This window comes from Miniopterus natalensis, chromosome 1 (genome assembly GCF_054644295.1).
Source record: "Miniopterus natalensis isolate mMinNat1 chromosome 1, mMinNat1.hap1, whole genome shotgun sequence".
In the NCBI taxonomy this organism is placed as follows: Eukaryota; Metazoa; Chordata; class Mammalia; order Chiroptera; family Miniopteridae; genus Miniopterus; species Miniopterus natalensis.
In genome coordinates, this window is record NC_142081.1 from 29741655 (window position 1) to 29884524 (window position 142870).

At 38.8% G+C, this 142870-nt stretch overlaps 2 protein-coding genes and 2 pseudogenes across 2 annotated transcripts; 2 read left to right on the forward strand and 2 right to left on the reverse strand.

Moving 5' to 3' along the window:
• Positions 1-305: 305 nt before the first annotated feature.
• Positions 306-22445, reverse strand: SNAPC1 (small nuclear RNA activating complex polypeptide 1). The gene is made up of 10 exons (XM_016198229.2): positions 22283-22445; positions 19692-19851; positions 19392-19532; positions 18618-18722; positions 15683-15841; positions 14248-14316; positions 13495-13557; positions 7888-8038; positions 3487-3585; positions 306-882 (listed from the first exon to the last, which is right to left on the reverse strand). The coding sequence occupies exons 1-10, from the start codon at positions 22408-22410 to the stop codon at positions 830-832; spliced, it is 1128 nt and encodes a 375-aa protein (XP_016053715.1). The 5' UTR covers positions 22411-22445; the 3' UTR covers positions 306-829.
• A 9663-nt stretch (positions 22446-32108) lies between these two features.
• HIF1A (hypoxia inducible factor 1 subunit alpha) lies at positions 32109-72601 on the reverse strand. Its single transcript, XM_087820007.1, has 15 exons — positions 72293-72601; positions 55272-55462; positions 54437-54582; positions 54268-54352; positions 50105-50217; positions 49297-49499; positions 44822-44928; positions 43525-43672; positions 41562-41782; positions 40483-40769; positions 37852-37974; positions 37299-37723; positions 34587-34692; positions 33877-34003; positions 32109-33397 (listed from the first exon to the last, which is right to left on the reverse strand). The coding sequence occupies exons 1-15, from the start codon at positions 72325-72327 to the stop codon at positions 33246-33248; spliced, it is 2469 nt and encodes an 822-aa protein (XP_087676133.1). The 5' UTR covers positions 72328-72601; the 3' UTR covers positions 32109-33245.
• Positions 39631-39727, forward strand: LOC148094069 (U6 spliceosomal RNA; annotated as a pseudogene).
• On the forward strand, positions 63158-64087 carry LOC107525928 (large ribosomal subunit protein eL6 pseudogene; annotated as a pseudogene).
• Positions 72602-142870: the final 70269 nt, after the last annotated feature.

The following is a 142870-nucleotide window of genomic DNA, read 5'->3' on the forward strand; positions in this document are numbered from 1 at the left end:
AAGCTATAGAATTTTTTTTTTGAGTACCAACCATTCTGTACCAGACACATTCAGGAATTTATTTACATTACCACTCTTAAAGGTTTTGTCAGAAATAATCAGTATTTAAATGTTGTACTTAATGTATTTAGTAGTCATGTTATAATATATGTGCATGTATATATACATATATATATACACACACACACACACATATGGATAGATGCATACATATATCTATACATATACAAATAGAATGTATACAGACATAAGTGTTAGGTCAAACGAAGCTTTAAAACAAGCACCAAAAAGTATTTAATTGATTACAGAAGTAGAAACTGAGCTTTCTAAGTTATCAATCACATAAGTTACTGACCATGTACATTTCATATATTGAAAAATAAAGCAAATAAGACAAAAATTTTAGCGCACTTAACCACACACTATATAAAATAGTTGATATTGTAGACACAAACTAATTAGCCACTCATATGCCATAAACATTAATACTTCAAGAAAAGAGATTTTAAATATAATATTACCGAAACTGTACTAACATAGTATAATATCACAAAAGTTGTAGGAAATATTAAAAATCTGCAAATAACAGGATTACTTCTATTACATTCTAAATCACTTATGCAGACTTCATAAAAGAAATGTGTTAAAAATAAATTTGAGTAAATGCTTACTGTGTTTGTATTTTTAGTCCAGAACTCTGTTCAAGTACTGCCATTTCAAAGAAACAACCTAGTTTCCCAGGAGGATTATTTTTAATAACAGCAGACTTCCTGTTCAATACACAAAATATAACTCTTTTCTTCTGTCAGAAAGCTCAAAATTACAAACTCTACACCAGCCTCTTTGTTCTGAGTTTTCTTTTCCTCTTGGGTGCAGTGACCTCTAAAGATATAAAATTAAGAAGTCTGTCAGGTCTAAAAATAATAATTAATAATGTACATTTAAATTATATAGATGTTTCAATGGTATTAAATAAGAATGCCATCACACCAAAGCTCCAACAAGAAATTGTAAACCTGATATATATACATGATTTTTTCCTCAAAACATTACAGTTGAAAACTTACTAATGAAGACTCTAGTCATGCTAAATCCTACTTAGTAATAAGCTACTTTGAAGTTGTTTCACATGGGTATGCCCTCCCTATACTTAGCATGGATCCGGTGTGCCAATCTGAAAGGTATCCAGGCCAGTGCTGAGACAAAGTGCCTAAGATTTCAACTTACATTTCAATTAAGCCTGAAAATGTAACACAAAGCACTAGTACCATACATCTTTTTTGGCTACCACAGCAGACACCAGAAACAACACGCAAATAGGTATACATCTAGAAATAGTTATAAATCTAATAATTACTGGTCATTAAAAACAAAGAAAATAATAAAAGGTACAGAAACTTGACAATTATGAAAAATGTAAAGAAAATAAATATTACCCACCAATGAAAAACAAAAGAGGAGTAACAGGAAAAGGAATAAGAGAAGACAAAGAAAAAATTGAGAAAAAGAAAACATTGCCAGAAGAGAGAGGCAGCCAGGACAGTGCAGCAGGCCATGCGAACAAACTGTGGCCTGCCAGAGTAAAGCAGGTCACAGGTATGGAAGAGACTTCTTTAAAAAGATGAAATTGATAAAATGCCCATGGTGGGCGTGGCTCAGCACATGAGCATCGACCTAGGATCCAGGAGACTGCAGTTCGATTCCTGGTCAGGGCACATGACCAGGTTGCGGGCTCGATCCCCAGTGGGGGGTGTGCAGGAGGCAGCTGATCAATGACTCTCATCACTGATGTTTCTCTCTCTCTCTCCCTCTCCCTCTCCCCCTTCCTCTCTCTGAAATCAATAAAGATATATTTAAAAAGAAATTAAAAAGTAAAATGCCTAATGTGTTTGAATATACCAAGAGGAGATTTATACAACTGAGGAAGAGTCTGAGAGTAAATCAGTGATGAGCACATAGAAAAAATAAATTAGTAAGGCCAAAAAAGTTATTACCTCTCTAGGGAAAATAATAAATGTACCGATTAAGGAAGGACCATAGTATATTACCTTACCCTACTGCCAAGAGTGTTTTGTAAATGCTGAATACCAACACGACTAAAATAATCATTATATTGGGAGGGTGGGGGCTGGGAAGCATATGTGTGTTTGGGGTGAGAAGTGAAGAATTTAAGAGTATTAAATCCTCACCTTCCTCAGTGGGAAGTCAACAAATAATCCACAGAAATGAAATACAAAGAAATGGCAATATAAACATGTTACTTAGAGACAAAGAGGTATGTACCACAATAATTAGTAAAGGGTTAAAAGTGGTTGTGTCTGGGGAGTAACAAATGGGAGTCAGAGTCAGAAGACTGGTTTCTTACAATAACTATTTTAAAGTTATTTGAATTGCTAAATTATGTGCACATGTAATAATGATTAATGAAAACCAAATTTTTAACAATAATAAGTTGATAGATTTTGGAATAGGACTTGTCAGCTAGCCATAAAGGTGTGTGTGATTAATAGTTTACACACAGTAAAAGCCAGCAAGCAAGACGGGAGAGAAGCTACAGTCTGAAACTCACCACAAGACTGCAAAGGACTGTTCTATGCTGACATAAGCAAACCACAGAAGCATTCAGATTTCTGAGGGAACAAATACTCCCTTTTAATTGTCTATTCTTTGTTTTCCATATGCTTCTATAGCATATGGAAACCTCTCTTTACTACAATGTACTGTCTTATTTTCCTCCCACACTAAACTCTTAGGTCTTTGGACACAGATTGATATGATTCATTCAACAAAGACTTACTTATGGCCACTATGGGCCAGTCACTGTGCTCAGATCTATAATCATGTGATTAAAATAAAATGGCTTTTAAATTCTTGAGTAGATATCTTTATATCCCTGTACCTAGCTAAGTGCTTGAAAAACAAGAGGTGCCCAATAAATGCTTGCTGAATGAAAATAGAGCCCAAAAGAAAAAGAAGTCATTAGGCATTAATTCTAATTCATATTATATTCATTATCCTTGATGGATTACCAATTCACATTATATTCATTATCCTCTAATTCATATTATATTCATTATCCTTGATGGATTACTACTCTTAAATGTCTTGATTGCCCGGCCAGGTGTGGCTTGGCAGTTGAGCATGGAACTAGGATCCAGGAGATCGCAGTTCGATTCCCAGTCAGGGCACATGCCCAGGTTGTGGGCTTGATCCCCAGTGGGGGGTGTGCAGGAGGCAGCCAATCAGTGACTCTCTCATCATTGATGGTTCAACTCTCTCTCTCCCTTCCTCACTCTAAAATCAATAAAGAAATATTAAAAAGAAAAAAAAAGTCTTGATTAATATGATTAATACTAAAATTCTCCAATGTGCAAAAGATAAAAACATAACGACACAGAACCAACCATCATGCTCTTCAAGGGTTCTGAACCTTAATGCTCTATGAGCATAGCTTTCCTTCAGGAGTTTGACAAAATTCATCTGTACCTGTTTCGCTATGACTTCCATTCTCCCCATCCTCTTCTGTAATTACAGGCATACTCAGACTCAAACATTTATCTTCCTTAGGTACATTCTGTATGCCATCTGGAAACAGATGAAAAAATGATTTTATATGAAAACAAAGAATGTTAACTCTTTAAGAAAAAATTTTATACAAATAATGTTCACTATTACAACAACATAAAAATTAGATGTTTAAGCCCTGGCCAGTGTGGCTCAGTTGGTTGGGCATCATCCCATGCACCATAAAAAAGGTTCGCCAGTTTGATTCCCAGTCAGAGCAAATGCCTGGGTTGCAGGCTTGATCCTCAGTAACGGGTATGCAGGAGGCAGCCAATCAATGTTTCTCACATTGATGTTTCTCTCTCTTTCTCCCCCTCCCTTTCTCTCTCTAAAATCAATAACATATATTTTTTTAAATGAGATGTTTAAACTAAAAGCTATAATTGTAATACCAAACAGAAATATCCATCTTAAAATACATAACTTTTTCTAAATATTAATACATTTGTATCTTAGGCTTTGAAAATAGTCTCTAATTTTCCCATTAAAGAAACGGACCCCTAGCCGGTTTGGCTCAGTAGTTAGAGCATCGGCCCTTGGACTGAAGAGTCCTGGGTTCGATTCCGGCCCAGGACATGTGTACCTCAGGTGCAGGCTCAATCCCCGGCCCCTGTCGGGGTTCGTGTGGGAGGCAACCAATCACATCGATGTCTTTCTCTCTCTCTCTCTGAAAAGCAATGGAAAAAATATACTCAGGTGAGGATTAAAAAAAAAAAAAAATTAAAGAAAATGGAGGAAAAGAAATACAACTAGCCAAACACAGACATCTCATTCAGTCTTTTCACACACACCACAGTATGTGTTTGCTGTTACCAGGAAATAATTATTTGTGATACTTTGACTTCATTAACTGATCACAAATGTAAAGTTAACAGCCTTGTTTTTGAATGAAGACGCACTTTCTTTTATCACCACATATGCTCTGCAAGACATACTTCTCTAGTCATAATTTGCCATTGACTTTCCACTTTCCAAAATATTGGAGGTTATCTACATCAACCTTCTGTTGCCTGAAGAAATATCCCATTCAAATTTCTCAGATACCACTGACATATCAGGTCTCACTTGGCACTTAACATCCATGTCCCCAGGGCAATCCCCCCCCCAGTCACTCCTTATTCCTTAAACTGCCTTATTTCCCTCCACAACACTTTACAGCCTGACATACTGTACATTAATTTGTTTCTTTATAGTCTGCCTCTTCCCATTAGGAAATAAGCTTCACAAGGATAGATTTTGGTTTAAGTTGATGTACTCCAGCACTTAGAAAAGTGCTTGGCATATAGTAGGGACTCAATAAATATTTGTTAAATGGTTACATGTGGATTCAACTTTTACAATACATTATTTCATGCAGCACATATGTTAGTAAGTATCTGTTGGCACAGGAGGCAAGAAATTAAATGAAAAGAGTTTAAGCTTTCTGCTCTGAACACATGTATACCGGGATCCTAACAGGCTGCAGATTTTATGGAAGGAAGACATTGCTCTAAGATAGAGCTGAGTAAACTGTAGCAATAAGCTTCCATTTTGAACACAATTCACATTTAATAATGCCATTTTTCCACTGAGTCATTAAAAAAGAATTTTAGCCTTACTTGCAGATCCTACATGTTAATTACTATAATTTTACATAATTTTTAAGATGATAGTCTTTAGAAAATACCTTTCCATTTCTAATCACACTTCTTACACTTTGAATCTATAAAACTTTTCAGTTATTCACAAAATTATAATCAGTATGTTCTACCTAAAATTACTATTGTCGTTCTTCACAATCTTTTAGCCATGTCCATCCATATCGATTATTAATGATTTAATCCACATCTACAACCTAACAGAACCTACCCAACAATGTCAAGGAAGGGTTTCTGAATTCAAAATTGATAGATGAGAAACAAACCTTTGTCTAGTCACATGATGATTAATTGCATTTTAGAGATCTTTTACATTAAATGAATGTTTAAAAAATAAAACTCAGTCCGGCCGGCATGGATCAGCGGTTGAGTGTCAACCTAGGATCCAGGGGATCGAGGTTCGATTCCTGGTCAGGGCACACGCCCGGGTTGCAGGCTCCATGCCCAGTAGGGGGGGCCATGCAGGAGGCAGATGATCAATGACTCTCTCATCATTGATGTTTCTATCTCTTTCTCTCCCTTTCCCTTCCTTTCTCTGGAATCAACAAAGATATATGTTAAAAAACCAACAACAAACACAATGCTACACACACATGCACATACCGCCCCATCACGCAGGCAGGAACCAAGAAGTAAGCACACAAAACTTCAGGATATTTATCTCAAAAGTTTACATATTAAATAAAGCTCATGAACTTCAGTCACAGGTATATTCCTCAGGCCTTCGTCCAGAACTTAATAACACTTATTTTACAGAAAACTGAAAAGAATAGGCAAACAGTCTCTTAAACCATTACAGTTAAGAATCAGCAAAAGGGCAAAAAAACTGCTCCAAGCCTGCACACTGAAAACAGAAAGAAGACACCCACCACAATGAATGTGACAGAAAAACTATATTTAAAAAATAAGACACAGAGCTGACATAAGAACTGCAGCATGAAGCCATCAGTTCAAAGATAAACTGGCCCCTACACTTAAGGTCTTTCTTGATAAGCTCATTTTATTATAAAACTCAGTAAAATAATATGCTCATGATGAAAACCCTGAATCATAGAGAAAATTAAATTATGTTCAGGGTACATTGTTTTAGAAAATAGGAGAGCATAAAAAAACATTTTAGTATTTCCTAATTATAAAAATGATAAATGCAGATTATAGAAAATGAGAAACATAAAGACAAATGTATTATGTTTTAGAAAGATATCAACCAGAATAATTAAACTTTTAAAAAGTAAATTTTGACATTTAAATCATTAACCTCAGTTATCCACAAAACAGTTCCCCAGAGGATGTCAGGTAGTTTGACTATGCTCAAAGCTAATCAAGTGGGATACAATTATAAACAACAGGCTATTGCTCAATCTGAAAACTAATGATTACTGGACATGCAGCTCGAATACAACTTACTTAAGTGCATGCCTAACTTGAGTTCCAGATCCACATTTCCAATTACCTGAGAGACAGCAAGGATAGCAGTTAAAGATTCAGGCTTGGATTCACAGACTGCCATTAAGTCTCAGCTCTATTTATTACCTAGGTGACCTTAGATGTGAAAAAAGTTTGGGCAGACAATAAGGTTACATAAGATCATCTTCACCATCATATCATCATTACTACTACTGATGTCCTTCCACAAATGTGCATGTTATTTTCTAGGAATGGTGAACAGGTATAGCCAAAGCTTAAGTAAAACAAACTTAGTAAATCCAATCAATATACTGAGCACCTATTTATGTGCTAGATAGCTATTATAGGAATTGAGCTTAAAAACGTAGATGCCCCCCTCACCCAAATGAAATCTTCATCCTGTGATTCCTATTTCTGTTAAAGGCACCAACATTCACCCAACTGCTTAAGCATTAAGCATCCTTGTCTAATCCCTCTCCATCAGTCTCTATTACTTATAGGTATACATTGACTGTCATATCTGTTAATCTGCTTGTCTAATTCCTCCAACCACTTGGCCAGATACTCATTACTCTAATTCAGCCTTTTATTTCGTGTTCCTGTTTTCAGTGTGTTCCCACCTATCTACCATGCTACTCCCAGTAGTAGCTAGAAGTGTTTTATATTAGGCATTACATACTTACTAATGTTTCTAATGCTCCTTTTTTGTCCCTGAGCCTGCTAATCAGACTTCAATTTTACGTACGGCGAATATGTTACCTATATAATTTTCAAAAATTAAATTATTAAAATACATAGTCATTTCTTTAAGAACCAAATACCAAAGGTAATTTTATAGATACATTATTTCAAAAGAAAAGCAGGTATAGCTTAATTAGCACAGCTAGAGGGAAATACGATTTACAGGATATTACTTACCATACCTTATTCTACATGTCTGTTTCACACACAAAAATTACTAATAAAGTATGATCTGGAAAATTCTAGACTGATTCTATAACTATCTAGCTATATAACTTGGAGTAAGTTATATTATTAATCTATATGGACCTAAATTTCATCATCTATGAAATGATGAATTTGATGACTCCTATGGTCCCTTTCAGCAGTTAACATTCTAAGAATCTAAGTAATTCATTTATTTTTAATACTAAATCTTACAAGCTTCTCAGTCAAACAAGTATCTAATCCTTTTTAATAACGAAAAATCAGTGAGGGGAGACTATAAATAAGACCCATTCTCCCTTGCTGAGTTTCAAAAAAGACTTTAAAAAGTTACCTCTTTTTCTGGAAGACATCTTCCTTCCTACTGGTTTCAATGTTTCTTTGTTTCTTTTTTTCCTGGTTGCTTTGATTTGTCCTTGACCAGAGGCAGAGTCAGAGTCAGAAGAGTCAAGTTTGACTTGACGATGCCTTCTTGACTTGGAAGCCTTAAGAACAAGAAACCCAATTACCCACAATGAATTACAAAATGAATCCAACTGATAAAGACAAAATACACAATCAAAGACGAGGAAAGATTTACAAAACTATTTATTATAAGTACTTTACCATTATACTGGCCTGCTTAATACTTGTCACATGTGTACACTCTTTTATCTTAAATACAACAGGAAAAGTTCCTGCAGTTGTCATCATCATCTACTCAAACTGAGTTAAAATATAGTTGTAGCTGCATGGTTGAAATGAATTCATAAAGGACAAATACTGGTTTTACTGCCTAGTAACCTATTCTCCCTTTCTTTTAATATTTAATTTCCTTAGTTTCCACCATGTGTTTTAAGTGGAACTACTACTTTATGCCTGGCTACAAGTCTGGCCATGTGGCCCTGATCTAGTCAAAATGAGTTTCACAACCGAGTGGTCACTGACTTGTTCAGGGGTGGGCATATGTATGATGAGCATCAGAACTGAGACACTCAATTTTAGAATTCTGTTAAACTATGAGGAAATAAAATTCTCCCTTCCCATTGAACCTGAAGCTGGGAACAGGCAAAGCTGGAGCTGTCATGAAGAGCACTTGAAGACAGTGAAGGGAACATAAAAGGTGAGAAGCGGAGGGACAGTCCAAGGACATTTTAGTTACATCAGTCAATGCTTAAGCAGAGTCCTGACTAACAGGAGTTTTCAGTTAATGTCATATACAGCGCAGATAGGTATAAACAATTGTTTAAAAGCTACCATGCATTGTATGTAAATTGTATGTCAAAAAGGAGAAAAAAAAACCACAACTATGCAATAACACATACTTATAACAATTTATGGGGATTATAATTTATTTAATGATTTAAAAAAAATTTTTTCATAATGTCTTAAAACATCAGTGATCACTATATAATATGGAAACAGTTCTGGTTTAAAAGAATTTGGAATTAACTTATTATTCTTAGTGCTTTCATTCAACAGTATTTTGTGAGAACAAGATGGCGGCATAAGTAGCTGCAGCCCACAACCACATCAAAATTACAACTAAACTATAGAACAACCATCACTCAGAACCTCCTGAAATCCAGCTGAACAGAAGTCCTACAAGGAGGGAACTAAAGAAGCATCAAGACTGGTGGGAGGAGCAGAGATGCGGGGCGGAATCTGGGATGAATCTGATGAATCGCAGAGACACGGCTGTGGTCCCACACCCAGGTGCTGTGGTTTAGGACCCGGAGGGATATCTCGGCAGTGGAGGTTTCCCAGAGGAGCGAAGGGTCCCAGCCCCTATCAGGTCTCTCAGCCCAGGGTTCCAGTGCTGGGAAGAGAAGTCCCCACAACTTCGGGCTGTAAAAACCAGCAGGGATTGTGGCTGAGTGACACAGAGGCTGTGGGAGTCCCAGGCAGCTCCTTTTAAAGGGCCAGCGCATGAACTTATTCAGAAGCACTCCCTGAGCTCCAGCGCTGGGCAGCAGCTTGAAACAAACCTGGGACATTAGAGGAGGAATTAACTTGCCTGGAATCAGGACAAGACCTGGAGGGGCAGCTTTCTCCCAGACAGAAGAGCTGGCAGAGGCCATTGCTCCTTTGATGAGATCTCCACCATCAGAGCCAGCAGGCAGGCGTCTTTTCTGAATCTCCATCAACCTGGCTCACAAGTTTTGCCCCTGTCGTGGTGAATCCCTAAGACACCACCTCTCCCTACTTGAAAGCTCATCCAAGCCATTTCCAGTGGCTTTTCTATGCAAGTGGCCTCTCTAGCCTCATGCTTAGGACTTTCCTAAAATCTCTCAAACAAGCAGCAGCTGGCCTCAGCATGCCTCTCAGCTCTTGATAAGTGGCCCCAGGCCTGGCACTAGCAGCAGCCTGCACTGGTTCATAGCTTGGCCTCTCCTAGACACCTCCAAACCCAGCACAAGTAGCAAACATCTACGGATTGTTGTGTAGTTCATGCTGGGTGGCCCTGGGCAGGGCACAGGTAGAGCCTGACTTTGCACCTCCCGGGAGGCCCCAGAAACAGTGCACCTGGTGGTCAGCTTTAACCACACGAGATTACAACCCTACCACATCCACAAGTGACACACTGAAGGGGCAAACTCAGTGAACACCAAAGCCCCACTGAAGCAAATCCTGCTCCACAGGGGTGTTTCCTGCACAGCACCTCTTTGGCTGTAGTTGCAGTTGGTCCTCACAGCTGATTGGGCTGGGGGTCAATTCCTCCCAGTGATACCAATAGCAACCAAGGCTCAACTACAACAGAGCAGTGTATAGTCCACACAGGAGAGCATCTAGAAGGCTCAGCTCAGGTGACTGGGGAGACTGAGCCACTGGGCCCTACAAGACACCTACTACACAAAGCCACTCTACCAGTTCCAGGAGACATAGCAGTGTACCTAATACATAGAAACAAACACCACAAAGCAGCCAAAATGCAGAAGCAGAGAAACATCTCACAAATGAAAGAACAAAAGAAATCTCCAGAAAAAGAACTAAATGAAATGGAGCCAAGTAAGCTACTAAATACAGAGTTCAAAATAATGGTTATAAGGATGCTCAATGATCTTAGTAAAACTTTTAAGGAAACTAGTGAGATCATCAATGACATAAAAAAGAACCAGTCAGAAATGAAGGCTACACCAACTGAAATTATGAATAATTTACAGGGAATCAATAGTAGAGAACACCGAGAATCAAGTCAGCAATCTGGAATATGAGGAAGCAAAAACCACCAATCAGAAGAGCAAAAAGAAAAAAGAATCCAGAAATATGAAGATAGCAAAAGGAGTCTCTGGGACAACTTCAAGCAGCCCAACATTCACATTATGGGGATTCCAGAAGGAGAAGAGAGCAAGAAATTGAAAACCTATTTAAAAAAATGATGACAAAAAAACTTCCCCTACCTGGTGAAAGAAACAGACTTACAAGTTCAGGAAGCACAGAGGGTCCCAAACAAGAGGAACCCAAAGGGGCCCACACCAATACACATCATAGTTAAAATGCCAAAGGTTAAAGACAAAGATAGAATCTTAAAAGCAGCAGGAGAAAAGCAGTTAGTTACCTACAAGGGAGCACCCATACGACTGTCAGCTGATTTCTCAACAGAAACCTTGCAGGCCAGAAGGGAGTGGCAAGAAATATTCAAAGTGATGAAAAGCAAAGACCTACAACCAAGATTGCTCTGCCCATCAAAGCTATCATTTAGAATTCAAGGTCAGATAAAGAGTTTCACAGATAAGAAAAATCTAAAGGAGTTCATCACCACCAAACCAGTATTACATGTAATGTTAAAGGGTCTTCTTTAAGCAGGAGTTAATGACCAAAAGAAACTGAAAAACAAAATAGACCCAGAGACACTGAAGCAAGCAACAGACTGTTGTATCTCAGAGGAAAGAGGGATGGGGGTGGGGGGTGGGAAGAGATTAACAAGTTATATGCATATATGCGTAACCCATGGACCCGACAATAATGGGACGAAGGCCTGGGGAGGGGGTGAGAGCGGGGGGGGGGGGTCAATGGGGGGGGGAAATGGGACACCTGTAATACTTTCAACAATAAAGATAAATTTAAAAACAAACAAAAAACCCCCACAAAATGCAGTATTTTGTACTCAATTTACTGTAGAATCGCAAATATATAACATTTAACTAACCTACAGTCACTTTTCACTTTTTATTTATTCCTTTTTTATTTCTACAACCAGAAAAATGGCAGTAATTTTCCACAGAATACATTCTTAGATTCATGAAAAAAATCCAAGGGAAAAAAATGAGATTAATCACATACATTTATCAGTGTTCCCTCCTGAAGCCCCACTAAAATGAGAGTAAAGGAACAAAAATGAACAAATTCACAAAACAAAGAGAATAAGAAACAAAGCATCTGTAAAACAACAACAAAAACAAAATTTGGGAAGTGGAAAAGTGAGTGATAGCTGATAACAGAATGAAGAAAGCTGAAACCTAATTGCTTATATTGAGGAAGTTAATATAAACCAAGCTGATCCAAGTGGATCAAGAACTGGAGTCATCAGAAATGGGACTAAAAAAATGAGTGGATATGTTGAAAATCTACATAGGGAATAGAGTCCCATTTCTCTGCCTCAAAGCTAAACAACTGACTTTCTGCTGCAGTAAATAGGAGGTTTGTTCTTTGGAGAGTCTAAACCAGAGAAGCTGCAGGCTTGAGAAAACTCGGACAGCTGGGGAAGGGGACAGAGCCCCTTACTGAAAAAAGGGAGGTTGTGTGAAACCTGCATAAAGAATGATAAGCCTCTCGGCTGATTCTCTCAGTAGGCTTCCCAAACACTGGGAGCTGGGCTTATTTACCACTTTCCTCCCCTAGACAGAGAATGGAAGATCGCTATCTGGTAAAAATGATTAGATTCAAGAAAAAGAAATATTTGAGATCCAAAAGCTGTATCGCCACATGACACTCTCAAATATGATCTGAGGATCTTCAAACATTTAAAAAAAAGCCAGCAAAACAGGACCTCAAAGAGGAAAGGAGGAAACTTCAAAAAACTGTAATTAACATCCACAAAGAAGTAATGCATCCAGAAAAAAAGATAAAGAATTTTTTAAGTTGAAAAAGATTCAGAGAAGAAAAAAATATCAGTAATAAAAAAAAGTCAGCAGAAATTTAAAAAATTCAATGTAATGCTCAGAAGACAAAGTTTAAGAAATCTCTCTGAAAATAGAAAGAGATTAAAATAAGAAAATAAAAGTTCAAGAAAAGAAAAAGAGGAAAATGCAGCAAAGAACTCTTATCAAAGAAACAATACAAAAAAATCCCTCCGACCTGAATGCTATCAAATCAAAGTATGCCCACCATGAGAGCCAAGGACAACAAAGGAAAAAAGACCTACACCAAGTTACATTACAGGAACTTTCAGAACTCCAAGGATAAAGAGAAAATCCTAAAACCTTCCATGAACAGGAAAACAAAAGCTGGAAGAAATAAAGAACAATGGCATCAAAATTCCACATAAATACCAGAAGTAACTAGGAGGAAAATTGAAGATGGTTGCCTTTTAAGATTAGGAATACAGGGGTAGGAAGTGGTGGAGCAGGAGACTGCTGAGTTATACAAGCTACATGGTCCTATCAGACTTTTTAAACTATGTACATGTGCTCTTAGATGAAAAATCAAAATGTAATTAAAATACCATCAAGTCAGCTTTGGCTAGTGTGGCACAGTGGTTAGAGCACTGGCGCAAGCCCTGGAGGGTTGAGGGTTCGATTCCCGGTCAAGGGCACGTTCCTGGGTTGCAAGTTCAATCCCTGGCCGCTGCAAGGGCACATGCGAGAGAGGCAATCAATCAATGATCCTCCCTCTATCTCTCTCTCTCCTCCCTCCTCTCCACTCTCTAAAAAAATCAATGGAAAAAATATCCTCGGGTGAGGATTAACAACAAAAAGCATCAAGTCAGTTTCTAAATTACCTTACTAAAGAAATAACTTACCTGAACAACAACTGAAAAGGCCTTCGATTTTATTTTTGCTAATGATTCTGCCCTTTCACATCTCTGAAATAAAAATACACAAGAAGGGGAAAAAGTTAAAACATGCAAAGTGAAATTATGAGTACCCACAGAAATAAGACTTTAGACAGAGGTAGGGTATAAGAAAGTAACACGTATTGGACACGTATTGAGTAAAGACACAAACACCACATTCCCACAGCAGGTGCCATGAGAACATCCCCATAGCTATGGATTTTTTTCATTCAGTACTTGAGGATACTATGAATGAAAGCCTTGGTGATGAAGCCATTCCCACCTCATCAGCCTATGCCCAAAGATGGCCCTTGTCTCATCCGCTAAAATGGATGGAAACTCTACAGGCAGGAAGCGGTACTGAATAGCTTGAGCTTCACACCAGTTGAAAGGCTGGCAGGAAGTGAAAAAAGACATTACAAAATCCTTACTCTGCCCCTGTAAGGACTCAGAGCACTCCACCATCATCCTTACCTTTCCCTGCTGAAAACTGTTAACATCCTCACTTCCAATACACACCTGATGTGGTATTATACAAGGTTTCCAGTAAAAAACAAGCTAGCTCTTCACAGAACCCATGTTCCAGAATTTTCTAAGATATTTATTATAATACTGACCAAGGATTATAATGCTTAGTATACAGAATCACAGCCTCACATAAAATAAAATGAAGCTAATCAAACTACTGCTCTGTAAGCAATCACAGTGAATTTTTCTGACCTCTGATTCTTGTGAATTTTCTTCCTTCTTTTCTTCTCCATCTTTAACTTTTGATTTTAAGGATGGATTCTGAAAGAGCAAAAAATTTATATATACACATTAACAATTCAAATGACCTAAAAATTAAGTGCAAATCAATTTCAGAACAATGAGAATCATTTACTTCAAAAAGATCACTTTGCATTATTGCGGTATGGCTCACCACCTGACATTAAGATCATGGCTAGGTTTCAGAATAGTTCTAAAATTCATCAACAAAATGCCTAAATCCTGCTAATGAAGGACAACATGTACTTTAGGTGGTAAAGAAAACTGGTTTATTCTCCTTTCCTTCATGTTTTCAGAGGTCTTAGTAATGATATCTTAGTAACCACGAAACATAGTTTATTAAAAGAGAGCACTATTCAAACATTCTAAAGTGCACTACCTCATTAAAATAAATGTGGGGAGAGGAAGCAAAGTGTCTACTTCTCCCAAGACTGTCATCTCATCGCTTTCCTTGTACATCTTTTTCCAAAATTAATTTGACCCGGCTCCTATGATATAATGGAAAGCCCAAAAGAGGCACCAAATCTTTCTGAAAAACAGTATGTAAGAAAATACCTATCTAGCATTTAAGAAAAACACTAGTAAGTAATCAGAAAATGCGTATTTTTACTTTTTCTTTTTGTTTAGAAGTATTTACTAAAATAGGATGGAGTAGTGGTTTCAAGGGTAAATTTAGCAAGGCTGGCCTTTAAGTTTCCAGAATAAAAAAGTTTCTCCAGCTGAAAAGGCTAATGTGGAATATGGGTAACTCTAGCCTCAGTATTTGGGTCAGAAAATTAAATTGCAGATGTGTGCTGATGAGATCTGTAAATGGATAAACTGAGGCTGGCAGAGCACAATGGGGGCAGCCACCACTCAGGTCTAGCTATCTACTTGCCAGGCAGTGAAGGGGGACCAGTGCTGCAAAACCTCTGAACTCCACAAATATTTACATTTTAGTGCTTAATTCAAAATTTTAAAACAATGTCAGGATCAATGCTGTGCCAAATGAAACATATCTGTGTGCAGGACTTGGACCAAAGACTGCCAGTGTGCAACCTCTGGGAAGTGCTAAATTATAAAGATTGCAATAAATCTGTGGTATACCAAGATGACTCATTCCTCTATAATCATATATATATAATTACATGAGTTATTTAATTATACATCATGTAATTGTTACTAATTATAATTATTTGATTACATATGCAAAATATATAGAATTTGTTTGAATGTTAAATAACATCACATAGCTAATAAGTGGCAAAGAAAAGTAAAGTCCTCTAAATCTTAGCTCCACAGCCATGTAGCCCCTCAGGGAGGCTGCCTCTCAACGTTATCACCCATGTCCAGCCACTCGTGTGTAGTGCAAATGCAGAGGTGAGGTATCAAACAAGCAGTCACATACCTTCCTCTCTTTGTGCCACTGCTGATGCTCCAAAACTATGTTCTTAATATTATCAAAAAAATCATCCTTTACCAAGCTGAGGGTTTTGTCTGGAATGGCTTTATCAGTTGAAATTACATGTTTCATGTTCTGATAATGATCATGAACATTCAGCATTTCCTAAAAGTGAAAAGAGGAGTCTATTTCAGTTTAAAGGAGAAATTTACAGGCAAAACCAACACAAAATAAAATGGCATTCCAAAGTGACTGTGTCAATAAGGAATAGCATGCTATAGTATATCGAAAACAATGTGATCACGTAAACAAAATAGTACAACTTTATTAATAAAGAGGCTGCTTTCCAGAGGTATGGATTCATTCAATTCAACTCAACAAACACTAAGTAATATACACTGTATGGGGAAAGACTAATTGGTTAATAAAGGACTGCATTCCTGGATATAATAAAAATTATTTGTAGCATAACGTATCATTAAATATCACTACTGGTAATAACTCAAATCACATTATTATTTTATGTTGTCATTATCAAGGATGTTTACATAGTTCTTTATGCTCAGCTAAAAGTTTGTGCATGACTCACCTAATCCTCCACAGAGACAGGCTGACTTTCACAAGTCTCAAAGCCTATGTGCCTGTACCCATAAGCTTCATCACTACTTCAGTGTTAAGATTTAGCATTAAAAGAAATAGAGACGGTTTATGAGAGCATTTGAGGTGCTGCTTATTAATTAGACCTTCCTCCCCCAGCAACCTCCAGCCAAATGGGCGGATACATGGGTTAAGGAGGAAAACAGTACACTGCACGCCGACTTAAATAAAACCGGTACTGGGACTTGGCTCAAATGTCAGCAGGGAACTGTTGACCCTTCCTTCATAGATGGCCACTACAACATCTGAGTCTTGCCTAAGTTAGGCTACTCAACTCATTTCTAGTAGATTTTGATGGAATACCAGACATCTGTTCAAGGAATCAGAAACTGCTCAGTAGTGATGTGTTCATATATGCAGAATCTTCAAGGAGAGCAGTGGCCAGACATGGGGAGCCCATAACTTTTTACAGTTTACAATGTGCTGTACTCCCATTATCTTACTACATGCAATACAATGGAGGGGAAAGACCACTAGTTGGACTTGGTCTGGGCCTGAGTTCTGTCACTTGCCAGATTGTGACCTTGAGCCAATCCCTCAATCTGAGAATCATGTTCCACATTTGTACAAAAGTAAGTAATGCCACCTAACCCACTGTAAAAACATTAAGTGAGCTTATACAAGTGAGAGTGTTCTGTATAAGGTAAAGCACTATACAAAATTAAAGTGTTAAGAAATAAAAGTGCCTGGACTTTGGAGCCTATAGACTTAGACATTCAAATCCAGTGTCTGCACCTTACTTTCTGCAAATTACTTAACTTCTCTGAGCTTCAGTTTCTGAAAATACCACCTCCTCTGCAAGGTTACTATGATGATTAGTGAGGTAACATATATAAAACATATAGTTCCTGGTACATGTTGAAAACTTAACAAATAATGGCCATTATTATAATTTTATAAATGAAAAGAGACTTAGATATAATTAGCTGGTCATATTTAAGTAGCAGAGTTAGAATTAAAAATCTGATGTTTTGATTCAATATCCTATCCTCTTCATTTTATTATGCCTCCTTCACCACAAAACTAGAACTAATGAATGGCAGAATTCAGGTCTGCTGACATGAGGACATAAAAGCATTTGCAAGCGGTAGATGGGAAGTAGAAAAGTATTAAATTGAAGGATTATCAGTGAGGATGGGTCAAAGGCAATACAAGGACAGGACAAATAGAATCAACAGAGGTACTGAGAGAAAAGGCTCTCAAAGCAGATGTTGCAAACCAAAGATCTGAGATAAAGTCAGGATGACTTCACACAAACTACTCCAATCCCAGAAGCTTCCAGGAATAGGCATTTCATAGCCTGGCCCTTCTGACCTTCCTCTCCCACCCTAAAAGAACAGGCCTTGGTGCATCACTCCAGCTCTGTTCTCTTAAATCTTCCTAGTTTTCAATAGTGGGTTTTAAAATAAGCATTGTAAAAAGAATAGGAAATAAATACATATTGTAAAATAAAATAAAATAAAATAAAATAAAATAAAATAAAATAAAATAAAATAAAAAAATAAAATAAAATAAAATAAAATAAAATAAATAAAATAAAATAAAATAAAATAAATAAAATAAATAAAATAAATAAATAAAATAAAATAAAATAATAAAATAAAATAAAATAAAATAAAATAAAAAAATAAAATAAAATAAAATAAAATAAAATAAAATAAAATAAAATAAAATAAAATAAAATAAAATCCCTTTATTTTTTTAATCCTCACTAGAGGGTATTTTTTCCAATGTTTTTCAGAGAAAGTGGAAAAGGGAGAGAAAGAGAGAGGGAGAAGGAAAGGGAGAAAGAGAAACACTGATGTGAGAGAGACATCAATTGGTTGCCTTCGGCATGTGCTCCGACCTAGGCTGGGGATCCGAGCCTGCAATCAAGGTACGTGCCCTTGGCCCGAATCAAACCCGGGACCCTTCAGTCAGCAGGACAACACTCTAACCACTGAGCCAAACTGGCTAGGAGCAAATCACTTTAAATTCTTGTTTTATGATCTATCTAAAGAGTCAAATATAAATGGTGGTTTCAGTTTCTGAATCTAAATATCCTGAGTCCAAGTCCAGTCCTCAACATCTTTGTTTCTTGCTGTGCTTCGAGATTTATTCCATACATTTTGATATACTCAGGGTGTGTTATTTCCGATACTTCAGAGAAAATAACATTCATTCTATGACTGGTTAAAATCATTAAGAAATTTTCAGTATCCCGCAGAAAAATGTATAACCTCAATATATAGTTAGCAATAAAACCATTTTTTAAAAAATATCAAGAGAATAAAAGCAAATTTACCTCTAAGACATCAGAAGTGATAAGTTTCATTACACGATCATTTGGGTCCTTAAATTCTTCCGTAATTTCAGCTCGCTGAATTTTTTTCTTCATTCTGTATGACAGCTATATAATAATGAATGTCTTTTAAAGTATATTTTTTAAGTATAGAAATAAGACAGCAGCAAAAATTGTCCATCAGTAAACACAGATGAAACAGAAACAGCGCTAAGTATATTTTTATTAAATAATCCATTTTTAAAAGACTTAAGAGTTTTGAAATAATCCTGAAGATGCCATGCCATGTGCTTACAAATTCAGATGACATTCAGAAAAGTACCATATTTGCCAGCTGATGGCAGAACCAGAACTAGAACCAAGTGCTCTTCTAATCTAGTTTCTCAATTGTCATAAGATCAACAAAATATCATATTTTATTAGTGGAAATTTCAACTTTTTACCAACTGACATTAAAATTCCTTGGTTCTCTTTCAGCAGTAGCCTCTTTGATGTCTGAATAAAGACATGAACAAATGCAGATACTGAATTTAATGTCCTCTTCTAACAATCTGCTTAACAGATGGCATTTGGAAACACACTGCATTTAAAAGCAGAGACTGAATTCTGATTGCAATAAAAAATAATCAGAAAGCATTTCCTCCTATTTTAAGAAGCCTTTCTACAAGTATTGTAAACTATATAATATTCTTTCCACATTATGGAGACTGAAGTACTTTATGGACAATGAAGTATAACTTCTCATTTTGAAGAAACAATTTATTTTAGGTAACATACCAATTTGGGCATTGCTGTAAAGTGAAATGCTTTGTCAACTCGGAGCTTCCTAAAAATATAGGCTGCATCAAAATGTTGTGCATTTATCAAATCTTGTTGAAATTTTAAAACTTCATCCCAATCCTTCAGGGCAACTCTAATCTGCAAACATGAGAAGTAAAAAAGTTGTTACTAAATGTAAATCTTCTTTCACAAATGTTTTATACTTTGAAACACTGGCATTTCTATATAAATCAGTTTGTTGTAAAAATATTATACCCGTTTTGTGTTTCTGCTGATGGAAAACAACTCAAGTATTACCTTTTGTTTTGGTTGACACAGTTGCGTGTTATATAACCCATACAGCAGATACAAAGCACCAACTCTGATCTGGAAGGTGTATGGAGGTAAAAAATATCGCCAAGCCAAAGCTAAAGCTTCTTTTGTAAACGTGTTCTTTTCTAAATTTCTCATTTTACCACTAGAAAACAAAAGAGAAAATATTTTATGACTTTAAGTAAATAAGTAACAAACAAAAATTAGAAGAGGTATATTCTAGCAGCTGCTAGAAATCAGATGGGTGTTCCACATCTGATCCCTTCCTGCTTTAAGCACAAAAACCTCATCTTTAGTTGTGATTCCTCACTGAGGCATAGGCATACACTTGGTAAACATGAGGCATCTTCATAAAGCATCAACTTGACTTGCTGAATTAGGGAGCAAAAGTGGAGGAGTTGCAAATTATTCCTGGTTGAGAACTTAAAACATTTAATACATTAAAATAAGCATGGTTATGTTACAGAATAAAATATACAAGCTACATACTGGATATTTTCCCCAATACTCTCAGGGATTCACACTAAACCTTATTTGTCCTTGGGACACCTTGATAAAAAAATTAGAGACCATAATGTAACCCACCCCTTCCTTCCAATTCTTCAGGGCAAAGTTCACCCAAGTAAAGAAGGAGCAGGATAAGAAAGCAGATTCCACCATACTCCCAAAGCCTGGGCTCTTCAAATAATAAATACAATAAAAGAATGCAAAATACCTACTGTAAGTAAAGGCAACCAAAGCAACTTCTAAATAAAGTCCCCCGCACTCAAGTGGTCTCTACTTTTCTTCCTCCTTTTAGTTTTTTCTCATGAGCTAAAAATTGAGGTAACCCCAGCAAAATGTTTCTGAGCTACCATTTTTCCCAAGAGGGTTACAGTGAAAGATCATGGGTTTTGGAAACAGGCAAACATTTAGTTCCAGCATCTGCTCTACTAGCTGTGTGATCAGGGAGGAATTACTTCACCTCCTTAAGCCTCATTTTCCTCATCTGTAAAACACCTATTATACCTGTTTTTCAGAGTTGTTCTGTGGATTAAATACATTAAGCTATAAATGCATCACATTTAGTAGCATTAAAATAGTTCCTCTCCTATGGTTAATTGTACAGCAAACAACTCCTCGTCCTCCGTCCCCTGCAATGTACAAACTACGTAGGTAATTACTTTACATCAACACAGAGAAAAAAGAGAACTTTTACATTTTATTCAGCAAAACAGCTTTCTAATCACAAGAACGCATTCATTCAATTATTTAGCCTTTTCAATATTGTATGTATTATGATAATGGATACCAGATTCATCCAGTCACTGGTCTCATAGAGCTCTGTCTAATGGAGGGAAATTTTTAAAAAAAACATTTACTGAGCACTTGGAGTGCCCTTACCATATATTAAACACCTTGCTGATTGGCTATTTCAAGCCAGAACTCGCCCCTGGGGCTGGCTACTTTGGTCAGCAAGGTGTTTAAAATTACTTAATGTAAATGCAGACACGAGTTATCTCGGGACCAGTGGGCAACATCTGGCCACGGAAACACGTGTATACTCCTGACAGCAAGGTGATTATTAGTCGGCAAGGTAATTAATTAGCTCGTTCAATCCTCAGAGCTACAATATGAGGTACTACCACTGTCCCTGTTTTACAAATAAGGAAGTTCAAGCAAGTAACTTACACAAAAGTCACAGTAAATGGATTCTGATTCAAATTCAGGCAGTTGGGCTCCACAATCTGTGCTCTTAAACACTAATACTGTATTTTGAACTACACACTTAGAACAAAATGTGTTTAAGTCGAAAGATAACATAAGCAGAATGTTATAGGAAAAAAAAGAGCAGTATCCGTTACTTAGTTGAAAAGGGCAAAGGAAGTCTTCCCTGAGGAACTGTCATTTGAACTTAAACCTGAGTGAAGAATAAAGTGGCCAGGCAAAGGGAGTTGGGGGAAAGCTCCAGGCTGAGCAAGCGCCAGTAGAGGGCCACAGACATTGGAAACGCTGTAGAGGGCTGGAGAAGGAAAGTGCATGGAAGAGGATGGGTAGATGGATCTCTGAAGACAAGAGAGCAATCACAGGGGTCTAGCCAACCACGTTGGGGAATCTGAGCTGGAAACCACCGAAGGGTGGTAAGCAAGGGAGTGACATGATCAAATGTGCACTTTAGCAAGAGACCTCTGGTTGCTATGGGTAAAATGAATTCAAACGTGCGTTTTGTCTCCACCTAGGTGTCTCCTTTGTTTTGAAACAAGGGATTCTAGGCCAACAAGACTGGAGAAGGGCAAACGATGGTGACCTAGGTCAGGCTGGGGCAGTGCAGATGGAGAGGAGAGTTTGGAAGGGCGGCCAGGCAGGAATACATATTCGGGAAGAGGCCGCAAAAGGGTGCAACCGAAGCCAATGAAATCGCCCAGGGAAAGCGCGCGGCCTGAGCCCAGAAGGCCCGGGGAGACGGAGGTAGCCCTCAGAGACCGCCATTTTTCTAAGCCCTCCCCAAGAGGGGGTGCGGGGCGGAGTATGCAAGTACCTACGCCGCGTCGGAGCTGCCGAGGGAGAGGGGCGGGGAGCGGACGAGAAACACCCACCAGAAGATGGTGCCGAACTTCATGCTCCTCCAGAGCTCCGTGAAGTCCTCGAAGCGCACGCTGTCCGTCTCCTGGAAGCGGCTGAGCAGCGCCTCGCAGTCGGCCTGCAGGCCCGGAGGCGTCCCCATGGCTGCAAAGCCGGCGCGCGCCCCGAGCGCTCCGGGCCGCCGCGGTCGCCGAGGAAACCTCGCCCGACGCCCCGCCCCCTACGACGTGACCCGCACGCGCCCCGTGACGCCTTACGCGACCCCTTTAGCCCCACCTCCAGCTAGCGGGCGCGATGCTTTCCTCGCGTGCGGGGCGCGTAGGGCTCGGCTCTCTGTTAATTCATGGACTAAAATCAGTCCTTTTAATTTTTTTGAAGAGGTTGCTATGGCAGGTGACCTAGGAGCCCAAGAAGGAATGTAGGTCTACACTGGGCCAGCTTATGAAGATGGGCTTTACCCTGTCACTCTCCTTTCAAGTGACAGGGTGACGGAAGTCAACCTTCATAGCTTGGGAGGAGCAGCTCAGAGCCGCAGCCCACCCCGCGTGGAAAGAGGACCTGAAGAGGGTTTACTAGGAGACGGACTGGACTCCTCCCTCACAGCCTATCCCCGCGCGACACGGAGCTCACTGTGTGCCTCTCTCCTGGGAGCCCCCGCGGTCTCCCAGCGCAGTGCTTAGTGGAGAGCATTTACTTTGTACGTTCTTACGTCGCTAAATTGGCTTTCTGTGTACACTCCACCTCTCAGCTTATCCCTGGAGCTGGAGCTGGAGCAGTGTCTTGTACTTGTCACCATTTCTCTGATTGCAGGGCATGCTGTTTTTTTCTTCAGGAGAGGTATCCTAATGTAATAGAAAAGCATGGGGCTTTCTGTCTGTAGATAGAGGTTCAACTCACTTAATTTTCCTGATCGTTGACCTATTTTTAAAATTTTATGTAGTATTTTATGTATACAGAATAACTTATGTAACGTGTGAGATAAAAAAACCATAGCAGGAAAACAAACATCTGTGTGTGTTCTACCTGTGTGGGAACCAGAACATTTCCAACCCTGCCACATCAATCTGAATTCCTCCTCTAAGCCATTCCCCTGCCTCTGCCACTACCTTAGTAACAACTACCTTATTTTGTTCCTCATAAACGTGTATATACTTTATCATGTGTATGGCTATCTAAACAACATATTTAGTTGCGGATGGCTTTGCGTTTTATGAAAATGGTATTGCAGTGTATAAAATATATTCTTTGAATTGCTTTTTAAATTTAGTAATGTTTCTAAGATACATCCATGTTATGACTCATAGCTGTAGTTCATTCATTTTCACTGCTGCCTAATACTCCATTATTTACCCATTATTTCTTCAATGCAAATGTAGGTGGGTTCCAGATTTTGCTATGAACACTTTTGTACATGCTTCCTTTTATTTGTAGGATCCCAAATAAAGTTTTATCAGTCTGTATCTAGGGTTACAGATATCTATCTACTCCAAAGGTTGATTTAGATCTTGCTATACTAATACCTTACTCTAATTACTACAGCTTTTTAAAAAATCTTATCTAGAAAAGAAAGTTCTCTTACTTTTCTTCAGGAGTATCTTGACTATTCTTGGACTTTTGCTTTTTCATAAAAATTTTAAAATCAATTTGCCAAATGTCTCTAATAGTGCCACTTGGACTTTGATTGCATTAAATCTGAGTCAATTTGGGACAGAATAACGTCTTTATTATATTGAATCTTCCTAACCGTACATTTACCTTTACCCTCTTCAGTAAAATTTTTGTAATTTTTCTTCATGAACTCTTTATATGTCCTTTTGTTGGACTTACTTCTATATACCTTGCTTTTCTGTATTGTATTTGGTATTTTTCACTTCCTTACATTTTCTAAGTTTATATAAAAATGTAATTGAATTTTATATGTTAATCTAATATTCAGTGACCATCCTAAATTCTTATTAATCATAACAGGTTTTCTATAGATTCTTAAAGGTTTTATAGAGAGATGATAGCAGCAGCTATGAATAATGATAGGTTGGCCCAGCCGGCGTGGCTCAGCAGTTGAGCATTGACCTATGATCCAGGAGACTGCAGTTTGATTCCTGGTCAGGGCACATGCGCAGGTTTTGCTCGATTGGGGGTGGGGGGTGGGGAGGCAGGAGGCAGAGGATCAATGACTCATCATTGATTTTTCTATATCTCCCTCTCCCTTCCTCTCTCTGAAATCAATAAAGACATACTTTAAAAAAAAAAAAATGATAGTTTGCTTTCTCCTTTATAATTCTTGTTCCTTTCTTTTTCTCCTGTTACTGTACTTCATTTGCTTGGCTAAGACTTCTTACACTATGTGAAATATAAACATAGGAGAATGCCCTGGCCAGTGTGGCTCAGTTGGTTGGAACGTTGCCCGTACCCAAAAGGTAGTTAGATTCCTGGTCAGGGCACATACCCAGGTTGTGAGTTCAGTCCCCAGTTGGGGCATGTGCAGGAAGCAACCAATTGATGTTTCTCTCTCACACCTATGTTTGGTTTTTTCTCTCTTTCTCTCTCTCTAAAACTAATATATAGCCTCCGGTGAGGATTAAAATTAAATTCCTAACTAAAAGAGGTCATGGCCATGTAGTTAGATCCTAGGCCTGTAGCTTCCTTGACAAAGGTCAATTTTTACCTTAACTGAGCCTGTCTACTTACTGTCTTTTTGCATCTAAGATAACATACTCTTCGAAATGTCAGAGCAATCTCCTTTTCCCCTCAGGGCACAAACTCCCACTCCAGCACCAGACCACGGAGCCCCTCATTGCTGTCTTGTTCCCAGGATACCACCTTGATGTGTTGTAAATGTTAATTGTTAACTATCCTGTACCCAACCAATGTAAAAAAACGTATATGTCTATTTTACTCTTTATCCAATCTCAGAGATTTCCTCCCTTTGCTTTCTCCTGTCCCCTTAATCTACCACTAATGGATTTAACTCCCCTTACATCTCCTCCTTTGATTCTAATGTGTAAAATAAGCTGCAAAACTGCCATTCTCTGGAACATTTTCTCAGTGCATTGAGATGTTGCTTCCCGACAATTGTCAGTTTGGCTCAAATAAACTCACAGAAATTCTCTACAGCTTTGGACGTTTCTTCCATTGACAGAACTGTGCATCACTGATTTGATGATACCAAAGCATTATTGTTACATTTTAAGTGCGATAATAGTTTTGTGGTTATGTCAAAAAATATAATTTTTAGCAATACATACCATAGTATTTGAGTTAAATTATATGATGTCTGAATTTTTTTTCAAAACAATGGTGAGGAAGGGAAGGGGAGGAATGTGCAAAGGTGTGGATGAAAAAGCCAGGCATGGGTGATTGCTGAAGCTGGTACTGTGGTTGATGCTGAGATCAGATACCCAGAAGTCTCAGAATGAAAGGCTCACTCCCAGACGATGGTCCTCAGCTCAGTCCTCTTTGGAGATCGTCTCAGCTGAAGCAAACTACCTTATTTAAGATCAAGTCTTTTTTGGGAGGCAGCCCACATCCATTGAATGATCAGTGTGGTGGTATAAAGGCGCCAGCCCTCCTTATAACTTGGGAACAACTCTCCAGGGCTATCCCAGTCCGGAGCTCCCCATATGGCTGCTGAAGGGCCACTTCTGCTTTTTCCCTTCCACATGTGCTGTTCCCTAAAAAATGACCTGCAATTTTCATCTCAGAGCCTACTTCCTGGGAATCCAAACTGCAGACACTATGGCATCATTACACCATTTTCTTTACTTTTGTACGTGTTCCAGAGTTTCCATAATGAAACTTCAAGAAAAGAACTGAGTCAGACTGGATGTGGTGGATAAGGGTATGACAAGCGACCTTTAGAGCTCTGATTTTGGAGACTGGGTGGTGCCATTCACAATGCAGGAGGTGGAGCCATTTGGAGGACATATGAGGAGCTAGTTATTGAGAGGCCAAATTTGAGGTGCCTCTGGGGAGCAGTCTGGTCTGGATATAGATTATCAAGGTAGAGACAATCATGAAAAGGAGGGGCAATGGTGACTTAGAACATCTTAAATGGCCAATATGTGTGAGTACCTCACAGAGTGGGAATTAACTACCCTCTCAATGGCAGGCACCATATTCTAGAATATTTATATCACAACGTCATGTCTTAGAATAATATTATTTTAATCTATTCAAGCTGCTATAACAAAATACCATAGCTGGATAGCTTATAAACAAACATTTATTCCTCACAGTTCTGTGTCAGCATGGTCAAGCTCCAGTGAGAGCCCTATTCCAGATTGCAGATTGCTGACTTCTCATTGTATCCTCACATGGCCAAAGGGGCAATGGAACTTTCTGGAGCCTCTTTTATAAGGGTATGAATTCCATTCATGAGGGCTCCATCCTCATGATCTAATCACCTCCCAAGGCCCCCACCTCCTAGTACTAATCATCTTGGAGGTTAGGTTTCAATATATGAATTTGAGGGGACACATTCAGAACAAAGCAAACATCTAGGACTCACTCAACCTTCAGTAATTGTTCATTGACTGAATGGATTTCACTGGACAGCTAGAAAACGGCTGACAAGAGATAAATTCTGTGATATCCTAAATTAAATTACAACGGGCTGGAGAGTGGAAGAGAGACGCCTGAGCACTCAGTTAATTTCTGTGGGCGATAACTAAGAAAAAACTATTCACATTCTTGAATGTTTGTTCAAACTCTGAATCAAGTAGACACCACCCCATCCTGCTTTATGCATGAACTTTCGGACTCTTGCCCACAACTAATCAAGTAGTAAATATTTCCTCCTTATTGGACTAGGCACCTATCCTAGAACCGCTCCTGCTTCACCTTTTCTCGGCCATCCCTCCCCCCTTATCTACAGTCCATGAACGTAAATTCTTTCAAAACAACTTACATCTTTTTCCCCAAACTTGCTGTATAAAGAAGTGCTTGTCTTTTCCATCTGGCTCTGCTGCTGCTGGTTTAGACTGTATGTCCCAGGACCTGGCCCTTTTTCTGGCGGCATATGGCTCAATAAACTCTTTATTTCACAAAAGTTTGGGGCTGTCAAGGTTTTTGTTTAATGTGGTCCTGTTTTCCCCATTCTACAACTCTGATCAGATTCTTCTCTGGTCCTGCATGTCTCATGAATCCCTCTCCCACGGCAATCGTGTGAGCTGTCCTTGCACAAACAGAGGGGAAGGTTTTAGTAACAAAGATGAATCAGAGGGGGAGCATGCTCTGAAGGAACTATGAGTTTAGTGGGGGGAGATAAGCTATACATAAATGATTATAGAAAGTTAAAAAAATGAGCAGTAAAGTAAGAAAGCTGAGGGTGAAGCGGCATGGACATTCTCAGGGGTGGCAAATATTTGTAGTTGAATTTGCCCAGAAAGAGGCAAATTCGCTCTGCTGGCTCCTCTGATTTGCAGTGTCAGTAGCTAGCTCACTTTAGTTAGGTACTAGCTTTCAATATTTTACCAGCAGACCGGGTATTGAGGCAACAGTTTATAACGACTCACCCCACAGCTTGTTCAGCGCTCCTATTAAACAGTTTGTCACTTTAAGCAGTTGTGTGTAGAAGTATTAAAATGTGTTTCAAAGACCAAATATTATCCAGAAATATTTGGAAAGGATCTCTACATAAAGTAGTGTTTCTTAATGTTTTACTATTTTAAAACTCTCTAAAAAAAAAATAGATTTGACTTAACAGAATCTATATATGATGTTTTTTCAATGTTTTAAAATGCATTGCCCGTTGTGATAAACATTGCACCCCCACCCCCGCCTGTTCCTCTGTGGAGAATCACCAGTTTATAATGATTACGCATCCATAAAACCAAAAGAGTTGTAGCACTCTCCTTGAACTGCGCCTTCCTAATTAAACATAAACACAGTGACTGAGGCTACCAATCAGTTTTTGTTAGTAAAAATATATTTAAAACACCTTGACCACTTTTTAAAAAAATAAACCATTACTTTCTAGGAAATTCTATTTAAAATAAAACAAAAAACAAAAAACCCACAAAACATAAGCAATGAATTTTCCTGAAGAAAATAATTTACAAAATGTAAATTGCAGTCAGCTGTGGCTAAGCAGAGGCGAGGTTATTTATTCTAAACAATATCTGCCTTTGTACTTTACAACAAACTGCGCAATCCTAAGGTGCTAATTACTGCAGATTAAATTTAGAGCCCCAAGCTTTTCTGTACCCCTTAACTCACCTCTCTTCTGTCCATTAAGATGATCTTCTCCCAAAGGAATCAACAGCTGGCTTCAATAAGGTGCAGACACACAACAAATTCAAAAAACACGACAAGCAAAAACCAAAACAAAAACACCTGGGGCAGCAGCTTAAGTTTCCATTTACTTAACCTGGGACCTCAAAGTGCTTTATTTAAAATAAACTAAGTCATTGAGTGCATTAAGGGGAATATATTTAAACAAACTCCTCTATTTTTGATCAGAGAAGTAGATGTCATTAAAAAAAAACAAAAAACCTGTTCTATAGGTGACCAAAGCCCAACCTGTTAGACCGCAGATACTTTTCCATTCTCCGAACCACAGCTTCACACCCCAAGCATTAGAGTGGGGAACCCGGGGACAGTTCCACGAAACACGTCGTATCGTCCCAAACGGACCCTCCAGCCAAAAAAAGAAAAAAGTTTGGGGACAGTTCCAGCACCAGAACTGGCCAGGTCACGGAGGACAAAGGGCAGCGCCGCCCCGCACCCGCCCGCCGGTCCAGAGGCCGGGAGGGCGGGCCCCACATGCGCTCTCACACGTACGCGGGAGCCCGGGGAAGCGAGGCGGAGCCGCTCCGGCCCCAGCCCCGGGGGCCAGGGCCGAGGGCGCGGCCGGGCGGCGGGGCTGCGGCCAAGCACGTAGCGGGGCGTGGCCGGCAGCGCGGTGGGCGGGGCTGAGGCGCGGTAATCCTGCCGGCTCGGGTTCCGCATCCTTAAGCAGCAGCAGCGGCCCCGGGGGCTAACGGGATACCAGGTCCCTCCGGCCCCCTCGGCGTTTTTCCCGCGGAGGGTCTGATCGCTGCCGCTCTCAGGCACCTGCCTTTCCTCTCCGTCCCGGAATGCAGCCAAGGCAAGGGAATAAAGGAAATAAAATAACACAAGGAGATCGGGTGTCTGAGCAGCGACTTGGGTAAGACCGTCCTCTTACAGGTAAGAATAAAAATTATGTCCAAACCTCTGAAAGGTGCGAACACAACAAAGCTCCATTAGGCATTCACATTTGTGGTGAGGTGTAGCTTTTTATCTTCTAGACTATTTCGTATCAGTTCTACAAATTGAACTAATTCTCTGTAAAATGACTTGGGGACAATAGGTTCAGCGCTACTTAAAGGGATGAAATGAGTGGTAAGTGGTAGCACCTGAGTAAAAATTCTTTACGTTTTTGTTGGTTGCAGCTAGCAGTGTTTGCAAAGTTTTTAACCAAACCCAACTGTTAAAAAAAGATTCCATATTCTTTGCAACTTTTTGATGTAGCTACAATGGAAATTCGAACTTTTAGAATTTTTTAGATTCTCAAAGCCAGTAACTTTAAGTTCATCTTTTCTGTGTTTTAGAGGTTTTAGGGAAATCAAGATTTATAATGAAAAAAAATTTTTCATGTCTACTGAAAGAACTATACTATACATTCCTGAAGCGTTTTAGTTTATCATTCTTTTCATACATCATCTCATTTACCTAATAATGTCTCCACAACCAGACACCCGAATCTGTAGTTCAGACTAAAACCCAGCTAAAGAACACTTCAAAACACCGTTTTTATTAATTTCTGTTTGTCTTGCCATTCCTCTTAGGACAGACATCCCCTCAAAGCCCTGTATGATTTCATTACAGGAGACACCCTCAGTTCCCTACACCCTCCTTTTTTCCTGTTTGCTATTTAAACAATGGGAAAAAGGGTCTGGTCTGGTCTACTGGACTGGCTAGCACAGCAAAGTGGTTAGCGCAGGCTATTTCATAGGGTTTTGTTTTGTTAAGATTGTGTGATAACATGCAAAATGCTTAGCACAGTCTAGCACATAGTACTTAAAGAGATGTTAGATTCATTTTCATGCCTAATCTTTGTGTCATTTCACCCAGCAGTGCTAGGCTGTCTGGGAAACTATTCCCAGTGCCAGGGTTAATAGTGAGGCTTAGAATGAACAAAAATACACTAAACTCCTTTACCATACTTCCTCCAAGTGTGAAAATAATACAATGGTCATTCACTCACAGCAGCACCAGAGAGGGGGAAGCAGACATGCACAGGGCGAGGACAGGAATATTAAGGGGAGAAGAGTTACTATAAAATTATAGTTGTTACGGCATGGTTCTACTTCCTGGATAGAGAGATTTTTTAAAAGTCTGTGATGGTGTCCGAGAGCGAGGGAGAGCACAATGCTGGGAAGGGCTGGTTCTATTTCAGCTTCAAGCACTCCAGGGGTTTGTTTTTTGAATGACCCAGAAGTGGGTACCTGCCTTCTTCCAGCTCTACTGTCCTTTAAAGTGGCTTTCTCTTCTAAGTCATTGCTCTCACAAGTAAGTCTTTTTCCCAGACTCCTGGTAATTACATAATCTGACCATTTACTAATATTTGAAAACTGTACATAAACTTCTAGTTTTCAACTCAAGGTAATTTGCTATCAGAATAAGCAGTATTTTTGATATTTCAACCTGGGAATATTAAACTATATCTAATTAGTTAAATACACAAGAACAACTTTGGATCATAGTTTTTATAGTGAAGTATAATGTCCCCCAAAATCTTGGATTGTTTTAGTATTGTAAATTTTTGTTCCCAGATTTTCATAACTATAATCCCATTTTCTTCATTTTAAGATAAAAAACAGCCTCCCAATATCCGTGGCTTAGTTTATTTTGTTCAGGATATTTTGTTCCTGTAATCTCAGGCTACAGTACCTAAGATCTGGCATTACCTATATAATTTGTCCATAAAAATAATTTGCAGTTACCTCTAGGTATGGGGATTCAGTGATTTTTCTGTGTTTTTATAAAATATATTTTTGTGCTGTCTTTTTAAAAAATGAGAATGTATTACTTTTATAGTTAGAAAAGAAATGAAGCAATTTCATAAAAATATACAGAAAACAAAGCTATTTTTAAAAATTTAAATACACAGTATCATTAGAACAAAAACAAATCAAGGTTAGTTCTGTTTCATATTAGAGTCAGAAGACCTAAGTTTAAATCTCTGGTCTGGCATTTATTACCTTTAGGGCTTAGACAAATTGTTTACCATTTGAGGTCTAAATTTCTTCATCTATGAATGGGAATAGATTAGAAATCTTTATTATTTAAAAACATTTTAAAAATTTTATTGATTTCAGAGAGAGGGAGAGAAAAAATCAATTTGTTGCTCCACTTATTTATGCATTCATTGATTGATCCTTGTATGTGCCCTGATTGGAGATTGAACCCACAATATTGGCATATTGGGACAACACTCTAGTCAACTGAGCTACCCAGCCAGGGGTAGAAATCTTTAGAGGACTTTCTAGCCCTTACAACATTATGACTATAATGTTCAAGATTTGTTTCACTCATCCCATTCATATTAAAACACTAATATTGCTTTACTTTAATAGGTTCATAAACTTATAAACAAATTTCTTTTCTAAAAGCATACTCTTTACAGTGGAACATTATAGTTATTATTTAACATGACATTTGGGGACACAATATACATTCAGGTGATAGCAAATATAAATGGAGAAATAATCAATGCAATGCCAATGTAATTTTCATAAATACTTAAATTGTTGACTAACAGTTTTAGGAGTTTCGGGTATTGAAATAAACATTAACATAAAAGCTGATCAAGGGGGGCCTGGTCCACAGAAGATGTTTATTTAAAGTAACAAAACAATACAGTTAGTGTTAGATCCAACCACAAAGAGCAAAAGGAATGAAAAATTTGTACAATGCACATAGAAAAACAAGATATTTACTGTGACTATATATTTCTAAAATAATACTTCTAAAATCACTCAATTATTGAAATCTATATGAAAACAGAAGGATGTTAATTGCGACAAAGTGCATAAAACCAAACATCAAATTTTGAGCAAATTAACATACTAGGTAATTTTGCTAACAAAGCATGATTTTGTTTGTTTATTCACAATCTGCTCAAAACATCTTTATATCAACAGGGTGGGCAGAACATTTAGGTTTAATATCAATTACACAATATTAGCATAAATTTCCACAACTACATATAGGGTATTGTTTTCTTTTGAGCTGGCAAAGTTACTATAGAAACATCAAGTTCATTTCTCTGAATTGAGAATTTTATCCAAATAAATGCCACATACCTTCCAGATATATGCATCTTTCTATATCATGTAAATGGCTTTACCCATTTAATAATAAACCATACAAGCATTTAAGAATCATTATATGATTAACAATGTCATGTTCCAGGTTTAACAATTTCATAGGCCAAAAAAAAGTTCTTCTTAAAAACTAGTTTTATAAATGCAGAATATATTGCATGAGTAACTGCTGGTATTTTTTAAGAAAATATATTGTGCAATTGTGGCTACCATGTACTGCTGGCAAATCACTATTGTTTATGTAAAATGTGAAAAAACTGAGTAAAAATTATTCAAGCTGATCATGATGAAAGGTTACTGCCTTCTTAAAAAGATTATATTGGCATCTTATTAAAAATAATTCGATAAGGGATAAACTCCCTAGCCCAAAATAAATAAATAAAAAGGTGCATTTTAAAAATGATGCTACTGCAATGCAATGGTTTAAATATCAAAGAACTGTGAAAATGTGCTGTCTCTGATCTGGCATTAATGTAAATTAAGTAAAAAGGGGATCAAAATTGAACAAACAGTTTGTGCAGTATTGTAGCCAGGCTTCTAAAATTAGATAGATATAGAAAATATAAATAGACTGCTTTAGGTAATGAGCCACCAGTGTCCAAAAAAAGGAATGAGATTATGAAAAAGCTCAGTTAACTTGATCCAATGCTCTGAGTAATTCTTCACCCTGCAGTAGGTTTCTGCTGCCTTGAATAGGAGCATTAACTTCACAATCATAACTCGTCAGCTGTGGTAATCCACTCTCATCCATTGATTGCCCCAGCAATCTACATGCTAAATCTGGAAGACAAAGAGATACCTAAGTATTTATTCATCTAGTCAATGCAATGAGTATTATCAAACACACACTAAGTGCTAAGTATTGGGAAAATAAGGCAAATAAGCTCTTTCTGGAAGGGTTTTTTTTTTAGTTTATGGTGCAAACCCATATAGTTGTAAAGGAGTAACTGCAATCAAGCGTTACTGGTGCCATGTCAGAAATGTTTACAGGATACAACGAAGGCACAAAGGAGTGATAAATCAATTTAGAAAAAAGGCATACAAATATACAAGGTTCAGCTTCTATTCATATCAAAGACAATTACTAAAATATTTAAAGTTCCATCTTGAAATAGCTATTTTTGTGTTACAGTCATCAGATAAAATGCTACCCTTTTAACCTTGCTAAGAAATGAAAACCACTCACTTGGAGCAAAGCTCCTAAAGAAAAAGTCATACAATTCTCCTTTTGATATTCAGGGCAAAAAGAATAAACTAACCAGAGGGTATTAAAATAATAGTCTTTTGCTCCATTCCATTCTGATCACTAGATCTGCATCCTTTCACACGTTTCCAAGAAAGTGATGTAGTAGTTGCTTGATCGTCTGGCTGCTGTAACAATGTTCCCTAAAAAGAGTAGTTATTTCAATTTTACTATATTCAGTTTGTTTTTTTAAAAATCAGAAACTTTGATACCAATGTAAGTTTAGTAACACGGAGTAGGCAGGTTTCTTAAATCAAATACTGCCCCAAATTGTATTTACTTCTTTCTCTTACCACTACTATGATAAAAACATTTATTTGCCATACATTATGGTTAACGTCTGTGTAAATTCTTTCCAATTAATCTGGATAATCTGAAAATACTGGTATGAGTAACACGAACACTGACTTAACTACTGTATTTTGGGGGTAAGAAGGGGAAAGTAACTTAAAGAGAAGAGAACAAGACTGGTGGTGATGTTGGGTGGAATAAGGGGAGAACATCACTTTTTACTCAAAATACACCTGTGGTATCTGAAAATTTTACACCGAGAATGTATTCATTAAGTCTTTGTTTTTAAGAAAGTGTATACAAAGTGAAAAATCCAATGTATAAACTCTAAAAATACAACTTTAGTATTTGGAAGAAACAAGGAATTACCACTATACAACTTATAAATAGCACATTAGCTAGACTAGAAAAGCAAACACATACTCTCACACTTACAATTCCTACTGCTTGAAAAAGTGAACCATCATGTTCTATTTTTCGTTTTCTTTGAGCATTCTGCAAAGCTAGTATCTTTGGATTTATTTCTTCCTCAGGAACAGTTCTGAAAAAAATTTAAATGAAAATATGGTTGTCTTATTATTATTTTAAAGAAATATCCAACTAGCTTTTTTTCAACAAAATATATGTGTTTTCTAATTAAGGAATATAATGTTACATATGAGAACTACTCCTGATTACTAAAGTTTATCACTTTAAAAGCCAAAGCTCAATTTTTAAAACAAAATATCCTAAAATTTGCATTTCCCTATTCATAAAATAGAAGTGAGCAGAACTAGATCGATATTTTTGTAAGTCAAACATTTAAATATTGGCCTTTCATTCCATCAAATAAAACGCAGATATTCTTGATACAAGATTAATTTCACATTTGCATAGCATTTTCAGTTCATAAAATATTTCATGTTCATTTTCATTTCACTCCAATCCCAAAGATAGTAATATACATATTTAATACCCATTTTATAAATGAGAAACCTGAGGCCTGTTAGGTAACTATCTCGAAGTCCTATTGCTAACTAGTTGCAGACATGGAAGTACATTCTAGATCTCTTTATACCCACACTCCTCCCAGCCTTCAGTATTGATCTCATAATTAAACCTGCATCTAAAATTAGTATTAAATAGTGAAGAACTGTCTTATGGATCAAATACATCAATACTGTCATAGCTACTTTGTTTTTTCAAGAACTCCATCAATACATAATCATAAATAGCTCCTTGCTCTGTTCCATATAGTTGAGAATGAATATGGTAGGTGATATGTTGCTCTAACTGCCTTCCTACAAGCAGTTCTGTAAAATCTCCAATATACAAACAGGCAGGTTTTAAAATCCTTATATAACTATGTTATCTTTGTGAAGTATAACTCAGTGTATCATATAAATATCATTTCAGTAGTAGCACTTTAAAAAAAATGATTTGAGAAAAACCCATACGCACCCTAACTGGAGATCGAACCCGCAACCTAGGTATGTGCCCAGACCAGGAATCAACCCTCCACCTTACTGTGTACGGGACGATGCTCCAACCAAGCCACACTGGCGAGGGCTGTAGTAGTGCTTTTAATGGTTATCTTTAATCTTTGCTATAAAGCTGTAAGTTGTCTGGTTTAGTACAGCACTTTGATTTTGCAAATAATTACCTAGACAAATAGTAATGAAAAAGCCTCCATATATTTCATAAAATTCATCTCTTAAAGTATTTAGTGCATACTATAGTGGAGCTAATGTAAAAAGAATTGCTAATATGACTAGATGCTAAGATTTTTGAAAAGCACATAGTTCAGAAAACTGAATATCCCATAGTCTCCTGTAGTTAATAGTAAATTGTAAATTACAAGTCATTGATATCAGCCTTATCTGTCCATCCAATAACCATTTATTGAGCAACTACTACATGTCAGGGACTGAGTTAAACATTAATACCACTAAAATGTCCAAGACACAGCAGGAGCGGGGAACCTTTTTTCTGCCAAGGGCCATTTGGATATTTATAACATAATTTGAAGGCCATACAAAATTACCAACATAAAAATCAGTTATGATAAAAGCTCCTAGATTTATTGAATTTCAAGTCCTGCCTGAGGTTGCCTTGGCAGGGCCAGACCAAATGATTTCCCGGGCTGTATGTACGGACCTCAGGCTGGACATTCCCCACCCCTGCCAGGTGGTGACACAGTAATTTATAAAGTTATGTAAAATGCTTCTTTGTTAATCTAAAGCCCCAAGATCTTTTCTTAACTCTTGGAAAAGGCCTATCCTAGCACTCTAGGTCAAAGTAGAGCTGCAAGGCAGGAGAAATAAGCCATGAGCTCTGGCTATAGTAGTGCTTTTTCCTCTTGCTACTGATATCTGGATCAGTCTAAGCACAGTAGATAATGAATTGTTTCCACACACTGCCCCACCTACTAGCTAAAATTTATTTCCTCTGACTACAGCCTCAAATTTAAAATATGTTAAATCCCATTACAAATTACATATAGAAATTATAATATAAAATTTGGTTGGTGTCCAGATAGTTGCTCAAATTTGCTCCATAGAAACAATGTCATAAAATCAAGCTTAGATTCCTGCTGTAGCTCTTAAAACCCAATTTAAACTATAATATATAATGTTCTATAAACATAATGAAAAAATAAAAACAATTATAACTATACATAAAATTTAAAAAGAAGTCTTATAAATATCTACATTGAATATTGAGGACTGAAGACCATCAGGCTCAATGTGGAATTGGAAATACCCATAAGTTGGAAGGGCTTTTTTTCATGTAAGCTTTAAAAGAGCTCCATGAAATGGAAGCAGTGAGGATAATTAACTAGCCTGATTTAAAACCACCATAAGAAAATGAGCCAGTTTTGTACACTTACAGAACTTATTGGCCAAATTTTATTTTTAGAAGTATTAGAAGACCCTCCTACATTCAGATAGGTGATATGATTATTTTAGAGAAAATAAATACGTAAGCTAATTTAGAAACAGTTCCTGGAGTGCTTGTTTTAAGTCCAGAATTTGTATATCAATTTTATGTTCCTTAAAGCATATACATCAGAAAGTTTGCTATGTTTAGAAGTAATTTACCATCACACATTTTCTAAAAAACAAAACATAAAAAACTATAACTTTAATGTTATATATAAATAAGTACCTTTGACTCAAAGTGATAGATAACACATTAGGGCTTCTTGGATGAGATTTTTCTGTCTGTTCTATAACTCCTTTTCCTGCTCTGTTTGGTGAGGCTGTCCGACTTCGAGTACCACTATATGGTGATGTTGTGGTACTAGTAGCTTCTTTAGGTACGTGGGTAGGAGATGGAGATGCAATCAATATTTTAATGTCTTCCATACCATCTTTCGTCAGTGTTTTTAACTCATCAGTGGTGGCAGTGGTAGTGGTGGTGGTAATAGCTGGTTCTGGCATTTGAGTTGGCTGGAATACTGCAGTTGTGCTCGCACTCTGAGGGCTTGTAGAACTGCTTTCCAGTGGTGACAACTGATCGAAGGAACGTAACTGGAAGTCATCATCCATTGGGATATAAGGAGCTAACATCTCCAAGTCTAAATCAGTGTCCTATAAAACAACAAATGCATGAGTTTTTATAATGGACACATCTTACAGAAGAAAAACAAGTTAAACTCAAAGTCACTTCAGACTAAAAATAAAGCTTAGTGTAAAATATAATAAACAAATTCATATACCTGAGTGGAAAATGGGTTCTTTGCTTCTGTGTCTTCAGCAAAAAGTTTCTCAACCAATTCCAACTTGAATTCATTGACCATATCGCTATCCACATCAAAACAATATTCACTGGGACTGGTAGGCTATAAAAGGAATTAAATATGTTCACTTTCCCAGAAGCAGCCTGTACGTTTTGCTAGTTAGAATTCTTAAAACAAATCTAAGAGAAGACACAATAAAGTCCATCTGTTCTAACAAATTCTATCTAACTAGTGAGAAGTTAAATTTTTGAGCTTACACTTTTAACTAATTTTGCCAGTACAGTAGTTCCCCCCTTATCTGGGGTTTCACTTTCTGCATTTTCAGTTACCTATGGTCAACTGAGGTCTGAAATTATTAAAAAGGAAATTCCAGAAGTAAGCAATTTGTAAGTTTTAAATTTCACATTGTTCTGAGTATCTCACACTGTCCTACTACCTAACGCCATGGACATGAAATCATCCCATTGTCCAGTAACTCTTATTTTACTTAATAAGGGTCTAAAGTGCAAGAGTAGTGATACTGGCAATTCAGATATGCCAAAGAGAAGCTGTAAAGTGCTTCCTTTAAATGAAAATGTGAAAGTTCTACAGTAAGACTAAAATTTTATCTGTGAAATTGTGAAGGAAAAAGAAACTCATGTTAGTTTTGCTGTCACATCTTAAACTGTAATAGTTACAGGCACAGTGCATGGTAAGTGCTTAGATAAGATGGTAAAGGCATTAAATTTGTGGGTAGAAGACATGAACAGAAAACATGTTCCAACTGATAGCAATGTATTGTGCCAGAAAGCACTGAGCCCATGTGAACACTTCAGCAAGGGATCCATCCCCTGAAACAAGTGACACTAAGCCATTTATTGCAAGCAAGCAAGGGATGAAAAATAAAACAATTACTGGAAAGCCTGCATCTGCCAATGAAGAAGCTGCTGCCACATTTCCAGCAGAACTGAGGAAATTCATTACAGTTCATTACTAGGGCATCCACTGGGGGTCTTGGAATGTGTCCCCTGTGGATAAGGGGGAACTACTGTATACACATTTCTGACTACATGCAATATAACATCATTAATAAGATTAAGAGATAAATTTATCTGTTTATTCTAAAGAATAAAACTCATCTAATAATTCAACTCCCACATGGTACCCAATTGGCCAACTAGAAGATATACTCACTGGAATCTACTTTTGTACTGAGAGGGCACATTCCTGTGGTGAACTACCTAAAAATCTTATAGCTACTCTGGGGGGGGGGCTATGGGTGGAGACTTAAGTTCTTTTACTTGCATTCACCTTAATAAATGTACTATTTTTTTACACGTTCTGAGCAAGAGGCCCTGGCTGTGTGGCTCAGTTGGTTGAGCATCATCCTGTGCACTGAAAGGTTGCTGGTTCAATTCCCGGTCAGGGCACATGCCCAGGTTGTGGGTTCGATTCCTGGCTGTGGTGTGTGCAAGAGGCAACCAATTGATGTTTCTCCCCCCCACCCCCCCAAATCAATAAAAACATATTTTTTAAAAGTTCTGAGCAAGAATTCTAACCAAAAAATTATAGCTATGAATTCTAAGCATAAACTTTTGCTTCCCTCATTATAACATTTTTGTTAGATTAAAAATAAAACGAATCAAAAACATTTTGCGGTAGGCAAACAGAGCAACCAGAGCATAGGCTGTATTCTCCAGAAGGTTATGAGATGTCAAATCTCTACTCTTAGCCTGCCAGTTTGGATCCATAATATTTAATATGAAATTATTTACCACCATGCTTGGTTCAGCAGCACATGTACTAAAATTGGAATGATACAGAAAATCGTTATCACAAGGATGACATGCAAGTTCGTTAAGTATTCCATATTTTAAAGAAAAAAAAATTATTTGCCACCTATTAAAGCTTATTTGCCCCTCATTTATCAAGTCGTCATATTTAGATCTCAGTTATCTAACTCTTGAGCATATTTTTAGACACAGGAAGCTCTGAAATTGAAGCACTCTAGATTTAGAAATAGAGCCCTATGTAATACCTTTAGTCTTAGCCCAGCCTAGCCCTTAAAGAGGATTTTTATTGTTTATAGAAAAACTAATATAAAGACAGAACTCACATAAAAAATAGCTATTATTTACTCTGTGTACAATTTGGTGTTTTCATGTTACACTTATCCAGAATTTCAAAACAGTAATGGAAACGACTAAATTGGGCAAAGCTTAGGGTCGTCCTTTCGCTTTTAAGCCTTTTTTGGTGGACAATTCTCCAACTCAAAGGGTAACATGTATGGGCTTAGACTATCGTAGGCACACACAGTTTTTTTCTCTGTGGGTTTATATATGCAAGGCTTTTCTTGTCTTATTGATATAAATATATAGAGGAGCAACATAAGTTTTTCCTTTTGATTTTTGTTAAGCCAGTTCCTTCCCATGTTCTTATCTGACTAAAATATGCACTGAGGTCCAAGTTAAGCTCTTAACAATTATTGTAATTTTAAAGTGCTAAAATACACACAAATAAAACCATGACATGTAGGTCAAATTAAAGTTTGAATCAAGTCTACAACTACACTTTTTCCTGAACATTAAAATCTGAACATAAAAATCTTTCTTATTTTATCATGACACTTACCTCAGGTGAACTCTGTCTAGTGCTTCCATCAGAAGGACTAGCTGGCTGATCTTGAATCTGGGGCATGGTAAAAGAAAGTTCCAAGGACTCTGGATTTGGTTCTAATTTTAATGCAACTTCCTGATTGAGTGCAGGATCGGCACTACTTCGAAGTGGCTCTGGAGTTTCAGAGGCAGGTAATGGAGACATTGCCAAATTTATACTCTGTAATTTTTCATTAGATGAGGGGAGCATTACGTCATTATACAATGGAACTTCCTCAAGTTGTTGGTCATCAGTTTCTGTGTCTGTAGGGAAAAAATGAGTCAATTTAAAGAATATCTAGATTTTAAGATATACAGAAATATGTCCTCCTTTACCAAAGGTTTGTCTAAGTTCACTCAAACAACAAAAATATTACCAAATTTTCCTTAATCAGAAAGTTTACAGAAAGATACTATGGTATAACCATAAGTCTGAGTTATCTTTCCAGCCCACTTCTGACAAATCCTATTAATCTATATGAAATAAAAAACCCAGCAATTCCAATCTTTTCTTCATTAAAACTTAACCTAGTTTGAAATAGTTTTCATTTTTAATGTGATATTGGTATGACTGCTTATTTATCCTTTAATGCAGCTACGCTTATTGCAATATAACTTTGCTAAATTGTAGAGAAAATATGACAGAAAAATATAAAAATAGCAGAGTAGCTGAGAAAAATTAAAGTGGAAGAAGAAATAACTTAAGGACACTTTGAAGCACAATTTCCAACAATGTGACAAAAGCAGGAATGCTGAGAAATTACAGAGGCAAAATATTTAAGAATATACTTTCGGGTTCGATCCCCAGCCCTGGCAGGGGTGTGTGCGGGAGGCAACCAATCAATGTGTCTCTCTTACATCTTTCTCTCCGCCCCCCTGCTCACACTCTCTTAAAAAAAAAAAAAAAATCAGTGGAAAAAATATCCTCAGGTGAGGATTAACAACAAAAAACCCCACAATGTCCAAATGATTACCAACAAAAAATGTCAGCATAAAGTTCCATTAAAATGGGCTTGCACCAGCAGACACAGTTTAGGTAATTAACTAAAGACCCACCATTGCTGCCAAAATCTAAAGATATGATTGTGTCTCCAGCAGCTGGGGCCAGCAAAGTTAAAGCGTCAGGTTCCTTCTTAAGTTTATCAAAGAGGCTACTTGTATCTTCTGATTCAACTTTGGTGAATAGCTGAGTCATTTTCGTATCTGAAGATTCAACTGGTTTGAGGACACATTCGGTTTGTTGAAGGGAGAAGATCAAGTCGTGCTGAATAATACCACTGTCAAAAAGAGAGTTCAGTAATTCTTAAATGAGCACTTGACACACTGTGGGAAAGGGGAAAAGGACTCTGAAAGGACTTGTCTCATAAAAAAAAATTCCACTTTATGAAAAAGAACATTTTAAGATACTTTGACCTAATCTCTCATTCATTCAGGGTTTAAAATACCAATATGAAATAAAGACCTATTAAAATTCACAGTATAAGATAATTCAAATATTTGACTAATTTCAATTAAGAAACTTCAGCTATCCCTTTGGGAAGAGTGGTGGTGACAAAGAAATGTAACAGTCAAGTACATGAAAGGCATAAATAGATCTTCCCAATTTTTGTGCTGACCCACAAAGAATGAAATTGGCACAGAACTCTTTGGCATGAAGGATGGTCCTAGAATATAAAGATATATAGATAAATGACCACGGTCTTTCTAAGAGGGGTGCCATGTTTTCTTTGGTGGTAGGAAAATGATATGGTGATACCACCTGCAGGGATAGAGTTGAAAGGGGATAATAAACAGCTCCATATTCATTTGGCTTAAACATAAATTTTATTGCTCCTTTAATCAACAAATATTAAGTGCTAACTATGTGAAATAAACTGGTAAAAAAATTAAAATATCTTCCCCTTGCTCTCAAGTTTATAGCCCAGTGTGAAAGTAAATGTGTAAACAATTAAAATACAAAGTGATAACTACTAAAATGGAGAAGGCTTGCTCCAGAGAGGGGCCTACCAGCTGAAACTTGGACTCAAGTAATATTACGCAGACTGCAGTGAGGGGTAAAGGGCATTCCAAGTCATTGATTCTTATAAAATGGGAAAGTCACCAAAGAACTGTTTGGCACTAATATTAAAGCATTAAAGGATGGTGTCATTATTAGCAAAAATAAAAACAAATGACCAAAGTCTTCCTAGGAGAGGCGGCCACAGATTTTAGAAAGAGGCCTACAGTTACGAAAGCATGGGAGTATAGAAGATAATGACAAAAAATGATGCTCTACAAGTAGGTGAGACTTTATTATTGAGGAGGTGATAAAGGGATGTTTAAAACAATTTTAAAGAGAATGAGATGAGCAGATATCCATGCAAGAAAAATCAGCCTCGAGGTAATGTGGAAGATGGACTAGAACAGGGCATTCGCCTACTTTAATTGATCAAAAGGTTAGTTTATGATACCCATAATATTCACAAGCCCATCAGCTAAGGGAAAAAGTGAAGAATATTTAAGAACCATGTATCACATTATATGGACTTTTATAATAATCTTACATAGGATTTCATTTAATTCTCATTATAACCTTTTAAGTTAAGTATTACCATCTCTTATGTACCAATATGGACAAAATTCGGAGAAACAAGACTTCCCCAAGGTTATGGAGAAATGACAAAGCTACAACACAAACCTAACTATTCCAAGGCCAGTATTGTTCCTGCAAAAATAACATAGCTGCAGTGAGATAATATATGCTAATAGCTGTATGACTAGAACAAACTAATCCATAACTCTAGTATTTTTTTCAGGTCTTTTAAAAAATAGGAGTGAAAAGAATGGGGATAGACAGCTACTGGTAGTAGAAGAATCACTATAGAATAGCTGGCCTGGAAATACAGATTAGAATACTAAAAACCGTAATTAGATAGAAATGAGAAAATAAAATAAAAATCAGTTAATGCTTATAATCTTTTCTTCCTTTAAAAGAAAAAAGAATTACTACTTGTTCCCCCAAAATATTTTCCAAGCTTACCTCACAACAAAATTTACACATACAATGCATTGTGGTTGAGAGTTCTTAGTGTTATATATGACAGTTGCTTGAGTTTCAACCCAGACGTATCCACCTCTTTTGGCAAGCATCCTGTACTGTCCTGTGGTGACTTGTCCTTTAGTAAACACTAGGAGTAAAATGGAAAGAGTTTAAGCAGAGAAAATAACTTTGAATTGTCAATCAAATGAATGGATGCGAAATGCTAATGGTTTTAGAAAAGGAGAGACGCTAATATTAATGGAATCAGCTGTAATTGTTTAAATTGAAAATGAGAGAAAAAGCCCCAGCGTAGCTGAAAATGTACCCCATTTTACTCTTATAACCTCCCGAATAAACTCCTATCTTGCCAATCTTCACTTTAAATAAAATGAAAGCCAGGAATGAGGGACAACAGAGACTAAAATTCCTTTACTGAGTTATATGTTGAGAGTATCAGAAAGACTAGAGAATGAATAATCTTGATTCCACAGAGAAGATTCAAGAAAAAAGTGCTGCTATCATTTTCTTAAATTCCTGCTATAGTTTCCAGATAACCAAAGATGCTTCAAATAGCTATGCTAGCATATCTGAATCTCAACTGATATCATGCCGAAGTCTTTGGCACTTTAGCAATCTTAATTATCGATTTGGGAAAAAGTACTAGAGAAATAGTAAAGATGACATTATCATGAGTATTGGTGCCCATTCGGTAGTTCAAGACTAATCACACTAACTCAGTGACATTCAGGAATCCCCAATCACATTGGGAAGTCATGTTTAGGTACAGATTCAACAGGCAAGTGAGAAATTCCAAAGTTTTACTTACCATGGGATCTTCAAATAACATTTGAGTAAAACTGAGAAACATACCTTATGCCCAGGGTACTTATTACCACTAGTGCATGCTGTTGATCACCTTCACTTCACTAAACAATTCACTTCACTGAACAACTATTTTCTGAATGCCTTCTATTCAAACCACTGTTCTGAATATTTAAGTATGACTTCTGAAGATGATGCTATAATATCCTATGATGTATTTTTTGAGTCTTTGTATTTAAAATGCCAGGGAAGTTTTAGATATCAAGTGATCCTGCTTTAATTGGTATTGCTTGAACAAATACAAAACATACATTTAATGGTCAAGATCCCTTACGAAGAATTTTGTTAAGACATTTAGTCTAGAAAGACTGGTTAATATTAACCAAAAAGTTAGATGTACATAGATGTATGACCAAAAAGTAAAGAGAATGTAAGAGTTAAACAGAATATTTATGAGTTCCTCCATTGTACTTACTATCATGATGAGTTTTGGTCAGATGATCAGAGTCCAAAGCATGATAATATTCATAAATCGAGCGGCCCAAAAGTTCTTCAGGTTCATATCCCATCAATTCGGTAATTCTGTTAAGTAAAAAAATGTAAGAAAAAAGAGAAACGAACTGATAATGAAAAACTTTGCTTCTTTAGAGTAATGAATCCGCATTAATCTTATGAACAAGTGAATTTTCAAAAATAAAGAGCATTTTTCTTTGCTGAAAATAAATTTACATTTCACCTGTAGTAACTCTTCAGTTCCTAAATACAGCACAATTTCTTTAAGTCCTCTGGATTCATCCTGTTATCTGACTCTTTAATACCCTTCACTAAACTTGTTACCTATTTTTATCACATTTTATTATACATACTTTTGGTAACAAGACAGGGTATTAACAAATAGATATGAAGCACTGCTAAATTTAAATGATAACTGTTACAAAGGTAGTCACTGACATTTAATTTAAAATATTGATAGACTAAATCGATAATATTATCTTATCATAAAACCAGATTCATGTGCGTGTGTGTGTGTACAAAACCACATTCTTTATATAACAGGTCCCCTAGGCAAGGCTTCACTTTGGGGGGTCAATATCCACTACAAAATGTTAATGTCATTAACCATGCACACTAAATGGTAATAAAGGAATACCTATTACGTTGGTTTTGGAAAATGCTCTTGTACTTCATTTTTGAAATTACATAAAGTTACAGAAATTCATTTCAGATGAAACAATGATATCAAAGTGAAAGTGGACTAGAAAATAATCCAGTCATCCCTTCTGGTTTTCTGGGAGTTCCTTTAGGACAGAGACTAAATTTTACTATTGTCTGTAACTACAGCCTGAAATAATGGAACCCTTTTCATGAGAAAGAGAAAGCTGTCTTCTTAGCACTTTTTAGAAGAGAAATGTTCTCTTCTTTTCCGAAAGCAAAACGTGAGTTAAGCTTTTTTATTCCTCATACTTTAGATTTCAAAGGACTTTCTGAGGTGCAAGCAAAAGTTATGTAACAATAATACTGTGTCCAAAAAGCAAAAAACAAAACTGTACCCCAACAGAAAGCAGACAGGGAAGACATCCTTCTCCGAAGAAGGATATATAAAAATAATATTATGTTGACTTTAAGGAAAAATCTGCCATAGTTTATACCAAAATGAATAGATAAACAGAAAGCTGATTTGTAAAAAACAAACACAAAAATTAAACCAAATCAAGTCAAAATCCAGAATTCTTTACAAAGGGATCTCCCCTCTAAGCATATCTACACTAGGTGGCAGCATTTCAAAGGAAACTCTTGTGTGTTGTTTTTTTAAAGTAGCGTTCTTTCTTTAAATTATGCTTTAAAAATAATTTTAATTGATCTTATGTAGGTTATATGTTTAAATAATATTCCCATGAAATTAATTTTTTCATCATTTAAACCTTTATATGCCTATATATGCCTGGCACTGTTCTAGGTGTGAAATGGAAAGACAAAGCTCAACATGTGGCTAATCTTCTGGTATATCTACCATACTACTTAAGAAACAGTATGTAATTACAGCTATAAGAACCTGCTACAGGAATCAGAGGAAGCACTCCTACCCATAAGAAGGAATGGTGGGATAAAGGACAGCTTTCTATAGGAGATTTATGAGTTGAGTGAGTATAAGAGAGTCAGAGAAGAAGGTACACCACAAGCAAAGACAGAGGTGAGAAAATGCTTGACACTACATAGGCAGGAGGATCAGATTAGTGAAGGTCTTGTATATCATGTTAAGCAGCTCTGATTTAATCAGATGTCAATCAGTGCTTCTCAATCTGAGTTGAGATATGTCTGCCACTAAGGGATGCAATATAAATATGTGCTACTTATATTTTGCACTATATGTGCAAAATATAAATAGCAAATATTTTCCTAGGAGGTCAATTTTATTCATATTGGAGGAAGAAAAGTAAAAAGTTAATTTATCTTTAGAGAATTACATACCTTATATTCTGTACCAAAAAAGGGGAGGAGTGATCCAGAAAATTCGATAAAGTATTTTTAATGGACTAGGAAACCTGTGATCTCCAACAACTATGCAGTATACCGTTCATTCATTGTTAAGTGTCTCGAGGGCAGGAACTGCTAATCGTCATTTGCGATGCACATAGTAGGTGCTCAAATAAATGTTAAATGATTATAAGTGGAAATTGGTATAGTAAATAATAGCTGTTTATGGGATATTTTAGGTGGCAGAAGTTTGATATGTTAGGTTTTCTTAAAACTTGGCAAAATGTTTTATCTTTGTTCTCAGGGGTTATAGATGTGAAGTTCTAGAAAGAGCTCTAACCAGAAAACTAACTGGTCAAATTCAAAACCTTACTTCGCTGATCTCTAAGTTGGTTGTCATTACTCCTCTGTCATGATCATTTTGCTAATTTTCTGATATAACCTTTCTCTTTCTAGCTCCATCGCTTTCCTTTCTCCCAGCCTACCCCTAACACTTTGTTACTAAGTTAAAAAAATAAATAATTTCTCAAAAACACACAGGCATTTCTGTTTTGTCATACATTCGCATGAATATAGGCAGTAAATGCCATAAAATACTTCTTAGCTTTTCTATCTTCATTTTTCTTAAAGCTGACAGCAGAGGTGAAACATTCACTATGTGTACTAGGCACTCATAAACTCTTTTGATCTTAGCAACAGCCTTTTGAAATATGACTCTTCTTTTAGATAAGAAACATGAGATTTACAAAGTTAAGTTCTAAGACCAACGCCACACTGTAAGTACCAGAGCTGCAGGCCAGGGCTAACTCCAGGGTTATGTGATTCCAAAGCCAGCACTCTAACATGTCCTTGTCCAATGGGGTGGGGTATTCTTATCTATATTATGACTAAGTGCTTAAAATTGGTTTTATCACATAACCTTCAAGATGACCCAAATAAAGTAGGTGTTACTAAAGATGAAAACACTGATACTCCAAGAGCAGAACTTATGAGTCCTATTTAATTTCCAAAAGAGGCAGCAAAGTCAGGACTTAGTCGTCTAGCTACAGAATCTATGCCTTTAGCCACTATGTTACACAGCCTTATAGAAAGAAAAGGGGAAAAAAAGGGGACAAGCGGGCAAATAATTATAACAGTAGAACAAATGCTATGACAGAGGTATACAGAAACAGTTTAATTTTAAGGAACATGGAAAACTCCAGAGAAACAGATGCATTAGGTGGCCCTTGGAAGAAGTACCAGTTAGGAGTTGAAGAAACGTCACTGCAGAATGGGAAAGCATGTGCAGGGCACTGAGACAGCAAATCGGTATGTGGAGCACTCTGGCTGTAGGTGTTAGGGGACACATGAGAAGGGGTCCCCTTCCTACTGATTAATCGGGACAAGTGAGCAGGGGCCAGATCATAAATATCCTTGTTTGGCATGCTAAAGAGTTTAGATTTTATTGTGTAGTTCTATATTTCTTTCAGTTTTTTAAAATGCTTATCTTCTTTTGATAAATAAAACTCTCCTGCCCTCCTCTAATATTTTTATAAACAAAAGTTTTTATGTGTGAAGATGAAAGAAAGTAATTGAGGCATTTTCAACAAGAGAATTGTATGATCTGATTTTCACATTAGGAAGTCCACTTTTAAGAAACTGGGATGAGAGAATAAAAGGGCACAAGTGTACTGGCAGAGAGACAGCTTAAGAGACTATGGCAACAATTCAAGCCAAAGGTAATAATGAACTGAAGAATTCAACGGCAGGAAAACAAAGGTGGAAAGGAGGGAATGGATCAAGAGATATAAGTAGACAGTAAATCTATAAGATATAGAGATCAATTAAGTGTAAATAATGAGGGTAAAAGAAAAGTTAAGGATGACTTCCAAATTTTTGCTGGAGTCATGTGTCTACAGTGGCATATTTAATCATGAGAGGCATTATAAGAGGAAAGCCAGTTTTTAAAGTTACTATTATTTGAGGCAGTAGTGGTGCAGTTCAGTTACAGAAAGATTTAGTTTATAATATGGAAGAGTTATCTATCCAAAAAAAACAAACAAACTGGCAATTAAATAGAAATAGGAATATAAATTTGGAAATGGCAATAAAAACCATGGGCAAGGATAAAGCTATTCAGGGAAAATTCACAGGGTCAGGAGATGACGAAAGACCTTTCTAGTCCATAACCAAAAGGAATACATCCTTCTTCAAATTATGTATTGTATGTCTTTGAAATGTATTTGTTTTCTCTATAAATTAGAGTCCCTAAAGGTAAAAGACCTCATCTTAATAAAAGCACCTGGTAGAGTAAGTATTCATAGTACATAGTAAGTGTTCAATGTGGCTGAACTAATCTGCAAAGTAAATATAATATTACTGAGTTCGAGGATGTATCACAGTATTCAGCTGAGTAGGAATCTTTTACGGTAAATAGTATTTTAAAAGTTGTGGACTAATTAAAAAATTTCAAGTTATATTTTATATCTCACTTACCTTTCATCACAATAAGAAAATTTCATATCCAGACTGTGACGACTGAGAAAAGTCTTGCTATCTAATGGAATTTCAATATTTGATGGATGAGGAATGGGTTCACAAATCAGCACCAAGCACGTCATGGGTGGTTTCTTATACCCACACTGAGACTGATCACCGTTGGTATCATACACGTGAATATGTCCTGTGCAGTGAAGTACCTGTGTATGAAGAAAAGGCAGTTCTTAAAAATATATACAATGCTAGAAAAAAACAAAATGCACAGGTTAAGTAGTTGAATCTGATATGGCAAATAAGCCTTGATAAAATTTACTGTCATTAGAAGATTAACTATATTTTTGAAAATCAATAAATGTTTCCCCTATAACACCACCCATGGCCTACTTCTTAGGCACCACAGATTACTCTTTTTAAAAATCTCCTTCATACAAATCTAGGCTGACTTTTCATTCACTTGGTCATTGTAGCTGTTTGATGATTATTTCTTTCTTTGATGACTGTTTTAATACTGAGCAAAAAAATGATACAACAATGAATAAAAATTTAAGCTCTATCAAGATTCAAACTCTGGATGGTTGGCAAAGCCAAATGATTAATTTAGCTTGGTACACCAGTGTCACAATTCATATCATGCATCAAACCAGCAAATTACTATACTGTTTGGATGTTAAAGCTGCGAATGACAAGGAACAACTCTTAAGTCTTCCTTCACAGTTCTAAAGCTACCTTAATACTAGCAATGTCAAGATGCATGAAGTTATCTATAAATCAAGTGCATCACCACTCACAAATTATTTTTACTTACCTTCCATGTTGCAGACTTTATGTTCATAGTTCTGCCCCGGCTGGTTAGGGTACACTTCATTCTGAGAAAAAAGCTTCGCTGTGTATTTTGCTCTTTACCCTTTTTCACAAGGCCTAAGGAAATCATGAAATAAAGTTTGAAAACTTAATTAAGTATGCAAATTTGTTACAGTAAGAGTAGCACAGTACCCAGCACCTAGAATCTGTTCAATTAAACACCCCAGCATGAACGAAGAGATTCACACTCGCTTTGCCCCACTCTGATACATCCAGCAACCTAACACCCTCCAGTCAATACTGGGTTCGTTAACAGTAGTGATTCCCTGAGTTGGTAGGAGGAGAATCCATAGTTGGGTAACAGTTAATCATTTCACAATTAAGCCAGTAAAGTTGGTCAAATTGCAAAGAAATAGAAATATGGTATGAATTTTTCCTAAAACTATGCTATCAGTATATAAGCATACCTCCCAAAAAGGAACTTTAGCAAACTCTTCCAAACATTTACTAAATACTGTCTGATTTATATCCATTACTTATAGAACTTTTAAAATAGAAAATTTCTTCCATAGCAAATAGACATTTTTATATATCTGATTTTTCCATAAATCTTTCTATAAAGCAGGCAGAAAATTGTTTCTATTTTGTTACTAGCAGGGGGAAAAAGTAAATGACTTTTCAAAGCAAAGCTGGAATTAAATCAATTCAAGTCTATTTACTCATATTCTAAACCATCATATAACTAAAAAAATGAGATTACAACACTCAGGTGACTAAGCAAATAGCAACATGATTTCTTATCCTTATTAATCAGTCTGGTTTGGTATTCATTACTCAGGAACTGGACTAGATATTGCAGGCAGTACCAAGAAAAACAAGACACACTGCCTGTCCTGAAGAAGTTAAACACTTAGTAGATGCAGGGAAGCCAATGACAATACAATGCAGAGTAAGTGCCCAAGACTTACAAAAACATTTACGAAGTATAGAGAGCTTAGAATATAACTTTCAGTCCAGGGGAAATCAGGAAGTTCTTCTTAGAAAAAGAGACACTAGAATTTCAATAAGTAGAGATGAGTTGAAGGGTATTCCAGGCAGAAGGGAAGGAAAAGCACACAGGTGAGGGAAAAATGCACACTTGGGGACCAGTACTAGACAGTTCAGTTTGGCCATAATATAAAGTACATGCAAAAGAGTAATGAGACAAAGCTAGAACAGAAGGTTAGAGCTGTGACTATGGAGGGTTACAATGAGGAGTTCAGCCTTAAATATACAACATGGAGCTTCCAAAAAATTCTGAGGTGGGAAGCACAATCAGAAGTTAAAGAACATTAATCTAGCAGCAACATACAGGATGTGTAAGAATTAGAATACATGATGATGAGGGGCTGAACAGCAGCAGAAGTAAAAAGAATGATAAAAGATAAATGAAGTAGGACCTATAAAAACTTGAAAATTTATGGAAATAAGGCAGCAGAGAAACAAAGATTTGAAGATTTTTAAGGCTAGTAGTATATTAAAATAAAAGTGTCGAGTGGAAAAGTTGTTTAAATTTAGGCCTGGTTAGCTAGAAACGCTGGACTCTTGAGGAAGAGGAGTTATAGTTCAGACTTATAATAATGAAACTAGGCAAGTTAGGGCAGTCTTGGTGCTCATACAAATTATTTGGGGTTTACTTAAATACGGATTGAATTTGCCTTCCTTAGAAGTGTCTGAAAGTGGATTTTTAAAAGATGCCACACAACCATACTGGTCTTGGTGATGGTATAAGGATGTGTAGGGGAGATGGAGAGTGGTAGTGGTGGTGGTGGCAGTAGGGATCCATATGTAAACTCTTTGGGGTATTTTCACACCTTCATAGTCTAAGGTTTAATTGGACTGACCTTTGGAAACCCTAATCCGTTGAATTAGGACATGAAGATAAATTTTATAATACCAAGGTAGTGGAAAAGTACTACCATTTTCATAACAGAAGAAACCTCTTTCAAGAAATAAATTTTCAGCCTTATAAAAATAAATCATATTTTATAATAGTTTAAGAAATCTGAATCATCTTTTTAACATTTAAAGGAAAGAATAATAGGACTGGCCCTGGCCGGGGAGCTTAGTTGGTTAGAGCATTGTCCAGATACGCCAAGGTTATGGGTTCAATCCCAGTCAGGGCACATACAAGAATCAACCAATGAATGCATCAATATGTGGAACAACAAATCAATGTATGTTTCTCTCCCTCTCTTCTCTTCCTCCCTTCCTCCCTCTCTCTAAATTCAATAATAATTTTTAAAAAAACAATAATAGGACTATGCTGTGTAAATACACCAATGGCTTTGTGTATCATTAAAATGTGATGTGCTATAGCAGCCCCTCTTTTCTAAAAGTGAAAATCTGTATTTTTGTTTCTCAATAAAACATCAAAAATCCATTAACTGCGTTAGGAATGGTTTAAAAAAAATGTTCATGTGCTTAAAATAAATTTGGTTAAAAACATACATTTAAACTACATTAAGCAGACTATTATCTGATTTAGAATAATGCATTAACATTATTACCAGATCAAAATAAGACTTCCTAATATCCATCCACTTCTAGTCTAGTCTAATGGAAGCAATGAGGAGCCAATACAAATCCTCAAGTCTAACCACCTGAACTCATAGATTAAACTCACTGACAACCCACTTAGGTCCTTGCTCAGAATGTATTTACTCCTCCTTTATACAGGATTCTAAAAAGTATACATTTGCTTTCCAAGTTCACAGTAAACACGAAGTATGAAATTTAAAAACAGGAGAGGGCTTCTGCTCACAAAGTGAAAAATGGCAGTAGAATGTACTGAGTTGGTAAACGCGAGAAGAGTTCTAAAGTGCTAATGAGCATGGACTCTGGAGCTAGTCCACCGGAGTTTAATCCATGCTCTGCCATTTACTAACTAACCCAGTAATCTTGGGCCAACTACTCAACAACTCTGTGCTCCAATTCCTCAGTAAATCAGAAATAATAGTAACTTCACACGGTTGTTGTAATAAAGGAGTTAAATTCAGAGAACAGTGTTCTGGCACAGTGTAATCTCTCAAAAGATGTTAACTATTATTATACATAAGTAAGATGAAAACGAAACCATAAAAAACTATTCAAAAAACTATTCAATACTATAATTTAATTTTTAATACACAAGCAAACAAACTTATACACTGAAATTAGAGAGTGGCAAAGAACAACTACAGAGCAAAATGCCAAATTTTCATTGTAACTTTCAGTCATGAAAGATACAACAAAAATTTACAAATTATGATCAAGATACTCTATTTTAGAAGGCACAGGTATGAAAAGACTTTCTTGTTAAGTGTTTAAGTGAAGATTCCTAATAGGCCATAGAATAAGTAGTAGGGCAGTGACAGGGTACTCTGGGAGTACAGCAGTCACCTCCTTATCTGGCATTTTGCTTTTTGCAGTTTTAGTTACCCACAGTCAACCTTGGGTCCAAAATTATTAAATAGAAAATTCCAGAAGTAAATAATTCATGTTTTAAATTGTGGGGGAGAAAAGAGTTACTTTACCCAAATCTTGGAACATCTGATTATTTTTAACAATTCATTCCTAAGAGTTAGAGGTTTTAGCAGGTCTTTTTTACTGCTGCTAATGTGGGGGCATCCATAATGTAATACTTTGTAATCTAACTACATACTCTCAAGTTATTGTGAACATCATGAGGTCAAATAAGCAATTATGTTTTTTAAAACCTAGTGAACCTTCTCTTTTCTTTTTCTTGGGCCTTTAGAAAGCTTGAATCCAACCAGCACTTCAACATTAGTACCTGTCTAAAATCCTATTATCTGCCATTTGTATTATGATTTCTCCTTGCCTTAAAGTTGTATCTTAATTTATAACTTCCTTGGTCCTGATTTTTACTTATTTTTCCAGTTTATTTTATCTACTCTTGTATCTATATATTTACAGAATTAAGTGGACTCTAAAATTTTTTTTACATATTTTAATGAAATTCCTTAAAAATAGAATGGACTTAACAAAGAATAGAGTAACATTTTATTAAACATGAACTTACGTTTTGCCTTAGATTGGTAGAATAACAAAGTCTAAAAATGAGTAACAGAATCTGATCAGGTAAAACTACCTGTCACATTAAATCAAACAATAGACTTTTCTTCTCACCATTTCTGTGTGTAAGCATTTCTCTCATTTCCTCATGGTCACACGGATGAGTAAAATCAAACACACTGTGTCCAGTTAGTTCAAACTGTAAACACATTTTAAAAAATTAGATCTATATCATAAAATCATAAATATATAAAGAAGGACTCTTAATAAACGGGTATTTTACCTGAGTTAATCCCATGTATTTGTTCACATTATCAGAAATGTAAATCATATCACCATCATCTGTGAGAACCATAACAAAACCATCCAGGGCTTTCAAATAAAAGCAATTCATTTGTGCCTTCATTTCATCTTCAATATCCAAATCTCCTGAAAAAGGCACAAAAAGAGGAAAACAATTAGTTTAAAAGTTCTACTTAGATGAATAATATATAGGTGTTTATTTTAATAAAGTTTTCCCTATTTAATATACACAACACATTTTTTCTGAATAAATTTTCCTTGTCACTTTCCTTTTAACACAGAACAGTAAAGGCCAGAGAACAGGAATACTAAAATTAGATTTGCCAGCTGCTTTTAATGATTATTTAAAGTAATACAGCAAGGAAAGGAAAACCACTGAAAAGAGAAAGAAGGGTCGTTATTAAAAAATAGGAAGGTAGGGCCCTGGCCAGGTGGCTCAGTTGGTTGGAGGTTATGGGTTCAATTCCTGGTCAGGGGCACATGCCGGGGTTTGTGTTCCATCCCTGGTCTGGGCATGTGCAAGAGGAAACTGACTGATGTTTCTCTCTTACATAGATTTCTCTCTCTCTCAAATCAATAAATGTATGCTTGGGTGAGGATTAAAAAAAAATTAAAAAGAAGATAGGTTGGTAGATAGGTAGGTAGGTGGGGCAGGAAATAAAGAGGGGCAAAAGGCCTGAAACTTTAAAAGCATGTAATAAAAAAGGTAACCATATTAAGGAAGAATTAAGAGTATGACCACCCTCTAAATATAATTTTTAATTACTTTTAAATTTTAATGTTTAGGCCTATTATGCCCTTGTAAAACAACTCACCAGCATCCAGAAGTTTCCTCACTCGCAGATAGCTGATGGTAAGCCTCATAACAGAAGCCTTATCAAGATGCGAACTCACGTTATGGGGAAGTGGCAACTGATGGGCAAGCTCATAAAAAACTTCAGACTCTTTACTTCGCCTAGATCTGGCTGCATCTCTAGACTTTTCTTTTCGACGTTCAGAACTTATCCTATATAACAAAAAAGAGTGGGAGGGGGCATAAAAGAGACAGAAAATTTATGTTAGTTTGCCTTTGCTTGAATAAAACTAATTTTACATTCTGCTTACCACAGAAGGATTTAGAAGATGCTATGTAATTAAATTACATAGAGATTTGCCTGCTACATGAAAGTATTTTTTTTTTAACACTTTTTTTTTTTTTAATATATCTTTATTGATTTCAAAGAGAGGAAAGGAGAGAGAAAGAGTGAGAGACAGAAACATCAATGAGGAGAGAGTCATTGATCAAGCCCGCAACCGGGCATGTGCCCTGACCGGGAATCGAACACTGATTGCCTGGATCCTGGGCCGACGCTTAACCACTGAGCCATGCCCGGCCGGGCATGAAAGTATTTTTAATAGAGTGCTATAGAAATTTTTGGATTACTGCAGACAAGGAACTTTCAACAAGAAGTCCAAGATGAAGCTTTAAACCTGTCTGAAATAGGTGTTTCCTCCCAGGCACGTTAAATTGAAGAGGATGTTTTCGTTTTAGCCCAAATCTGAAAAAATAGCCTGTATATGAAGGCATGCTACACCTTCATAGCCATTCAAAAAGTCTCAACATACAGAAATCATAATTAAGTCTAGAGAAACAGAAGTTATGCATAGTAATGTGAAAACAGGTGTTTTTAAGCAGGTAGAACAGTAATACCTACAAATTGATTTTTGACTCAAAGTTTCTTTTGACTACAATACTTTCCCACCTTCCACTTTACCATATGAGCAACAGTGACTATACGCTGTAAGAATTTATATTAGCAGCTATAATAAGCCACTGTTTTCAGGTTGCTTACTCCCTTAACAGCCCCTTACTTATCACTAGCACAACAGGTACTAAATAAACGAGGGGTATGGAAGAAAAACAAAGATGTGGCACAATTCTAAGAATTTAAAAGAATGGGTTAACAAAGATTAATAAAGGTGTCAGTAATGTGTCTATGGGGAACTTTTCCAAGAATAGCCAATCAAAAAGATCTTCATAAATCAGACCAAGAAGAGTTGGCTTTCTCTGCTTAACTGCATAGCAACAAGGCTAAACTGGGTTCTGTCCTTAGCTTCCTCTTTAATAGCTATCTATTAAAACCTACTATGGGGCAAACACTGCCCTGTACTAGGTGCCTAGTTCTCTCATAACAATCTATAAATAGGCTAGATATTATCCCTATTTTACAAATGATGAAACAGGGATGTAGTTGGTTAAAAATAGCCACTATGGCCCAGCCTAGCGTGGCTCAGTGATTGAGCCTCCACCTATGAAACTGGAGGTCACAGTTCGATTCCCAGTCAGGGCCTATGCAGAAGGCAGCCGATTAATGACTCATCATTGATGTTTCTGTCTCTCTCTCCCTCTTCCTTCCTCTCTCTGAAATCAATAAAAACATATTTAAAAATATATATCTATTATGTAGCAGACGGGATTTGAACCCAGGTGTTTTTTACTCCAAAGCCTTTGCTCTTCCACGTTTTATCTTCATAATGGAGAATGCTGCTTCTATCTCACTTGGCTGCTCTTCTATGTCCCTCAACCCAATCCTGTTAAGTCAATTATTTATTAAATGTTGAGAATAGCCATTACCATTTATTGAGCACTTAGCAGTATGCTAAGGACTTTGCCAGCATTGTTTTACTTAATCCTCCTTATGTCCTAGGAATGAGTACACAACTGTCTCTACCCCACATCTCTCCTCCCTCCAAATGATCTGCAGAGCAGCAAGGTTCAATCTTAGAAGCAACATTAAGAAACAGGCAGGATTCTCAGCACATGCTCCTTACGTTGTATAATGACAAGTGAATGCCTAACAGTTATATTGTGACAACAGTTATAGTTTTTAGCACTTACTCAAGTTCATGTGCTTATCTGACTTTCATACTTTATTACGGAATATCAACATTTACTGTTGTTAGAGCTGAACTTGATACAAAAATTTCAATTCAAGCATCTAGATCAATTTAACTTTAAAATCTTGAGATTTAAGATGAACTATAACAAATTATTACTACTTGTAACTACTTACATATGTGAACCAAGATTTTCTCAATGCTGTACAATTTAAATAAAAACTCAAAAATAAATTAGGAGAGATTCAGTGTGTCCCCTAGCATCTGGGATACTGTTTCCCTCACTTCTTTCCCCTCTTGAATTGGCAAGTGAGAGGCAGTCATAGCACTGGGAAACAGCTTCCTATCTGGTTCAAGTAAAACTACCAAAAAGAGTGCTGATCAATGACCTCATGATATACATGAATATTAGTTGAAATCCCACAATTAGTCTAGATGATTAGAATTTTATCAGCAACTTTCAAACTTAGTATTCCTTTCTCTTAATTACTCAACCAAATCTAAGCTACCAACAAATGACTACCCAAACGGAACTTTGTGAAAAATTTAAATGCTTTTATTACTACCTGTATCTGATCAATCTAACCATGGTGATGGATTACCTCTATACCTTTAGAAATACTTGTATTGTCCAGCACTTTGAAAATTATGGTTGTCTGAGATGTGGCAACTAAATTATAAGACAAATCCATTAGAAATGTGAGCTTGGATAAAACATTTAAAAGACAATATATTTAAGCTAGTGAGGAGTGTAAGAACAAGAATTTGAACGTGCCATAATTTTGGAAGAAATAAGCCTCAATGAAACAAGTAATAATGTACTTCAAGAGTCAACAAACCTAAGTTAGATGAAAGTGATGAAAATCAGTATGTCCTCTATTATATCATCATCAATGTAGACATAAATTAGGAGACCTCTAATAAAAATTTAATGAAGAAATTTATCTGATGTTCTTCACATGTGACCATGGGAGCTCTTAAAACATTGCTAAGCTTAAAGCTTCCAAAGGTCTTATGAGTTTCAGCATCTGCACTGCCCAGCTTCTTATTTACTCATAGGAACGCTCTTTTCATCAGGTCATATCCCACAGATTTACAGTATTGACCAAGAATTATTTGTTAGACCATGCAGTGAATAAAGAAATGAATCTTGTATTATTTGTTTACTTACTACCTAGATTGCACAATAAAAGGTTTGTAGGCCAGAAGGAAACTGGGAGATTTTCAGCATGAAAATAAGCTCACTGTATTACTCAAAATTATCAATTCCATCTATGTTGTTTTTATTAAGTATAAATCAAGTAAATTTCTGCTACTGATGTATCTGCATACGGTGCTATTTCACAGACAGCTAGTCATATTGGAAATCAGTTAAGAGTACAGTAAAAATTCTATCTTCCAAATAGTTTGCTTACCCAATTCCAAGAGTGACCTAGAACTGTTTGAGTAAACTGGCAAAATTGCTTAATCTTTGTGGTGCTATAGTTTTCACACACTTATAATTTTACTTTGTACAGGAAATATATTTAGGAAGATAATTTAGAGCCACTGTCTTATTAAGCTTCTTGTGTAGAGTTCATGAATAAGCTATAGCCATTTGACAGAGAATGCCTATTATTCTTTAGATTTACAAGAACACAAAATAATTGCAGATATTTTAAGTTATCTATCTGTGTTGCATACTAATTGCACAAGAAAAGCCCGTTAGTATTCCTGATTGTAAATATATGATTTTAAGAACTGAGGTTAGATCATAATCATTCAAAATGTTAACAGATGATCAGTTATTTCTAATAAATATATAAATTTTTCAAACCTCTCAACTCTTTTGCTTGGTGACTTTAAAACTTTTTGGCCCATGAAGCTAAAAGTTGTGTTTTGCACTTCTTGCACCAGCATTTCTATAGGATAGACATTGTGAAGTGAAATTTCATGATCTAATGGATGTGACATTTAAATATTCCTTTCCAAAAAGGTCTATAACCATTCTTGTCTCTGCCAATTAAGTATAAATCAGTTAAATACATGAATGTGTGTATCCATTTCCCCATGCACTCTGCAGTAATATATATTATGGATTCTTTGTATCTTTTTAATATTTGTCAAGCTGATAGGTGAAAACTGTATCTCACTGCTTGAATTGTCTAGCACTTCTTAAAGTCTCAGACTAAAGGAAATTCCAAGGAGATTTTTATGTTTCTTAGTTGGCATTTTGGCCTGCAGCTTTAAATTCAAACATTTATACATGGTGCATAGTATGTACAAAATGGTATTCTAAACATTCTTCATTTATTAACTTATTTAATTTTTAATATCATAACCATGTTACTGATAGGAACCTGGTTAAATAGTTTACCCAAGATTAGAGTTAATAAATGGTAGACCCTATATTCAAATTCAAGCAGTCTGTCTCTAAAAAGAAGAGTCTGATAAAATCAGATTTTATAAAATCTGATTCAGTAGATCTGAAGCAAGGCCCCCAAATCTGGGTTTTTAAAAAATCCACAGGTGCACATATGATACACAGTGGGATTTGGGAACCACTGACTGAACTCTTTCTTCCCTTACTTCACTTTAATTTCTCCCTCATATTACTACTACAAAATAAGAAATCTGATATTATGTCCTGCTTACCATCCCATCAAATGTACACATGACAAAGTAAAATTATTTTCAACAAAACCCTTCCTTACCTAGCTCCCTGCCCATCTCTTCACCCTCATCATTTCCCATATTCTTAAGCCACATGGCAGTTAATCAAAAGCATAATATTTCATTTCTTCTGGCTCACTCACCCCACTCTCTCTGCCTGGAGACTCATGATTATGTGACTTGGTAAGTTTATGTGAGAGACTTTCAATTTTTAACTCTAGCATCACTTTGTTTCTGTTGTCTTCTAAAACTGCTCTTCTCTCCTAGATGTGACCACTTTGATTATTTTACTGTATTTTATTTTCCTCTACAATCCTTAAAGCTTCTTGAATACAGGAAATTAACTCATTTATCCTTGTATTCTTAGTAGGGATACGCATAAGTTCTACTTGGCTTTAGCACTGGCCCAAATCTGCTATTTGACCTTGACTTCAGCCCATGGAAAGTTGACTGTCCTTTGAACATTCTTTTTGGGATTCCTGAATTTGTGCTTCATCAGTGCTCCTGTGATCCTATAGATTACAATCACAATTAAACAGCATAACAATGTCAGAACTATAAATAAGGCATACTATTTGGATTTACTGTCATTATCTGGATAAGCACTTACAAACAGAGGTAAATAGATGTAAGGGGGGAGGGGGAGCTACTGATTTAAAAAAATCCAAGCAGTGTAAAGTGAACAGCACAAATATCATCACCAAGGAAAGTAAGTGATCTTGCCAGAGAAGAGATTTAGAGGCAGAGGGAGAGAGCTGAGAACGCAGGATACCAATTTGCCGAAAAGAGGTTCAAGGTTTAAGATTATTTCCCTCATCACTGCAATCTACAATGTCTTCTACCATTTTGTCTTAAGCTAATGTGGTCAGGAAAATACATTAGTTGCAGTTTAATGTTGTTAACCAATTTACCATGAGCACCTTTATCACTTTTATAAATGTCTTCCTAGCCCAGCTAGAAACATGAGAGTTAAGTCATTTTGTTTTCTACAGTCTTTTTCAAGAAAGTGTTGGAATTTTCATTATTAATACATGAAAGTTTTCATTAAGCTGACCTCTAATCCTAGTGGATTTCCCCTCCCCCAGCTGGGTTACTCTTAGACAAGTATTTTATATTTATTAAGATTTATTGTTATACTTTCCATCTGATAATTGCTACAAAACCAGAATACTTCAAACAGATAATGTTTAATTTTTAAAAATCTGTATTTAATGAATAAACAGCAAAAATCTGACATTTCTAATTAAATATAAATTATATTTTCAGGACAGCTATTATTCATAATTATTTTCTCCAGGAAAATGTCTTCTGAGTTTAATCATTATTGATAAACTTAAAAATAAAACTTTAGTATATTGTATTAGAGAATGTCATTTATTTAGTCAACAAATATTTATCATCTCCTATGAGCCAGGCACTGTTCTCAGTGTGGGGCATAGTTCAATAAACAAAACAGACCAAGTTCCTACCCTCTTGGAGTGTACACTCTAGGACAAATATATCTTTATGTTTCTTGTCTTTACTCAATAGCAGTTACCAGGCAATCCCTAACTGACAAAACATTAGCTACAGGAATAATCTTTCCAGAAAATCAAGTAACATAAAAATTTAGGAAACAAGACAAAGTCGACAAAAACTAATCTGTTCTTACAAGATACGTTACAATATAAGTACTACATGAAAACAGCAAGTTATACAATAAAACATGAGCATGAATCCATTTCTCTGTATGGGTATGTAATGCATGTGTATATATAGAAATGTGTCTATATATACACATTTCTATATATGTAGACACATATAGACACAATTTATATATGCACAGATAAAACTAGAAAGATACAATGATATGTTAGCCAAGTTTACAAAATATTAACAATAGCAGTTTCAAGATGACAGAATTACAGATTGTTACTTTAAGAAAAATTCACTAATAAACTGATACTATTAGTGTACCTGCGTTTGTCAGAAAAATCAGAAGGAAATGGTTACCTAACTTTTAAACTTATTTTCAAGAAAGTGGAAAGTAAAGACTGAGTAAGCAATGTAATTCACTATTTTCCATTTCTCATTCTAATCTAATTTTCAGGTTTTGAAAATTTGGCATTTCATAAGGAAATTCCAAAATACAGGAGAAATGGTTTGTTTCTAAAGAAAAATATTCAGAAAGTATGTGTGTGTGTACATATATATTTATTTTATATTTTTAAGCAACTTAAATTTCTTGCTTTAGGTTATTAGTAGTATGGAACTATCTCTTAAATAATCACAATTAGAGAAAAGATGATTTATCTTCCAATAAGCTCACAAAAATGCTTAGTTTAAATACTTGATATTCTAATGCTGCAGTAAAAAAATAGGAAAAAGGAATCAGTTTTAAATTAGAAGGTATATTCTGAAAATGAAATCTGTCATATCTGAGGTAGCATTAATGGGGTAAATGTTCTATTTATACATTAATTAAATTGACTAATTAGTTGATAGATTTTCAGCTGTTTAATGTGTAGTTATGTTCTGTTTATTTAAAAATATGCTTTTGTTTTTAGGTTATTCCTAGTGATTTCAATCAACTCTCTCCTGGTTCAGAATTTGTGTTGAGCCTCTCAAAAATTCTCTGATCCTTTACTATGTAAAGTACTAAATAAATAAAACCAAAAAATGTATATGTGAAGCTGTTCCTCTAAGATGGAGATTCTCAACATTTAGTTTGTATCACAGTCAACTGGAGGGATCTTGAAACACAGATTACTGGGCTTTACCCTGAAAGTTTCTGATTCAGGGGGTCTGTATAGGGCCTGAAAACCTGCACCTCTAACAAGTTAGCGGGTAGTATCAATGATGCTGGTCTGAAGAACATTTTGAGCCCCTCTGCCCTAAGAAAAAATACTTTTTGCCCTGGCCAGAGGGGCTCAGTTAGTTGGAGCGCCGTCCGTACACCAAAAGGTTGTGGGTTTGATTCCCAGTCGGAGTGTGTACAGGAGACAATAGATAAATGTTTCTCTCACATCAATATTTCTCTCTCTGAAATCAACAAACACATATCTTCAGGTGAGGATTAAAAAAGAAAATACTTCATGTGTCCTTCAAAAAATATCCAGAGAAGTAAAAGATTGTTCATTCACACTCAAAAATGGTTTATTAAAACTTTCTCTTAAAAAAAATCTGGTTTTCCCATCTTGCAAGATGGCGGGTGAAAAGAAAACCGAGAAGCTGGATACTAAGGAGAAGAAACCTGACACTAAGGAGAAGAAACCTGAAGCCAAGAAGGCTGATGCAGGCGGCAAGGTTAAGAAGGGTAACCGTAAGGCCAAGACCCCTAAGAAGGGGAAGCCCCACTGCAGCCGCAACCCGGTCCTGGTCCGAGGAATCGGCAGGTATTCCCGGTCGGAGATGTACTCCCAAAAGGCCATGTACACGAGGAAGTACTCAGCTGCTAAATCCAGGATGGAAAAGAAAAAAGAGAAAGTTCTTGCTACTGTCACAAAACCAGTTGGTGGGGACAAGAATGGTGGTACCCAAGTGGTCAAACTTCGCAAAATGCCTAGGTATTATCCTACTGAAGATGTGCCTCGAAAGCTGTTGAGCCACAGCAAGAAACCCTTCAGCCAGCACGTGAGGAAACTGGGGGCCAGCATCACTCCCGGGACCGTTCTGATCATCCTCACCGGGCGCCACAGAGGCAAGAGGGTGGTTTTCCTGAAGCAGCTGAGCAGTGGTTTGCTACTTGTGACTGGACCCTTGTCCCTTAATCGAGTTCCTCTGTGGAGAACACACCAAAAATCTGTCATCGCCACCTCCACCAAAATTGACATCAGTGGCGTGAAGATCCCCAAGCATCTCACTGATGCTTACTTCAAGAAGAAGCTGAGCAAGCCCCGGCACCAGGAGGGTGAGATCTTCGACACAGAGAAAGAGAAATGAGATTACAGAGCAGCGCAAGGTTGACCAGAAAGCCGTGGACTCAAAGATTCTGCCTAAAATCAAAGCTGTCCCTCAGCTCCAGGGCTACCTCCGCTCTTTGTTTGCTCTCACCAATGGAATTTATCCTCACAAACTGGTATTCTAAATTTCTTACGAAGAATCCGATTAAACAACTAAAAAAAAAAAAATCTGTCCAAATGCTTTACAAATACAGGAAACATAGCCAACCTCCAAGACATTTACATTGCCACATACTTAGAACTCAACTCAGTAACTATAAAATACACGAAGGACTTAGACTAGTCAATGGTAAACATTACAGTCCCAACAGAACTTTTACCTCCCAGATATATGTGCCTAGATCCCAGCCCTGGAAATTCAAATTGTAGGTCTGGCATATCTGTTCAAAGGAAGTTTCACAGATGATTCTGATGAGCACTCTTATCTGTTCAAGTTTGATGTTTCATCTATGAGTGCTTGTAAAATGTACAGATTCCTGAGTCTCATCTGAAAATTATCAAATCAGAATCTCTGGAGGTGGGACTCTAAACACCCAGGTGATTTTTAAGCAGCGCAAGTTTGAGAACCATTAGCAGGGCCTATAGCAGATTTAACAAGTTAAGGTACAATTGTTGGGAATAAGCAGCTAGAGGTACGCCCTAGCTGGTTTGGCTCAGGGGTTGGAGCATCAGCCCTCGGATTGAAGGGTCCCGGGTTCATTTCTGACCAAGGGCACGTACCTAGGGTGCAGGCTCGATCCCCAGCCCCAGTCGGGGCACATGCAGGAGGCAACCAATCAATTTATCTCTCTCACATCAATGTTTCTCTCTCTCTGGCTCTCTCCCTTCCACTCTCTCCTTTCTACTCTCCAAAAAGCAATGGAAAATATGTCCTCAGGTGAAGATTTAAAAAAAAGAAGCTAAAGGCACAATTCAAGGACAGGCCAGTAATAAAGTGTGTGCTTAATCAAACCCAATAACTTGGTCTCAAAAATATAATATCATGATTAGACTTCAAAGATGACCAAATGAAAAATGTGGTAACTGGACCGGTTATCTCAATTCCTTGAAATAATTTTTTTAAAAATAACCTTTTAATGTCTTTATGACATTAAATGTTTTAATGGTTTTATGTTTCAACCTTTTAATGTTTTTATGCAATAAAAACATTTAACCTTTTAATGTTTTTATGCCATAAAAAAAAAAAAATCAAAGGGTTGAGAATTACTGTCCCCGAATAACAGCTGTGTTAATGGCTTTCCCAAAATCTTATCACCTACTCTGTCATTCTCCTCCCTTTCCATTACCTCCCTCTCTGAGCTGATAAATGCTTTTCTTTCCATTTCCCTTATTATATGCCTTCCTCTAGTAACAGAAGTGAGGCTGGAACTTAAGAGGTCAGTGACACTAAACTTTGTGGGCATTTGTATGTGTCTATTGAGAAGAATGTGTACTTAATTACCTAAATATAACAGAAGATACATGAATTATAATAATCAAGTACTCATATAACCAAAAAGCATATATATCAGAATAAAGGTATACACATAGAAATCATACCCTGAAGATTTTTCCTATTTAGTTTAAAACCCTGACCATGGTGAGGATTCTGGAAACAATGACAAAGGAGAAGCTCCCTGAGGCAAATGTCTCGGTTCTCTACCTATAGTAATTCATCCTATCCAATGCTACCAAATAAATGTTCCCAAAAAACCCTCTGATTGTTTTCTTGTCTATAAAAAGGAGATATGTAACACTATTAGTAAGTGGCAGTGTCTCAGATTCCACCTGAGACTGAAGTCCCCATATTTAATATAGCCCATGCCTTTCCACAAATCAGATGTTCAATATATAATTTTTAAATTTAAAGATTAAAGAAAGTTTGGGGATGTTTTTACTTAGGAACAGAAGGAAGAGACATGATAACTACCTTCAGATATTTTAAAAGGATGTCATATGGAAAAGACAGATTTGGTGATTAATGCAACTCCAGCAATTAATAAATGGGAGTTACAACATGGCAGGGCTTTGCTCAACAGGGCTTTGTTAAAGCAGTGTTGAAGGTAAACTCTATGAGAATTTTAAAACTATATTTTCATTTTGTTAGCCATATAAAAAGAAAAAGCATATTCTGGATCATCTAAATGATCCCTATATAGGTCTATATTCTTGCTATAAACCTTCTGTGTTTAAGGTTGCATTTATATATGATCAGATTGGTACCAAGTGAACAAGGTTACATTTTTTATTCAGATTAAGGTCACTGGGCACATCTTAAAAGATTACAGAGATTACTTTGCTCTGAAAGAGATCTAAACATTAGTCAGGGTTGAGAAATACTGGAATAAAAAACCTTCTAACATTTAAAGTTGCCAAAAATATAGAGACTGTCTTATGAGAGTGTTTTTTGTGTGTACGAGAAAACTCTTAAAGCAGACTGGCAAATTAGTAAACACAACAATAGAAGATGCTCCTGTGATGGTTTAAAGTAACAAAACTTGCCCTAGCTGGTTTTGCTCAGTGGTTAGAACATCGGCCCTCAGACTGAAGGGTCCTGGGTTCAATTCCGGTCAAGGGCAGGTACCTCATACCTCAGTTGCCGGTTGAACCCACAGCCCCATTTGGGGCATATGGGGGAGGCAACCAATCAGTGTGTCTCTCGCACATCGACGTTTCTCTTTCTCTCCTCCCACCCCCTTCTACTCTCTCTGAAAAGCAATGGAAAAAATATCCTCAGATGAGAATTAAAAAAGAAAAGAAAAAAGTAACAAAACCTAAATCCTAAAGTTAGTATTTTACAAGAACCTCTAACTTGAAACCACATTGTACTAAAAAATAAAACATTCACACTATGGCTGAATCAAATAGCACTCAAAACTGAATATTCAGCTGTGGCCTGAGCCATCAACAATTCAATGCTCTGCTTGACAAAGCACAGGATAAATGAATGCACAATAATTTGTTATAGGTTAGAGTGGTTAGGTGCTAGAGTGGTGATCAAGGGTTGAAAAAAATTTTTTGAACCAATGAAATAAAGTTATTCACATTATCCGAGAAATACCCCTTTCTCCATTCACAGTGAATGCTTTGACTACTGGTTTGACATGTAACCCATTTAAACATTCTAGCTACGTTCCCTGCAAAGGCAAGCAATTTCCAACTCTTTTCTGCCAACAGGTTAAAAGACATTTAATGAATTGATACCAAAACAGCATGAAAAAGTGGGCTTTCTTAATTTCCCATCCTTTGGTAGCCAAGTAAACACCCTTGAGAATATATTTCTTGGTTTACTATTATCAATATGGCAAATGATTATTTTAGAATAACATGTATATACAAAAATAAAAAACAAAACCTTCACATAATTTGCAAAGACCAGACACTCATGGGAAAAAGTATCAACGTAGAGAAAAAGCAGCACTAACTATTCTACCACTATTATAAGTTCACTGATAGTTTGGACCAAAGGACTACATCAGCCTTTGTCAGACTGTCCCAAAGGCTTGAATGAGCCTAACAAGTATTGAGGAGGAAGTGGACAAATAGGAACTCTTGTGCACTGTTGGTAGAAAAGTAAAAGGTGCAGCCGCTAAGGAAAGCAGTATGGTGGTTCCTTCAAAAATTAAGTTACCACATGATCCAGCAATCCCACTTTGGGGAATATATCCAGAACTGAAATCAAGATCTTGAAGAGATGTTTATAAACTCATGTCCATAGCAGCACTATTCACAATAGCCAAAAGGTGGAAACAACCTAAGCGTTCATGGAAAGATGAATGGATAAACAAAATGTGGTATACAACTGAATATTATTCAGTCTTAAAAAGGAAGGAAATTCTCACACTTGCTACAACATAAATTAACCTTAAGGACATTACGCTAAGTGAAATAAACCAGTCAACTGTATGATTCCAGTTATATGCAGTATGTGGTAGTAAAATTCAGAGGAAAGAAAGCAGAATGATGGTTGCCAGGGACAAGGAGGAAGGGGAAGTAGAGAGTAGTTGTTTCATGGTTACAGAATTTCAGTTTTACAAGATGAAAGAGTTATTCTAGAGACTGGTTACACTTAAATGTGAATATACTTAAGACTGTTGAACTGTACACTAAGAAATGATTAAGATGGGAAATTTTAAGGTTTTTTTTTAAAAAACCACAATTAAATTTAGATTTTACATATTTTATTTTTCTAAAAAGGGTGATGGCTGGCAAATAGACATAGATTTATCTTTACTGCAGAAAACAAAAATTTTAATATAAAACTCAATGCACATACAAAAATGGTTAATTCTTCATGCTCCAGGAGACACAGAAGGATACAATTATTTTTAAAATTCCAAGATCTGTATTTAACTTAAAAATTCTCATCATACTTGTACCAAAAATACTGAGCAACAAGAAGATTGGCTTATTGTAGTTTCAAATTCCTTTTCTAACCCTCTAATTAAGCAGAGAATATACACAACACTTATACAAGCAGCAGAAGGCTGGGTAAAATCCATGAACTGGGTAACTAGTTCCAACATTTTTAAAAAAATAAAAGAAACAAACAAAAAAGAAAATGTTCTTTTTATGAATTAAGATCAACTTCTTAATAGAAAACAAATCCAACAACACATTTAAATTAGATTATTTCTTTAGTTGAGAAACAGGTCAACAATCTTAGATACTATTTTAATCTTTTTAAAGTATCTACATTTTTAAAAATTATATTTTAAGACACATCTATGAACAAGCACAGTAATCTAACCCAACTCTTTAACATCTATGCATAAGTTTTTAGTTTCACCACCAAACACAATCAATTCTTACAAGCTCTTCAAAAAAAAAAAAAAGTCAAGAGAATAATCCCCCTATGCTTCTTACACACTATTTTAAGCTACAACTACAAGATGTAACCATAAAAATCTTAACCATAAACACCAACAGAGCTACAAAGACAATGGAAGTCAACAAGTAGAAAGATTGGAAGACTGGGCATTCTCCAAATTGCACAAAATGCTTTACGGTAGAACACAGCGATGACCTGCCACACTTTATCAGTCTAAAACAACAAACAGCAGTAAACATATACATATGGAAAAGTGCACCAATATAGATTTCATACAAATCAAGCCACAAAAATTAGACTAACAATAAATGCTTGAAGTTTTGCCTTGAGATGGAAGCCAATTGTCTTGACCCTGCAGAAATTCATAAGCAAAGGCCAGTTTTTCTACCATGTAGGTTCATATGCTTTACTGGAAATACTTTATCAACTCATGTTTAGTAAAGATTAATATTTATAAAATTGTTTAAATTGTGGCATCAAGACAAAAGTGTTCTAAGTTACTGCCAGTCCTAAGACTGCAGTGCCTTGCATAAAACCTTGCTGAAAAGATCTGTGTGACTAGAATATGTTTATGACTCTAATCTCTAAAGTCCAGAGTAAATTAAAAGTAACCTATTTGGGGAGGAAACGACAGGTAAGAAATTGTGAAGGGGAACTAGAGTACATGGTAGATCAGATGCTCAAAAAAAATAACTGATGCTAGATGCCAGCATAATCCAGAAATGTACTGTTTTAACCAGAAAGAACCCCTTTAAAGCTCTGGATCCAATGTTTGTCTTTTCATTTTTAGGAGGCATAGAAAAGATGTACAAGGTGATGAGAAGATGAACTAAAACAAATATATGGAAGGACCTGCAAAAAGTGTTTTTTTAAGTATGTGGAAGGTTAAAAAGTAGAACTTTAACAGGTTCTAGTTTAAACGCTTATTTTCAAGTACTCAGTGTTACCAAGACTCCTAAACCAGGCAATGGGCATTATCTCATTTAATATCCACAATAACTGCTAATTTGGCTGCTGTTATTATCATCATTTCAAAAGGAGGACACAGGCTCAGAAGCATTAGGTAATTTGCCCAAGCTCACAAAGCTAACTGTGAAAAGGCTGGACTCTAACTCAGGGGTGTTTGGCTCAAGATCCTATGCTCTTAACCACCATGTCTTCAAACAAGTGGAAAAATCAAAGTAAAATTGTTAACAAGAAAAAAGTTATTAAACTATAGAGCTGCTTGATTTTTAATGACCTAAGTTAAAGAGGAAGTTAAGGAATGTTCATTCTCAGGGATTTTTACTTCAATGATCCAGTAACTGTTTTTGGAAAACTTTGTAGTAGGCTGCTCTGAAACCTGAAACCGAACGATGGACCTTTTGACACTCCTTTGAAATCCAAAAATCTATATCAATGTGCTATTAAATAGAGCCAGCCCCTACCCCTAAGGAAGCAACATCAAAGGCTCTATGTTAAATCTATTATAACCATACCCATCCTCTGTTCTGATTTCTTCCAATCCTTCAGCTCTGAGTTTCCTAGACCTTCTTTTAAAAAGACATGTTTCCCTCCCTCACCCAGTTACTGGAGGCTCATTTAAAACGGAAAAAGTCTAAGAAGAAAAACCCCTACTCCTCAATCTCTGTTATCTTTTCAAAAATATTTTAAAATTATTAGTTAGAAAAGGACAAAAATGAGGTATCTTTAACAAACAGCATCTAAAATTGTTGAGTAGCCACCACTGATAAGGTGTTTAACTTAGTTTTTCAATTTTAAGGACCTCTATATTAAGAAATATGATTCAATCTTATCCAGATTTGCTAAATTTTCAAATGAGAAAAACTTTGAAATAACAGAGGACTGAGGAAACTCTAAGAACTAATTTAGAATTGGGGTGATGCATAGTAGCTAATTCTCAACTGATGAACTGAAAAGGATAAGTACAATATTGCCTCTGAAAAGGAAGTGATTGGAGCATAACTTGATGCACAGTATTAAGTATGATTCAGCATAGAAAACAGACAGAAAATTGGCACTACACAAAGGTAATCTGCCTTAGGTTTACAATATAACAGCCGCTTCATTTCATCAAAATCACTGTAATCACTTCTGCAAAATTAATTGTAATTTATTCCTGGCAACTCTTGGAATTAAGTCTAGACCTGTTTAGTCACTTTTTGAATTTTATAATTGCTTTCTCTGGTGTTTACAAACTGAGAATTTATCTTTCTATTGAATAAGGACCTACAAAATAGCAAGAACATAAACAAATTTATCTTCTGCTGATACTGATTAGGGAAATTAATCTCTCCTTGAAGAGAGAAAGGACTTAACAGTAAAGCCAATCAATCTACTAACAATAACTCTTACTATAAATCTTTAACTCCTTAAAATGATTTCCTCAAAGGCTAAAATAGCAAAGTGGATCCAAACTCTGTGTGTGGGGCGGGGGGGGGAATCCCTCTTAATGCCATCAGTTCAACTAACAATTCTTAATCCTGTAATATACCACCTAGACTCAAAACTTCAAGGTGTTTTAAAAACTTACATTAAGTTCTAACAGAATGATTACTTACTTCGGATATACATATTTTGAAGGTTTTCCTTTAGTATACTTCAATTTCAGGAAAATGGGGCAGTTCTAAAAATTTTAGTTACATATTTCATTTGCTCTGATCACATACGTTTTTTCAATCTCATTAAAAATGTTTGCCTAAATAGAGGCAGCCGCTGCATTTTCACTAAAATACTTCCAAGAATTAACGAGGCACATATTCATTCGTAACGTCTGGGCTATCCTGACAGGTGGAAGAAATCACACCTATTCGATTCTTATGTTCTCTTTAAAATGTTGCTATTTCTCTAAATTCCCGTTACTCCGACTCCCAGTCTAGGCAACTTCTTCAAGGTGATTAAAACAAAACAAAACCTGCACGTGCAAACTAAGAAAGTTAGCATCTTCAGGCCATCGCAGCAAATCCCTAATGGCACAAAGGCAGAGGCACCCGCCGCGGCTGGACACCCCAGCGCAGATCACACCCGACCACGCGAGCGCGTCGGTCAGGAGCCCCGGGCCGCGAGCCCGCTGGGAAGCCGGACCTGCGAGCAGGGGCCGCCCCGGGGCCGAGTTTTCAATGGAAACCGAGAGGATGGGGGCGGGAAGCAGCGGAAGCTCGGGTACAAACGGCGGCGACCGAGCTGCGGCTTATTTCTCTGCCGGGGTTTCAGGGTAGGGGAAGTCCACCCGAATCGGGGTACAGGGCAAGCTGGCTTTTTGAGGCGGGGGAAGGAGGGCGGTGCGAAGCCCCGGCGGCCGGGAAGGGAGGGCGAGCTGAGCCCAGCCCCCGGCCCCTGAAAGCACTTTCGATCCATCTCCCACCCCCCACACCAAGATGGCGACGTGGACAGAGGGGGAGCCCGGCCCGCGAGGTTGGGAGAGAGGGGAGGGGAGGAGAGGAGAGGCAGAAACAAAAAGGCGGCCCCCAGAACGCCGAGCCGGCCCGCGAGCCCGGGGCGGCGGGCGGGCGGGGGCGCCGGCGGAGAACGCGGTGGGGGGAGGGCCCGGGCTTACTTTTTCTTGTCGTTCGCGCCGCCGGCGCCCTCCATGGCGAGTCGGTCGCCGCGATGCCTTCACGGCCAGCGCCCCCCCAGGCTCGCTTCGGCCTAAGCTCGTTCCCTCCACGCACGGGGAGAGAAGGAGAGGCACGTCCAGAGGTGCGAAACCCCCCGCGAGATCAGAGGCAGGATGAGCAGGCGGCAATCGCAGGACTCCAGGACGGGCTCGAAAGAGCCTCCCCTCCGCCTGCTTGTCAAGGGCCGGCGGACGGCTGGCTCTAGCAGCGAAGAGGGCGATCCTCGCGTCCCCTCGGACGAGGCGTCTCTGTGCACTGTGGCGCTGAGGCAGCGGCAGGGGGCGGGCAAGGGCGGAGGCGCGCGCGGGGGGGTGGCGGGAAGGAGAGTGGCGGGGACGCGCCCGCCCGGGGAGCCCAGCGCGCGCTCCCGCAAACCCTCACCTGAGGGGGAGGCGGGTTCCCTGAGAGCCAATGGCGAGCGACGTAGGAGGCCAGGCCCCACCCCAGCCCTCGTTGGTCTCAGCCAATCAAGAGTCGGTCAGCTGAGGCACAGCTGGGCCGCGCCGCCGCGCTCACGTGCTCGTCTGTCTGCAGCTGCGGAGGAAGGAGAAAGGAGCTGGGCTGCGGCCAGCCCGCTCGGGGGACCTGAGCTTCTCGTAGGGAAAACAGTGGCTGACTTTGGGGGGCGCTGCTGAAAAGGGATTTCGTTTTGTGGGTTTCAAGTCTGCGTTGCATTTCCTGCTCTCGGCACAGCAAGTCTCGCGCGCTCTGTCTCCTCGGCGGCTGTGCTGTGCAGGTTTGCTGCCAGCTCTACTGAGTCCCAGTTCAGAACAGAATTTTCCATTCGTTACGGCAAACGCTTTGGTCCCTTTGCTCGGATGCGTTACAATGGGGTCTTTCTTGCCAGGTTACCTAACAACGGGTCATGTCACCGACCACACTCTTTGCCAGAGAACCCAAGGGTACTCTCCTTGACCACTAAGTTTTTGTGATGAAGTTTGATTACTGTGTAAATGGCAAACAAAAGTATAAAACAAATTCCTCTTGCTGTAAACCTCTGAAAGGAAGTAAAGATAGTAAGAAAATCTTAACATCTGAAATTATTTTAAGCACTTACAAATAGGTGTAAGTGGCTTTGGTTAAAGAGCATAAACCTGAATTTCCGGGGCAGAGTAAGAAAAGTGGCTTTAGGTGAACTTTTATTTTACTTTCTTGTTGCTTTTAAATGAGCCCCAAAATAATTTTAGATGGATTAAACACACACACACCAGGTAAAACGACCCTTAGTTTGAGACTTACCACCTGTATCTGAGTTCATTGTGTGGCCTGGAAAAAGGAAGGATTCTCCATACCCCCACCAAATCCTGGGCAGGGGAAGTCTGAACCGGAGTTAACTGGATAGGCCGGCGGCCAGTATTTTGCAAGTTACTGAATAAGACTTAATTACATTTTGACTTTGGAAGCATACATTTCAAGCCTGTCAGTCTTTTAAATGAAAAAAAGAATGTATTTTGAGTTCAATAGAGAAGAATTGTATATATATCTCCTCTTAACACTAGATTATTTTCTCACCTTTGCTTTCTTAGTAATATTGGTACAATCAAGCTTTGGGTTATAAATTAATGTGAATATCTGTAGTGGATTTCAATTATATTGGTGTGTAAAAACAATGGCCTATATAACAAAGCATTAAATTCTGGTAAAACAATAGCTGATTCACATAGCACCTCTTTTTAACTGGTCAATAGACCCGTAAGGATATTGGTTAAATATTGATCTTAATGTACTTTTTTCTTTTTCTTTTCAGATCTACAACACTGAATGATATGTCTTTTTCAAAAGTACTATAGGAAATACCTGAAAAGAGAAAAAGACCAAAAATAGTCATTTTTCTGTTTAATTGTGGAAAGAACAACTGTAAATTACAAACTTTTTAACATTCTGAAGACTTGATGTTAAGAACTCTGGTGTCAAAGTCAAGAGTGAGCTTGAATACAGGCTCTGACACAAGTCATTTAATCTCTCTATGCCTCAGTTTACTCATTCTGTCTATGCCACAAAATTATGGGATAAATAAATGAGATAATACATGTAAATCACTTAGAACAATATCTGGAACATAATAAGCAATCAATAAATGTAAGCCATTAGTATTGTTGGTGGTTTTGTTTTTATTATTCATACCATTACTGTTACTTCAAATTTGTGTCTCTGCTAGCAATAGTCACTTGGGCTTCTGCCAGAGTTCAGCCAGTTTTAACTATCAAAAATTTCAATTATGGTAATATAAATTCACATATATTCTCTATTTTCAACTTTAGAATTGCCCACAGTATTCCCACCCTCATATATAAGCATGGTTGCAGAGAGATTTAATCATTTCCTTTCTCACTATATTTGTAAGAAATTCTCTCTAGTCACTGAGTATAACTAAAGTATCTAATACTTGGTACATCAAAAAAAACCTCACAATACAGCATTTTGTAATAGCAAATCTAAGTCATTAAAAATTTTTTTAAAACATTTCAAAAGTTTAAAGCAGAACAGTTCAATCAGCAAAAGATATTTTTGAACATTCATTAAATTTGCCCCAAAGTTCAATTTTTCCCTTTTCAAAAATGTATACTATGGTATTTTATGTGTATATGTATACACATGTATGTATATACACACAGATACATATATGAACATGAAAAGAAGTAATATTCAACCACCTTGGTTTCACATAATTACAATGGAGCCAGATAGTATTCTCAAATCTAATTAGTCATATTTTTAAAAAAATCTAAAAGGGAAAATTTTCTATGGGAAAAATTTTAAATCATCCTCTTAAGTCAACTATTAATAAATGCACTTAGGTTATTACAATGTAAATAAAACTTAATGAACAGCCTTATTCAATCACTTTCTAATCTTTGTAAGGGTTCAAATTTTATTCCAAATCACTGTGCAGAACTTTCTAAGTAGACTGAAAGATTACCTGCAGATGACTCAATTGACCCTTAACCCACAGTGAGTAGGAAGTTGGAAAGTGACTGAGGAAGAAGCAAGTTAAATTTGAAAATTGAATTACTACTAAGTGATAGAGAATACAGCCTTCTAAAGAGTGAAACACATCAGATTCAGATAATTTACAATGTATCAAACTATGTAAGAAAACCTAGTGGTCAATAAGTGGTTCTTGGCGTATTATTACCCTTAGTTTTCACTCCCCTCCCTTTGCCCTATTCTATTACTGGAACAACAACACAAGGTATATCATTTGGAAGGAAAGTGCTTAGAAGATAACAGGCATTAAAAGTCCTCTTGCTTTTTTTTCAAGGATCAAAACAGAAAATAAATATGTATTTCTGAATTTATGGGGAATAAGAATAGACTGATAACTTGACACTAGCACTTTTCAATTATGATAGACACTTTAAGCATAAATTTACAAAGGAATCCCAAGGGATTTTTGTTTTTTGATCCAACATGTAGAGTTTGGAACCTCCCATCCTCACAATAAGAAAGAAAACTGAACAAACTGGAATCCAACTCATCTTAGATCCACCAGAGAGTATTGAGGTGACAGGGGAAACTGCTGCTCTGAAAACTGGAGAGGCAGAGGGATATGGAGAATCACAATTTACCAGAGGATTGCAGTTTACTGGGAATGAAGTCAGCAGCTGAAGCCCAGTGTCAGTAGGAACACTTTAAACCGTAATTGAGGAATTGCTGTAGGCTCTGTGTGGACCTGCTTGAGTTAAAAACCCCAAGGGGGCCCCACAGGTTTTCTGAGTTTTACCTCCAATAACCCTAACATATTCTCACTGTGACGATCTGAGAAAACCTCCTCTTGCTCCCAAGGGAAACTATTTTATCAGAGCCTAACCAACCTTGAGGAAGAGAAACACCCAATTTCAGCCTTCCCTAGCCTCCAACATGGGAGGAGGGAAATACTCAACTCAGGCTCAGGGAAGGACTGAGACCTAATCACAGGACTACAGAATGCTTTCTCTTCTCCCACACCTTACCAGGACACCACAGCAGTAGGTTTTTGTGTAATAACGGGATTCTAACTAAAAGAACTGCAAGCCTCAGACCCTATTTAAAGAATCACTAGGGACATCCAAAGACAACAAGAGAAACAAAAACAAGAACACTAGAGTAAATTTTAGCCTCAGACACCACGGCTACAGAAAACAATAATACAGCCTAATTCCTAGCCAAATACACATAAAACTTTATAGTAAAGGCCTATCCACCTAATTGCTTTCACCTGATACAATGTTTGCTGGGGATCAAACCTGCTACCCAGGTACATGCCTTTGACTGGGAACCGAACCCATGAACCTTTGGCACATTGGCCGACGCTCTAACCACTGAACCACACCGGCCAGGGCCAGACATCCTGTTTTTGTTTAATCTGCAGGTTTGTGTGCCATTGTAGAGTGTGAGCTCCTTACGGATTGGAACACTTTTATCCTAGCAGCTTCAGAATCTAGGATGGTGCCCGGCACACTAAAACAATCATCTCTTGAACACCAGCCCCATTCTAAGCACTATGCTAAGCATCATCAGATGTGCTCTTTTATTTAAGCACTATGAAAGCCCTGTGAAGTAGGACTTGTGGTGATCATAGTATGGATTAGTAAATTAATGGTTGAAGAGGTAAAAATACAAAGTCACTAAACTAAGAATCAGTGGAACCAGGATTATAAACCAGGCCACTCCTTTACAGGACTCAAACTGTGATAAAAAACCTGTGCGTCAGGAAATGCCCAACAATATGCAAGGTGTGTGAGGGGAGGGCAAAAATGTAGTTCACCTTCCCTAGAGTGTCAATTTTAGAATGAGGAAAAATATAACTACACGTGTGTGTTTATGGGGATGTTATGCATTGGGCTAGGAAAAAACTCAATACAGCAAATGAGCAAATACTCAAAAGTTCTCCTGACCTCCTTTGCCCCTTCCCTCTCCATAGAGGGACCCAGTGATACCAATTATTTGTATGTCCACCCAGAGATATTCAGTTGGTATTCCAAAAGACCTGTTTTGTGTTTTTTCCATTTTGTACAAATGATAGACTAGTATACACTTTATTGTATCTACCAGTTGAATGTATTTCATATAGCAATGTTGTTTGGAGCTTATCTCTTATCAGTTCATATATATCTAATATTTTCAATATTTATAATAAATATACAGTGAAGTATAATGCACAATCATAAGAATTTTAAAATAAAATTAATGTAATGTTAATATCTATGAGCAAAGATCCTTTAAATTCGATTGCATATAAAATTGTCTTTCTGTAGCCAGGTTATCAGGGAGACATTTAGCAGCTAGAGAGGCAAACTGTTATGTTATAATTTACTTTGGAAAAACCCTACCATGTCAATTTCCTTATCTATTGGGGAAAGCTACCAACATTAAATGAATTACAAATAGAGAATATTGCTTTCTACCTATATTCACTCTTCTAACCAGTTAAAAATTATTTTTTCTTTCCTTTGTCCTTACCATCTCTAGAACAACTATTCTAAGTTGCATAGCATACATCATTTTTTTTTAGGCTGCAAGGACAGGAAACCTCTTTGTTGTAAATAACTAACAATTTCAAAATGTAGTTCAAGCCAGCTTAGCTTCATCTGATTTTCATGAAAGTAAGAATAAAAAGTACACTATGAATCTAAGAATTTGTTAGTAGGAATTTTAAGACTTCTCTTGCTGGATGAATTAATATTATGTAAGTATTCTTTATTTAGGGCCAAAATTCAGATTTACTCATATATCTGTAGAGAGGAAACATCTTTTTTTTTTTTTTTTTTAAATATATTTTTATTGATTTCAGAGAGAGGAAGGGAGAGGGAGAGAGAGAGATAGAAACATCAATGATGAGAGAGTCATCGATCGGCTGCAGCCCGCAACCGGGGCATGTGCCCTGACCGGGGATCGAACTCTGATCGCCTGGATCCTAGGTCAATGCTTAACTGCTGAGCCACGCCCGGCCGGGTAAGAAGAAATATCTTTAAGTCTATATACAGTCTGCTGAAGTTCTGTCAAAACTGGGTTTGGCTCAGTGGTTAGAGCATTGGCCCGCGGACTCAGGGGTCCAGGGTCTGATTCCCTGTCAGGGGCCCATACCTCGGGTGCAGGCTCAACCCCCAGCCCCCTGTTGGGGTGTGTGCGGAAGACAACCAATCAGTGTGTCTCTCTCACATCGATGTTTCTCTCTCTCTGCCCCTTCCACTCTCTCTGAAAAGCAATGGAAAAAATATCCTCTGGTGAGGATTAAAAAATAATAATAATAAAATAAAATTTAAAAAGCCCGTTAAAAGATAAGCTCTTGCTCTTCCAGAATTTCTGTGCATCTCCATCCAACTGTTTTTCAATGCTACAAGGAAAATATTTTTTTTTTCATATAAATAATACAGGTAGTCAGATGATGAGGGTAGGTGAGAGAACCTCAAAGTAAATCTTAAGACAGAATTGCTTACTTCTATAAACTGTGTGATATAGTCATTCTCTCCAAAATAACTGTGGTTTCTATCAGTAAAAAAAACACTACCAGAACATTGAAAATGCCAGTGAACCTGGCATTTTAAAGGTATTTTCCTCTACATGTTAATTTTTATTACAAGTTGTCTTTTTTTATTCACGGATTTAAAAATAATCATTTAAAATGAAAAACTGTGATAGAAAAATTAAAGCAGAAAGAAAAGAGCCTCCTTACATTGCTTAACATTGATCCTAGCCTGGTTTTCTTTCCATGTGCACTAAGCCACTGGCAACTCATAATTTCCAAATTTTGGGTGGATAATGTTTTCTCTTTGATCTTTTTGTGGGTAATGCAAAAACATTAGCTGTTTGGCTCCTATATTGGAAAACTTATAAAGGCTCTTTTGGTTAAGTGTGTCAGAACTTGTCTATGAAGAATCAGATGCCGTCACAAGAAGTTGATTAATTTTATACCTGGACTTGCAAAGACAGGTTAGCTACTCTCCTGTGTGAGTGTAAATTACATAGTAGTGCCAAGCAAGCCAAAGATTCACAACATTATCTCACTATCAGGGCTCGTGATATTAAACACGCACTAGGTGCCAAGGGTTAGGGCGAATCTTGGGAATTACAGACAACGTCGGTCATTACTTCAACCAATAGCTCTCGTCTTGACCCTCACCTCCACTCCCCACTTCCTGTCCACTCCTCAGGGATTGCCAGGGATAAAAGAAAGACAATTCAGTGAGTTGTTAAAAGTCTTTGTATGTGGACAGGTAAGTGTTTGGATCTATGAACTGACTGCCCCCTCTACACTCCCCATGTGGCCAGGCAGCAGAAACATCGATGTGAGAGCAATACATTGATTGGCTTCCTCCTGCACACCCCCCACCAGGGATGGGGCCCACAACCCGGGCAGGTGCCCTTGACAGGGATTCTAACTGGCAACTTTTCAGTGCACAGGACAACACCCAATCAGCTGAGCCACACCAGCCAGAGCTCAATGGCAGCTCTTTTAAAATACTGGATCTTGCTGCATCACTATTGAAATTGCAGGCTCTATATTCATGCAACAGTCTCAGCAACTGTATGAGCATTCCCAGATTTTGCAATGATTTCTGCAACTATATAAGACTCAATCATTCCATTGTCATTTGCTCATGTGTTCTTCTCAACTAAGGAAGTAGCAGTGTTACATAGCTCAAAATTCTGCTTTAAAGTTTTGAAATATCCTGTACATTTACCTGCCTTATCAGCACATTTCTTTTTCAAGTCACCCAAAAGTCTTAATGGTATCATAGCTGTAATGGTTTCATAGTTGGAAAAGAGCTATCACAATATATGACACATAGACTGTCTTGAGTTGAACGACTTTCGACAAAACCATGGCTGATATTCAGTAGGATATTGATGACATGTTTTCTTTTTAGCACTTGACATAATTAATGATGGGTTGAGGGACTTTTGTAGGAATTCTGTAGGATGAAATAATAAATCATCAATTACTTTTACTTCATTCTCAAAGTCCAAGTCAGATGCACAAGCACTGAGGATCAAACAGACAACGTCCACAAAGTAGTCAGTGTCAACCAGTAGACACACGCAGTCCACTTTCACCATATAACTTTGAATTAGAAAAATCCATCAAGAGAAACCAAGCCAATCACAGCCACTGTTCACCATAGTTTTATAACACGCATCTAACACACTTTTTGTGTGTTTTCTATGAAATTAACGTCAATGCTGCTTGTGACCAAAAAATACAGTAAGAGAAATGAAACATTAAGGAATATGCTTTTGTTAAGTAGTGTTGCGCTTTGGACAGCCACAAGCCATTATAATATCTAGGAGTTTATTTCCCAAGAATCAATTTTTGCCCTTTTGTGGGCAGTATCACCCTCATTTAAATACACGTACTTGAGGTATTTATGATGGGAAATGTCATCATTTACAGTTCATGGCAAGTTTTAAAAGGAAAATTATAATGCATACGCCTCTGGCGTTCTGGCACAAGGCCATGCCTTCTGCTGCAAAGAAGTACAGGCCATTCAACAGCCTCTCAGTGGGCTATTGGACCAAGGTAGAGACAGAGCATGTGACCATGAGACATCAAGTAGCCATCTGGCTAGTGCAGCCCATCATGAGCTGGATTCATTTAGACCCACCTATGGACCTACTGTACAGCAAAGGGATGCAGCAGTGGCCCATGACCACTGGGTCCATTGGCCCTATCTCATACTGTATCTGTTAGAAGCCTGATAGAATGGTGAAACAGCGTCTTAAAGATGCCTCCGAGGCTCCTTTGGAGAGATGATACCCTGTGAGGTTGGCACCATCTGTTAGGATACTATATAAATCCTAAATAACAAACATTATATGATACTTCTGTATCTCTAATAGGTTAAAATAAAGAGTTTGGGAACCAAGGGATAGAATGGGATGTCCCTTTGTATCATCACTTTCAGTGACTCATTTGAGAAATCTTTATTTCTCATTTCTGCTCTAGGCATTGTAGGCCTGGCGGTCCTGTTATCAGAGGACATAATGAGAATCGCATTGCACCTCAAGCTTCAGCTCTCACCTTGTCACTTTGGGCTTCGGGTGCCAAGAGACCAGCATGCAAGAAGAGGAATCAGTATCCTGGCAAGAGTAATTGCCCCTAATCAGCAGGAGGCATAGGGCTACTGCTCCGTAGCAGGGGCGGAGAAGAATATGTTTGACACTGGAGGGACCCACTGGAGCCTCTCTTGGTTTCCACATGCTGTCTTGTCAAGAGTAAATGGACACTATCAGCAGCCACCACCTGCAAAGGCAATGGGAACTAGAGACTCAGATTCCTCAGAGGGCCTGGGTTACCCTTCTAGGCAAATTGCCTAGATCAACAGAGGTGCTTAATGAGGGTGGATGGTGGAGGAGATACTGAGAATCAGTTATGGTTCTAAGATTAATTGCAGCGGCAAGATCTGTACTTCATTCCACTAACCTTTCTAAGTCACCCAGAAAACATGAGGTAGGTTTCCCAACCAAACTCCTAGAGAAACTACTCCTAGATGGAGCAAATGTGTAAGAAACAAGTGGACTATGCTGAGTGATGGTGGGCTTTAGTGGATTGCATGGTGCTCCACTCAAAGGCCCTTTTCAGGGCTGGGTCATTTAATCCCAACTGCTGGGAATATCAACTAACAGCTTGCACCTGTATCTCTCAGAGGCCTTGCCTTCAGCTACAGAGAATGGCCTTGCCACATGCTGTATGCTCACCTATGGAGTGGCCTATAGCCGGTGCCTGGCTGGTGTGGGGGTAAAAGGCACAGTCCAACTGCCTCAGTTCAAGTCAACTCTGACAGGTCATCTCAGCTCTAGAGCTTGCTGTTGGATTAGTTGAAGTCTCAATTGCAAACACATTGTGGCCTGGCTTCTTCCTCTACCCAATTCTATTTTCCTCTCTTCTTTGTAGGTGCATCTCCTTAGGCAAACTTTGCTTATAACATTATTATTATCGTTGCTGACTTCAGATAAAGTAAATGTTTATTGGTTCATTCATATTTTAAGAAATCTTTTTTTTAAAAGTAGTTTACCTGAACTAGCACAACAAATATTTGTAGAACAGTAGCAGAGCTTTGAGGAAAAGTATACAGTCACGCATCATTTAAAGATGGGGATACGTTCTGAGAAATGCACTGCTGTGGAATTTTATCCTTGTGCAAACATCATAGAGTGCACTTTCACAAAACTAGGTGGGATAGCCTGTACACCTAGGCTATATGGCATAGCCTATTGCTCTTAGGCTCTAAACCTGTACAGAATGTTACTGTATTGAATGCTGTACAGTATTTGTGGTATTTGTGTATCTAAACATATCTAAATATAGAAAAGATACAACATAAAAGATTTTTTTTAATGATATAGGGTGCTTACCATGAGTGAGCTTGCAGGACTGCAAATTGCTCTGGGTGAGTCAGTGAGTGAGTGGGGAGTGAATGTGAAGGCCTAGGGCATGATTGTACACTATTATAGACTTTATAAACACTGTATACTTAGGCTACAGTAGATTTACAAGAAGAATGTTCTTCTTTCAATAATAAATTTACTTTAGATTACTAAAACATTTTTACTTTATAAACTTATCTTTGACTTTTTGTAATAACACTTAGTTTAAAACACAAATACATTATACAGCTGTACAAAAAATGTTTCTTTTTTATATCCTTAGTCTATATTAATAGCTGTGAGTAATGCATTGCATGTGACGGCTATGATGTTTTGATGGCCATAACATTATGATGCCTATGATTTTACAACAGCTACTATGTCACTAGGCAGTAGAACATTTTCAGCTCCATTATAAGCTTATGGGACCACAGTCATCATCATATATGCTGTCCATTGTTGACAAAAAAGTTGTTATGCGGCACGAATGTAAGTATTATCACTAAATAGAAAGTTGATTGATTTTTAGAGGGAAATGCAGTGAGGTGGTGGAGGTAAAGGGCAAAAAGGATCTGTTCTTTCATCTACCTATTTCATGAATGTTGTTTTTTAAATGATGGCTTTGGTTACTGATGGCTGAGAAAAAAGTGCCCCTGGTTTAAGTCACATAAAAAAAGAGATCCACCTAGACTTAGAGTAGTCTTAAGACAGTGTCTTATCATTAAACACTTCTAATTTTTAAATTTAAGGTCTTTTGGTTTATGATTCATTCTTCAAAAATGAGCTTTTCAACTTTCTTTTCTTTTTTTTTTAAAATATATCTTTATTGATTTCAGAAAGGGAACAGGAGAGGGAGAGAGAGAGACAGAAACATCAATGATAAGAGAGTCACTGATCGAGCCCGCAACCCAGGCATGTGCCCTGACCGGGAATTGAACCCTGATCGCCTGGATCCTAGGTTGACGCTCAACCGCTGAGCCACGCCCAACCGGGCGCAACTTTCTACCTTATAATTATCCATAATAAAAGATGCACTTATAGAAGGACTGACCTAAACCCAGTCTGACTTCAGTCATATTCTGTGCTGTTTGGGAGGGAGATTACTGAGCTAGCTTGCACTGAAATGGATTCTCAGCCCAGAGTAATTTTACGCTAAGTGGAAGCTGTATTAAGACATTTTTGAATACTTCTTAAGAAAACATCTTCAAAAACACTGCCCTGAGACTAAAGTATCCAGCACATTGCATAGGTGCACTGAAACCCCCTCACATGGATTAACCATAAGAATTGAGAGCCACCTGATTGTGGCCTATGTGTTGGTTTACAGATGAGCATTGTGGGGCATAGGGAGATTATTTCTATCGACCAGCACTTCTTTAAGCAGATTGTACTGTAATTATGATTGATATTTGTGAAAATATTCCTCCGGCAATGAAAACCTTAAAGAAAGATTAAATCATATATGGATAGTTTAGTATAGTATCGATTACATTCTACCCAACAGTTCTCTAATTCCACGAAACTTGGCAAACATGCACAGAACACTTGGAAGCTCTATCAAGCAGATGACTCTATTCTATCACCTTGCTCTTTGGGTTGTTCCCTTCCCCATCCCTATCAGCAAACGCCCTTGCCAACATTTCACAGAGAAACTAGAAGTAGATGGACAAGAATTCGCTCTACTTCTCACACCCCCTTAAATTTACCTGCCTCTACCCTATCCTTACCTCTTTGTCTCTAGGAAGAGACCTCTCTCCTGCTGCCGGCAGCTAATCTCTGCTCTCCATCACCTGCCCTTTCTTCAGGAATCTGGAAACGTGATTTCTCTCCTCTCTCACCTGCAGCCTCCACTTTAATTCTTTTCCACTGAGTACAAATAGGCTCAGATGCCTCCCAGCTCAAAAAGAGATTCTTCCAACAGCCCCTCTACTTGGTCACCTGCTATTGCTTTCCCTTCACACCCAAATTTTCTTAAAAGATTAGTGAGCACTCATTGTCTCCACTTTTCACTTCCTGCTCACTGCTTCTCCCCACTGTCTTCTATTCTCCCCAGTCCAGGAGCTGCTTTGCCTAGGTTTTAAATTGCTTAGCTTAATAAATGATGTACCGTTCTTATCTCACTTTACTGACCTGCAGAATTTGACACTGTTAATGGCCCCCTCCTTCTCGAAACATTTCCCTTGATTTCTAGAATACTACCCTTTGCTGCGTTTTCATCTTCCTCTTGAGTGGCACCTTCTTTATTTTAATTTTTTATTCTGTTCTATTTTTTATTTTTTTCTTCCTCCCTTTCTCACTTTTTCTCCCCAACACTTTATTACAAAAATTTTTGAGTAGAAAGAATTGTTCAGTGAATATCCATACACCCATCCGTTTCTCACTTAACCTTCCCACTCCAACAGACACTCCTCTATGCCATGTATCCAGTTTAGACCGTTTCTGAGTTCAGATCGATCTCATCCAAATGGACACTTCTCCTCTGGTGGCCAAGAGGTGTCTCAAACCCAACATGGTGAAGTGGAACTCATAATTCCAGATTCACCTTTTATTTTTCCCATTACCTTATCAGCCAGTCAACCAAGTTCGGTCAATTCTATTTCTTTATATCTCTCCACCCTGCCCAAGTTCTGGCCCTAATCATTTCTTGTCTCAACTGTTCTTCCTGCAACCAGCCTTGCTCATCCTTAATTTATTCACCTCACAGTTGCCAGTGTCATTTGTAAATGCAAGTGTGTGATCACATGATTTCCTTGTTTAACATCTTTTAGGAATTTCAGTTTAAGCTCTTAACCCTCTCCAAAGGTCTTCCATTATCCTTAGTCAGCCTCATCTGCCACTATCTTTCCTCTCAGACTTTATGAATCAGGCCTTAGAAAGCTACCTAAGATTCCTGGAATGGGGCTCTGGGTTCAAACCATGCTAGCTTTCCACACTGACATGCTGCCCCTTGCTTTTTAACCTAACTTGTCCTCCCGGCTTCTAGCAACTTTTCCAAGTTGTTCTTCAAAATGCAGCTTATATACTACCTTCCCCAAGATGATTCGTCCTCAATCTCCCCTTCCTACCATTCTCCCACCCCCAGGTCTAGGTGAGATGCTTCCTCATAGGACACCTTCTGAGAGCAGCTTGTGCTTGCAGTTCATTAACTGAGTCCTTTAATAAAGATTGGAAGTCCTACAGTGTACTGAACACTGTGTTAGGTGATTCGAGTACAGCAGTGAATGAATTAGAGCTCCTACTTTCAAGGAATTCACACACTATTTGAGGATTTAGATTTGTAAAAGTACTTTTGATAAAGTAGGCATAAGAAGCTAATGAAAGAAGTGGGGATAAGACACGCTAGGGATACTTGGAAGGGACACAAGTCCAGACTTGGAGAATTAGCTACAGCTCCTTGGAGGACAATTTATCTAACCCGTGAAGGAGGAGTAGGGATGAGCTGGGGAAGGGAAGAGGTAGGGAGGGGGTGGCTGCAGAAGGGGAGGAGGGAGAGCACGGTGCAGGGTGCTGCTGAGTGAGAGCCTGGCTCACTCAGGCAGGGAGTGGCCTCCGTGCGTGCCCCAGCGCCTGACAGAGCAGGCACTCAGTGAGCATGTATTAAATGAATAAATGCCTGCACGAGTGAATGAGTGAGTGAATGAATGAATGAATAAGTAAATGAGGCTGAAGAAGAAAGAGCCACATTAGAATGACCTCACATGAAAGGAGTTACAATTTTATCCTGAGGACATGCCATAAATTCTAGAAGAAAGCTTTTAAGCAAGAGGTTGACATAGTCAGATTTGTACTTTATAAAATAAACTGGAAGGAGAGCAGGAGGCAAGTCCAGCCCCAGGAGACCAGTGAGGAGGCTGGTGTGGTCACTGATGTTAGAGATGATGGTGACCTGATGAAGGATGTGCGGTTGGGATAGAGAACCACTGTTTTGAGAGATGAAGGGGACAGAGGTCAAAGGACATGGTGATTGTCAGAATGAGGCGAGGAAGCAGTCACAGATGATATTCAAGGTTTGGGCTCGGGCCATCGTTGGCAGCGATCATTCAGGCAGGACACAGAGGAGGCTGAAGAGGTTTCTGGGGCTAAAGCTGAGCTGTGAGGGAGATGAAGAGGACAGTTTTGAACATTTTGAGTGAGTCTGAGGCACGTGTTGGTCCTGGGCCTGTTTACACACAGATCATATCCCTAGATCTGTCCCTGTTTGTTGTGTGCCACTGGGAGTTGACTTGCTGGCTACGATTCCCAGGCTCCCATGCCAGCTGGCAAGGGGACACCGGCAGGGTATTAGAGAACAAGAGGAGGGAAGAGCCAGGCTCCGGTTCCCCTTCCCGTTCTACCTCGCAGGGTCTCCAGCAGCAGCTGTGCCTGCTCTGGGCCCCCGCTCCCTGCCCGCAGGCTTGGCCCAGTCTCCTCCAGCAGCCCCATGCCTAGTGTTCTGGTGACACAATCACCTTCCTTTGTCCCTTCAGTCTCGGGGTGGCAGTGGCTTCCTGCTGTTGCCAGACTCAGGGTTCCCTCAGAGTTGCCTGTTTGTCCGCTCAGCTTTTCTCTCGCCTGTGTAGCATTAAACTCTCTGTTTTAAATACTCAGAGTGGGTTCTGTTTTTCTGAGGAGCATCCAAATGGAGATATCAGGAAAGCAGATGAGTATGTAGATAGGCAATATCAACCCTTAGATAAAGAGTTTCTATCATATCACTTTTGGGGGGAGGGGAGGGCAATCGTCTCCTTACGTGACTGTCTGCCACCAGCCCGAGAGGCCCTTAAATGCAGAAACTATCTTATCTCTGCCCATATTCCCAGGGCCAGCTCAGCCCCTGGGCCAGGATAGGGGCTTAAAACGTTTGTTTACCGAATGAAGAAAAGAAGGCACAGACCCTGCGCATTATTTTCGGGTGGTACTGATTGATGGGTGCATTTTTACAGTAACGCTGGACTCAGTCAACCCGGGGGTACCCAACCTGAATTAAAAAATCGGAATCACTGAAGATGTGTTAGCATATGCAGTTTTGCTGTCCTCAGGATTGCCATGATATAAACAAATGAACAACAATAAGCTGCCCCAGTTGTTAATTATTGAGCAGATAAGAATAATTAGAAATCGTTGCAGTTGTGTATAGAACTGTGTATATAAAAGATATTGCTAAATAAACTGAAATGAGCAAGTTTGTTTAAAATGGGTTAAACATTCCCCCGAATCCTTTTATCGTGGAAACACAATCAATTTCCCCAGAAACGGCCTGTAGAAGTAAGCTTAGGCAGGTTCCCCATTACCAACTCTGAGTTGTAGCTGATGTTACAAACCAGATGTTACAAACGGGGCATTACAAAGTGTAGGTGTGGACTTTGGCCCAGAGCAGAGTTAGGTCAGTTCCAGAGAACAATGGATCTTTGCTTCGGTCCCCTTTCGGTCCATGCTGGGCTCCAGGCCTGTGCATACTTGCATGCTGCTAGATCTGGGTTGGCGGGGAGGAATGAAGCCGGTGACAGCTTCAGTGTGTCCTCTGTCTTCTGGTGGTTGAGAACCCATCAGAAATGTTTTCTCCTGCTACCTACATTGTGTATTGTAATTTATAAGAAATATATATTTGGTTACTCAGATAATGAAAATATATTTCTCATATGTATTTGGTCTTTGTCCACAGTTCCAGGCTCCCAGCTCCCAGCTCCCACCTCCCAGGACTCTTGGAATTGCCTAAATGTTGAGAGAGAAAGAGAGAGATAAAAAAAAAAAGGTGTCTTTTGTCTTATGTTAATGAAGCAACTTTTAGAAAACACCTAATAGTGGGGGTGATTTGCCAGGGGAACCAACCGTGGAATAGAGGGTTGGAACTTTCAGGCCTGCTCCCAGATTTCTGGGAAGGGCAGAGGGGCTGGGCATTGAAAAAACTGACAATGGTCAGTGATTTAATAAATCATGCCTATGCAGTGAAACCTCCATAGAAGGACAGGGTTTGGTGGGCTTCCAGGTTGGTGAACATGTGGGGATATAGAGAGAGTCATGTTCCTGGAGAGGGCCTGGAAGCTGTGCGCCCTTTCCCATGCCTTGCCCTGTGCATCCTCCTATCTGGCTGTTCCTGAGCTACACCCTTTTTCAGTAAACCAGTGATCTAGTAAGTAACATGTTTCTCTGAGTTCTGTGAGTCATTCTAGCAAACTAATCAAAAACAGTGGCATAATATATCATCGAATCAATAATAAGGGGGACAAAGTGCCCCAAACCTGAGGGGGACTTTGCCTGGTTATGAGGGCAGATTCAGAGTAAACTTTTTAAAACTCTGAAACAAACGAAAAATGATAATTAAGAAATATCGTTCTATTTCACTTAATTCACACACCCACACATCTATGCATACCAGGTGTTGAACATTGTCCTTAAAAAACACAGCTGTTTTTTTTAACTCCTCTCTCTGATATTTTTAGTTGTATTTTTGCTTATGGAGGTTGACTGGGGTGAAAATATTTTGCATCATTGCTCAGCATCACAGCACCAGAGAGAGTGAAAGAAGGAGTTAGCTTCCCCTTTCCCCTACTGCACTGGGTGCTTCCTGCTTTAGAGAAATTAAAATTAGTGGGAACAGCCAGTTTCTCTTGAAAATCATTCTTCTGCATATTTTGGGCGTGTATTTGTGGGGGCTGGCAGGTGGCCTCTATTACAAAACTTCCTGTACTGTATACACATGTAAGGAACAAAGAAAAGCACTTGTACAAGGGACACTGCTTGTACACGTTACAGTACAGTCAAAGTTTTTAAAAAGTCAGTTTAGGCAAAGAGAACAATCCTGACATCTTGTAGGAAGCTGAGGCACTGATGAAATTATTTAGATGGAAGTGTCTGGTAAACTCTAAAAGTTAGTGCAAGGGTGAGGTCTTTTTAATGATTGGAACCTCATTACACTCTGGCATCTGCAGAATCTTACCAAACCCAGAAATGTCTGCTACTTTCCCACACCTAGGGGCTGGGATGGGGAGATATAGTCACAAATAGAATTGGCCTTTGCTCTCTCCCAGTATATCTTTCGCATGGACAGAAAAATTAGGAAAGTGCCTTTCCCTTTGTCAAATCTATAAGAAGTGGTCAGATTTCCCTTCTTCTATTAGAAAAATTAATCTACTCAAGACTGGCTCATATTAACTACACCCTGAGTGGAACTCTATCCTGTTGTTGACACACACTGACCAAAGAAGGGAGAGGGTGGGTCGTTGCTTCCAAATGCTCCTAAGGACACTTTAATTAAAGCACTAATGCTACATGCCCAACAAGTTTAGCATGACCCAGCAAGGTTAGTCACTTATGTCATCCCACCCCAGGAGTGCAGAGCATGGCCAATCACATGGCCTCTGCGAACAGGGACACCAGTCAGGCTGAGTTAGCTGAACCGCTTATTCAAACCAGTCATGTTACTGAGCCACAGTCAGAGGACTAGGGCAGACTGAGGGAGGCATAGACCACTGCGGACCCTTGTCATAACATTTCTGTATTAAGTTGCCTTGTGTCTAGCTGAGGGTGTGCCAACCACCTCTATAAGGAGGTCAAGGCACACCTCCTCAGACAAAGATGTTGAGCTGTATCTTCCATTTGGAAAAGGCATTTATTCTGTATATATTTGTGACCTTTCTTTGTTGCATGAAGGACAGATGAGTCCAAAGTATTTTAAGTGAAAAAAAGCTCCAAGCCCTACCTTCACCAACTACACTACAACTGCATCAATTTTTATAGCATCTACCTGTAATTTAGTACTTTCCTTGCATTTCGCCCCTGAAAATGTAAGCACTGTATGTGTGATTTGCATGCCTTGTCATTCTGAAATCTTTTATGCATGCTGTTCACACATCCTGTTTGTTTAGTGTGTGCGATGCCAACTTAATTACTGTGAACTATGTACTTCTGTATTCTTCTGGGGAAAAGGAAAATTCAATACAACACACACATTTATAAACTGTTGCTGTGTTCCAGTCTAATACAGAGGCTGCTGATGATACACTTTAGCAGTGTCGGGGAACTCCACAATCCTGTTTACTTTTTTTGCTTTATATTTGTATGTTTTTAAAAAACATGTGACGTTGTTTAATTGCCACAGCATAGGGTGGTAGGACATTTTGCGTCTGAGTGATGCATAGTCTCTTCACTCACTTTGGAAGTCTTAAAATTGACCAATTCTGACAGTGAGAGTGTTCAAGAAAATTAACATATGTGGTTAATTGTAGTTTTTATGACTCAGCGTTGTGTGTCAGAGATGTTACGAACTTCTTAAAAACAAGCTAACAAACAAGCAAACACATCTGCAACTGCTCAGCAATTCTGAAACGTTTGCTGGTTTTGTGTAGGAGATTTATAATATGCATGATATTACTCATGTATTTGTGGGTTTGGATATGGGAAGGAGTTTACCACTTGGTAAATTTTTTCTCCCCCCTTTTGCTTCTTGGAATTTTTGTATTCTGCTCAAAAGTCTCTAATATCTGCTCCCTTGAACTTGAGGTATCCTTTGGACTCTAGATTTGTATTTCTGCCTTTTCCCCCCTCCAGCAAACTAGATGCTTTGGAAAGTCCTCTGCACAAATTCACTCTCCCCTGTAGCAGAGAGATTTTGTTTCTTTTTAACCCTTTCCGCTTGATTTCCCTTAAACAAATTGCCTAGCACCATCCTGTGACATGTTTCGACCTCAAAGTCTAGCCACTGTGGTTGATAATACCTGAAATTCTATATATGTATATGCTGCTTTCCGACCAACTGGAAAATGTGGTCTTTGAGAAGTTGAGTTGAAACCCATACAGGCTTTCAAATGCTAACTGGTTTGAAGTTCAACCATCTCATTTCCTTTGAGATGGTTGCTAGGAAATAATTTGACTAACAAGTCCAGTCATCACCATATCCCGATAACCCATCAGGAAGATGAATTACTTCCTGTAAGTTATGACATTCACCTCCACCCACAGCAGTTCATTATATTACACAGTTGTCTTCTAAGTAAATGATAGTTCTGAAAATAGTTAGAATCTAATTTAAAATATACTCACAAGAACTCACCTAAGTACAAAAACCTAGTGTTTAAAAATAAGTAAACTCAGCCTTTTTCCCCTTTAAATGTGTCAATTACTTAAGCTTTCAGTGGCATGTTGATCCTAAAATGAGCCTCAGAAAGCTATTTAATCCATTCCCAGACATCTGGACAGACCAGCTAGCATTATGTTCATCTTCCACAAATGTTGCCAAGGCTCCTCGTGGCCTTTACAGTTTTGCTTCATTTGTGGGCTGGGTTTTTCCTCTCTCAGTTGACTATAACTGGTTCAGAGTATTTGGTCAATGACAGGTCCCACCTAAAAGAGTGGAAAAGAAAAATTTGCTAGGACAAACTTAATGGGAGCCATCACCATATTTTAATTTGGAAATTGTTCTCAGACCACACAACATACAAGCAGACAAGAACATGCACATTATTACAAAACGATCTAAGTGTGGCCCTAAAAATACTTTCTAATGGTTCTACAGCCTGGCTGTTGTTCCCTCCTCACTGGATCAGAAAGGGAGCATTCACAGCTAATGCGTTGGCTGTGGCTGGGGAGTAACCTGACATTCGATCCATATCAAAATGACCCAGGTGGTATGCATGTTTTAGGAATGGAAAAGACAGGCCATTTAATATATAGCAAATTTGTTCCTTCTCTGGTCCAACAAGTTGGGCAGGCCTGTGGTTATCTCACAGTGGTGTGTGCTTATCTCATGTAGTTTCTTTTTGCATGCTTGAATCCTTTCACAGCTTTTCAATGCCCAGACGAAATTTAGCATGTCCCGCCAATCAGACCTTTAAAAAAGCATATCTTTTGTGCTTGTTGTTTTCTGTAATTTGTTTGTTTGGCCATTCAGAAAGTCTTTTATACTTTTAACCCAGAATCCTGTTTATTTAGGGCTAATTTATTCACTTTGGCATTATTTGTTTTTGTTGTCATAAAAAGCATTGCTTATTATTATTATTTTAAATCTTAAAGGGAATCTATTTAATCTATTCCTCTCATTTCAGGGTTGAAAAAACTGAGCCCAAAGAAACCAGTGAGCTCTCTAATAGACTCTGAGGTAGTTGACAGAGCTGAGACTAGAACCTAGAGACTTCTGATTTCTAGTCCAGGGTTTTTTGAGGGGGAATGCAAGGGGTGCAGTGGGGTTTATCACCTAATGTATTTTACCATAGGGATTTCAAAAATCCCACCAGTTGTTTAAATGAGTGGCTAATTTTGGCTGATTATTAAGATTATGCCAATAGTTCTTTAATGATTTAAAATTTAGGGCAAGTGGGGCCTTCTCTTATTGCAAGTAGGGGCCGCATTTTCCAGATTCACTCTTCTAGGGCCTATTAAAAAAATAAGCAAAACATTTACACTTAGATGTATATAGAATTGTACCATTTAACTTGCTAGTAATCAGTCTGGACCTGTATGAGGAACAGCTATATTCACATCTTCCTTTCTCCTTCCAGAGAGTGCCAGGAATACAAAGCAACTCCCGTCTGCTTGCTTAAATCTCACTAGAAAGAATTTCAGAATAGTGTGGGGAATTCAAACTGTGTCTGCAAAGTAGGTAGAACACACACTTCCAAGCCATTGTTCCCCAAATGTATCTTTTTGTTTGTGAAAGTACTGCCTTTAAGAAAGACCTTAGGTAAATTAGTTTCTCATCTAAAAATAAACCAACACACAAATCCAGAAACAACTAGGGGGGACATTTTTTTTTTTTTAATGGGGAATTACTTTCCTAACTTATTTGGATCTGAACAGAACCTTCTGCCCAACCTTTGTACTGTCCATGATACCTGATATTTCTTCGAAAGAGAATCTTTCAATTAAAGCTCTTAAAAAGCAACTATTTCATTTGGGGTAGGAGGATCACTGACTAGTGCATGTGGATTAATTTATACTGAGGTTCACTACTTAGGGATCATCTTGGAAGCAGGAATAGGGCTTTTCTGGACTTGGATCCATTTTTAGGGAGTTCGGGTGCAGGCAGGATGGGTTAGAGCTGTGTCCCCACCTCTAGTCCTTTGCCAGTCACCTCTGATAATTTTTGCCACCTCTGATTATGTACCACTCAGACATTTCTTATGTCATATTTTGCTTTTTATTCTAAATTTATTGATTTTCGGGGGGGGGAGAGAGAGTGGGAGAGCGAGAAACGTGGAGTTGTTGTTCCACTTATTTATGCATTCCTCGATTCGCTGGTTCCTTCTTGTGTGTGCCCTGACCTGGGGGAGAAGCCGGAACCTGGCGTATGGGGACGACGCTCTAACTAACTGAGCCACCCAACCGCGGCTTGTCATATTTTTCTTTAAGTTGATTTAATTTAAAAGTTACAATGTTTATTTAAAAATAAAACTTTATCACTCCTATAAATAGGCACCCAGCATTACTAGCCATAATAGATAGTAACTATAAAAATAAATAAAATAAAACCCAAACAATGTTGTTATATTTTAGTTAAATACTCTCTCCTCAGAAGGCTGCGACCCCCAAATGTGCCATCTTTTTATTAAAAGGGAGGGTAGCAAATGTCAGAGGACTGTTAAGTACACACTTGCTTCCAACTGAGACCTTTTTGTTAGGATGAGCAGAAGGCTTGAAAGAAAAGTAGAAGAGGGAACAGCTGCGACTGCATGTGACCTCCCACCACTCTTCCCCACGAGCCCCCCGCCGCAGTCCCGGGCCCCCGCGCGGTCCCCCGAGAGCTGGCGCAGGCCTCGGCACCTTCACGCGTGCCCGTCTTCCCCGGGTGGGTTTTCCCTAGACCCTGACGAGCTCCCTCCCTAACTGGCCTCTGCTCAAGTCTGCTTTTCCAGAGAGGCCTTCCCTGACTGACTCCAGTCGGTAAAATAGCTCCTCATTTATTATCTATCCATCTACCCATTCCCATCCTTCCTCCCTCCCTCCCTCCCTTCCTTCCTTCCTTCCTTCCTTCCCTCCTTCCTTCCTTCCTTCCTTCCTTCCTTCCTTCCTTCCTTCCTTCCTTCCTTCCTTCCTTCCTTCCACCCACCCACTCAGTCGTTCATTCATTCAGTTGGTCTGCGTTAACCTCCACTGCAGTCTGTTTATCCTGTTACTCTTCTCATCTGACTCTGTCCCTCGTTCTATTTGATATACACCAATCAAAAAAAAAATTTATTCTCCACTTGTTAACTAAATAATACTGTATGGTATTACAGGATTAATTTTTATAACGAAGAAAAATGCAAATGCAAAAAAATGTACAAAACATCTTAACCATTTAATCTCCAGATAATGCACGTTATAGTGATTTTCATTTCCTTTTTTACACTTTTATTCATTGACTGATTGAATTCTCAGTAAAATCAGTCAGAGATTACAAAATTTCTGTTTTTGTAATTAGAAAAAAAAACCATAGTGCGAGTTCCATTGGAAAACTGAGTGATGTTTAGCATAAGTTCCCAGAGCAATCAACTCGGGAGCCAGCGCAGAATCAAGCCTCGTGTAGGCGACAAATTGAGTGAGCGAAGATCTGCTCTGCAAAGCGACAGTACAAATCCTTACTCCCGGCGGCCGTTTCATAACGATCTTCTTTGGTCATAGAAGGTGACGGTGGGTCACACGAGGTGATGTTGGAAAAATAACTCAGGGCTTCTGTCGCACTGGTGGTGGGTTAGTGACATTTCTCACCCATGAAGAAAGGCTGCTCTATAGTGTCAATAAGCTTGTCGAGCCTCCAGACCCCCCTCCACCTGCCCATTCTACATGGAACTACCTGGAACATTATAGGGCAGGCTAATGATCCAAACAAAATTAAGATCTGTTCAATTAGCAATTCTGTTTTCCCCAATTAAGGATTTGTTTCACACTTACGAAATTGAGCTATAGCTTTGTGCTTATTTTTAATGCAGAAGAATCGTAGTGAAGCAAAGTTGCCTTCATTTATGTATATTGGAGCAAGGTTTCTTTATACTCAGTGGAATGGAAGCTTTTCTGGTAATTTCCCAGGAAAGGAACCTTAATCTCCTTTCTGAAAATGATTCTATTTGGGCAGCAAATCCTACATTGAAAATCGTTCCAGATCTCAAGTTATGTAACCTGAACAGATGGCACTCACCGGGCTTTGACATGTCAGGCTGCAGTCACAAGACACACTGAGGGGATGGGTCTGGAGCCTGCAGTGGACAAGCAGGCAGATCCCGTGGGCGAGCAGACACAAGCGGGCTAACAACTGCGCTCTGGCTCAACTCCCCGTGTTCATGACCCAGGAGCAAATTCCTCAGGATCCTGAAATAGGTATAAATAGTCCTGAAGAGACTAGTGGTAAATTTGGTTGAATCATAAAAATAAATAAATATCTCCTGTGGGAGAAAACAAAGTCTCTCGGGAAATATTATACCAGACGAGTGATTTCGTTGTGGTAATAGTTATAATGTCGCAGGCAGATGGACACTGAGCTGAATGTGTTCTAATTGTACCTTGGGCTTGGAGCACGAAGGGGCAAAATAGGTAAAAATCCCTGTCTTCACAGAGCTTAAAATTCAGTGGGGGAGAAAGACAATCAGGCAAGTAAGCAAGCAAGCAAACAAACAAACAACAAATGAACAAACACACAAGAATGATCAGTGTCAAGGAAAATAAGGCAGAGAAAAGGGATAAGAAGAGGTTTGCATGAAATTTTAGATAGGGCGGCCGCATAAGTCCTCCTTAAAAATGATAACATTAGCCCTGGCCGGTGTGGCTCAGAGAATGGAGCATTGGCCCTCACAGCAAAGGGTCTTGGGTTCAATTCCCAGTCAAGGGCAAGTACCTGGGTTGCAGGCAACCGATCGTTGTGTCTCTCTCACATCGATGTTTCTCTCTCCCTCCCTCTCTCTCCGCCCCTTCCCTCCGTTCCTTCCACTCTCTCTAAAAAATCAGTGGAAAAAAATATATCCTCAGGTGAGGACGAACAAAACAAACAAAAAAGAGATGGCATTGGAGTAAAGACCCGAAGGGAATGAGAGTGCAGATTATGTATATGTCAGGGGGGTGCATTCTAGAAAGGGAACAGCTGGAGCAAATGCCTGGAGCCAGGGGAGGCCTTGAGTGTCCGAGGAGCCACAAAACGTCCAATGTGGTTGAAGCAGAGTACACCAGGGGAGAGTCATGAAAGGTGAGATTAGAGAGAGAATGTGAAGTCAGATCATACAGTTTCAAAATTCATAGCTTAGAATTTTCCTTTTATTCTGAGTGTGATGGAAACCATGAGGAGGGTTTGAGCAGGCAAAGCATATGATATGAATTATTATTTATGAGGGTCACTCTTTGGAGGAAATAAACTGTAGGGTAGTAAGGACAGAGTTAAAGGGTGAGGGCGTGAGGGGGTGAGGGGCAGGGAAGAAGCATTTAGGAGGCTATTGAGAGATGCTGTTGTGAGAGACAATGGTGGTTTGAGTGAGCAGGAGAGGTGGTGGGAAGTGGGCAAATCCTGGCTATATTTTGAAGGCAGAGCCCACACTTCTGGTTAATGGATTAGGTGTAGTAGTGTGTGAGAAAAAGAGAGGAGTCTAGGGTCATTCCAAGGATTTGAGCTGTGCAGCTGGAGGATGCAGTAGACCGGGGAAGCTTAAGGAAGAGGAGAAGTGTGGGAGGGAGGAATGGGTTTGGGGGATATTAGCAGCTCAGTTTGAGACATATTGTTTGAGATGTCTATTAGACGTCCAAGTAGAGATGTTGAGTGAGCAGCAGGATATACAAGCCTGATGTGCCAAGGAGAGATTTGGTTAAAGGTATGCATTTGGAAGTCATAAGGATATACATGGTATTTAAGGCCACGGGGCTTCATGATGTCACCTAGAGAGAGGGAGAGTGAGCGCAGAACCACGTGAGTGTGGAGAGAGGGTTCATCGGTAAGGAATGCTGCTGCTAAGTAAAATAAGGCAAGGTCATGACTGGATTTAGCCATATAGAAGTCATCATTAAACAGCAGCTATATAGAGTTTAGGGCAAATGCCTTTTTGGAGTGCGTTCAAGAGAGAATGGATTTAACACTATTTTGTATTAGTTTCAGGTGTACAGCACAGAGGATAGGCATTCATATGGCTTACAAAGTATTCCGTCTGATAGTTCAAGTGCCCGCCTGCCACCATAGATAGTTATTGCTATATTGTTAACTATGCTTTACCTCACATCTCCGTGACTGTTTTGTAATTGCCAATTAGTACTTCTTAATCCCATCACCTTATTTCACCCTGCCCTACAGCACCCCTCCGCTCTGGCCTTTGTCCACTTGTTCTCTGTCTCTACAAGTCTGTTGTGATTTTGTTTGTTCATTAAGTTTGTTCTTTAGATTCCACATATAAGTGATATCATACAGTATTTGTTCACTGCTTCTCTTGTCTCCCTTCTCTCTTTAAAAATTATTTAAAAATTATTATTATTTTATTTTTTGATTATAGGTTGCATTTAACACTATTCTCCATGGGAGACAACTTAATTCAACTATAGTACAGTTTGATGAACATTTTCTTTTGACTTTAGCCCTACAGATTCCACCCATTTCCAAAATCACTTAGATCAGCACTTTTTCCACCTACCTCCTTCTGTGAAGTTGTGTCATATATATATATTTTTTAATTGTTAGATGGTATCTGTTACTTCCTGCACCCTGTGCTAGGATCCCTCGATCTTAAATCTGCATACATTAAGGTTCTCTCTGTGTGCTGTAAAGTTCTGTGGGTTTTAACACACGCATAGTGTCACGTATCCCTAGTTACAGTATCACACAGAGTAGTTTCCCCACCCTGAGAAACTGCTTGTACTTAATCTGTTTAATGCTTCTGCCCCTCTCCCTGAACCCCTGGAAATTACTGATCTTTTTACTGTCTTTATAGTTTTGCCTTTTCCAAAATGTCATATAATTGGAAATAAGTGGTATATAACCTTTTCAGACTGACTTCTTTCCTTTAGCATTATGCATTGAAGAGTCATCCGTGCCTGTTGTGAGTTGATAGATTAGTTCTTTTTATCTCTGAATAATATTCCATTATATGTGTGGATGTGCCAAAGTTTAGCCATTCACCTATTGAAGGACATTTTGGTTGCTTCCAATATTTGGTGATTATAACTACCGCTGCTATAAACATTCAAGTGCAGGTTTCAGTGTGGACGTAAGTTCTTAAATCAGGTGGGTAAATACCTAGGAGTGCAATTGCTGGAGTAAGACTATGTTTAAACAGCTACCCTATTTAACTAACATTTGCTACTGCTCAAAATTACCCCTATAATCATTGACAGCCATCACCATTAGTTATCTATTTCTTTTACCCCTTCCAATTTTCAGTACATGAATATTGTTATTGAGCTCCCCTCCTCTGTCAGAATACTCATTCATTATGCTTTTTAAAGCCCTGTAACATAATCACAGCAGCACTATAGTAGCCAATCTGTTCAAGAGAGAACCCTGAGTCTGTCCCGAAGGCCTACCCTGGGAAAGTACCTAAATCCTTTTGCCTGTAAAAGGGGATGCTGAGAGCCCCGACCTAACCCTCCCTCGGCGTGTTACAGGATTTATTGAGTGCTTAGAGTGGTGCCCTGCTTTGCCCAAGCCACGCTGATGTTTGAAGGCTCAGCTGGGACGAGAATTCAGACCTGCTTGTTCCTAATCCTATGCTTCTTCCACTAGAGATGAGCCAACACCCCAACTTTATTTTCATGCTGCCTTGCCGGTGTGTGGGTCTCATGACACCAGAGCAATTGATGGAACCGTTCGACTCAGGGAAGCCGATGGTAATTTTTGTGTATATGTGTGGTAGGCAAAGGATCTGTTTTTAGTTAGACAGGAGCATCGAAGTCATTGGCAGAAATAGTCTTTTCTGATCTTTAAATGGAAGGGGAAGAACGATAGATTCATTGTAAGGTACAGGCTCTTTGGTTAATGAATGGGCTAAGCACTGAAGTAGTTTAATGATCCATGAATTAAACTGTATGAACATGAATTAGTGCATTAAACTCTATGGACACAAATGGATCTGTTCAGAAACAAGTTTGGGCAGGTCACATCTGGTACGTGGTGTTTTCAGAGCAAAGTTTAATTATTTTAAGAGGTTTGAGAGCTCTGTATCCCAGCCAGAGAATGCTTATCTGTTTTATGCTAGTTTTTACCTGCAGAGTTTTTGTCTCTGTGACATCATGTCTTTGCTCCTGTATTTTTTTAAATCCTTACCCAAGGATATGTTTTTATTGATTTTTAGAAAGAGGAAGGGAGAAAGAGAGAGAGAGACAGACAGACAGAAAGATCGATGTGAGAGAAAAACATTGATTGGTTGCCTCCTGTATGCATCCAACGGGGGATCAAACCCACAAGCTAGGTATGTGCCCTGACCCAAAATTGAACTGGAAACCTTTTGATGTACCAGACAACGCTCCAATCAACTGAGCCACCCGGCCAGGGCTGCTTCTGTTTTTTTAAGTGCATTGCACAAAGCAGGGGACTTATCTAAGAAGGTTAATCATACCTTCACAAACCCTGAGTGTGCTGGCAGTTACTGAGAAAATTTTAGGAGTTATGTTACTAGGGTCCCTCCTATATGGTTAAGTTGACTTCCTATGATCATTTAATTGCTTATATAAACAGTGAATATGTAAAAATTCTCAAGGACTGAAGTGCAGAAATTAATATGTGTTATCAAAATAAGCAAACAAAAAATTCACAAATGCTTTCACACATGTGCACACATGCGCATATATATGTATATGTGTGTATATACACACATGCATGCACAAACATATCTTTGCTGCAATCTGTTTGGCTTGGACTAGATGTATGTGTAGGACGTGACTGGAACTGTCAAAAAGGATCACCAGGTTTCCAAATCACTTGCAATAATTGATACCAGCTAAAAATGCTTGAATTATCTAATTAATCAGGGTCACAATCTAGTTTAGAAACCATTTATAGGTAAAATTCTAGGCACAACAGAAAAATTTAAATATGTAGATGTCTTTATAAAGATATAAATCTTTCAGCTAAATGATAATTATATCCTAGCTCTTTATCAAGGAAGAATTATATCAAATCATCCAGCGTTCCATTTACTGTGATAATCTGAAGGATAGCTCTCTATTGGGTGGGTCAAATGTTTGTACCTTGAATATTGGTATCAGAATTCAGAAGTATTTACTCACTTACATACTCCTATCAAGAAAACAGAAGATGTGGCCCTGGCCAGTGTTGCTCAGTGGTTAGAGTGTCGGCCCACGTGCCAAAAGTTCACAGGTTTGATTCCCAGTCAAGGGCATGTACCTGTGTTGCAGGTTTGATCCCTGATCCCGGTCGGGGTGTGTGCGGGAGGGAACCAATTGATGTGGGTCTCTCACATTGATGTCTCTCTCTCTCTCCTTCTCCTTCCCTCCCTTCCACTCTCTCTAAAAATCAATGGAAAAAATATCCTTGGGTGAGAATTAACAACAACAAAAAAAGAAAGCAGAAGGTATGGAATTTTTGTTCATTAATTCACTTAGCTAATTCATTCTATAAATATTCAGCACTTACTATGCATCTGGCATTGGACTTCACACTGGGGAACAGACAACCTAATGGTGTTTGGGGAATTGAAACAGTTAGAAAACCAAGTGATTTGATTGACTAAATGTTTTTATTTGAAGTTGAAGACTTGGGTGAATTAAAATAACCAAAATACCTGTGTACCCAATAGCCCCCTTCCACTAAATCTCCCTTGCCCGCTTTCTAACCATTGTCTGTTGGCTATAACTCTAAGTCTATTGGCTATAATTACAAACTTAATGGCTTTTAACTGTAAACAGTCATAATCTATTCAGTTTAGTTACTCTAAATACAATGAGAATCACATTAATGTCCCATTTTATACCATAAACTGAGGTTTTACATTTTCACTTAAAAAACACAAAATGGACCCCAAAATGACCATAACAGAGGTGGGTGAACATTCCTTAGAACCTCTTTCTACTGTCCATTTCTTGGCACTGTTTTCCCATAACTTATTTCTTCATTTTGTAGCACAAATGACTATTTAACTCCCTTGCAATTAGATTTGCAAGACATATCACTTTATTTTAATGAAACAGTTTTTGAACTGCAGCCAAATTGCTGTAGGACAAGCAGATTTTGTTTTCTTACAATTCATTAGTAAAAAAATGAGACTACCAATATTGAAATGTCACAAATATGAAATTTTAAGTCAAACATCTGTGTCCTCTTTAAAAAAGAATATAATTTCTAAAGCTTAGGAACTTCATTAGTCAACAAATCAGTTAAACATACGTTTACAACGAAAGAAAGTTCCCATTGGTTTGGTTGAATTCTTTTTTATTTATTGCAGGATTATTTCATTATTATAAAAATAGGGAAAAAACACAATTATAGAAAAATAAGAAAAAAATAGCCAAATATGCTCCACTATGTAAAGGATTCTGATATGGTTCACTGAACACAAAATATAACCTGAGCCCCCAAGAAACTGGTTCCTCTCCCTGGCTTGAAGGAGCATCCGTTTCTCACAGATGTCTGAAAAGCCTCTCTGATTGCTGAGGTTCATTTCTGCTCATTGCACTATTGTAGCACAGAGTGTAATCACATAATCTCTGTGTAACGGATGGAAGGCTATAGGTGGTTGTGCTGAGTGTACTTCAAATTCAACGTATGCTAATGCTATGGACTGAAAGTTTGGGTCTCCAATGATTCATATGTTGAAGCCCTAATTTCCCATATGATAGTATTTGGAGGTGGGGCCTTTGGGAGGTAATTGGGTCATGAGGGTAGAGCCCTCATGAATGGGATTAGTGCCATTATAAGAATAGACACAGGAAGATGATCTCTGACTCTGCCATGTGAGGACACAGCAAGAAGGTGGCCGTCGGTAGAGCAAGAAGTAGGCCCTCACCAGAACCTAATCATCCTGGCACCCTAATTTCAGACTTCACAGCCTCCAAGACAATAAGAAATAAATTTCTGTTTAAGTCACCCAATCTATGGTATTTTGTTACAGTAACTCAAGCAGACATTCTTGTACCAAAAAGAAAAATCACACTTAATTCATGGCCCATGATTGTACAAACAATAAGGAACACTGTGTCCAGTACTACAAAAAAAGCAAGTGAAAGAAAATAATAAGCTCTTAATTTAGATATAGTGAAAAGCTCATATTCAGTAGGATGGAAGAGGCATCTGCTCCTCTTAGTTCTGAGGATTGCTATCTTGAACAACTTCAGAGAGACTCTGGCAAGCTGGAAGGTGAATGCATGTCTCTTATGTTCCCTACTGAAGACAGTCCTGGTGCAGAGCACTCAGGGGACACGTAGAAATACTTGTTGAGTGAATGAAAGGAGAGCAACTAGAATTGTGGTTTCTAAAACAGGCCAGGTGGTTAAAGGAATGAAGACATTCAGCCAAGGAGGAAGAAACTCAGCTGGCGCAATAGTTTTCTTCAAAGTATCTGAAATTTTCATGTAGAAGAAGACTTTTAGACTCAATCTAGGGAACAAAGTAAGCAACTGTATAAAGAGGGATTTACAGTTACAGCTGCCCCAGATGGAAGAGTAATCACTGTAAAAACTATTGATAAGTCTTGACAATTCTGATTTTTAATTAGTTGCCAGGTCTTCATGCCCCTGAGGTTGCTCATTCATTCATCTACTCATTCAAAAATGTATGTTGAGCACTTTTTATATACCAGGCACAATATTAGGTGTGGGGGAAACAACACTGAACCCAAGAAACATGGCTTCTTTCCTCCTTTAGTTTACAAGCTAGTGAAGGAAACAGACATCAGTGAAATCAGACACTGCAAAGTGAATTGCGTAAACAGAAACTGCGTGTTCATTTGTTAAGGATAGTAAAAAGGGAAATTCTGAATCACACGTAAGGACTGGACAAAACACCCTCACTAGTCCTTCCAAGGTAGGGATTCCTAGGATTCTACATTTTCTCCCTGGATTCCCATCTTTTAGGGGCCTTGTGATACCACCTGGGAGTCATTCTGTTCACTGTCATTCTCCTCACCTCCACTTCAAGTCACTACTGAGTCTTTAACATTCTAATTCTAGTTACTACACCCATATCAGAAGGTCATCCCCACGGTTGCTGACACCCCCAACTGGGTTCTCATCTCTAGTCCAGCAATGCACAAATGACAGAGTGCTGCACTCCAGGAAATCCCAACTCGAGCTGGTCTGCTTATCACAGATTGAGAAACATGATCATTTTGTGCAGTGGGTTGAATGATGGCTCCCAAAAGGATATGTCTACTCCAAATCTCTGGAACCTGTGAGTGCTACCTTATTTGGAAAAGTCCTTGAAGACATAATTAAGTTATGACTCTTGAGATAAGATCATCCTGGATTCCCCAGGTGAGCTCTAAATGCAATGACAAGTGTCCTTACTGGAGACAAAAGAGGAAAATATATAGAAGAGAGGAAGATGTGAAGCCCTGAGGCAGAGACTGAAGTGATATGGCCACAAGCCGAGGGAGGCAAGGATTGCTGACAGCCACCAGAGGCTAGAAGAGGCAAGGAAAGCTTCTCCCTGACACCTTGATTTTGGACTTCTGGCCTCCAGAACTTTGAGAAAAGAAGTTTCTGTTGTTTTAAGCCACCCAGTTTGTGGTATTTGTTACGGCAGCCTTAGGAAAGTAATGCATTATGCCTCCCACCATCCAACACAAACAACTCTTCACGAAGCTGTCAGGGGGATCTTGTTAAATGCAAATGTAAGCAGCTCACACTCCTGCTTCAGCCCCTTTGGTGTCTCCGGGCAGCTGTAGCAGCACTTCCTTTCCAGGGTTCACTTGAGTGACACACTCCCCTGGGGGTACACAGGTGATGCTCGATAGAGTTAATGCTCCTTTCCCTCCCACTCAAGAATTCCCATCAGAATGGAACTGAGTGAGATAAAACTTTTACAGGGATAGATGGTCTGATTTCATTATTAAAACAAAAACAGAGGAGAAACTATTTTCAAACTGCTGCAGCCGGTAGATTACTTGAAACGCACCCCTGCGGACCACACTGTGCTGACTGCTTGGCATCACCTGGTGTCTGCCTCCCTTTCCAGACTCATCTCCTGAGCATGGTATGCTTCAGGAGTGCCAACTCACTTCCCTTTCCTAAGACACAATTGGCTCGGCCAGGGCTCTTTGCCTTTGCACATACTCTTCCCGTTGCTTGGAATGCTCTTCCACACTTAGCCACCACCTCCTAACTCCTATTCATCTTCTATTCATCTCTTAAAGCCAAGTTCAAATGCCATTTACTCCAGGAAACTTTTTTTTGCCCACAAAAGTTTTGATCATTTCCTCTCTTATGCAGTGTGACCTTAGTTTTTATAAAATATGAAGTCTTATTTTACTTCTTGTACTATACTATAATCCTTTGTTTATGTGTCCATTGCCTTGAAGACCAAGCCATTTGAAACTCGTCTTAGTATTCTGTCTAGCACATTGGAGAAACTCAGTACCAGTCTATTGAATTATATTAATTGAGAATTTATGCTCTGGAACCAGTAATCAGGTTTGAGGCTTGTAATACTTCTTTTGTGAAGAAAATAGCACAAATATCAATATTTAATGACAGTTTTCATAATTTTAAGGAAGCAGTTGTGAGAGGCTGGTAGAGATCGTGAAGGAAATGCATTTATTCCTTAGGACATTCATTTATTAGGCAGCTGAACTGGGTTTCGAGAACCGAGAACATGATAATCTACTCTACAAAGATCTGGTAATAAAATTGAAAAAGATACTTTTCTTCTCCTTCCCAAAAAACAAAGTAGTTTTGAGAGTGAGACAGTGTTTTCCTTCATGCTTCACATGCAGATTTGTCCTGGATCCTGGCCCTTGTAAACTGTCATTTGCCTGTGTCCCTTCACGTTGCTTTCTCAGTCCTCCCAGAATAGTCTGGTTTTCCACAGAGACACTGAAGGGCATTGTGGCTCAGGGTTCCTTTGGGAATGAATGCTGGGAATAAAAATAACATAACAATACCATTTCCGCAAGTTCTCTAAAACGGCTTAAAAGGAAACCTCTCGGTAAAGGCACTGTTTCTATCCCTGTCCTGAAGCTGGGGCTCTGCCTGAGCTATTTTCAGCCTTGTTTCCAGTTCCCGCTGGCCAGTGGCAGGATTTCACACTCAGCCGCCACTTCTTATTATTGCCCACTGCTCCTTTCTCAGTAAGGCTTCTCCTTACAGGCTGGCCCTAGCAAGGTGCTACCCCTGTCTTTCTGGGCCAGGTGGATGCTATTGGCGGTCTGGTGTATTTACATTTGACTAGGGAGGGTCTGCACCTCACCTTTCAGGAAAAATAAAAAAGCATTCCCTTCTTAGTCTATGAGGGCAGGAGATTTAACCACTTTCTTAGGAAGTTGTGGTCAGAAATTTATCCAGGCAAATGCAGACAAAGGAGATTTCTGGACCCTGGATCTTGCTTCTCAGCTCGTGGTCTCTATCATCTGTTGCATTTTCTCTATAGAGCATCTTCCTCTGTTTTCTCTTGATTCTTCTTTCACATCCTGTCCCGTAACTTCATCTTGTGCATGATTTTGGCTCCCTAAGAAACTGACTTAATTTTTCACCTCTGACCTGGCAGTGGCCCTTAGAAACAATATAGAAATCAATGGATCATAAAGCAAATCAATAAGAAAACTAACGAGACTGTAGTTATCCCAATGAAGAGATGAAAGCAAACTGAAATCCTTTTTGGAATAAACAGAATACAATGAATGTCTTGCAAATGATGGGAAGTTGAGTTGGTTAGATTGCCACCTAACTATTTCTAGAGTCATAAATGGTGACCCATATCTACTATGTCCTGTGTTTCTCAGAAATGAGAGTCGAGTCTCCCAGGCAGTTGAAGAGAACATTGTTTTCAGTCATGATACTTTAGGGACAAAATGGAGTGGGAAGATGGAATTTTCTATATATAGCAGTATGGTGGCTCTCCTTCCCCGGAGCTGGTCTGAATGTCTCTGAGAGCTCAGGATATGTTTGTTTGAACCTTAAAATTGTGATAAAGAATCCACAGCAGTTTCATAATGGTTGAGTTTATTGGACTTCAAGAGAGACTTTGAATAGTCTATGACAGGACACCTGACCCTTCCTTCTGGTGTGCACAGGCCCTAGGGGTGATTTGGAGAAAAGAGTAGAGACCAAAACTGGGTTGCTTTCAGCCAAGATGCGATATTTATTGTTAACAACAAAAAGATCGTTGACTTTAATGTCCTTATTTTCCATGAGGAAATCAAGGCCCCGGAAATTCAAATGACCTATTCATAGTCACACAGAGTTGATGTGTACCATCCCAATTGCTCTTGCTTAGTTGATTACCTGTAGTACCGAAGGCATTTTCAGAGCTAGGATGGCCAGCGTGGAGGCAGATTTCAGTGTTTATGGAACACCCTTGGAAGAGTGACTTCCACACTGCACTGACATGGGAGCATCCATATAATTTACTGTTCCAACTGGGACCATTTTAAGAGTGAAAATGAGAGCTATTAGTAATTGGGCCAGAACATCAGGCATAATCTGAGAATGTCTGTCTAAATAAGAGGCCATTGCAGAGAGGCTGAAAAGAGGAAGCTATGTTAATGCACAAAACCAGCGAGGCCTAAAGAATAGGTGCCTGTGTGACCCGGTCTCTGTCAAAGACGTTTGCAATGTTCTGAGACTCTGGTTGCTGAAATCTAGAAGATGGACTCATTTAAAACACAAAGCCTTGGGCTGAGGTTCTTTATATAATTGGGGGTTTACTGTTCTCTTTGATGGGAAAGGGGAACCATTTAGTTCTCAAATTATAGACCACTAGTTTGTTGGACAGCTCTCAGAAACACTCATATCTTCTCAAATTATGGGGTCAAACTTTTCAGTCTAGTACCTTGTTTGAGGAACAAAGAGGCTATGGCTTCAATCTCACTAATGAATTTGCTTTGTTCCCTTTTATTTCAGAAAAAAAAAAAGGCACAAATAATGGAAGTTATAGTGCAGATCAATTTTCTCATTTATTGCACTTCATAAACAGGGGATCAAGCTATATAACCTGTTTCCAGATTACTGGCCATTAATGCTTCTTTTACATCTGTGTAATGGCACCGTCAAAGCCTTGCGTTCATTGAACTCTAGCCCTAAATTGTAGCAAATAGAGCTGCATTCTAAGTCCTTTATCTATTTTTTCTAATGTATATTTAAATTAGCTTGTTACCATTTGCAAATGGATGGGATCTATGCCTTCCAGGTAGAGCAAAAAGGAAATCAAATTCCTGTTGAGGGCTGGTTTTATTTTTTCAAAACAGAAGGAGATGAACTTACTAATAGTTTCCAGAAAGAGCAATATGGCTGAAATACCAAAACTAAAATCTCTCAATTGTTAATCTTGCTCGATGTTGAAATAGAAAACAACTCCATCAAATAGATAATTTATTCCATCATTTGTTCTTTCCTTCCATTGGTAACCCTTTATTTCCTTTGGTCTGAACCTGAGCTAGATAGATACTAAGTGCTAGATTAATTTATCATGTTAATTTTTGGTATATTTTTCTTCTAATCTACCTACCTATTCTATCAATAACAAATATTACGGGAAATTAGATATTTTCCAGAAGACTTAGTGAAGTTCCATCATAATCAAGGCAATCAATCGTTAACCCTATTTTCAATATTTTTTCATATCAGAATCATATTTTCCATGTTGGACCAGAACTCTGCAGTGTCAACCAAGTACCTGTCATGTAGTCATGGATAGATTTAAAGGCTTTTCTTTTGGAAAAACATTAAGCTAATTGCTAGGCACCCTCATAGATTTGCCAACAGTGAAGAGGAATGATTTTCTGGACAGCTTTGAGTGACAACTCTTATTCCTGCATCCCTGCTTTCTCAAGTGCCTGGCTGAATCTCCCTGCAGTCAAAAATAGGTTCTCCCCACTTCCCACTGTCAGAAAATGCCCTTTGACATTTTCTAAGGTTTCCCTTGAAACATTTGATATTTAAAAGGAACAATTCAAAGGCGATTACCTGGTTCTCCCTCCAGTTTCTCCCTCTGTGTTGGGCTAGAGCAGCTTCTCAGCCACAGTGTCTACACACACCTACAGCACTTCTGGGAAACTTTCAGAATTACATCAGCTGGAAGACACTCTAGGACTTCATTATTAATGACCTTACTTAATGAAACATGCTGTATAATGAAGAAATTAAATGTTTAAATACAAAATTATGTTTATATATAATTGTGTATCCTCTATGTAATAAAAGGAATCATATTTCTGTCATTTACTTTTCTACTTAAGAAAGGGGCATTACTCCTTGCTAATCTTGCCAAGTCTAACTTGGAGTCAGGCTGTTTCATATTTGACACCACTGGGAAAATGTAAAAAGGAGGAAAGCATGGAGAAGCCAGATTTCGGATTTTTTTTAGGTAAATTGTAGTTTTTCCTGCTTCATTCTCTCCACTCCTAGTTTTGGAAAGTAGGGGCTATTGTTGGACTACTCTTTGTGTCTTAATTCCTACAAAATCCAAGTAGAGGTTTCTACAAAGTTATCATCTGCTTATTAACTCTACTGTAAATAGAGGATCAGAGAAAGTTTAAGGCAAGACCATAATGCCAAAGTATGGAGGTAATTCTTTCTGTTTCCTTTTATGAGAAAACATAAGGGTTGTATGTACTAAGAAATTAAATTGTCAATACATTTTGATCCTCATGAATAGACAGTAAATACTTCTTAGTACATGTTCATCACTTAAAAATTAAACATAGACTCCTTACACAATTCAATATTTAAGTTCTCTGAGAGGAATCATAGGAATGAAGGAAAAGAAAAGGACCATTTTGGAAAAGAGCTCACGTTGCAAGTAATTTGATATTAATACAGTTAGAGCTGAATTTTGCCAATGATTTACCTTATTTTTTAAATTAAAAAAACATTAGGATTATACCCATAATAATGTCCCCTTAATCGGCATTTAAGTGTGTTTTCTTGAATGGGAGAGAAACAGAGGAGAGGGAGGCAGAAGGAATTAATTATCCATAACTGTGGAATTTTCATGGCAATATGTTATACTTGTAAGCATATATGTTCTTCTGTTTTTGGTGGACCCACAGAATTAAATCATTATATAATTTCACATAATCTTTCCAGTAAAATGCCATCACTGAGTTACAATTTAATTTTATATCTTCAGGCTTTTTATAGGATCACTATATGAAAGTTTTCTAGAACACTTTCATAATTTTATAAAATTGTAGTTGAAGATATTGTATCCCATTGTCTAAGGACCACACAGTAATTAAACTTTGAATTCAGGTTAAAAATTTTTATACTTAACCTGAAACTTCCTTTTTTTTAGACAAAGGTGCAATATAGCCCAATATGTTTCTATTTTTGTCAAAGCTACTAAAAATCTTCAAATTAGATTCATTGTCCAGCTGTAGCAATTCATTTAGTTCAAGTGCCTGGTGACTCTTATTTCTCTTATTTTAAAAGTTTGCCATATACTTTTAAATATGATGATTTATATTAACCACATTGAAATGAGAAAAGGTATAAAAATAAAATAGATTGGAGTAGGCACTGACATTTATAAATTCTGTTTTTAGTTGCTCTTTAAAAAATTCTCATTATCCAAGAGTTATAATGTTTTGTTTTTGACAACATGGGCACTACTTATAAGGCTGAACTATAACCTCATTGATATTATAAATGGGTATCATTATAAATAGAAAATTTTTTGAAAATATATTCACATTTTTTTCTGGCACCATTATTAGAGATGATCATAAAAATAACTTCTAATCCTTTGCCAAATTGGCCAATGGTCAAGAACAAATATTAGTTGCTTTGTTAAAGTGTTTCTTTTCAGATCTTTATGATCTTCCAGACACTATTGGCCTTAAAAATAATTATGAGTATAGATTTTGTTCAACACTTCAGAGTTCACCTTGGTAAATTAATGCATGCTTTCCTTACCATGTCTTGATGGGAAAAGGAATTTATTTGCATGAAGTAAGTAGCATATTGCCTGGGGAGAGATGAGCCTTGACTAAAAGATGGAATTAGTTTTATGTGACAGCAGCTGTTCTGCAAGCTGTGTAGCAATATTAATTAATTTTGGTTCTTGAACTAAGTATACTCACATTTCCTCCTGACTTCCAACCAATGTGTAGGTAGGGGCTATAGTTCCACAGGGTACTCACTTCATCAATAGTAGATGCAATAACTATAACTTAAAAAACGTATATGGCTTTATGGTTTACAATATAAATGGATAAGCAGCTAGCCAAAAATTATGTCAACTTTTGCATTAGTTAGGATTAAATTTGGCTACATAAACAATAATAAAAGAAAGCACACACGCCTGCACACACACACACGCTCACTGGTTAAAGCAAGTAGAAGGGGAATTCTCTCTTAGCCTAAAAGAAGGTCTGAAATAGGCTGCCTGTGGTTCACTTACTAGCTCTAAAATATCTTGCTGCCATCCCAAGTTTATTATGTCTCTTCATGGCCTAGAATAGCTACTTGCACTCCAGCCTTTGTGTCTGAATTCCAGCCAGAAGAAAGGAGAAACAAGAGGGCCTGCCTCCCTCCATTGGAAGGAAACTGCCCCAAAGTACACATAACAGCCCCACTTACACACATTGGTCAGAATTTAGTCACATGATCACAGCTCACTGCAGGAGAGCCTGGGGGCTCTAGTCATTGAATTGGGCACATTGCTGCCCCAGTAGGTGCAGGATCCTGTAACTAAGGAGGAGGGAGAGAAAGGATATTGTGCCAGGCACCTTTCTGTTCTCTGGATGAAGAGTGTCATGGAATGGGTAAAGGTATAGACTTGGAGTCAGGGTGCCTGGGTTCAGATTCTGGCTCCTCCCATACTAGATCTGTACCCTTAAATTAAGCAAGTAACATAACCTTTGAATGCCTCAGTTTGTAAAATGGAGTTGACAATGGAATCTCATCCGTAGGGTTATTGAAAAGAATATAAATCACTTACTATAGCCCCCACACATAGAAAATTATCAGTGATAGATATTAATGTGCTTCTTATATATATTATCTCACTGAGTCTTCCAAACTCTGTGAAGTACAAATTCTTGTCCTCATTTCATGGATGAAGACTCTGAAAGCCATAGAGGGTAAGTAACCTCTTTATGACTTTTGGTCAGCAAATGGCAGAGACTGGACCAGAACCCAAGTCCCTTGCTCTTCCTATCATGCAGACTGCTTCATGTATAAACCTGGGTTTTCCAGAAAGCAGATCCCAAGGTAAAATCTGGGTACCAGTTTGTATCAAATACAACGGATTCTTTAATCCCAAAGGTCATGTGAACTACAGCATCTTAGGACAATCAGTATTGGAGGAGGCAGGGAAAAAGCTGAATTTGCCAGCTCCTGGCTCCCACTGATGGAAATTTTCCTCCATAAGTAGACAGCAAGTAAACCTCAGAGCATCACATTTCACAGTCATAGGAAAGCCCCAGGGTAGACAGTCAGACACATCTATTATGGGTGCAAGGCAAGGCATTTTCAGGTTGTTTCTGTGCAAAACTGATTGGAACCCACACAGCTGGTACCACAGAAGTGGCTGGAGCAGAACCAGTGTCCATGAACCCTGGAGATAGGTGAGGTCAAGAGGATACGAGGAATGCATGAGAAATATTCGACAAATATGGCAACTAATACTTCCTCAATAAAGCTTTTATAGCCCTTTGCTTGCAGCTAGGCCAAACAGGATATTGTGTAGAATAATATCTGTTTTACGCTTACCCTTCCAACTTTAATACAGTTAAATATAAACAGTAGTAAACGCACTGTTGACTAAAGCACATGTAGCTAAAGCTGCCAGGTAAAGTAGAGGATACTCAACTAAATTTGAACTTCAAACAAGCAATGCATGTCTCAAATATTTCATGAGCATCCTGTTAAATCTGACTGCCAGGTAAACAACAAATACTCCCCCCCCTTTTTTTTTACTGCAAATATATCCCAAATATTGCATAGAACATACTTCTATTAAAAAAGAATGGGAAATAAATTAGCCTTAAGATAAGAGAATCAAGATGGTTGGTTCAAGGATAGTGGATCATATCCCAAGGACAGGGATGGAGACATGCATTTAAATTTAATAAAGCTTGTCCTCTATTCAGTGTCTTTTGTGTTTGGAAGAGAGGGCAACAATAAAAATTCAAGTTAAGAAGAACAGCAGTGGCAAGTTATATTACCAGGCAGGTTAATAATTTGGCATCTCTTTCAATTGACCTCAATTGATATTGTGATACCAATTCCTTAGCGGATAAAGTCCTAGCTACGTGGGGAAAGGACTGCATGTTCACTAAAGGTTCTAATTAATTTTAGACAACTGATAGACTTTGAAATGCCTTGTTGAAAAGCCAAAATTTCTGACATTTTCTGGGTGGAAGTTTACCCAACAGGCAAGACAGGGATGTTATTGTGGATTAATAGGGGTCCATGTAGTGTGATTGACCAGCATCAGGAAAGTCCCTCCTCACTGGAACTTGAGATGGTACATCAGATAATTAGACATTTCTTTATATGGCTTAGTGGTTTCTTATTTCTATTTTCTTGTAAAATACAAATGCCCCAAGAGTTAGAACATCATCCATTCCTTTAATTCTTTCTTCACTAAGCATTTGCTGGTTTACTATCTCTTAATAGCTTGTCAAACATTAGAGTAACAAACATAAACACGACAGTCCTTGTTCTCAAGGCGCTCAGAATCTAATGGAGACTGGATAAGTAGTCAAGGCCTCCAGGACTGGCTGGGACATGCTAGGGCAGAGGTCCCAGCAGACACGATGGGGGAGTGTCAAACTCTTTCTTGGAGGATAGAAGAAAGGAAGGAGGGTGGTTAGGATGGAGAAAGACTCTTCACAAATGAAATAATGGCTGAACTGAATATAAAGGGGGATGAACCAGGTAGATAGAGACAAATGTGAAAATTAGACTTTGCAGGAAAAAATAAGGCCTTCATCAGACCGTATTCAGAAGATATCACTAGAAGAGTACTTGAACGCCACTGCAAGGCGTCAATGAAGGGTTAAGTGGAGGCGCACTCCTTTGACCTTTGACCTACAGAGGACTGGATGGAGGCAGACCAGGAGGTGAGTCAATGGAGAGGGTTTTGGAACAGTTTGAGGGAGAGATGAGAAAGTATGAACTAATGAGGTGGCAGTGAAAGTAGAGAGGACAGAGGGATTCTCAAAATATTTAGGTGGTGAGCTAAACTGAGCATGACTTTGCAACCAATTCACTGCGGGGAAGACAGGAGAGAGTAGGACCCCCCACGGGAGCTCCCCTCCCTGGGGTGGGCAGAGAAGACATTAATCTTATGGGGAGCACCTATAGTTGAGGGAAACATGAAGAAAGGGGAATACATAGACGGGAACCAGAGCTAACTAGGGTCATGGAGAAAAGAGTTTTTAAGGGAAAAGTGGTCTACAACATCAAGTGCTACAGAGAGAGAGTATTAATTAGGATACATTCGGCTGCAAGCAACAGGTTAAAAGTGACCTATCATTACAAACGACTTATCAAGAAGTCTGAAGTAGGTGGTCTCTGGGTGGGCTTTGTGACCCAGCCATGTCATGAAGACCCGAGCACTTTCCATCCTTTGCTCTGCCACCTTCAGTGTGTCAAAGGCTTCCTTCAGGACCGCAGGTTGGATATACTAAGCGACCAAGAAGAGCACTGCAAGCAGAAAGCGAGGGGAGTGGAGACAATCAGGCTTTCTCATTGTGTGCTTTATTTGCCTTCAAGGAGGAAAACCTTTCTCAGGAGATCCATCAGACTTCCCGTATGTCTCACTAACCAAGGCTCATTCCCGCCCTAGATTAATCATTGGTAAAGTGATGCAGTACACTGCCTTTGGTTAAGCATGACTCATCCCAGAGGGCTAGGCAAATTTTTTAAAAGTTCTGTTAGCAAAAAGGGTGGGAAAATAGCAATTTTCAAGGTTTTTCTCCTATAGGAGGTTAGGAAGTATAGGACTGAGGAGTGTCCCTGGGATTTGGCAATTAGTTTATCGGTAGCTTCAGTAAGAGATGTTTCCTGCAGGCGAGTTAGGGATGAGCACTGGAGCCAGACGACAGTGGGTTGAAGAGTGTAGAGAAGTGGGCCCTGGGTTATTTCTCAACTAAATGTAAATAGGTGTGTCTAATCCTTGTCTGAAAACATATCTTGATGAATGGAGAGATGACAAGGATTACCGAAGAAAGAGGTTGGATCATGGCAGACAAACTTTGCCCAATTCAGCATAGAACAAGGACCTCTCTTTGGCAAGGAAGATGGTTTCCTCCAAATTTCTCCAAATTTGAATTTCTCCTCATGGGTAGGCTCAGCCACAGGCTGTAAGTTTTAGAAATCTGAGTCAGCAACAAGAAAGGGAGGTTGTTTGGGACTCTGAACAGAGCCTTACTGTTCCGCAGCTGTGTGCAACTGGGGAGGGGGACTGCGATTCAAAGGTTTCTACAAAGCACTGAAATTAAATTAGCTAGGAGGAGATTCAATTTTGAACTCCTTCCAAGATTTCTAATAGGGAGATTATATATTTCATTAAAGAAAATAAGAAGGCAGAGGGTGTAGTGATACAATGAATTGAATAAGAGCATGGGTTTCCCACTAAAGCCAGGCACTGTGCTTCCTCCGGCGCTCAGGGATAGTTTGTGCGGCCTGTTCAGCCTCAAAATTCAGCATCTTTTCCTCTGTTTGCCCATCACTAAGCAGAATGGGAGGTAGCTGCCTCTTCATATTGATCTGCTTGAGAACAGACATAATCAGCTAATCTTTTTGGTTGCTGAGCCTCCTTTTGGCCTCTTTCGCTTGTTTATTTTTAATAGACTTTATTCTTTAGAGTAGTTTTAGATTCACAACAATACTGAACAGAAGATGCAGAGATTTCCCATTTATCCTGTGTCCCCCCCACATGCACAGCGTCCACCACTATCAACAGCCCCCACCCCAGTGGTACATTTGTTACAACTGATGAACCTACATTGACCCACCCTCGCCCAAAGCCCACAGTCTACATTAGGGTTGTTAATGTTGCATATTCCATGGGTTTGGACGAATGTATAATGACATACATTCATCATTATCATATCATACAAGGATATTTATGCTCTAAAAATCCTCTGTGCTCCTCCTATCCATTCCTCCCTAAAACCTCCTGGTTCCAGAATGTTACATACAGTATATAACCTTTTTAGATTGGCTTCTTCCACTTACTAATATGCATTTAGGGTGCCTCTATATCTTTTCATGGCTTGATTGCTCATTTCTTTTTAATGCTGAATAATATTCCTTTATCTGGATGTACCACAGTTTATTCATTAACCTACTGAAGAACATCTGCTTCCAAGTTTTACAATTTTGAATAATGCAGACTTAAACATAATCAGCCAGTCTTCTTGGTTGATGATTTGTCTCTTATGCAGCTCTGGTAACTAGAGTCTTAGGTTGTGAGCTTAAGAAAATGTAAAGCAGTAGGAGAAAGGTTGTGGCTGGTAGATAAGTTTACTGTAAGTCAGAGTAAACAGATGATAACAGATGACCTCATCTCCTGGTCGTAGGGCACTGTCTCTACACTGCATTTTAGTTAAAACATTTTAAGTACAGAGAAGTTAAACACAGGGTAATTCTGTCAGACTCTAACTGGCTGGCGCCGTTTTGAGCTGCTTTGACCAGTTTGGAACACAATTCACTCTGTGTTTCAACAATTTAGAAGCAGTATATCAGAGATGTAGGAACCTAAGCAATCATCTGGTTAATGTAAGAAAACAGAGACCTAGTAATCTCTGTCAGATATAGGGCCAAATCAGAACCAGGATCTCCTGACTTCCAACTCAACTTTTATTCTATTTTACCCAGTGGCCTCAGTTTCACAGTGTCTTATTTAATTAAGATGAAAGCCTAAGAAAATCCTCAAATTTAAACCATTGTCAAGCTCACTTTAGTTTTCAGGCACTATAAATAGCTTAAAACCCATGTGGATGTCGCAGCTCTTGGCCTGGGCGATGACAGGCAGCAAGCTCGGGAAAGCTTACACACGAGGAATTGCTAAAGGAAGGTTGAGCTGCTACTTACATATTTATCCAATCCCTGGAACTTCTTTTTTTTTTTAATTTTAATTAAAAGGTAAAGAGTGCTCTATCTAGGTCTTATAATTATTCTTTCTTGCAATAAACAGGCCAAAATCTAGGGATTATACTGGTCGGGGTTCTTAGCTGCAAACAACAGATACCAAACTCTGGTTAATTGAAGCAGAAAATGAAATTTAATAAAAGGATATTGGATAGCCCTCAAACTTTCCGAAAGGTGTAAGAATCAGGTTTAGAAACAATACTGAAAATTGTTCTATGAGCACACCCAGCCCCTGCTGCTGGATGGTAGATGTTGCCGGTGGCATTTCCAGAATCATCAGAATTAGACTAGGATCTTTCTACTTTCTCTGCTGATTCTGCAAATTGGACATAGCTGCCATTTCCACCACTACCCATTCCAGGAAACTTTCTGTTCAGTCCCTCTTTGCATCTGCAGTTTCCAATTTAATGTCTGGGGCAGTTGTACCTTATTGGCAGAACCCTGGTCATATGCCAATATCCTAGCAGCAAAGGAGGCAGGAAAAGTGAGTGTCTGGAGCCTTCATTTCCACAGTGGGGGGTTAACCCTTCTTCATAAGGTGAATGGTTTAGATGCTGGGCAGCCTAAGGAAGGAGGAATGTTGACTATAGTGACCTGTCTACCACAGTAATTTTAATAGTTTTACTATTATTTATAGTAGGTAATGTATTCATATGTTGTTAAGTTGAAAAGGTAAGAAGAAAAGATACACATTAAAAAATAAGTCTTCCTCTCCCCCATCTCCCAGACATCCACGTAGTCTTTCTTGTATTGGGGATTGTTTATATCAACAGTATTCACTTCCTCTCTCTGGAGAAGGATCATCTCTCACCCTGGTCCTTTGAAGTGAGGCTTGGCCATGTGATTTGCACAGGTCAATGAAATGTCTCAGTGGCGCTTCACTTCTGGGCAGAAGCTTTCAAAGCTAGTTTATGTTTTGCCTCATTGCCTTTCCTTCTATCATGTTGGCTGGGAATGTTCCAGGTGGTGCCAGCCAGGGTTCCAGAGTGTACTAGATGTTTTACATTTGCTCCTGCAGATTCCACTCTGCCCATGATGCTCTGTGCCCTGGGAGGCTGCCTTTTATGGACGGTAGCAACAGGTCCCTTTGTTCAGTTCAACTAATGAGAGATACTGGCCAGAGATCAGAGGGCAGAAGAAGGGTGACAGTGAGATATTTATTCTCTTGCTCTCTCCTTTCCAAGTCTCCATGGGCTGGCTGAACTCCTTTACTAAGGACCTCTAGCTCCTGTTGGGTGGTACCTACTCTCCTTGGGTTCTGGTAGTTGCTGTACCTGGCCCTGCAGTGCTGCACCGTCTTTTGTTGACTTCTCTCAACCTTACTCTCATCTTTGTAAATAATCCTTTTTATTAATCTCTCCTTAATTAAGTATGTCATCTGTTTTCCAACAGAATTCTAACTAATACACAGAGTGAAGGACAACTACCATGAGCAGAAGATCCTTTCTTCAACTGGTGTTGGTCACATAGCATGAACACTGAGATTTCTGGGTTGTTTGTTACCACAGCACAACCTTACCTAAACTGATTAATACCCTCCATATCTAGTTTCTTATAACGCAGTTATATTTTAACAGCAATTGGTGACACAGTCAGTATGGAGCTTAATAAAAATATACATGCTCAGGTTTTATTCCTGGAGAGTCTAGTTCAGAAAGTCTTAGGTGGGGCCCAGGATTTATATTTTTAATAAGCTACAAACCATTTGTTTTGAGGATTTCTAATATAAAGAATATTTCTCATATTGGCCTAGGTTTTTCTCAGAAATGTTTTATAACTTGTAGTATATGAGGGGGTCTATTAGAGAGGGTTCTCCAGAGAATTAGGTGTATGTGTGTGTGTGTGGGGAGAGAGAGAGAGAGAGATTTATTTTAAAAAATTGTTTCATGAGATTATGAAAGCTACAAATTCAAGGTCTGAAGTTCAAATCTGAAGGCCGTCTGCCAGCAGAATTCTCTCTTGCTTGGAGGAGGTCAGTCTTGTGTTTTATTCAGGCCTTCAACTGATTAGAGGGGACCAACCCACATTATGGAGGGTAATTTTCCTTATCCAAAGAGCACCAATTTAAATGCTACTGTTATCCCAAAACACCCTCATAGAAACCTCCAGAATAATGTTTGATCCAGCAGCATGTGCTAAACAAGTTGACACATGAAATTTACCATCGCAGGGGGTTATATGACACATTGGTAGAATTAAATGCAAAAGATTGAAGGAAATGGTGCCCTGATTCCATTGGCAGAGATATTAAAAAAAAATTAGACACATGTCAGTATCTGTATCTGTCAGTGTCAGTCAGATTAAACACTGGCTAAAGTCTAAGTAAAATTTCTACATTCATTATGTGTATATAATTTCGCTTATAACCTATACAGAAATGTTCTAACTGTGTAGCTGAAAGCATGGGCTTAGCATCAGACAGACCTAGTTTTGAGCCCTGGCCCACTCTTTGCTTGCTGTGTGGATTTAGACAAGCTCCTTGAGCTATTTTGCATTGGTTTCCTCATCTGTAAATCTTTTTATTAATATGAGGATTAATTAGAAAATGTATATAAAACGCTTAGTACTTGAAACGTAACAGATGCTCAATGTGAGTATTATTAATATATAATCTTCAAAATATATTGAGTGCAAATTGCATTTCAATTCATAGTCATATAAAAAGAGACAAATCCCTGTGAAGTCTTTTAGATATTTTTTTTCTTCAAAACATTGAGAAATCGTGGTAATGTCACTCATCAGTCCGGACTTTTTTCCGACATGCACGAACCATGAGAGAGGGTTCCTAAAAGTGGGGCAGAGAAAGGGGGGGCCTTGGCTAGGTGGCTGGGAGAACAGCTCAGATGCCTTAGCATTCAGAAACCTTATGTCTGGGAACGGTTTCAGATCTGAGATGGTTACACGGATGTATTGGCAAAGCGCCCTTCTCTCCTTTAACCAAGTACAGATGATTCATTCCTAGCCTTAGAGAGAAAAATGAAAAAGGAAGCGTGAGCCACAGGTGGCAGGAAAATCTCTGTACATTGTCTCCTGCCCTTCAGCAAGCCAGACTGAGCCGCAGCACAGAAACCTAGCCCTCTCCCCGCTCACAGGCAGGGATCACCGATGCTGCTGAACCAGGGATATATTCAAGTTAAGACAAGGAAGGGTCAGGGAAGAGATGAGTAGCAACCTTGGAGCTTTTATAGGCAGAGGGAACCAGAGCTCACCATGCGCTCCCTTAGGTCGCGTTCTTGACCTTTGCCCCTCCATTCTAGTTATTCGCGATGTCTCTTCTGGATTCCAGTTATTCGCGATGTCTCTTCTGGATTCCAGTTATTCGCGATGTCTCTTCTGGATTCCAGTTATTCGCGATGTCTCTTCTGGACTCTAGTTGTTCGCGATGTCTCTTCTGGACTCTAGTTATTCACGATGTCTCTTCTGGATTCCAGTTATTCGCGATGTCTCTTCTGGACTCTAGTTATTCGCGATGTCTCTTCTGGATTCTAGTTATTCGCGATGTCTCTTCTGGATTCTAGTTATTCGCGATGTCTCTTCTGGATTCCAGTTATTCGCGATGTCTCTCCTGGACAGCTGCCAGCGTCCTGAGATCATTAGTCCATGACCATCACAAATCACATCTTTGCTAAACTGATTTAGTCCCGCACTGCTTTAAAAAACAGTGGATCCAAATCAGCAGTCCTGAAACTTTTGGGGTACAATTCCCTGGCCTCCTCCAGCGCTCCGCTACTGTTCGTTAGAGGGCTTTCGGACAGAAGAACCAACAAACGCCTTCCCCTTCGTGTCACGCTCGTAACCCTTTCCCCGTCTCATCGCCCGGCTCTGCTCACCACCCGGGTCCCGGGAAACGGGCAGCGAGTTCTGGTAAGACCTGCGTCGGAACTTTTGAGCGTCTGGTCATCTTCAACATGGATTCACACCAAAAACGGATAGATTTTTTTCAGAAACGCTCCCCGCTTTCACATTTCCCTGCTCTTAAAAGTAAAAACCCAAAACAATGATCCCATGAACTTAGCGCCAGAGGATGTCCCTTGGGAGTGAATATTTCTCAACTATACGATATTCTCTCATTCTTTCAGAAGGTAATCAATTCTGTTTTTGAAAGAAACTTCCCTCTAGGAGGATCCCCACTTCACTGTTATTGTTTTCAGCGGTCTTCCTTCTCCTGTTCCTTCCTTTCCTCCACTGCCCATTCCTTCAGCAAAGATCACATGGTACAGAAAGAACCGGCGAGCTGGTGGATAAATCAGGAAGAAAATCAGTAGGGCCCAGCCTTCCTCGGTCACACGGCCTGACACCTGGGCTCTGCAGCTACAAGGGACTTTCTGAGACACAAAGGAGTGGAATGACATCATCTTTAAATCTCTCGAGCTCTACAACTCCATGAACCCCATGAAGTGTGCGAGCAAGGACGCTCCTCTTCAGACAAGGAAATGCTAGGCTTATATAAGATGCTGCTTCATCCGCGGTTAGGGCAGTCCCTTAGCCGAGCGGGACATAATTCTATCCAATATTGATATACAACTGGTTACTATCTTACAGGGTTATCTTTTTTTTTTTTTTTTTTTTTTGGCATTTTTTCATTGAGTTAAAAAACACATAACATAAAATTTGCCATCTCAACTGTTTTTAAGTGTACAGTTCTATAGTGTTAAGTATTTCCCCATTGCTGTGAAACAGATCTCCAGAACCGTTTCATCTTGCAAATGTGAAACTGATCCTCATTAAATAACTTCCCTTTCCCCCCAGCCCCTGGTAGCCACCATTCCACTTTTCGTTTCTGTGAGTTTAATTTGTTTAGATACCACATATAAGTGGAATCATGCGCTATTTTTTTTTCTGTGACTGGCTTATTTCACTTCAAGGTTCATCCACGCTGTGACATGTGACAGGATTTCCTTCCTTTTTAAAGCTGAATACTACTCCATTGTATGTCTACATATATCACATTTGGCTTATCCATTCATCCGCCGATGGACACTTGGGTTGCTTCCACCTCTTGGCTATTGTGGTACCCCTGTTTTATAAATGTTGACATTTAATTTAACTCTGACCTTCTGATTCCCTCTGGTGGAATCAATAAACACAATACCATCTGTAAGGCACATCTGACAATCAGGGAGAGTGTGAAACATGAGAAGAGCGCTGAAGGCAGCGTCCTAGGGAACCCGGTTCCTTGAAGATGCCGGCAGATGCAGAAGGCAGCTGGGGGCGAAGGGCTGGGGGGAAAGAGGGAGCCCAGGGGACGGGGGGGTGTCCAGGGGAAGTAGACAAATGGCAGAGGCTGCAGGGATGCCAGGTAAGATCACCACCAAAGGGTGTTGGCAGTAACAAAGCTGCCAGGATTGTTCGCAGTTTCAGAAGGGGGTAGAAGCTCGGCTGCAGTGAGCGGAGGAGGGAGTGGGAGTGAGAAAGCGGAGAAATCTGGTGGACGCTTAAGAAGCTCAGCTGAGAGTAAGGGGAAGGAGGCTGGGCAGTAACTAGAGAAGGGCGCCGCGCTTTTTGTTTTGTTATTGTGGTTTCTTAAGCTAGGAGAGACTTGAGAATGGTTGCTGGTGTCAGTTTAACTGTTTGTGACATAAAAAAAAACTATCCCAAAATGGAATGGCTTAAAACAACCACTTTATTTTGCGGGTCAAGAATCTGAGAGGGGCTCGACGGTGGTTTGGCTTTGACCCACGTGGTGCCAGCGGCGGTGACTGGCATCAGAGGGCCGGTCCATTTCCGAGGTGGCTCTTTCACTCACGCGTGGGTGCCTGGCTGTTCCTTGGCGTCTCTCTTCCAGGGCCCCTCAATGTACGCAGGGCTTCTCACAGAGTGGGAGTCTCAGGATGATCACAGCCATTACACAGCAACTCACTCTCAACAGCAATTATTCCAAGAGGCTCAGAGGGAAGCAGCAAGGTTTATTTTGACCTGACTTGAAAGTCAAAGATGTCGCTTCCACTGCTTCCTGTTGGTCACATGAGTCATGAAGGCCCACGTGCATTCAAGAGGAGTGAAGGAATAGACCCCCTCTGGACGGGGCCCACAGGGTAAAGCCCACAGGGAGGGAGGACTTGATGGCAACCATCTTGCAAACAAGTAGAGAAAATGGTTTGAACTTAGTAAGGTTCCTGAAGTTGCAGGAGTGAGTGAGACTTTTGAGATTTGAAACCAAATATGGGTATGTTGAAGTCTTTGGCAAGAAGAGGAAGTTTCTTTTATGACACTATAATTCTCCATAAACCACAAACTTGAAGGTCATCTGAGGTTGTCTTTCAGTATGCTGCAATGTCACAGAGATTTCCTTTTTTTTATAAATATATCTTTATTGATTTCAGAGAGAGGAAAGGAGAGGGAGAGAGAGAGATAGAAACATCAATGATGAGAGTCATTGATCGGCTGCCTCCTGCAAGCCCCCAACTGAGGACCAAGCCCTCAACCCGGGCATGTGCCCTGACCGGGAATCGAACTGCTACCTCCTGGATCCTAGGCTGACGCTCAACCACTGAACCACACCCGGCCGGGCTCCTTACCTTTTTCAAGCACCTGGCCCTCTCTGGGAGGAATGCAGGTGCTCAGGGGGCCCTTCCCTAAGCTAAAGGATACTTCGGAGGGCCACAGGTAAATATACTACATGGCCTACTCCCATATGTTGATCTTCTGAACTCCCCCATCTCAAGTGCCTGCTAAGGAAATCTCTGTGGTCAAAGGCCTCCTTTGCTATCTTTACCTACCTACCTTTTTGAGTGATCTTGAGTAAGATTTCAGATAAAACTATTGTTCTCTCTCTTTGAGAAGAAGTGTAGTATATAGTCCCTAGAGTTAAGCTAACTACTCCATCTAGTAGCTTTGTGACGTTGGGGCAAATTATTTGACCTCCTAGAGCATCAGTTTTCTCATCTGTAAATTGGGTACCAATAATCTCAAAGGGTGGCGGAGAGAATAAAATAATTCATGTGAAGAAGCACTTTGTAAGCCCTCAATAAAGGAGAGGTATTTTTATTATTAAAACTGTACCTCCAGTTGAGCTCCTTAGTTTTATCTTTGGGTGGGAAGCTGACGTTAAGATCATTAACATGCAGAAGCATTTGCTAGACAAGCCGGAAATCATTGTGACTCACTCTCCACAAATGGTGCACTTTGAACAGGAGTGGAAATTTACCTTGCAAGCCACAAAAGCTTTACAAGCTTCCCTAAGGGTTAGTTTACAAGGAGAAAGTATCTTGGCCACTTACATAAGATAAAGCTCACTGAATCAGAGGGGAAAGAAAGGAACTTTGAGCATCTGTCTAGTTTGCTACTGCCTAAGCCATCCAGACGTGTGAAAATCTGCTTTTGTGCCAACAGCTCCTGGGTTTTACCAATTCTGTCTCCAGCTGCCTCCTACCCCAGGCATCCCTGCTCTTCCCTGGACCAGGTTGGGCTCCTGGAGCCCAGTCTGGCCTGAATTAGAGCCCTGGGCCTCCTTCTTACCCCGGAGCAAAGTTAGGACAATGGTGTTCACCAATCTTTTGCTTTATTTTAAAATGAGATATGACAATAAAGCACTTTGACTAGCATTTGTATAAATACTATAATAGAAAATCTTTCTTGGGTCAGTTTCAAGAATCTAGGGCTTTGTGTTGGTGAGTAATGATGCAGAACTAACTTGATCTCTTTGTTTTGGCTGCCAAATACCCATGGTTGGTTCTAACCACCCTACTGGTTCCTCAGCCTCCTCGCCCTTGCCCTTCACATATTCAGCTTTCTGCAGCAAGAGGAATTTCTATGCATGACACTCTGAGCTCTCCCATAGCCGGCCATTACCACCCAGAGTCCAATCTAAACACAGCCTGACCTTGGAGCTTCCCCAGTGGCTGCTTTCATGTCCTGCACTTGCTGTGAAAGTACAGGGGACCCAGGTGGATCCCGATGTCTTCCTTCAAGCCCATGCTTGGCAGGGCCTCTTCCTTCCTCACAGGCTAGGAAGGGCTTCCTGACCACTTTCTCCATTCTTACATACTTCATTCATTCCCAGAATGCCTGACCTCTCATGCCAGCTAACTCATTCGCAGAAAGATGGTTTTTTTTGGTATGATTAAGTGTTGTGTTTTTCTTGCTGAAAGAGAGAAAGAAAGAAAGAAAGAAAGAAAGAAAGAAAGAAAGAAAGAAAGAAAGAAAGAAAGAAAGAAAGAAAGAAAGAAACTCTATTTCTAGCTCTTAATCCAAAGTGATTCTACCCAGACTGTCAAGGAAGGGAAATGAAATGATGGGGGTGGGCAGGGAAGTGGGTAGATAGCTGGGGTGTAAGTAGCAACAGTGAGCTTGACATTGGCAGAACTATCCAGTCAGGTAGATGATTGGTGTTTGTAGGCCAGGCTCATGTCTGTTTTCTGTTTTTAAAATTAATATTATTGTACGCGTCACATAACTAACTGAGGTTAAAAAAATTAGAGGTCAGAATTCATATTTGAGCAGTCATTCTAACAAATGAAATGCTTTTATTTTTATTTGTCTTAGTTTGGGTTCTCCCTGTTCATAATGTTTCTCAGCCTTTTTTGAAAAGTAACCCCCTAAGGAAACTTTTTAGACATTTTTTCTTAATCACCTACCCGCATGGGTTTTTCATACCACAGATATGCTGTAAATTTATTAGTGTACTGTGTGTATATCTGTGCTTTATACATTCAGAAAGTAAGGATTTTTTTACCCACCAAATAACCAAGTTTTACCCAGTGGGGACTGTTAGGAATGTATGCCCTGAATCAAACAAAGACAGGCAGGTATTTATTTAGGAGCTGAAGAAAATGCCCATGAGGGGAGTGGAAAGTGAGAGAAGGAAGGAAAGAATTATAGTGTGAACTAGGGCAAGTTGCCGCTGGGGGCAGCTGGAGTTCAATCTAACTGGGGTGCTCTGGGAACCGGGGTGCAACACCCACCTCCAAGATATCTTGACTGACAGTCCAGGGCTATATCCAACCACTTCCATAAGTCATTGGCTGAGGATTGCTCCCAGGGGGATATCAATTCTCCAGGGTTTTATTTGATCCCCTGCTTAGGCAGACTGAGCTGTCGAGGACAGAGGTCCTCAGGCAGTAGTCTTAGGTGCTTGTTCAGGGCGCAGAAAATAAAATGATAAATGCTGGGGAATATTGGGAGAGGCATTTGCTGCATTATTTTTTAAAAACAGACTTTACTTTTTAGAGCAGTTTTTGGTTCATGGCAAAATGGAGCAGAAAGTACAGAATTCTAATATATTCTCTGCTCCACACATGCATAACTTCCCCCACTATCAACATCCCCCACCAGAGTGGTCCATTTGCATGCACTGACACATCATTAGCACCCAAAGTTATGGTTTATATTAGATAGTTGCATACATTACATTACACAGTTCACTCTTGGTGGTGTACATTCTATGGGTCTGGACACTATTATAGTGTTTTACAGGGTAGCTTTACTTCCCTCAAAGTCCTTGTCCTCTGCCTGGTCATCCCTCCCTCCTGATGCATTATTTTTTGTTTCCTTGTCATCCATGTTGCCATGTTATACACTTTTCACATAGTTGTAATTACAGCAGGTATATAATTTTGTACTGTGCTTTTTTCACTTGAAGTATTTTCAGGTTGATACAGTGTTTCATAATTATAACTTTTAACCACCACATAATTTTGCTTCATATGCAAATAGTGTAATCTTCATAACCATTCCCCTATGGCCAAGCATTTAGTTGACTCTTTCCATGTTTTCTTGCTATTATAAATAAATAGCTAGAAAAACAAAATGAGAAGGCACTCGTTAAGACAGCAGAGTGCTAATAGCTTGTCTGTATATGATAGAATTCTAAGCTTTTTATCTGTTCTGCCTATTTCTCTATAATTGCTTTTATAGCAGGAAGAATAGTAGTTTTATGTATTAATTTTGCTAGGCTAAACCCAGTTGTTCAATCAAACACTGATCTAGGTGTTGCTCTGAAGGTATTTTATAGATGTGATTAACATCTGCAACCAGCTAACTTTACGGAAAGGAGATTATCCTCAATAATCTGGGTGTACCTGACGTTCATGTGAAGAACTTCTTCCTTGGACTGCGGCCTCAGCATCTGCCCGAGTTTCTAGCCTGCCCTTCCTGGTGACCCGCCCTACCTGACAGCCAGGTCTATGGATTTTGGACTTGCCTCGTCAGCTCCCACAGTCTCATGAGCCAATTCCTTGCAATAAACATATATCCCACCCACTGGCCTGGTAGCACCCTTAATGATCCAATGACCTCTCACTTCCCCTACCCTACTTCCCCAGAAAGGAACTGCAAAGAACATAGTAAGGAATACAGATATATTTTTTCTTATTATGTACTTTTTTGTCTTCCCAGGATAGAGATATCTGGATGTGGCATGAACATATTCCACAAACATACACATTCATCATTATGAACCCCAAACAATTGGTGCTGTAAACCCAGGAGCCAAATTAAAGGGTGGTCCAGATGGGTGTGTAATGAGGTGTCGATCTCAAATGGGTTCTGAAACATCTCTAATAATGTAATAAGATGGAGAAATCAAGTTCACCAGGAGCCCTTGCAGGGATAGTACTGTGTGTGACTGGAAGGCATAATTGGGTAAATTTCTTGGGTTGGGGCAATGAGACTTCCAAAGAGAATGCACAGAGAAAAAGCTGCTGGTCTCTAAACTGCCCTCTAAAGAGTGGTGGTTCCAGTTAATTGTAGGAAGTTTTTGCTGCCCAGAGAGTGCCGGTTTGGGGCCAGAGATGAACTGCAAGGGACAGCAAGGACAGGCAAAGTTCTGTCCAGGGCCAATTTACCCCTATGAAGCCCTTTGCCTCCTTCTAAGAACATTTAAACAAACATTTAAACAGATGTAGTGCTGATATAATAATCTGCTTGAGTCGTCCACTTACCTAGGCCATCCCTTTGGGACCTCAAGTTGATACCTGAATTACGTCTATTAACCACATACAGTGTATGAGGACTGCCTTGGAATGACAGGCGGCAAATGTTATGACAGTGTTAGTGTTTGGAGTAGAGACAGTTGCTAAGGGGCGGGGCTGTGAAGAGCCCGAGTCCCAGGAGGTAACATAAAAGATGGTGGGTTTCAAGCGCTGCTTTCCATTGAACTGGAGTTCAATCCACCTGCGGTGCTCTGGGAACTAGCGTATTTCAGGCATATTTCAGGCACCAGGCATTATACTAAGTACTGTGAGCACAGATGGGAGAGAGACAGTTAGGGATCCCCCCCTCGCGAAGTCTGCGGGGAAAGACAGACAGTGATTACATAGTGATTACACACATGATTATTTAGGTGTAAGCACAGTGAAGGAAACACACATGATGCCATGAGGACATATAATAGAAAGAAGAGACCTAGACGACTCAGAATGAGGCAGCTTTGCAGAAATAGAACTTGTTTTGGTGGGACTGACAGATAAAGCTGACTTTCCTAAGCTGTACTTGAGTTCCTGAATTAGAGGTGTGTGTGTGTGTGTGTGTGTGTGTGTGTGTGTGTGTGTGTGTGCGCTGTTGGGGTGGAAGATAGAAGATATTTTGAGGATATTGGTACTTGTGGCTATTCATCTTGGTATTTAGAAAGGCCATCTAATCACCGCATAGCAAAGTGGCAGAAGGAAGATTCAGAAAATACACTACAAATATGAGGAGCTTTCCACCTAATCCCTCAGTGGAGAGATTTTAAAGAACTTGTTCAAATTCATAGAACCCAACACAAAACCAGGTGCTTCCTGTAGCCACTGTGAATACAAGAATGGAATCAGTAAGGAGCATTTTGGAAAAGAGGGGAGCTGGAACTGAATTTTTGTACTAATATGACTCCTTCCTCTGGCACATGATGGAATTAATATTTACCTGCAGCTTACTGTTGAGCTTTCCATTCCTTTGATACAAGAGCATTCAGGGCAGAGTAAGCAATTAAAAATACATGGTTGATGAGACATTTTTAGCTTGGCTTTCAGACTTTTGTTGACAAGCTACCTTCTGTTTCTCTATTTCTTTCTTTGTTTTTTGTTTTTATTTCCTTTTACCACAGCTCTTAGATGTTTTGAAAATGGTTTTTGCCCATTAATTTATTTGAATCCATTTAAACTATGAAAATTTCTCCAATCGAAAAGAGCCTCTGGTTTTTGTCTTGCTAGATCTACTAAGATAGGGCCAGGGTGGGTGGAGACAGTTAATGTGTAAGATACGCTTTAACAAGTTAGGAAATATGTTTTCACATTTCTGGTAAGACCACTGCTCTACATTTTTAGGTTCTTGCTTGTCTGCTATACACAATGACCTTGAACTTCAAAATTCATTCTCAAAGTATTCCGCTGAACTAGGAATACCACTAGGACTTCTTGACTGCAAGTAACGCCCTGACTCTGGTTAACTGAAGCAGAGAAAATTCACTAGAAGGACATTAGAGAGCTCAGAGAATCAACTGCCAGGCCCGACAGAATCAGGCTTGGCAAACAAGCCGAAACCGAGCTGCGTAAGAAGGCCAGACTTACACCCAAAATGACAGGACAGGAAGGACACCGATACCACTCCTGGCACCATCGCCAATGCCACAAGAATGGATTCCAAACTGCCCCTGCGTCTTCAAGCCATTTGCCCCAGATTTAGGGTTCCAGGTGGAATTCTGCTCTACTTAGTGGGTCCAGCTTAGGCCAGGTGCCAGTGCTCTAGCTGCTGGAGCTGAGAGAAGGGAAGCGTGTGCGCTTTTTCAACCTCCATAGCAGGAGGCACAGCGAAGAGTGGGCTGAGGCACAGAATTGAAGGCACTCGCCCTCTGAGTTCTTAGTTTTTAAATAACTAACAATTTTGATAAAGGATAGATTTTAATTTTAAACATATAAAAATTCAGTAAACTATTTCATGCAGGAAATGAAACTTGCACATAAACAAAAAATTTTACAACATGCAATTTGCACTGTTTCACTGTCTTAAATTTTAAACACAAATGAAAACTCCTTGTGGTCAAACACAATTGAAATGACACGGTTTGCCTCTTTGTCTAGACAATTGCTTATTTCAAACCCATTTAAATGCAGGAACAGATAGTATCACAGAGGTTGGTTGGAAACACAAACTGTGCGGAAGGCAGGTTGGACTTTCAAAAGGAGCACCTGTGGCCGAGTTCACCTGTGTCAGGCGCAACACTTGTAATTGTTTAGACAGGAGTATTTTTTCATTGACACTTTAAACTGTCAGCATTGATGATGATAAAAAGCAACCTGGTTTGCTGTGGGTTTTATTATTGTTTTAAAATTTCTCACAGCAGTGCACCCCCTTATTGCCCATAGCCCTGTGTCCCATCACCCTGCCATTGCATGCCACTCAGTGGACCACGTCCCAGGAAGCTGGTGATAGACATTGACTCTAGGGAGGAACATTGGGGTACAGTGGAGGAAGGAGACTTGATTTGTATCAGGCCTATATATTACCTGTCCAAAAGACAAAGATAAAGCAAGATGGCTTCTTAGTTCTAGCCCTTTCTCATGCAGAAGCCCAGTGTTCATGAACCAGCCAACAGGTTGTGAGCCCAGGGCTGTGTGGCCCAGTGAGCTGCCCCCAGCTCAGCACTGGCCAGCTGCTCCAGAAGCAAATGCCCCTGGCCACAGTGGCAACAGGGACAGATGATTCATCAGTTCAGCTCACATTCACTGCTACTGTGAGAAAGACAAGGGAAAACACAGTCTGCCCACCATGTATCTTCATCTCTGAAAGAAGGGACACTACTGATTAAAAGCAGATTCTATCCTAAAAGCAAATCTTCCGCTAATTAGGCACATTCGCTTTGTGCAAGTTCGGGTGTAAAATAACTTTCAATTCGCTCATTTCAGAAGATGGGGCTGATGAGGGCAAGAGGATATGGCCCACATGACAGGAGCTATTGTTCAGCTCTCCAGGAAGGCGGCCCCCATGCAAGACAGCGAAGTTCTCACAGCCGGACTCACCCCCGAAAGATAATTTTATAAACAGTGTTCTTCTTTTTAAAAAAAAATCTTTTCAACTTCATTAGAAAACATAAGAGAGGCCTAACCTTACCCTTAACCCCCAGGGGAATAGACATAACGGATTCCCAGATGCATAGGCTTGGCAATAACTGCTTCACCCCTGAAAGGGGACTTTGCACTAAGCGCTTCTGACACTAATGCTCATGCTTAAGCAAACACATCACCGAGACAGAAGAATGGGTCTGTCAGCCTGTCCGGGCTGAGCGGCACCACGGGAGGTGCAGCTGCAGTGGGTCTCATTCAAACGGGCACAGGGAGACCCAGGCCCCTAGACACACAGGGAGGCTCAGATTCGCACACGCTGGCCTACACATCACACACCATCAGCGTCAAACAGCTGACTCAAGAAGTTCCTAAGGAGAGAAAGAAAGCTTTACTGGTTATTAATAAGCCTGGACTATTTGCATCTCTGGATTCTTGGCCATTCTTTTCCTTTCTCTCTTTTTCCTTTACATGAAAATGTTCACATTTGTGAAAAGAGGCCTGTTGGAGGATCAGATGATCTCTAGAGCTATATTTGGGACCATTTCTTAAGCTTTTCCACTGTAGCTGGTTCCTTGGAGCGTCTGTGATCACATTAGCATTTCTGTCTGGGGCTATGAATTATGCTGTCAAAAGGAGTTGCAAACTGGGTTTGTTACCTGGATACCCACAAATATGCTGGTCTGTTTGTATAAATCTGAAAAACCTTCCTTGTCCTTAGGAAACTAGGCCATTCTGCATATTAGGAAGGGGACAGTGAATCTAAGCTTCCGTTGGTGCTCTGGGCCGTTAGGGGCACTGTGCCTGGATAAACAACAGTGGAAGGGAGCCCAGAATCCATTCGTGACTGGGGAGGCTGTATTCCATTCACCAGGAGGTAGACTTCTCTGTGGCCAGGGATGCGGGGTGAGCGTGCCACTAGGCATTTCTAAAGTCAAGCTTAAGACCAAGGCACGTCTGCCTACATTCTTAGCTGTCACTCTTAAAAATCTCCTCCACATGGTGCACACTGTCACAAAACAGTCCAGCTGTTGAAACACAAGCCAGAAGCAGGGACCAAAGGAGACAAGGGCAAAGCAGGCACAGGAGGGCTGGCCGAGTTCTGTGGCTCAAGTCCTGGACCATCTGCACACTGAAAGGGCCCAGCAGGAGGTGTGCTGAGATGATTCAGCCTGTGCTTCTCTCATCAGGTCAGACTCCAGCATTTGCACCTGACAACATCCCACAAATGTCATTCTCACTCTTTTCATAGCCACTTCCCTTTAGCCCCCAGCCCAACCTCGAAAAGCTGTCTGTGAGTGAGGGGGATCCTGCCGGGCTCAGGACCACTGGGGACACCGCACCCACATCATCCCGGTGAAGCAGGTGCCCCTGGGGCTTCCTGTCCACAGATGCTCCCCGCAGACGGGTGCTGTCAGTTTCCATACCCAGCCCCTCTAGGCCAAGTCTGGTGGATTTGGCTCACACAAAAGGGGGGCAGGGGGAGAGAGGCAGCCTGGGCCGACAGGGCCAGCTGTTTGAGGGCATCGTTTTCCTTGCTGCAGGGCCTGGGCAGATGTTCTGCTCCCAATGCCCTGCTCACTCACTTGCTGTCACTCTCCTGCTAGCTTGATTTTACCTAGTTCAGAGCTTCTCCAAGTACACCATGGCCCATTTACAGGTAAAACCCATCGATGGTGCCTGTTTAAATGCCGATTCAGAGTCCCTGGGTGTGAGGCCCACAAATTTGTTCTTTTAGCAAGCACCTCTGCTGATTGTCATGCACATTAAAGTGTGGCAGCCAGTGCGGCTCTTTGGCCACTGCCCCATGTATTTCTTTTCTTTTCTTTGATGCTCAGGAAATGGAATAGAGTTCATCGCTCAGCAGTTCAGGCATCACTGTCAATATCCATCTATCCTCTTTACTGAGGCGTAGTTGACATACAGCAACTGCACATTTTAAAGTGTGCAATTTGATAAGTTTTGACATATATATATACACACACCCATGAAACTATGACCACAGTCAAGATAACCATTTCTCATCCCCGTTCCTTCTCCAACATAGGTACCAACTTGAACTTCTATGGATTCTTCCAATCCACCTCCACATGTTAGATATATATTCTTAAAAATATACCATGTGGTGGGTGCCATTTTGTGTGTTGTGTGTGTTCTTACTTCACAAGTAGGGTTCTGGGCTATGGAAGTCTGCTTCTTATCTATTTTATTCATCATTAGGCTTTGGTGACCCATTCATGCTGCTGTTTGTAAGTCTCCTCTGCTACTTCTGGCCAGCCTGTGGCCCCTATTGTTTATGTTATGTTATTAAACCATTGCTTTATAAATAAACACTACATTGCCAAAGTCCTTGCGCGCTCTCTCTCTCTCTCTCTCTCACACACACACACACACTCACACACATACATGCATGCTGTGATGAATGCCCTTTAGGTGGATCCTTTCCATCTGCACATTAAAGTTGCACAGGTAACACACTCAGGGTGCAGACTGCATCTTTGACCTCTCTCGGGACTGACTGCTCTCCAGAATGGCTCCTCCAGTTCACACTCTATTAGCAGTGTGTCTTGGCTATACTTGATATTGTCTTACTTTCTGTGAAGTGATCTCTCACTGGTGCTTTAATTTGCATTTCTCTGATTGCTGGTGATGTTGAGCATCTCTTCATATGTGTACGGACCATTCAGGGGGTTCCCCTTCTATGAATTACCTATTCATATATATTTCTAAATTTTTTCTATTTTCCCTGTCTTTTTCTTACTGCTTGGCAGGGTTTCCTAGATATAAATCCTTTGGTTTGGGATGCTAATAACATCTTCTTTTAGTCTACTATCTACCTATTGACTTTGTAGTATTTTTTGTTACACTTTCTTTAATTTTGTTCTTTAGACAAGCCCATCAATTTTTCTCCTGCTTATGGTTAGGGGTTTTCTTTAAGTTATGGGTCTCCTCTCAAAAGTCACAGAGATATTTACCCATATTTTATTCCGTTACTATAGAGTTTTATGGCCTTTAATACATTTGGGGTTTCTTTAAAAAGATCACCTGAGGTGGGATTGATGGAGCCAGTTTTCCCCACACTATCTCCTAACCACTCTATTGCTTCCCCCAGCGATTTGCAATGTCCCTTCTTATCATATACCAAGTTCCCCTCTACAGCTATGTCTATTTCTCGGTTCTCTGTTCTACTCCATTGGTCAATTTGCCTTCTCCCCTCTTCTATTTATTTATTTATTTATTTATTTATTTATTTATTTATTTATAGAGAGAGAGGAAGAGGGAAAGAGAGAGAGAATCATTGATGTGAGAGAGAAACATCGATCAGTTGCCTCCTGTACGTGCTCTAACTAGGGATCGAACCCACAACCTAGGTATGTGACTTGACCGGGAATTAAACTCAAGACCCTGCGGTGCACTGGATGATTAAGCCCCACCAGCCAGGGCCTCCCCTCTTTCTTTAAGTATGGCTTTGTGATATACCTTAATATCTAGCAAGGCAAATCTCTTTTTTGCTCGCATCTTTTTATTAGCTGTTTGTGGATGTTTTTTCTTCTATATACATTTTAAAACCAGTTTCTCAAAGTCCCCAAAATTGGAGGGGGGCATTTTACTGGAATTACATTGGATTTGTGGTTTCATATGTGAAGAAGTGATATTCTTAAAATACTAAATTGTCACATATAATTGATGTATCACTTCATTTACTCAGGTCTTTGTTTATGTCCATTATTGGAATGAAAACTTTCTCCAAAAAAAAGTCCTGTACATTTATATTAGATTATTTCCTAGGTAATTAAGAAATTAAATTTTTCCATTCCCAATTCCTTTGGCTCTTCCTGTTGCTGACTGTTTGCTTGGACTTTTCCTCCACCCTGGTCTTGTTTTCCTCTTTGGTTTTTATAGCCTCCTGATTTCTCTTTGCTTTCCTGGCTTCCACCCTCACCCCTCTGCCTCTTCAGTTCTACTTCCTCAGCCCATTCCCTTGACCCGTAGCTACCTGGTCGCCAGCTGTGACCATTTAGATAGTCTTTGTTCAGAGTGCTTTAGAGATGTTACCAAAAGAAAGGTGTATCTGACTTATAGCCCAGGATGTTAGTGAGACTATGTCTGAGAGCAGACTGTACTTATATAGGGTAAAACAGGACCAATAATCTGCTATCCCAGCTTTAGGTAGTAGAATGGATGTGAAATGGAATTTGTTCAACTGAATTTACATCAGTTAGAAAAAAATTGGCCCTATAATATAAAATTGAAATAATAATAGTAGCCTAAATAATTAAGCACTTATGATCTCATGTAGTAAGAAGTCTGTAGGTAGTTCCAAGGTTGGTACAGAAGTTCAGTGAGGTCATTTTGGCATTTCTTCAGGTCTTTCCCTCATGGTTGCAAGGTAGTTGCCATGGTTCCAAACATACCATCTTCACCCTAGCACATTTAAGAAGTGAGGGGCTGGGGGCAGAGGAGGCCAAAGAGAGTTCTCCTCATATTTTTCTTTCTTTTCATCAAGGACAAAAGTCTTTCCCAGAAGCCCCCTAGATGTCTCTTTCTGGCTCACTAGCCAGAACACTGTAGCATAACTACTGTGATATGCTGGCAAAAGGGAAGGGAATTGTCATGATTGGTTTCGACCAATTCATGATTTCATCTCTGGGTTGGACATTTTTCCAACCAAACAAAATCAATGTTCTGATAGCAAAGAACACATGGAGAATGGTTGTTAGATAGAAAACTAACAAAGATTTCTAACGTGGATGGGAAAAGATTTGAGGCAAGACCGTCCGTACTCTTCAGTATTAGAGCCCTGAGGTTAGAGGCTGCTCATTTATTTATTTGGAGTATTGACTGAGCACCTGTTATGCTAGGCACTGGAATACAATGTTGAGCAAAACTGGACAGGACCCACACCACCATAAAGGTTACAGTGTTGTACGGGAGCAAATGTTAAATGAATGTTCCCACAAAAAAAAGTTACAAATTTAGTAAAGTGCTATGAAGGACTGGAACAGGAAATGAGGCAAGTCTATAATGGGGGCACCTGCTCTGAAGCAGTGATAATTCCTTCCCATCCCAGTGAGGAGATGTAGATGTGCTAAGAAGATTGGTGGCCAGACAGAAGCCTGGAGCGGCCATGAAAGGGGAGAGGCAACTTTGGAACTAGAGGTAAGTGGCGGAGGCTCTGGAATCCAATGGTGAGCACCAGCCCATCGAGCCCAAACAGCCAGATGGGACCAAGAATGCATCAGTGCTCACCTGGGCAGGGAGCAGATTTATCCAGCTACTCCACAGCAGACAGCGGAAGGGAGCCAGAGTGCTCTCTCTGCGTGGGCTTAGGGACCCTGCCTCTCCTCTGCTGTCACAAGGTCACTGACCTATAGGCCTCTCTTCATATACCCAGAGACCACATTGGAGGAAAGAAGCAAAGGCCTAACTTTATTCCCAAAGAGCCGAGATTCCTAAAGAAATATTTGAGCTATTAGATCAGTATAAAATGATTGGATTGGACAAAAATGAAGCTTCTTTCCACATTCTTCCTCAGAAGGAGTTGGTGAGGAAAATTAGAGCAGGTAACTAAAAATTCAGTTTTATTGCAACTGAGTTTCTGCGAGTATATCAAAACAAGCTTATGAGGAAAGTACTACTGTTGACTCCATTTTATAGATAAGTTGGGGCTTAAATAAGATAAGTAACTTATCCAAGGTCATGTTGTTGACAAGTGGCTGATCTCCAATTTGAACCCAATATGACTTTAAAACCCCCGTGCTTTGAGCTACTTAGATGATGCTACTTTATAAGATTGTAAGTGCAATAAGCACAGATAAACTTTTAGGATTATGTGGAGGAGGAACAGATGACATCTAGAAATGGAGGGCCTAAGAAAGCGTTACAGCGGCTGATCCCACCTTTCTGTTTAACATACCATGCTAGTTCATTCACAGCCCTTGTCAGCTCACCTCAACATCTGGATCACCTGTTTCTACTGGCTTTTCCCCGCAAGAATTTTCAGTGATATGATCCTGTCTTTTGGTGTACCTAGTAAATTTTAACTGAGTGCCAGACATTGTGTATACTAAGTTGTCAAGATTTCAGATGAAATCTTATTTCAGAGAGGATTTACCAATCCCCTGCTCTCCAAAGAGAATGGTGGTCGATCATGTTACCTCATTTAGTGATTTGCTGAGTCAAGGCTGAATTTTAGCTCTGGTAAGTCTCATTCTTCCACTGGTTTATCTCTGACCTGCATTTTCAACAGAAAACCCATTGTATTCTGCAAGCCCCTCCCCAGTGGGTATAAACTCTAACCTTAGTCTTAGAAGAGTGCTGAAAAACTTCACTCTGCTTTTCAGAGGCAGAGTTTCCACTTGCATTTTAAAACCCCTGCTCTGAACAGCCCAGTATTTGGCAAAGTTCTCAAGGGGAAGCAGGTCGAATGCTCCAAGCCCTCCCAAGTCTTTCACCAAAACGCTGCTGCTTTCTCTCCTCTGTACTAGCCTTGGCCAGGCTTGCACTGCATCTCGCCTGTGATTCTCAGCCTCCTGCAAGTGCCCTGAGTGTAAAAGAGGCTGTGGAAGCAGTTCTTCCTTCTCAAGTTTTGCCTCTCCATGTAAACTTTAGAATCAGTTTGTTGGTATCCACAAAATAACTTGCTGGGATTTTTACTGGGATTAGATTAATTTATAGAGCAAGTGGGAAGACCTGACATCTTGACAATATTGAGTTTTCCTGTCCATGAACATGCAATTTCTCTCCATTTATTTAGTCGTTTCATTTTATTCACCAGAGTTTTATAATTTTCCTTACATAGATATTATACATATTTTGTTAGATTTATAAATAAATATTTAATTTGGGCTGTGTTAATGTAAAGAATATTATGTTTTTAATTTTAAATCCATTCATTCATTGCTGGTATATAGGAAAGCATTGACTTTTGTATATTAACCTTGTATCCTGCAACCTTGTTACAATCACTTATTAGTTGCAGCATTTTTTGTTGTTGAATCTTTTCAGATTTTCTATATAGATGATCATGTTATCTGTGAATAAAGATAGTTTTATTTCTTCCTTCCCAATATGTATACCTTTTATTTTATTTTCTTGTCTTATTAAATTAGCTAGGACTTCTAGCATGGTGTAGAAAAGGAGTGATGACAGCGAATATCCTTGCCTTTTTCCTGATCTTCATTGGAAAGTTTTTAGTTTCTCATCTATTAAGTATGATGTCAGATGTAGGATTTTTGTAGATATTCTTTTTCAAGTTGAGGAGGTTCCCCTCTATTCCTGGAGTTTTTATCATGACAGAGTATAACATTTTAAAGCAAAGAGGAGAGAGTGAGTAAAAGGAAGAAAATTATTAAAATGTGATTTTCCAGTGATTGTAAGAGGCTGGTATGAAATCATTTTAAGATTTATAAAGATTTTGAGGACAGTTGTTACAAAGGGAAATGTTTTATTATGAATTATAATATGTAAATATCTTGGAAGTATGGATATATGAAAGATAGTATTTCAAATCAGCAGAGAAAAGAAAGATTATAAAGAAAGATTATTTAATAAATAGTGTTGGAATAACCGTTTAGCCATCTGGAAAAAAATAAAATTGTATCCAAACCTAAAATCAGGATAAATAAACCATAAATATGTAAAAAAGAGGGAATAGGGCATATATATATACATATATATATATATGTATATATATACACACACACGTATATAAAATCCTACATATATATAAATATATAAATATAAATATAAATATATTACAATCTTAGACTGGAAAAGCCTAAGAGAAAACACAAAAGCTTTAAAATAAAAGGATTTCTAAAATGCCAGTAGTGAAATTAAATGACAAACAACAAACTGGGGAAAATATGTGCAGCTAAAAACCACAGATAAATCAGTACATAATAAGTTCTTACAAATCAACAAGAAAAAGTTCAATGACATGCTAGACAAAAAAAGACTAGGTGTGAACAGTTTATAGGAACAGTTTATAAATTGCCCCTAAATATATGAAAAGATTCTCAATCTCACTCTTAAAAAGAGAAATACGCGTTGAAACTATACTGAGACACCATTGCTCACCTATCACATTAACAAAGGCTAAAGCGAAGTTGACGGCACACTATATTAGCAAAGGTGTGAGGAAACAGGCACTTTCTACATTACTGAGAGGCGTTAAATTGGTGCAATCTCTAAGAGGGGAAGTTCAGCAATTTCTGTGAAAATTACAAATGCTCATATCCTTGTCTCCAGAACTTCCTCTTCTAGGACTTTAGTTTTGATATAAATTTGCTGATGTGCAAATAATGTATTAATTGCAGCATTGTGTGTGATGGCAAACTTTGGACAATAAATGTCCACCTATAGAGAAACTGGTTAAATAAAATATGCTTTATTCATAAAATAGAGTATAATGAGATGCAGCTGTAACAAGGAATCATGGAGCTCTTTTGTACAGATGCAGACTATCCCTAAGATGTATTGTCAAGTAAAAATGTTGAGATGCAGAAAACAGCGTGCGTAGTATGTTACTCTTCATGTAAAAATTTCCACAAAATAATATCTGTGCATACTTATATGTTTGGATATGTCTACAGCAACTCTAGAAGAGTAGATAAGAAACTGGGACTTGCTTTTCCCTAGGACAGGGAACTGGGTGAGAGGGAAATTTTCTCTATATATCCTTTGGTATCTTTTGAATTTTAAACCCCATGACTGTGTTTCCTATTAAAAATAAATTACAAAATATCTTTGGAAAAGTAAACATATTTTAAAACCTCAGTGAAGTCAGAAGGATGTCTGCCAGAAAATGCATTTCCATGAGGTGGGGTGAGGGTGGTAAGAGAGCCTGGATGGCTTTTAAAGGACATAGTTGGAGAGTTTTCTCAGTAAGGGGAAAACACAAACATATGCACCACCCTCCTCAGATTATCGGTGTTTCCTCCCAGGCCTTGGCTGTAAAAAGCTGTTCTCTTTTGCTGAGCTCACAGAGCCGCACTCATTTCCTGTCTCTCAGCTGCCCACACTTGCTGGTGTCTGACCTAAACGACCTTTACAGTCAACCAGGGTGAGGGTGGCATTACTGAGAAATGTCTGAACTTCTCTTTGAAAGCTTAATGCTCAGTAAGCTACTCCTACTGAATGCACATGTGTGCTTCTGTTCTCTCTATTAGTGCGTCTGTGATGTTTCCTTTTAAAAAAATAAAAATAAAAATATTGGGATGACATTGGTTAATAAAATTATATAGGTTTCAAGGGCACAATTTTATGATACATCATCTGTATATTGCACTGTGTGCCCATCACTCAAAGTCAAATCTTCTTCTGTCACCATATATTTGACCCTTTTAATCCTTTACTATTTCCTCACCCACCCCCATCTTATGCTGAGTTTTCTAAGGACTCAGTCAGTTAAAAGCAAGTGCTCCTGTACCTTTAATCCTCCTCTCAAGTTGGTGCTCCAGAGACCTGTCATTTCCCTCAAGGCTGTTAGATCCTGGAGACCTAGAACAAAGAGTCATCGTTTTATTAAATCTGCTTTTGCTTCCTTGATAGACCCTCACTGTAACCACCTTTTTCCAGCATAGTTTTAGGGGATATACCTTGGTTTCAGTCTCGCCTCTCCAGTAACTAGCTTTGGTTCTAGTCTTGCTTCTGGTCTCAGCTCTGCACTGATAGTTATGTTAACCACAAGTCAGTTAGTATTTCTAGTACATACATATTGGAATTTTAAATCTTTAGGCCTTTCCACATCTGAAGCTCTGTGATCCCAGGGGAAAAATTCTCTCTTTTACCACACCTCCAATATACGTAAATAGACCTTGTTCTTTCTATTAAAAGTAGCATCTGTTATTCTAAACTCTTGAAAAGTCTATGGAACAAGAACTCTCAATCTGGATAGTTAAAATAATGGATAGTTCTAAAAGACTAATAGGCTTGGATTTAGGGCTTCAGGAAAACATGTTAACAGAAGAGCTCAAGTATCCCTAAAAATTTAGAGTATGGTAAAGAAGGCCTTTAATACTCATAATCAATAGAAGGAGCATGCACTGTTCAGTCCAAATGTTAATGAGACAACTCATTAACAAGTTGGGAAAAAAATTTAGATCCCTACCTCACACCACACATCAAGTAAATTCTTGATGGCTTAAAACTATAAATGTAAAAAACAAAAGAAGATAAAAATTTTTTTACACAGGTAAAAAATTATTTAATTTTAGAATGAGGAATGACCTTCTAAGCATGATCCAAAAGTAAAAAGCAAGAAAGTTATTGATCTATTGGCTACTTAAAACAAAAGAAAAATATGTGTAAACTACATACTTGAAGTTATGAAAAACTGGGGAAAAAAAAGAATTCACAACATATATAATGGCAAAGGTTAATATTTTTGAATTATGAATAACTCTTAGAAACCAATGAAAAGATTAAAAAAAAAAATTAGAAAATACAGGTGAAACATGGTGAGGCAAGTTACACCAAAAAAGGAGAAATGCAAATGGCCAATAAACATGAAAAATATTTTACCTCACTAGTAATAAGTGAAATGCCAATTAAAATAAAAATACTTTTTAACCTATAAAACTGGAAAAATTTGAGAAGAATGATAATAACTAGTGTGGATGAGGGTGTGAGATAATAGGTACTTTCATATACTTAAAAGAGAATATAAATTGATTCAAACTTTCTGGAGGGCAATTTGGCAAATTGATATAGCACTTTAAAATATGTATACTGATATTTAAATGTTCACATCTAAGAATTTATCCTAAGGAATTAACAGGATAAATGCACAGATGTGCCTGTACAAGAATGTTCTCTAGTGTGTCATTTATAAAAACAAAAGATTGGCAAACCTAAATATTTGCCAGTAGGGCAACAGGAAGCTATGCAATAATGCAAAAATGTGGACAGAGTTGTCCTCAGCATATAAAGTAAAACAAAATGGAATGTATAACATGATCATCTATCTCTATATTTCTATATGTTTGAATTAAAATATAAAATCTGGAACACCAAATGTTAATCACTACCAAAACTCTGGATGTTTTGAATAATAGGTAATCTTTACTTTCTTGTTTATGCTTCTCTGTATTTTCTGATTATTCAAAAATAATGAGCATTTATTATCCTTATATTTGGATAAACAATAAAACCATAACCCTCTTTCCAAAACTCATATACGATCCTTAGAGATAAAAAGAAAACAATGGTAGATGAGCGATGCAGATATTTCCGTGCTGTGGCTTTTGTTACCATGGCATAGGGCACACAGGAGTAATGGCACACACTAAACAACTGTGTGTGTGTTTCTGTCCGATGTTTCAGCAAGATCTGCTTCTTCTATTGCAGATGAGAAGCTGAATTTTCCAGTGAACTTCCCATAAAATTGCCACCTCACCAGGTGGGTTCCAGAAATAATATTTTGAACAAGATATGTCATGGAAATGGTCTGTGATTTCCATTTGCCAGAGTCAAGGTGTCCAAGGCAGAAGCACCACTACAGTTGTTCCGTCTGTCTGTCTCACTCTCTTTACCACTCCACCCCGAGCCTCGTTCCCTCTCTTGCTTCTTTGGCCTTTCCCTCTCTCTTCTTTCTTCTTTTTCACTTTTTCTTCTCTCCCTACCTCCTCTTTCTTCCTTTTCAGTCTTTTTCTCCCCGGACATTTCCTGAAGTTTTCCAGGTGCCAAGCACTGGGCTAGACGCTGAAAGCAATTTCAGAATCATCAGGGGGGGGCCAGAACAAGCACCGTCTCCAGGTCCCTGCTGGGGATGGCGACTCCAAGGCAAACTGGTAATGCTAGGATGTCGTGATTTACTTCACTTAATGGTGAAATACTGGGATGGATACTGTTACTCTATTTTTAAATATTCAGTTGAAAACATCAGTGAAACAAAATGTGCAGTACTTTTCAGAGGCACACATTTATAAGCCTGTTTCAAAACAGTAAGCAAATGTATAAGCTATTAAAGATATAAACATTAAATGTTCAGGATTAAGCCCTTACAAATTAACAGACAAATTAATAATATATTATAAATAAGCACTCCTAAAGTAAAAATGT

Coding starts and splice junctions, on each gene's coding strand:
- SNAPC1 (XM_016198229.2), bottom strand. CDS start 22,410: ATGGGGACGCCTCCGGGCCTGCAGGCCGACTGCGAGGCGCTGCTCAGC. Junction 19,533..19,691: donor TGTGTCAACCAAAACAAAAG/GTAATACTTGAG, acceptor TCATGTTTGCAG/ATTAGAGTTGCCCTGAAGGA. Junction 15,842..18,617: donor TCACTTCTGATGTCTTAGAG/GTAAATTTGCTT, acceptor TTTCACTTTTAG/GAAATGCTGAATGTTCATGA.
- HIF1A (XM_087820007.1), bottom strand. CDS start 72,327: ATGGAGGGCGCCGGCGGCGCGAACGACAAGAAAAA. Junction 41,783..43,524: donor TGTGTAAATTTTGTTGTGAG/GTAAGCTTGGAA, acceptor TCTTTTTGACAG/TGGTATTATTCAGCACGACT. Junction 40,770..41,561: donor TTTAGATTTTGGCAGCAATG/GTGGGTCTTTAG, acceptor TTTTCCCTACAG/ACACAGAAACTGATGACCAA.